Below are 142,748 nucleotides of genomic sequence, written 5' to 3'. Positions count from 1 at the left end.
CTGGCCGCCAGCAGGCCACAATACCGAGGTAGCTCTTGCTTAAAATGGCTCCTAATAAGCGACCACAAATGGCGTGGTTTTTTTTTTATAAACTGACGTTTGATTAAGAAAACTGAGCTGCTAGCATTTCTGGCTTGCTATATTAGCATAAAGTCTTAGGCTGTCAGGAACGTAGACTTTAATCATTCGTTCCATCATTTTCTTTGCAGGACAGCATAACAACAGTAACAACATAACAACAGATATGAGAGGGTCAGTCATATGAGTTATTAACATAAATAAAATCCAGAATCTGCCAGTTGCTGGGCAAAAGCCAGCCCAGGTGCGAGGCTTGGTTGCAAAAATTCAGATTTAAATCTGTGCTCAGTAATTCCCACTCCACTATGTTAAGACTTCAGTGGTTGCCATTTATATCGTGGTTGTGAGAGGAAGGAGTGGGTTTTAAGTCCCAGAGAGGAAGGGCGAGATAAAACATATAACTAACAACAGAACTGAAATCTTCAGATTGCCCTATGATTGTGAGAGAATGGGATTAATGCCAGTAGACCTTAATAATGTACAGAGGTAGCTCTAGGCTTACAACCACGACTGAGTCTGGAATTATGGCCGTAAGTTTTGGTTAAACAGATTACCATGTGGCTGCGCCCGATTTTGTGAACTTTATGTGGCTGTTAAGCAAATCTGTTTTATCCAAAGGCGGGGGCGGGGAGGGTTTGCCAGAAAGCAAATGTCCAAAATGGTCAAAAGCCACCAAAAAATTATGGTTTTAAGTATGCACAGAATGCGACAATCAGCCATAAATGCGAGCTGGTTGCCAAGCAACCAAAATATAATCACATTCCTGGGGAGGGTATCAGAACTGTAAATCGAGTCGTAAGTACCTTTTGTGGGGCCCGTCATAACTTCCAAGTGGTTGCTGAGTGACCTTCATTAAGCAATGTATTGTGTTCTGTTGACTTTCCCATTTTTTTAAAAAAAATTTAAAATGTCATTGTAAACTTATTCAGACTCAAGGTTCAATTAGAAAAATAGCACCACCTGAAATTTTTTTCTCAAGACAGTACGTTTTATTTATTCGTTTTCAAAGCGGGGGTACATCAAGGGGTAGGCTTCAAAAATTTTAGCACGGGGTTCTCTGCGCAGTTGCTGGGTGGGCGTGGCCATGGTGGGCGTGGCTTAGTCTGCCTCCCACACCATGGCCAGGGGTGGGTGGGTGCGTTTTTGCCCTCCACAGGCTACGGAGGCTTTCCTTGAGCCTCTGGGAGGGCAAAAACAGCCTCCCCAGGCTCTGGAGGCCAGAAACGGGCCCGAACGTCCGGTAGGCCCGTTTTTTGCCCTCCCTGAGCCTCCGCACACGCCCTTCACTTACTTGCATCCAAAACGGGCCACGTGGGGACTCCGGGAAGGGGAGGGGAGAGGCGGGGCGGGGCCAGCCAGGAGTGGGATTTGGGGGTTCTCCGAACTGCACAGAATCTTAGCTAGAGGTTCTCCCGAACCCCTGCGAACCCCCAGCAGCCCATCCCTGGGTTCATCCCTGTCCCCGGCTGAAATTACCAAAATGTTGCATTCCCGTGAAACGGACACGTTTTTAGACGGAATAGATGTTCACTTGAAACGCTTCTTTGGAACCTGTTCTGGAAAAATTGGATCCTATCTTTTCACCGGAAAGCAACGATAACGGCTCGCATCGAGACCGTCGGGGTGTGTGTGTGTGTGTGTGTATGTGTATGGACGTTTCATACTTGTCATTTCCAGGGTGCCGTTTTCTTTGCCTGACTGAATAGGCAAGAACTCCAATGGAAATGGGACCCCTTTGGGTGGGCTTCTACTCGAAGTCCAGTTGGAAGAGAGAACGCCAGAATGGTGGCAATGAGGAACTAGCAGCTAAAAAAATTAGAAGACTTGAATATGTATTTTCTTTTCTTTTTTTTTTGTGTACCTGCTTTTTTTATGAGAAATGGTGGCAGTTAAATGTGCAGCTTCCTTCTACAGCAGGGGTGTCAAACACAAAGGGTTGTGTTTGACCTCGGGAGGGGGGGGCGTGGCCAGGGTGGGCATGGCCAGCTCGACATCACTCGTGTCAGGGGCCCTTGTGGTGTCCTGAGTGCTCGCAGCCCTCCCGAGCTCCGTTTTCGCCGGCAGAGGGTTGCAGGAGGCCATTGCAGCCGAAAACAGAGCTCGGGAGGGCTGCGCGCGGTCTACCCGAGCTCCGTTTTCGCTGGCAGAGGCATGTGGGCTGGTCCTTTGCTGTTTCCAGGGCAGCCCCACGGGCCAGATCTAAGCACCCCGTGGGCCAGATCCGGCCCCCAGTCCTTGAGTTTGACATCCCTGGTCTACAGATTTTGCACTGCTTATAACGATGCACTGCTTTAATTCCACAGGGGCCACTATTTGGTGTCTATGTGAGACAAACACTCCATGGTTGTCGTTTCCGTTCCTTGTCTTAGTTCCTTTTAGATTTCAAGGTCTATTCCATCTTGTACAAACGTAGCAAGCCTTTTTCTTTTTTTTTTTAGCAATTTAATCCTAGTTAACAATCATCCAGGCTGGATTGGGAGATCCATTGCCTGATCTAACGTTCCATTCCCACGTTTCCTTATCTGTGGCCTTTTTGCTTTACTGCATTCCTTCTACTTTGGAAGATAGCCAAGTTTACTTGAGATCTTTTAAAGTGTATTGTTTGTACCCAAAAAAAGTGTCCATTTTTGGCAGATCCTTGATAGCTTTCCCTATCTGTTCCACTGGAATAGTGTTTCTCAACATTGGTCAAAACGTGTAGACTTCAGTTCCTATAATTCTGACTGAGGAATTTGGCAAGGTTGAAAAACACCACGGTTGAGCAGCGGCCTCCAAACTTGGAAACTTTTAAGACTCATGGACTTGAACTCCCAGAATTCCCCATCCAGCTTGAGGAAGTCCACGAGTCTTAAAAATTACCAAGTTTGGTGAACCCTGCACTAAAGCAAAGCAGCAATACCAGTTAAAGATTTACACAACTTCCTTTATCCTCCTTCCCATGACCTCCTTCAAGTGTGGATGGAGTTAAAACTCCCAGCTGACATCTGAGGTAGAAATTCTGTAGTTGCCCAAATATATTTGAAGGGGAGAACTGAGCTACAAGGTGATGGCCCAGGCTGACTGCTAAAAGAAATTATAATTACAGATGTGTGAGCTTTTCTGAATCCCAGGAGGCTTCTTCCTATGGTTCCCTTGTACATAGCCTTCGCCTGATCGTTTTCATTCGAATCAAAAGTAATTCATTGCAACCATATTATCCAAATTCTCAGGGAGCTGTTGGCTGGAGGTCCAAGTGTAGGAGATGCAGTGCTTTAAACTGCGTAGATTAAATAGGTCTAAAACCAGGGGTGTCCAATCTTGGCAACTTTTAAGCACTGTGGACCTCAACTCCCAGGATTCTCCAGCCAGCATGGGGAATTCTGGGAGCTGAAGTCCACAGGTCTTAAAGTTGCCAAGGTTGGGACAGCCCTAGGATAAAGCATTGGCATCCATTTTTCTTGGCGCCAGGCAGTTGTGAAACATAGAGTTGCAAAACTCAACTGTGACGTGAAAACTGTGTCTTTCTCTTTTTCTTCTTCCTTCCTTCCTTCCTTCCTTCCTTCCTTCCTTCCTTCCTTCCTTCCTTCCTTCCTTCTTTCCAATAAATAAATAGCAGGGATTGAGTGGACCATTTTTAGGAGCCTTCTCTGAAGAGATGTCTTGAATAGCTTTTTTTGCCAAAGTATTCTGCCTGCACAGTTCCTATGAAATAAGTATTTTTTTAATCATATACGAGGTCTCGATTATATATATATATATGGGTGTATAAAAAAATCTTACAATGCTGTGCAATGGTGCTTTCAATAAATGTTGTTTTGCATTTAATGTACAAAAGTGGCCTCTCGGTGTTTTTTTTTTATACTTCACAGATACCCCAAAAAGCTAACGATGCTGCTTCTCGCCATAACAGAGCAGTGCAATAGCAATATCACTTAGACTTATATACTGCTTCACGGTGCTTTATAGCCCTCTCTAAGCGGTTTAGAGAGTCAGCCTATTGTCCTCAGCAATCTGGGTACTCATTTTACCGACCTCAGAAGGTTGGAAGGCTGAGTCAACTTTGAGCCGGTCAGGATCGAACTGCCGGCAGCTGGCAGAAATAGCTTGCAGTACTGCATTCTGACCACTGCGCCCCCACGGGAGGTGTGGACAGAGACATCCAAAGGAGTTGATGCTTTCATTAAAATGAACAAACACGTTGTGCTGTCACACTGCGAGCTCTGCCCCTTTTGTGTCTCCATGCAACAAGATGATGTGTGCGCGGAAAGAGTGAGAATTATGGCACCGCACTTGTTGTCGTGTTTGTCATACACACGTACCCCACAGCTGCTTCTGGTTGTGCACCAGCCAAATGACCATACTAAATTCACAATGGAAGGGAGTTCAATAACATGGGGAAAGTAATATATACAGTAGAAGGGATTTTAGTTAATTCATCACATTTTTATTTATACAAAAGAATCCTTAACACATCCAATACATGTATGTCTCAATTTTAGTATATGTTCTGCTGAAGCGAGCACTTACGTACTTCTCTACTACGTATGTCATCTAGTAGTAAATTCCACCATCAAGGGATTGGTGAAGGAAAATGAAATCTGCTCCTCTTAGGTGCTTCCACGGGGTTCAAAAGTGGCAGGAAACACAGAGGTCATACAAAAGCAGCTGGATTCTACCCAGTTATTTGTTTGAGGAATATACAAATAGATGCCTCTGGTTAACTGTCAATAGAACAGTTGGCTGATGAGTCCAGAAGTCGCACTAGCAATAGCTTGTAGACTTATATACCACTTCACAGTGCTTTACGGCCCTCTCTAAGCAGTTTAGAGAGTCAGCCTATTGCCCCCAACAATCTGGGTCCTCATTTTACCAACCTCGGAAAGGATGGAAGGCTGAGTCAACCTTGAGCCGGTCAGGATCGAACTCATGGCAGTCAGCAGAATTAGCCTACAACCCTGCATTCTAACCACTGCACCATCACAGCTTGTATGGCTCAAAATGTTACCAAAAAGTAACTCGGTATCACTAGAAAAATATGAGACTAGAAAGGGCTTATACCAGAGGTCTTCAAACTTGGCAGCTTTAAGACGTGTGGACTTCAACCAAAGCTGCCAAGTTTGAAGACCTCTAGTTTATACTCTCAAAATCTCTTAGTAGAAACTTAATAAACTCACTTCTCTTCCTGTTATGAAGGTCCAATGGCTTCCAGGGAAAGCTACTCAAACCTTGTTCCTATCTTTGTGGCATCTTTCATTAGCCTACGTGTGGAATGTTAAGGAAACAACACAACTTCCAAGTATCTCCTCAGGTAATTGTGAGCGAGAGGACTGCTGCACTCTTTGGTCTGGGGCAAGGTTTGTAGGATACTAAATGCACTTTGTCCCTATGCATCCAATAGGTGGAATAGGCCACTCTACAAGCAGTTCCAAGTTGGCCATCTCTTCAAGATTCCTCAGCTTCTTCGATGGGTTGAATTTGCTTCTGTGGTTTTAGAGTAGATGAGGGTTCCTCAGGAGGAGGAGGTTCGTTGGGTTTAGGCTCCAAAGGTAAGGAAGGAACCTTGGCCAGACGAGTTGAGCTTCCAATAACTGGAGAAGGAGAGAGAGCACAAAGCAGCGATACCAATATTCTCTTCCGGTTAAAAAGCAGTGAAATGTGTATTGATATCGCTTCTTTTCTGATGCTGGAAGGTCAACATTTCTGTACTTCATTCTTGATCTCCACCACTTAAGTTTATTTTATGGATCTGTTATGCTTTCTCATTACGAAAGGAACTGAAATATGGTAAACGTCTATAGAGGTTTGAGACATTTGGATGTCCCTTTAGGATTAGTTTATATTTGGTATTTTTTAACTGTCCATCACCCTCAGATAGAGGGATGCACTGAAGGACTCAATTAAGGCTTATTAATCAGTTAAGAATTTTCCACTTTCTCATTCTGCCCTACCACCCTTTTTCTTTTATTTGCTTCCTTCTTTAATTAAAAAATTCTCGTATGTACAATTTTACAACTCTGAATTTGGTTCTTAAATCACTCAACTGCTTCTCCTTCCCCCACTCCGGGGCCACTACCTTGAAGAGACACTGGGCAACGTGCTGTAGGCTTCCTTTCTACTTTTTCCTGTTCATATTCTTTCTTTCTCTCTCTGCTTCCCTGCCATCAACAAGACAAAAGGGAAATCTTATGCGGGTACTTTTCTGTGCAGCAGAATTGAGATTTCATCAGAGGGTTTTCCCTCTTATCCTTCCCCTTATTTGGGTCAGAGGAGCTCTGCTGCTTAATGTTTTTTTTTTTATCCGTGTTGTGTTATGTTGGTGGCCCCAATTGTGCTTAAACTATTGTGGTTTTTTTTACCTTATGCTGCCGGGAGTCACTTTTGTGAGATGGGAGGTGATGTGGTTTAAATAGTTATTCATTTCAAATATTTATATAGCCACCCATCTTTCAATCAACTCTGGGCAGCTTCCAATCAAAATAGATAAATAAATATCTGATATGAAGGAGAAGACACGGCTATGGAATCAAGATATGATGCTCTACCTATCTCTAGTTATGGCCAGCCTTCCTTTTAATCTAGGCTGGGGAAACACTAGATACAAAGATGTGGCTAAACCAGGGGTCTCCAAACTTGGTAAGACCTGTAGACTTCAACTCTCAGAATTCCCCAGAAGTGCCAAGTTTGGAGACCCCTGAGCTAAACCAGCCAACCAACCATTGCCAAGATATGTCAGGGGCCATTGAAACCAAGCTTGATTGAGTAGCCCCCAGTTCTTGGAGTTCTTGAGAAGAACTGAGAAGGCAGGACGGATTCTGCTTAAGCCAATGAGGGCCAGAAGACCTACCTTGACTCATGGTCTTTGCGTAGCCAGCCGCGGAAGACATTGCCTGCCCCAGAGCTTGATTGGAACCCAATGGCTGCGCGCTGGATGCAGCCCCTCGTGGCTTCGGTTTTGAGTCTTTACCAGGTTTGGCCCATATTGCAACCTCTCCAAGCTGTAAGGAAGTGCCCAGTCTCTGGGCTATGTCCACCATCTGGCCATGCAAAAGAAGAAGGAAAATTGAATGCCTGGTCAAATCCTGAGGCAGATTTTGGCTTCACTGAAGGAAATAAGAGAACCGCGAGAGATGCTTATATATCCATTCAGAAAACGGTATCGATTTGTCGGCGGTTGCCAGAAGCCATTTTAATATTTGAGAGGGACAGAAATGGAATCTTCTGACTTGAATAAGGTGCAGGTTTAAGAAGATACTACTTTCAGTAACAGAGGTGTCTTCTCTAACAGAACACCTCTGATTTAAGTCAACCACTCTGCTCCCCTGCTGTGGAAGCTCCCATTAGTAGATTACAATCAACATACCTCGGGGTCAAAATCCAGGGTGCTCTCTTTTAACGCATGGACCTTTCTTTGCATCTCATAGTACTGAGCAACAGCCTCCTTCTTATCACCTTGATTGTATAGCAGGATTGCGTAATTCAGACTGATGAGCGGGTTGCCCCTGTAAGCCAGAAGAAACACAGTCTTAACCTTGAAATAAGAAACATTGGTTTATTTGGCCAGTTAATGGAGAAAGTAGACAAATGTGACCAATTGCATTGTAGTCACCAAGTTTTTTTCATACTGAAAGGATTATATGTGCGAACGTGCACATGTGTGGACATGTGTAGACATGCACATGCGCGGACATGCGTGGACATGCGTGCATGCACAGCAGAGACCCAAAGACCAGCTGGCTGGTGGGAGGCAGGGCATCCCAACACCGGCAGCACGGCAAGAGGTAAGATCTTTTTCTTTCGTGAGCTTCTGTTTCTGCCCCCGGAAATACGTAAGATCTCCGACCTCCGGGTGTTTCGCTGCGCACTGCGGGTGTTTTGCTGCGCACTGAAGACCCTGTTGTTCCGCCAGGCTGGCCTATCAACATAATAATTTTAAATTGGGGTATTTTAAATTTCTGGGGTTTTTAATTGAGCCAAATCTATTTAATCATTTTAATTTTTAACTGTTGTTTTGTCTTGTGTTTTTAAATAGGCTGTACACCGCCCTGAGTCCTTCGGGAGAAGGGCGGTATAGAAATAAAATTATTATTATTATTATTATTATTATTATTATTATTATTATTATTATTATTATTATTATTATTATTTGCAGGGAAACAGAAGCTCACGAAAGGAATGCCACGGAGATCTCACCTGGGGCGATGGCACATGTGCCGGCACAGAGGGCTCTGCATGCCACTTCTGGCACGCGTGCCATAGGTTCACCATTACGGCCCTATACTATCTCAGTCATGTGATCACCTCCAGTGATGGAGCATCCACAACTTCTGGTGGCAAGCTGTTCCACTGGCTAATTGTTCTCACTGTCAGGAAATTTCTCCCTAGTTCTAGATTGGATCACTCCTTGATAAGTTTTCATCCACTGCTTCTTGTCCTGCCTTCTGGGGCTTTGGAGAAGAGATTGACTCCCTCTTCTTTTGTGTCAGCCCCTCAAATACTGGAAGACTGCTATTCTGGGAATTGAAGTCCATAACTCTTAAAAGTTGCCACGGCTGGACACCCTTGGTCTAACAGCATCGCTTTTCATTGAGTTCAGAGGAGGCCCTCCCTAAAATTAAGTAAGTAGAGAAGACATACGTGTCCAGTGATGAAGCTTTTTGATAGGCTAGCCTCGCATTTTCAAGATCTTCAAGATTTGTTAGGGCAACTAAAATAAGGAAGGAAAGAAAAAAAAACAGAAGGGTTTATTATCTACCTAATATGGAGGAGAACTGGATTATATTTTACCCTTGAACCAATGACATTTTCAATTTAAAGAATGAACGTCATCCTCACTCTTACGGTGAAATTATCTTAGCATAATTGTTTTAAGAAGGTCATTAATAAGAACTGTATGTCTAAAATACAATATCAATGACTACTAGCTATCGCAGCAAGCAGATGTTTCTGGAGGCAGGAATCAGAATTTTAAGTAAGGAGGCGTGGAGGGCAGGTGCAGCATTGATACCTGCTAACAACATGTAAATTTCTGCCAACTTTGGCTGGAGATGGACAGCTGCGCTGATGAAGTGGAAGGCGGAAGCGTATTGGTGCATTGTCAGGTGGACCAGCCCGAGATTGTACAGGGTCTTCCAATTGAAGGGTGAGAGGTAGTTTGCCCGTTTCAGGCAGCTGATGGCCTGTAGAAGAACATTGTTTGGTCACTAAGGGAGAAGACCGGGATGCTCCAAGGCCACCGTCTGGGCCTTGGATGCCTCTACAAAACAACACTGTCCTTCTCCAAAAGAAATCCTGTTTTTCACTTGCAAATCCTGGCTAAGGTGAACATAACGAGATGTAATTCAATTTATTCTGATTGATCCATCCACTGAGGGACAGTTTGGTGTAGTGGTTAAGGTGCTGGCCTAGAAACCAGGAGACAGGGAGTTCTAGTCCCACCTTAAGCCTGAAAGCCAGCTGGGTGACTTTGGGCCAATCACCAGGAGACAGTGAGTTCTAGTCCCACCTTAAGCCTGAAAGCCAGCTGGGTGACTTTGGGCCAATCACCAGGAGACAGTGAGTTCTAGTCCCGCCTTATGCATGAAAGCCAGCTGGGTGTCTTTGGCCAATCACCAGGAGACAGTGAGTTCTAGTCCCGCCTTACGCATGAAAGCAGACTGGGTAACTTGGGGCCAATCACCAGGAGACAGTGAGTTCTAGTCCCACCTTAAGCCTGAAAGCCAGCTGGGTGACTTTGGGCCAATCACCAGGAGACAGTGAGTTCTAGTCCCGCCTTATGCATGAAAGCCAGCTGGGTGTCTTTGGCCAATCACCAGGAGACAGTGAGTTCTAGTCCCGCCTTACGCATGAAAGCAGACTGGGTAACTTGGGGCCAATCACCAGGAGACAGTGAGTTCTAGTCCCACCTTAAGCCTGAAAACCAGCTGGATAACTTTGAGCCAATCACTCTCTCTTAGCCCAATCCACTACATAATGTTGCTGTTGTGGGAAAAAATAGGACAAGGAAGAGGTATTATGTACGTAGAAGTAACAGTTGAGTTACTTGAGTTACTTCTAAAGTAATAAAGGTGGGATGAAAATCAAATAAATACTCGTTCTCTGATAAAGTGAGAAATCAGACCATTCGTTCATTCATGGTCATTTTTGGCTAGAAAAGAGCCAATCAAGTGTCGAATGTGGCAATGTAGCTAAATAGTTCAGATTTTTAAAAAAGGGAAAGAGGTGCCCGGACTGTTAATTGCTTAGTGGGGAAATAAATCCTCTTACAATGCGGACCCTCGCTCGGAACAGCTTGCATATCAAACAGTTTTTTGTTTTTTTTAATTTGATTTATATGCCGCCCTTCTCCGGAGACTCAGGGCGGCTTACAATGCGTTAAGCAATAGCCTTCATCCTTTTGTATATTTATACAAAGTCAGCTTATTGCCCCCACAAACTGGGTCCTCATTTCACCTACCTTAGAAAGGATGGAAGGCTGAGTCAACCTTGAGCCTTGGAGAGATTCGAACCAGCAGAAATTGCAGGCAGCTGGTCTTAATAACAGGGTGCATTAAACCACTGTACTATCAAGGGTCTTGATAGTGTGTGTCAGTGTGTGTGTGCCCCCCCCCCGAGGCGCACGGCCCAAAACCCTCAAGAACGAGGTTGGAGGTTCAGTGACTGAGAGGCTCTGGCGCCTGATCGAGTATTCGCAAATCCTTCAAATCAGGAAGCTCCGGAGAGAAGATGCCAGAGGCAGAACGTGCAACGGGGAAATGGAGAAACAGCAGGGGTCCCTTCCTTGCTGTTTCTTATTTTCTCCAAATGTCAGGGCGAACAAGATATACCCTCCTTCCCTCTCCCTGTGTGTCTCTCTCTCTCTGTGTGTGTGTGTGTGTATCTGTGCAACCCCACTTTCCCCCCAGGCAGAGGCCTTGAAAGGAAAGCAATGCACCAGAAAACAGACAAAGTAAAAAAAAACAGTGAAGAAAGGGCACCCAATTTTCTCACAACCAAGGAGCACAGCGACACGAGAAACACAGACAGGTAGTCCTCGACTTACGACCATTCGTTTAGCGCACTGTTCGAAGTTACAACAGCATTGGAGAAAGTGACTTATGACGGTCCTTCGCACGGAACGATTGTCACACAGCATCGACACGGTCATACGTTCAACATTCGGGCTGCTTTGCAACTGGCGTGTATTTGTGACGGTTGCAGCGTCCTGGGGTCATGCGGTCGCCATTTGAGGAAGCTTCCCAGGCAGCTTTTGGCAAGCAGAGTCAATGGAGGAAGCTGGGTTCACTTAACAAGTGCAGTGATTCACTTGACAATCATGGCGTGGTGGCGCATTGGTTAGAAAGTAGTATTGCAGGCTAATTCTGCCCACTATCAGCAGTTCGATCCTGACTGGCTCAAGGTTGACTCAGCCTTCCATCCTTCTGAGATTGAGGACCCAGATTGTTGGGGGCAAATATGCTGACTCTGTAGACCACTTAGAGAGGGCTGTAAAGCACTGTCAAGTGGTATATAAGTCTAAGGGCTATTGCTATCTTGCTATCTTCCTTCCTTCCCTTCCTTCCTTCCTTCCTTCCTTCCTTCCTTCCTTCCTTCCTTCCTTCCTTCCTTCCTTCCCTTCCCTTCCCTTCCCTTCCCTTCCCTTCCCTTCCCTTCCCTTCCCTTCCCTTCCCTTCCCTTCCCTTCCCTTCCCATGGTTAAAATGCAGCATTGCAGGCTAACTCTGTCCACTGCCAGCAGTTCGATCCTGACTGGCTCAAGGTTGACTCAGCCTTCCATCCTTCTGAGATTGAGGACCCAGATTGTTGGGGGCAAATATGCTGACTCTGTAGACCACTTAGAGAGGGCTGTAAAGCACTGTCAAGTGGTATATAAGTCTAAGGGCTATTGCTATCTTGCTATCTTCCTTCCTTCCTTCCTTCCTTCCTTCCTTCCTTCCTTCCTTCCTTCCTCCCTTCCTCCCTTCCCTTCCCTTCCCTTCCCTTCCCTTCCCTTCCCTTCCCTTCCCTTCCCATGGTTAAAATGCAGCATTGCAGGCTAACTCTGTCCACTGCCAGCAGTTCGATCCTGACTGGCTCAAGGTTGACTCAGCCTTCCATCCTTCTGAGATTGAGGACCCAGATTGTTGGGGGCAAATATGCTGACTCTGTAGACCACTTAGAGAGGGCTGTAAAGCACTGTCAAGTGGTATATAAGTCTAAGGGCTATTGCTATCTTGCTATCTTCCTTCCTTCCTTCCTTCCTTCCTTCCTTCCTTCCTTCCTTCCTTCCTTCCTTCCTTCCTTCCTTCCTTCCTTCCCTTCCCTTCCCTTCCCTTCCCATCCCATCCCATCCCATCCCATCCCATCCCATCCCATCCCATCCCATCCCATCCCATCCCATCCCATGGTTAGAATGCAGCATTGCAGGCTAACTCTGTCCACTGCCAGCAGTTTGATCCTGACTGGCTCAAGGTTGACTCAGCCTTCCATCTGTAAAGCACTGTGAAGCGGTATATAAGTCTAAGTGCTTTGCTATTGCTATGGGGAAAAAAAAGTTGTAAAATCGAACACGACTCCCTTAACAACTGCCTGGCTTAGCAATGGAAATTCTGGCCCCGATTGTGGCCGTAAGTCAAGGACTACTTACATACACCTCCCTGCCATAGAAGAGGAGAAAGAGTCAATGGGAAACGGAGGGAGAGAATTTCTGTTCTTCCTCCTACTGAAACATACAAGGGGAACATATAACAGGAAGGCAAGATGCTCACCGCCACGTATTTCTTTTTGCCAAAAAAGCACATCCCGATGTTGTTCCAGAGCAGGGGGCTCTCGGGAACGGTACAAGCCACGATCCGGTACTTGCTGAGAGCCATATCGAAGTCCCCATGAGTTTGCATCATACTGCCAGCTGCCAAAATGGCCTTTGAAAGACAAGAAGCCCAAATGAAGTAGGCCAATGAAGAAAACCTTTAACAGATTAACAGAGTTTGAAGGTCATCTAGTCCAACCCCCCTGCCCAAGCAGGAGACCCTACACCATTTCTGACAGATGGCAGTCCAGTCTCTTCCTGAAAGCATCCAGGGATGAAGCTCCCCCACTTCCGAAGGCAACTTCTGTTCCATGGGTTGATCATTCTCACTGTCAGAAAATTTCTCCTCATTTCTAGGTTGAATCTCTCCTTGTTCAGTTTCCATCCATTATTCCTTGTCTGGCCTTCGGGTGCCTTGGAAAATAGCTTGACCCCCTTCCTCCTCTCTGGGGCAGCCCCTCAAATATTGGAAGACTGCTATCCTGTCTCCCCTGGTCCTTCTCTTCACTAGACTAGCCAGGCCCAGTTCCTGCAACCGTTCATCGTACATTTTAGCCTCCAGTCCCCTAATCATCCTGGTTGCTCTTCTCTGCACTCTTTCTAGAGTCTCAGCATCTTTTTTTTAATAATGTGATGTCCAAAACTGGATGCCGTAGAGTAAATAAGTAAATAGGGCACAAGCTCCATATTTTCAAGAAGCCAGAATGGAGAAGTGTGGTCTTAAGTTTCAGGAATGCATTGAAAGGGAGACACATGGCAAAAACCTGTGGCCCAAATGGTGAGAGGGGTACAATGATAATACAAACCAGAAATAACTGCATTCTTGCAGTCTGGAAGTGGGGGGGTGGGGAGAGAGGAGAAAGCCTGTTCATAGTCTTCCATTATGCTTGTTGTATAAAGTTGTTTATTTACATGCACAGAGGATGTTTTTCTTGGGGGGGTGTAGGATAAGCAAAGTTATACAAAATGCGGGGAAGCAATCAGAAACAGGAAGACAGGGAAATCTAGGCATGAGGTAAGCGAAATAAAAGGAATTTGCTAAATCTAGTTTACACCAACACCGCTTACTATACCTACCAATTATGCTTGCTTTTGCTATGAGGATGCACTATGAGGATCTCAACTCTATTCACCCGCAAGTTTCATGGAAACCACTCACTTTTCCTTTTGTTTATCTGTTTTGAGATTCAAACCACATCCGTTCCTTCTTTGGATCCAACTACTCCCAATATACTCCTTTCGTGATATTCATTCACTTTTGACTTAGAGACTTGGAATAATTTTATTGTCACTTTGAATGTATGCTAATCGGTGTACATTAAAATGAAATTTTAATGGTTGCACACAGCTCTCAAAGGGTCTCCACCTCTAATATACACTACATAAACATGAATAGGTTAGAATAACAGAGTTGGAAGGGACTTTGGAGGTCTTCTAGTCCAACCCCCTGCTTAGGCAGGAAACCCTACACCAAGACAAATGGTTGTCCAACATCTTCTTAAAAATTTGACAATGACAAAAATTATGCATATACCCACATATATTATATGCATTTACCACCCTTGCATTCTGGCTCTTTTGTTTTTACTACATACCCTTAACTATCCCGTTCTTGCTGTATCCAACATACTTTCACATTTGCTGCTAAGATACTCAGCTCTGATTCCCATGTAACAAAGATGACAGAAGCCCGTTTCACATACTGTCATTTTTTTTTTTTTGCTTATTTCAAAAAACAAAACAAAACATTCATCACTCTGAACGTTTTTGCCCTCATTTGCACATGTTAATATTTCTCTGGTTTCCAATTTTTGTAAATAGCCTAGCAAGATAAATTAATTGACTTGTCATTTATGCATAACGTGCAGTTATTCATTTTCTAACCTCTAAACACCATCGCATTTGTACATTTCATCGTAAATACATTAAACCAACAAGGGGATATATTATATCTTAATTCCGTCTTCCGCAAGCCGTTTGTTAAGCAAGCCATGCATTTTCACGCTTCCTTTATAACAGTAACAGAGTTGGAAGGGAACTTGGAGGCCATCTAGTCCAACCCCCTGCTCACGCAGACCTATACTAGGGATTCAAACCGCCGAACTGCCGACCTTTCTGATCGACAAGCTCAGCGTCTCAGCCACTGAGCCACCGCGTTCCTTTTAACCTTATACTTTAACTTTATACATGTACAAAAACTCATAACTTAAGCCTGTCTTCCGATTCTCCAACTTACCTTATAGTTGCAGGGATCAAAGGTGAGGGCGTTTCCAAGGTATTCAAAGGCTTTCTGATAAATCTCAAGCTAAGAAAAGGAAAAAAACGTGTAAAGACACATTTATCACTGAGGATTATTCTACTGCAGGGGTCCTCAAACTACGGCCAGCCAAAGCCATGAATCCGGCCTGCGCAGGACCACGAGGCTGCCCCACCCACATCGCCCCACCTACCGCCGGCCCCCACCTGCCTTCTGGGGGCTGACGAGGCCAAAAACGGGATGCGCGGAGGCCCCGGGAGGCCAAAAACAGGCCCATTTTTGGCCTTCCCAGCCAAGAGAGAGAGAGAGAGAGAGAAGGAGAGGGAGAGGGGGGGAGACAGACAGACAGACACACACACACACACAAACGGAAGTCCCTCACCCACCCCACAGGCAGCCACATCCCTTCACTAACCTGCTTTCCACCCCCAGGAGCACAACAAATTACAGTTTAATTCGTGTGTATTGTTTAATGGACTGCTAAATTGGCCACGCCCACACAGTCACATGACCACCTAGCCACATCCACCCTGCAGGTCAGGCCACCCAACAGTCTGAGGGACCGTGAATTGGCCCCCTGTTTAAAAAGTTTGAGGACCCCTGCTCTACCTTTGGTCACTGCATTCGGAGAGAGGCTTTCCTACACATTATATTTCGGCTCTAAGAGGAAAGAGTCTTCAGTCTACCAATTAGATGTGGGGTGGAGGGGGCAACACAGTGGAGGTTTACTTTCAATGCAAAGAAGGAAAAAACATCTACTACAGCTAAACTACAGGTAGTCCATTTAGTGACTGTTCGAAGTTGTGACAGCACTGAAGAAAGTGACTTATGACTGTTTTTCACCCTTTTCATCCTTTGTAGCGTCCCCAAGGTTATGTGATCAAAATTCAGATGTTGACAACGGACTCATTTATTATGACCGTCGCAGTGTCGGGGGTCATGCGATCCCTTTTGCAACCTTCTGACAAGCACAGGCCTGGAAGCCACCTTTTGCGTTAGATCTTCGGGCCTGCCACATTTACTGCTGTGGGAAACTGGAAGCGGGGATTGTGTGCAGCCAGGATGATATGTAGTCGTAATAACATTCCTTTCTCAGAGAGTCAAGGACATCTTGCCCTGAACCTGGAGGGCTGAAACTGGGAGGCCTCTCCAGTTGGGACAGTGCATTGATTGGACCATGTGATGGACATGTGGGTGCAGGGAGAAGGACTTGGACTTTCCTTTGGGTGGGGAAAACCTGGAAGCTTTCAGATTCGAGTTTTCCCAGATGTGCCAATAGAACATCTCTTATAAAATGGAACTTTGAGGAACTTCAAGCCTCGGAGTCTTCTTTCGTTGGGGGTGTTACTTGGAACCCTGACACAAAGTGCACAGGGGAAGCCAAATTCACTTAATAATTATCTGACTAACTTAATAACGGCAGTGATTCGCTTAACAACTATGGAAAGAAAGGTGGTAAAATGAGGCAAAATTCACTTAACAACTGTCTGGCTTAAGGGAAGAAATTTTGTGGTCATAAGCTGAGGACTACCTGCATGAATGAATCATCAACTTTTCATACCTCGAGGTAAAGCAAGCCCAGAATTGTAAGGAGCTCTGTATTTTCAGGAGAGAATCTGAAAAAACACAAGAAATACAGATTGCAGGGTTTTAAAAGTGTCTCTTGCCCTCATTAAATCCAAACAACCATTCATTCTTCTGCAGGGGAAGGAAGGAAAGTGACCCAAAATATCAGAGTACTTGAGGGATATCAATGATTTCTATGCCAATGATTAAAAATTACAGCCTCCTTTTAATGACAACCCATAATTAAGCTAGTCAAAATAGGCCTGCCTCCAGTTTAAAGTCAATTTAATTGGCTCTGGATTAGAAGTCTAGGGGCTTACCAACCCACGAGCGTGCCAGAGATATTGCGCTGGGCTTTGCTCTAAGCTGGCAGATGGAGGAGAGGCTGTTGTCCAAAATTGAAAAAAGGAACGTTTTTCATAATCTTCCCAAATTCAAGAAAGTAAGGTGCCTTCCCAGTTGCAATGGATGGCTGTGAAAGTTGGACCATAAGGAAGGCTGAGCGCCAAAGAATGGAGGCCTTTGAACTCTGGTGCTGGAGAAGACTCCTGCGAGTCCCTTGGACTGCAAGGCGATCCAACCTAGATCAGTCCTAGAGGAGATCAACCCTGACTGCTCTTTAGAAGGCCAGATCCTGAAGATGAAACTCAAATCCTTTGGCCACCTCATGAGAAGGAAAGACTCCCTAGAGTCGGGAAGGGCGGAAACGGGCCTGTTTCTGGCCTCCAGAGGGCTTCCAGAGCCTGGGGAGGCCATTTTTGCCCTCCTGGAGGCTCAAGGACAGCCTCCGGAGCCCGGGGAGGGCAAAAACACCCCCCTTCCTCTGCTGTGATGCAGGAGGCTGACTAGTCCACACCCACCATGGTCACGCCCACCCAGCAACCGGGCAGAGAATCCCCTTGCTAAAAATTTTGAAGCCCACCCCTGAATCCAAACCCAATTTGTTAGTTATTATGTATACAGTGCAGCATCCCTTGCCTTGCCTTGCCACAGTTAACTCCATTCGTCTGGTTGGGAGACCTCCAAAAGGATTCCTTTTTCTTTGGGGGGGATCTGTGGGTCTTGGGCTAGGTGGGCAGTCTTCTCCATGGTGGCCCCGTTAGCTCTACTATTGAATAGGGGCTTGGGGGAGGACCCTGGGCCTGCCAATTAAATGGGAGGCTAAGGGGGTTTCCTGGAGGATGGGAAGGCTCCTTCCTTTCTTGAATTAATAACAACACAGCCAAAATAAAACCCTTAACTGGAGCCAAACACTAATTGAAAAAGGACATCTCCCTCCACATGCTAAAGAGGAGAAACGAAGAAAATATCTTACTCCACTGCTTTTTTATAGATTTCAATGGCTGCGTCTCTATCCCCCTCCATCAGGTGGATTCTCCCCAGCGTCATGTACGTAAGGTCATGTCGGTTGAGCTGCAAGGCATTGTTCAGCTGATCTTTGGCCTGAATGCAAGCGAGAGAATGGGCTTGGTTTCGTCACGATTACTCTTGAGCCGATCCGAACATGGTGGCTCTTATTCTGCCTTGAGCTGAAATAGGTCTCTCCCTCCCCAACAATGTCAAGCAGCTGCTTGGGGGCGAGAAGGGAGGGACAAAATGCATCAACTATATCTTCTAGTCCAACCCTTTGCTCAAGGCAGCAGCCTTATCTGTCCTCGACGGTGCTACTTTCAAGTCTTTGGTGGTTTATGCCCCCAAACCTACTGTAAAACTAATTAGGGGTGACCTGATAGCTCTTTTCCAATATTTGAGGGGCTGCCACAAAGAAGAGGGGGTCAACCTATTCTCCAAAGCACCCAAAGGCAGGACAAGAACCAATAGATGAAAATTAATCAAGGAGAGAAGCAACCTAAACTAAGGAGGAATTTCCTGACAGTGAGAACAATTAATCAGTGGAATGACTTGCCTCCAGAAGTTGTGAATGCTCCAACACTGGAAGTTTTTAAGAAGATGTTGGACAGCCATTTGTCTGAAATGGTACTGGTATCTCCTGCCTGAGCTGGGGGTTGGACTGGAAGACCTCCGAGGGGCCCTTCCAACTCTGTTATTCTGTTATTATTCGAATAATTCATTACACAAAGTTTGAGGATCGGTTGCTTTCTTCTCTCTCCTTCTTTTCCTTCTTTCTCCCCATCCCCTGCTTAAATGCCACTAACTTGAGCTGGTGGGGAAGGGAGGGAGGGAGGGAGGGAGGGGGGAAGCTCTGGGCTGAGACTAGAGTTGCAGTGAGGGTGAGGAAGTGTAAAGAGACAAAAGATCCCAGCGGGGGTTTTATAGGTCATCCTGCCCAAAAGTGCTGATGCCAGCATGAACTTCAGGATTGATGAAGTGCGCAGAGACAACACACAGGTTTCTTCCTGCGAAAACCCTCCCCCCCCCCCATCCATCCAAAGGCATTGATTGGAAAGCCTTGTTCTCCTCTCCCCCAGACCCAGCTGGTGGGATGGAAGGAAAAGCTTGCAGGTTTTGAGATTTCTCCCACAGGCCCACTTAAAAAAAGGGAGAGAGGGTTGGAGAGAGAGAGAGTGGGGGGGGGGGGGCTTATCGGGTTTTTTTTTAAAAAAAGGATGACTTTATGTAACACGGAATATTTGTTACTAAAAGGTATAAATAGCACAGCTCTCTGTAGACTTCATTATATTTTATAGGCTGGTGTAAGTTAGTATAAGAGGGACAGAGGGAACTCCTCAGCCTGACGGCAAAATACACCAGCAAGCTTCCCTTTTAAAGGCAAACATCACCCCAGAGAGAAGGGAGGGACCGTTTTTTTCCCCCCATGGCTTGAGAGAAGCAAGCCAAGAATTCGCCCTTAATAAAATCTTGGCTTGGTCTTAGCAACTAGAACAAAACAAACAGGTTCTGACTCGGGGACTGCTGGAAGAGGCAACCTTGGTGCAAGGAACAGGGAGCGTCATTAACACCCAAATGTCGAAGTGGGAAGAGACAGGAACCAGTTGGGCCCTTAATGATGACAGACTGGTTCTTAACTTGGACCAGTCTGTCATCTGCACCTCCATAACTATCTGGTTTGGCTCTGCAACTCAACAAGACAGACCCAGACCTCAACGGATAATTAGAACTGCAGAAAACATAATTGCTACCAACCTGCCTTCCTTTGAGGACCTGTATACTGCATGAATCAAAAAGAGGGCTGTGAAAATATTTACAGACCCCTCGCATCCTGGACTTAAACTGTTTCAACTCCTACCCTCAAAACGACGTTATAGAGCATTGCACACCAGAACAACTAGACACAAAGACAGTTTTTCCCCGAATGCCATCACTCTGCTAAACAAATAATTCTCTCAACATTGTAAAATAAATTATTAAGACTGTATTATTATTATTATTCTCTTCCTTACTAGTATCTATCTCTTCCCACTTATTACTATAACCATGTGCCTGTAACTTTCAATTTATATTGTTTTTACTGGTTTCCTGGTACGATTTGATAGCTTATTAGTAACCTTGACTATCACTAAGTGTTGTATCTTATGATTCTTGATGAATGTATTTTATTCTCCTTATGTACACTGAGAGCATATGCACCAAAGACAAATTCCTTGTGTGTCTAATCACACTTGGCCAATAAAGAATTCTATAAATAATTCTATTCTTAAGAGGGCTAGCTGAAACTTCAAGATGGCATAAGTCTAACTTGGAGGTCCTCTTTCACAAGGCAGCTTAAAGGCATTAAGTAATGAAATGCAGATTCTGGCTTTTTAAGCAGCTTCGAATTTTGGAGGATTCCCGGAAAGCTGGGACTTAAGAGCCATCATGGATTGCCTGGCATATCATATAATATAGCTGAACGGGCCATTTTTTACCTTGTTGAAATATTTCAGCTGCATGTAGCACACTCCCAAGTTATGGAAGATCTCCTAGTTGTAAAAAGAAGGGAGGTTTATAAAGGGAAACCATTTCTTGTTGCGCATTGCAAAATGCTGATGTCAAGCTTGCAATCCAGGGGTGAAATCTACTTACTGTCCTTACAGGTTCAGAAGCCCATACACCGCGCAGATCTTCTGTGCATGCGCAGAATGTAAAAAACACATTCCTTCCTGGTTAAAACTAGGAGGTAATGACACCTGGGCAGGTGGGTGGAGCTTCGCCCCGCCATCGCTACCAGGTTGCTGAACCACCGGCCAAAATCGCTACCGGATCGGGTGATCCGGGAGCATTTCACCCCTGTCGCAATCTACCACAGAATTCAAGCAAGCACGCATCCTTGCAAATCACCTGAAAAACCAGGAACGATGCAATTTCAGCCAGACATGACCAAGACATTAAGATGAGCTTTTCGCAACCTGCTGCTCTCTTGAAAGACATCCTAGATGAGAATGCCGGGTGTTGAAATTCATCCTATCTGAAGGGCAGGAGGTTGGGAAAGATGACCAAGACACAAATATAATGAAAAGGGCAACTCAGTAAAAATTTGGTCAGATATGTCCATTAAACTTTCTTCTGAGACCAGCAGCTTACATCCGTGATGGCGAACCTATGGCACGCGTGTCGGAAGTGGGACTCAGAGCCATGTAATCTGGCACAGGAGGCATCCCCCGTTCCTCTTCCGGGTGCACATGCATGTGTGACGATCAGCTGCCCTTTGTGCATGTGGCAGTGCCGGACACTAGAAGAGCTGGTCTTCCGTTTCCTTCCATGAGCATGCACGCCAGCCAGCTGATTGTCGCGGGCGCATGAGTGCCAGAAACCCGGAAGACTAGCTGGCTCAAACCGGAAGTTCAGTAGCTGAAACAGGAAGTTCATTTTCAGGCACGTGCATGCGTTCTGGGCAGCTCCTCTTCCGGGTTGTGGCCCAGACACGTGTACGCTCCATCACTGGCCTGCATTGTACAGTGGCTGGAAGGCTGAACTAGGAACGGAGCGCCCCAGGTTTAATTTTAATCTAGACCAGATGTTTTAAGATGTGGGGGGGGGGGATTTCAATTCCCAGAATTCCCCAGCCAATTGGGAATTCTGGGAATTGGTCCATACATCTTAAATGTGGCTGTGATTGAGAAACACTGATTTGGACAGTTAAATTCGAACGTACGGTACGGATGCAGGAAATAAAATGTTGGTTCGATAGCAGTATCATGCAGCAAAAAAGGTGATTAGCATATAACTATGTTATTTCAAGCTGTCAGGTTTGCTGCTTAAATAGTAGTAGCACTTAGACTTATATACCGCTTCATAGTACTTTACAGCCCTCTCTAAGCGGTTTACAGAGTCAGCATCTTTGCCTTCAACAATCTGGGACCTCATTTTACCGACCTCGGAAAGATGGAAGGCTGAGTCAACCTCAAGCCTGGTGAGATTCGAACTGCTGGCAGTCGGCGGAGTTAACCTGAAATACTGCCTTCTAACCACTGAGCCACCACAGCTCTGTGAAATACTATGAATCGCACCACTGGCCAACATTTGAGCCCAGTTAATATCCATCACAATGAAAGAATGTGTGCTAAGACGATACCGGTCTATCCACTTAGAAAATTATTTCTTCCAGATGGGGAATAATTGGAAGATAGGAGAAGATGGGTCTGTCAATCAGAGACAATCCTGCTTCTTTTACTTTGTTCTTCCTCCAGAGATGGTTGGATGTCCCACCTCAGACTTCACTTCATAGGGCCCAAACCAGGGATGAAATCCGCTTTCGAAATAGGAAGAAGAGCTTCACACATACCCAGTCCTTCTCGTTGTGTTGAGCTGCGTCGTTGTAGACTTCGATAGCGGCTTTGTGCTTGCCCAGGAGAAACCTGCAACACATTCGCTCTTTCGTATTTTTTTCTCAGTTTGTTTACTGGAGATTGTTCGTCAGTCGTTGGGATCAAGGGGGCTTCGAGGAAGCCACTTGTATATTTAGATATAACAGAGCAGGCAAAGAGCCGCCTGAAGAATTATAATCTTTTACCACCAGAAAGGGACAGTACAGGCAGTCCTTCACTTACGACGATTCATCTGGTGATGGTTCAAAAATTACAACGGCACTGGAAAAAATGGACTTATGACCGTTTTTCACACTTGCGACCATTGCAGCATCCCCCATGGTCAATTCAGGCGCTTGGCAACTGATTCATATTTATGATGAGTGTCCCAGGGTCCTGAGACGGGAACCCCTTTTGAGACCTTCTGACAAACAAGATCAATGGGGAAACCCTGCCGTTTTTGGCCTAGCAGGCCTCAGGGAAGCCTCATGGAAGCAAAAACGGACTTCCCCCAGTAGGTAGTAAAAAATGCTTTAAAAAGACTTTTCGTCGGGCCCTAAAAACTCATCTCTTTCAGTTAGCCGGTCTCTCTTGATTTTATGATTTTATGGTTGGTTTTAAATTTTGATATGGATTTTAAATTGATAAATTTTAAACTATGGGCCAAATTTAATTATTTTAAATCTATTTTTAATCGTACTTTATGTATAAACGTTTTTATTTTGGCTGTTCACCGCCCTGAGTCCGAAAGGAGAAGGGCGGTATAGAAATTTGAATAATAAATAAATAAATAAATAAATAAATAGTAAAAAAAAAGTTCTGAGGATTGCGTGGCACAGCTGATTGTCACAGCTAATTGTTGGAACCCTTTTTTAAAAAAACTTTTTAAAGCATTTTTTTTTACTTCCTATTGCCCAAATGGGTAGTAAAAAAAATGCTTTTAAAAAAGTAAAAAAACTGTTCAATCAATCAGCTGTGCCGCGCCATCTTCAGAACTTTTTTTTTTTTTTTTACTTTTTAAAGCATTTTTACTACCGGTTCAGCGAACCAGTCACATTTGTTATTACCGGTTTGGGCGAACCGGCCCGAACCGGTAGCATTTCACCCCTGATTGACACCCTCTTCAGAAGTCCCATCCCACTCCGTATGACATCTTAGGTAGAAAGAAGAAAATGACACTTACAGGGAGCGGGCCACCTGCTTGAGGTTGTCGGCACATCGGGGCCTGAGAATAGCACAAGTCTGGAAAAGCTCCAGAGATTCGTGAATTTTTCCTTCCAAGCGAAAGATCAAAGCTGGAAGTAACATTGCCATAGCACGTTAATCAGGAGGATCCCATGTTCATATTTTAATATTAATACTGTAATTTCTGCTAATGCTTTACGTTCTGTCCTAAAGGACAGCCTAAAAATGTTGCGGATATATACAGGAGTGAACAAGGAGCTCAGGTATCCTTCTCTTGGTTATACGTCTATTCAAAAATTGCCCCTTCCCAGAACTATTTTTAATTTTAAAAACACACTGGAATTGCAGCAAATAAACTGATGAGTAACATATTGATCGCCCCAAGGCTGCAGGGAGACGTGATCCAGATTCTCTTAAGTCACTGTAGGTAAATTAATTTTTTGAATTTTGAATTTCATGCCTACCCTTCACCAAACAACCAGCGAGACTGTGCAAATATTCCGCTCTCAGGTTTTTCTATCAAACAGGAGGTGCTGGATTATTAAAGCCCTTTAAGCTCTGACGATTCCCAAAGAGGTTGCTGTGTGTTCTTATAAAGCTCATCACTGCAGCTTGAAGCTTGTTTAATCACGGAGCGGTTTTCGCTTACCTTGAACGTAGACGGCGTATTCACACATTCCTTGGGTTTCCTGCAGTTGCTCTTTTATGGCAATCTGAACCCCAAAAGGAAGAGAGAGATTCGATCGTGAGAATTATTTTTATTTTGGAAAAGAGGCAGAAGGCCATTGACAGTCCAACTGACCGGCCCTTTTACAACAGCCACTCAAAGACTCAGGTGAGTCTTTGGGGAAGGTTGGCACTGAAACTTAAAAAGGCTGTCTGTTCTGACCTAGGTTTCCTGAGACAGTAAAAAGCACACAATTAGTCCCCAAAACCCTCTTTTTATTTCTCACACTGTTCATTCACAGATGAGTCACAAATAGTTGTAAAGAGTCTGACAGAAGTCTGCCACAGTCCTTCGGGATAAGGCTGATAAGCACCCACCTTTATTATCTCCCTTGCTGCCAAAAACCTAATGGGCAATTAACTTTGCAAGGCCACACAGAGCACAGAGTCAAAACGGAGCTTCAGACTTTAAACTGACCAGCACAAACAAAGTTGTTTCCTGCAAAGGCTCACGTGCCTTTCCTCCTCCTTTATGTCTTATGGGAGGGGCCGATCATTTCCAAGCCTTACTCCCGAGTCGCCCTTTTTTTAAAAAATTGTTCTTGCCTCTGGCAGCTCTGTGCATGCACGCACTGGGAACAGGCTCCCCCTGTTCCTCTGCCTTGCTAATATCAGACTCTGGAGGCTCCGGAGTTAGCACTTAACTCCCAGATGGCCCTGGCCTCATCTCTGCCTCCGATGCAGAGCCCTCATCTGGGCCTTCCCCAGCCTCCAGGACTGGCCCATGTTCCCCCCCCAACCAGCCTCCTCCCTGTCCGACTCTGCTGCCAGCTCTGCAGGCTGCCGGCAGACCACAACAGGATGTGGGATGAATGGTAACAAGTGATGCAATAGGATGGGAGGGGAGGGGAAGGGAGGGGGTGGGATGGGACAGGATGGGACAGGCAGGGCAGGGCAGAGTAAAACAGAGCAGAATAAAACAGAACAGAATTCTTTATTGGCCTGTCTCCATTGAATAAGCTCAGAGTGTACATATAAACAGCAAGTCATAGGTCATAGGTCATAAATCATAATTGCAATCATTAATCATAAGTTACAAACAACTTGATAAATCACAAGAAACCAATGGGAGAGTAGGAATGATGAGAAGACGAGAAAAGATGAGAAATGAGACAGTGCTGTGGGAATTAAGTGTTCAGCAGAGTGATGGCCCAGGGGGGAAAAACTGATCTTTATGTCTAATTGTTTTGGCACGCAAGTGTTGTTAAAAACAGCCCTTCGTCAGGAAAAAGGCCGTTCGGGTGAAACGCAACTTACGTGTCACATATTTCTTCCCCTCTTCCGTGACAGGTTACATACTGCCACACAACACTTTGCAACTTGATGCCAGATCTCCCTGACAAACTGCTGGCTAGGGAAGACTTATTCCCCCCCCCACACACACACACTGTGTGTGGCATTACCCGCAATTTAGTGTTATCCCAATCAACTTCAGAACATACACTGGGTGACAATCCCGGTTAGCGCTAACCACAGTTAGTCACACGCTAGTTAGGATTCTTAGGTGTGGTGGTGGTGGTGGAATGGGTTGTGCATAAAGTCATGGAAAATAGAACTGAACGCCATCCTGGGAACAAAGACTATTTATTTTATGTTTATTTATTTATTTTGTCGAGTACGCATTAGATAATATATGTAAACATGAATTGAATACATAAAATGAATACAATTAAAGGGAACATTAAGACAGGGACAGTAGGCAACGCTGGTGCTCTTATGCACCTCTTCTCTTGTTGAGAATGGATGACATGTTCCTCTGTGGTTGGCGCTTCACTCCATCTTAACTGATGACTGCCTTGACAAGTCCCTGCAATCTTCTTGGCAACCTTTTTGCAAGTAATAGGTTGGCCCTTTCCTTCTTTCTAGGGCTGAGAAAGAGCGGCTGGCTCAAAGCCTCCCACTCGTGCCTAAGGCAGGGCTCTAAGCCCAGGGGATTTAATCATGTCGCCAAACTTGTTCCTACCTTACAGGCATCGTAATCTTTGCGCACGTAGTACAAGTGGATCAGCCAGTTCCTCTTCTCCAGAATGGGAAGGTCGGGCACTGTGAAAGAGGAGGGCAGAACAAATCTTTAGAGCCGGGTTCCTCAAACCTTAACGACTTTAAGATCTTTGGATTTCGACTCCCAGAATTTCCCAGCCAGAGATCTTAAACCTGCCGAGGTTGAGATTTAATTAAGCCACTGACTCGGGCTTCCAACCAGGGCGACATGAAGCAAAATCTGCTTTTCTTGCTCCAACGTGACAGAAGGCACCAGCAGGAAACAGAGGCTGGGCTATGTTGGGGGAGAAGAGTTTTGAAAGATTGCTGCAGGAGATCCAGAGATGCTGAAGATGTCATAAAGTCATGGTAACCGCTGCCACTATTCCGATCAGATACAGATTAGATACAGATACAGATTAACAGAGTTGGAAGGGACCTTGTAGGTCATCTAGTCCAACCCCCCACCCAAGCAGACGATCTTCCTTTCCAATCTCCTTTCTGAGTCGTTGTTCAAAGCGATTCATCTCTCACCGAAAACAACCGTGTGGCAAAAACAAAGGCAACAAAGGCAGTCCACCACTTTAGTGACCGCTCAAAGTTACAACGGCACTTGAAAAAAGGAACTTGTGACCGTTTTTCACACTTACGACCGCTGCAGCTTCCCCATGGTCACTTGGATCAGAATTCGGATGCCTGGCCACTGACTCGTCTTTATGACGGTTGCGACGTCCCAGTGTCATGTGATCCCCTTTTGACAAGCAAAGTCAACGGGGAAGCCAGATTCACTTAACAGCCCTGCTACCTTAACTTCACAACTGCGATGATTCACTTAACAACGGGGGCAAGAAAGGTTATAAAACAGGACAAAAACACACTTAACAAATGTCTCGCTTAGCAACATAAATGTTGGGCTTAGTTGTGGGTGTAATTCAAGAACTACCTGCATTCCACAAAGATGATCTCCTTTATCCAAGCCAACAAATAGAATTCATCTATATTTGAGGGTAAATGGCAGAAAAGAGATTCCATAAACTGAACAATGCCACACTCCAAAAATTTCCCTTTACTGGGCCATTCCAACCGAGTTCGTGGACGAGCTAAATCTGCAGTAATATATGATCCTTTATGCCAAGGTCTAAGGCTGGGTAGGGGGGGTGGCATTTCCCATCTGTCAACCCCCAGTGCCCTTCCAAAACCAGCCGAGGCATGATGATTTTCCTGGGAGAGATGGGGAAACGACCTTACACACCTGGGCTGCCATTGTGAGATTTTGCCATTTACAAAATCCTCTTATTTTTAAAAGACATACAGGATAAACCCAAATTTAGTTCTTATTCTGGTCCTGTTCCTTCACTTTTTTTTAAAGATTATAGCCGCTGGCTTGGAAATACTGGCTCGTTCCTGTTCAGGGGGGAAAAAACAAACAAACCACAAACCCATAGAGCCTTTTAGAGATAATCACCGACACTTTAAAGCTGGCTGCAAACCGGAGTCAATTTCATTCCTCTTTTGAATTCTGTAGAGCATCAGGCTGGTTATCGCTAGAAGGGAAGTGAGACTGAGATAGCATGACAAATCTTTTGCTCTTACCGAGGGGTGTTTTTTTTCTTTTGGGTGGAGGGGGGGGGATAGATAGATAGATAGATAGATAGGTAGGGAGGGAGAGAGAGAGAAAGAGAGAGAGAGGGAGAGAGGGAGGGAGGGAGGGAGGGAGGGAGGGGGGGGGGAGGGAGGGAGAGAGAGAGAGAGAGAGAGAGAGAGAGAGAGAGAGAGAGAGAGAGAGAGAGAGAGAGAGAGAGAGAGAGAGAGAGAGAGAGAGAGAGAGAGAGAGAGGTCAATGTTAAGCTCTCCAGCAAGTCTGGCTCACAATACGATCAATAGGCGGGAGAGCTCCCAGCAACTAACCCAGATCCGAGATAGCTTTCAACCACCTTGGCTTGGAAGTTTTTAAGAAGACGCCGCTGTTCGCATCGTACCAACATGACTCGGGAGTGCGCCAAACTCATCCCTTGCAGCCGAGAGGTTGGTGAGCCAAGGTAACCATAGCAACTCACAGGGAGGCAGGCAAAAAAAAAAAAAAAAAAATTGTAAAGTGGATATGATGATAAAGGAGCTCAGCAGAAAACAAGGGGTGTGGGGGGGGGGAGCTGCGTGGGAAGAGCTGCTGAGGCAGCAAATGCAGAGGTGATGGGGAAGAGCTTGTCTAGGGCAGGAGTTGGAAGCAGGCAGCTCGCAAGGCAAAAACCTTTGCAAGGAGAAAAAGGGAGGAGGGTCGAGCTATTCCCCAAAGCAACCTGAGGGCAGGACAAGAAGTAACGGGCGGAAGCTGATCCAAGGGAGACCCAACCTAGAATTAAGGAGAAAGTTCGTGTCAATGAGAACAAGGGGCTGCCACAAAGAGGAGGGAGTCAAGCTATTCTCCAAAGCACCTGAGGGCAGGACAAGAAGCAACGGGTGGAAACTCATCAAGGAGAGAAGCAACCTAGAACTCAGGAGAAATTTCCTAACAGTGAGAACAATTCATCAGTGGAACAGCTTGCCTCCAGAAATCGTGGATCGTTGGAGGTTTTCAACAAGAGATTGGACAACCATTTATCTGAAGTGGTATCGGCATCTCCTGCCAGAGCCAATGGGTAGAAGATCTCCAAGGCCCGTTCCAACTCCTGTTATTATTCTCATTCATTACACAAAGTTTGAGGATGGGCTGCTTTCCTCTCTCTCTCTCTCTCTCTCTCTCCTTCTCTTCCTTCTCCCCATCCCTTAAAAACACTGGATGTTTTTAAGAAGAGATTGGACACAGCCACTTGTCTGGAATGGTATTGAGTCTCCTGCTTGGACTAGAAGTCCTCCAAAGTCCCTCCCAACTCTATTATTCTGTATTCTGACTCAAGGACGGGTAGTCCTTGATTTACAACAGAGATGGAATTCAGCCGGTTCGCACCGGTTCGGGCAAACCAGTTGTTAACTTGTTGCGCAGTTTGGAGACCGGCTAATCCCACCACTGGCTGGCTCCACCCCACCTCACCTTGCCCCTCCCAGGAATCCCAGCCATTCCTTATCTCGCCTCGCCCACCTTGGCCGCAGCATAGCTGCTGCTGCTCTCTGGCTCCCTTGCTCGCTAGCTCACTTGCCGCGACCACACAGCCTGCGGGGCCCATCCCACTTGCCTGCCTTCACCCCAGCCTCCCACACAGCATAGCTCCCTTCCGAGCCTTCCTTTGCCATTCTCCGCTGCCTCCCATGAGGCCCGGCTCCCTGCCTGCCTGGTGAGACTTCCTTTGCCTCTTTACCGGCGCGAATGGCCTGCCACCACTACCACCTCTTTATCGGTGCGAATGGCCTGCCACTACCCCTCTTTGCCAGCTCGAACCGCCACCACCTCCTTGCTGGCCTGAACCAATAATTGAAGTGTTGAAGTGTCCCATGACAAGTTGGCCGTGGCAAGTTGGCTGCGGTGAGTTGTCCCATTCCACCTACAGGGAGGCTTACTACTTCTATCTCAATAATTATAATTATTAGGATTTTCTAGGCAAATATGCCTGCGTGGTCGCTATCTCTCAGAGCACGTGACCTAGCAACATTCCTCCAACTATTCTAACTCTGCTTCAGGTTGGCTCCAGTTGAAATTGCAAGACCATGCAACACTTCCAGTGAAACAAATTTGTAAAAATATCCTTCGCTGCATCCTTCTTCTAGACGGTCCAACAAATGCATCCATAAATCTCTCTAAAGCACAAAATCTTGGCAACCCAAGCCTTTGCCACTCCAAATGTGGAATGTTTGCTTTAAAACGTTTCCATTTTGTGCCCGCATTTGAATTTTCTAAGTCAGTGGGACTCATGCTTCACCTTTCAAAGAAGCCAAGAGAACTGCAGGAACAAGGAGAGAGATGACAGCAACAGAGGTGCAAAGGAAAGGTCCTGGCACATATTCAACAACCTGACACTTGTGTGAATTGGTCTTACACTGACAGCCAGGTGCCTTTGATTTCCCTCAGCAAGGAACAAGGGAGAATTAAAACATGTAAATATGTCGTTTTCCATTTTCTTGGCAGACCATCATTTTAAAATTGCTGGAATACTGCATCCAGTTTTGGTCTCCACAATGTAAAAAAAAGATGTGGAGACTCTAGAAAGAGTGCTGAGAAGATCAACAAAGATGATTAGGGGACTGGAGGCTCAAACATATGATGAACGGTTGCAGAACTGGGTGTGTCTAGTTTCATGAAAAGAAGGACTAGGGGAGACAGGATAACAGTCTTCTGATATCTCAGGGGTTGCCACAAAGAAGAGGAGGGAGTCAAGCTATTCTCCAAAGCACCTGAGGGTAGAACAAGAAGCAATGGGTGAAAACTCATCAAGGAGAGAAGCAACTTAGAACTAAGGAGGAATTTCCTGACAGTGAGAACAAGCAGAACGACTCGCCTCCAGAAGTTGTGGATGCTCCAACACTGGAGGTTTTTAAGAAGAGATTGGACAACCATTTGTGTGAAATGGTATAGGGTCTCCTGCCTGAGCAGGGGGTTGGACTAGAGGACCTCCAAGGTCCCTTCCAACTCTGTTACTCTGTTAAAATTATACTTCTTTTAAAAGAAGAGAAAATATTATATCTGGCTGCTTTAAAAGTGGCAAAGATCGGGGATTGGCGTTGCTGTCCTACATTTCTGCAAAGTTCCAGTTGGTAAGGCTGATTTATATGTGGTTGCTTTTACCTAAGGCCGAGGTTAATCAGAGATGCGTAATCAATTCTCTAACCAGAGGGGTCTTAGCTGCATCACACTGTACATAATCCAGATACAGTATCCGAAGGTTAGAGGCATATTTCTTCCCCTAAGCACACGGAGCAGGTAGCTTTGAAATCTCCGTATTCCCAAACCACTGTTATTGTCTCCGTGCTTAATGTTCTTCTTAGCTCACTTTTTTTTTTTCTTTTCAAACAGCCACAGGAATCAACTCTAAATCAAACAATAAACCTGTATGGCTTACAGTTATTTACAGTCAACTGGGTTTAATAAAACCCGTCATAAACAATTCTGATGCTTGCAACAAAGCTGTAATTTATCTCGCTATCCTGTATTAACAGTCCCCGTACACCAGAAAGGCAAAAAGTGTGATTGAAATGGCAAAGAGAGAGAGGGGGAGGGAAGGAGGGAGGGAGAGAGAAGGAAAGAGGGAGAGAGAAAGAGAGAGAGAGACCATTTAAGCAAACAAAGAGAAGGAAGATATTTTCTGACTCTGCAGCTCCCCTTAGTGGAAAACAAGCAGGATGGCAAAGTTTTTCTCTCCAGATGTCCGAAAGACACATGGAAACTTCTGCTGTTATTAGAAATAATTTATCTCCTGATATACTGGTAGTTCTCGACTTACACCCATTCGTTTAGCCACTGTTGGAATTTACAATGGCACTGAAAAACGTTATTTACGGCCCAGTCCTCGCACTTACAACGCTCACGGCATCCCCATAATCATTTGATCAAAATGAATTTATGATGGTTGCAGTGTCCCCGGGGTCATACGAGCATCATTTGCGACCATTCCAGCCAGTTTTGGGGGGAAGCTGGGTTCGCTTAACGACCGCACAATTCAATTAACGACGGTGGTGTTTTGCTTAGCAGCTGTGGCCAAAAAAAAAAAAAAAAAGCTGTAAAATCAGATGCGATTCACTTAACAGCTGCCTTGCTTAGCAACGCAAATTCTGGTCTGAGTCGTGTCGTAAGCCGAGGACTGGCTACCTGCAGTTATACCAACAGCAGGATCTGCAAGTATCGAAATTATTTAGAAAGACCCACCATTGGCTGAAACCGAACTGTGCAGTGGTCTTACAGTTTGAGCTACCTCAGTGGTGGGTTCGGCCCGGTTCGGCCAAGCCGGTAGCGGTGACGATATGAGATCACCGAACCGGTTCTCTTTGTTCGGGAGCTGGGCCCTCCCGTCCCGCCCCCCACGTTCTTCTTACCTTTTATTTGGCCCCGCCCCCAATCTATTCACTGCCTCCCAAGTCCCAGCTGATCAGCTAGAAGGAAAAAAACTCTTGCCGCGGAGCTTCAAAGGGCCGCCCTACAGCTGATCAGTGTTAAAAGGCAGTGTGGTGGTAGACCAGTGCACTCAAAAAACAAATGGGTAGACTGGTACGGCTCTGCAAGCAGTTAAAAGCCTGGTAGACCAATACCTCTGCTAAATCCCAAAGAATTGTCACATGACCATCAAACCACGCCCACAAAATAAGCCACGCCCACAGAGTAGTAAAAAAATTTAGAACCCACCCCTGCCATCTACCCCATTTGCCAGACGAATCACTTCACGTCTGACAGGGGCTCAGTTCACACAGCCCATTAAGCCCGTAAAAGCGATGGTTGCTTAGGGCGATACCTAAAGCCATTTTATTCCGGCAGAACACGGAGCATACAAATCATTTAAACAGTTTCAAAACAGATCGGGGGAAAGAAAAAAAAAAAAAAGAACAGGATTTTCATGTAGGATTATACATTTATTTCCTTCTTCTTTAGCTCTGAGTGTTCCGGTAATATTAAAACAAATTTATAACTTGGTATCTGGAACGATGTTGGAAAAAAGGGTAAGAAAATAGATAACTCATATAAACGGCGGTGCTTATCTTACACAACGGTTATTCTTACAAAGCCTCCCAAAGTTAATCAGCTTTCCTAAGGCTTGTGTGGCAACATAAGCCTCCAAGTATACAATCCAGCCCATGAAGCATACAGTATTTTGTTTTCCACGGAAATCTGCCACTGTCGTAATCTTTCCACTGGAATAGAGTTATAAAACAGGCAAGCTCTACCCTTCCACGCTTCAAAAAGGCCCGGAGGGTCTTTTTTTAAAACAGAAAACTTTTTGTGGTGCTACAATCTCGCAGACGAAAGCGGCAGCCGTTAAAATCCCCTATCACCGTTGGCCCTTTTGAAGTCGTAGCTGGCATGCTTCGAATCTCTCGGGGTTGCTGCTACAAGTTGGATGTTTGAGATGCTACGAAATGCAGCTCTGGAAACGTATGACCAAAAATAATAACAACAACAATAATAAAATAAAAATAAAATGCAGCAAAAGAAAACGGCATTCTCATGAATAATTTTATCAACGGGACTCTCTGCGTTCACCCAGCAGGAAATTCAATCTACCTCAACCTTTATTCCATCAGAAAAGATTTACTCCACTCAGCTGTTCCGCAATTGCTTTCAGTGAGGAAAAATTCAAACGAGCCATTCCATTTAGTCTTCTGCTTCGGTGTACAGTTAAAAAGCCTGTGATGAATCTGCCTGAAAAACATAGGCTCCTTCCTGCTGATTCTTTCGTTGGCTCTGAAACCGTTCACAGACTTTTATGGGTAATGTCACCATCTAATTCAGGGGTGAAATGCTCCCGGTTCGGACCAGATCGCCCGATCCGGTAGCGATGGAGGCAGGTGGTTCGGAGAACTGGTAGCAAAAATCCCTGCCAACCCCACCCCCCTATGCCCAGCTGAGCCGCACAATCATCAGAGGCGTTTTTTTTTTTCTTTACTTTTAAAAGCATTTTTTCTACAACCTCTTCGGCCGAAAAAATGCTTTTAAGAGTAAAAAAAAAAAAAAGCCTCTGCTGATCAGGCAACTCAATTTGGATCGTCAGAGGCATTTAAAAAAAAAACTTTTTTTCTTTTAAATGCCTCTGCCGATCCAAGCTGAGTTGCCTGATCGTCAGAGGCATTTAAAAGAAAAAAAGCCTCTGCTGATCAGGCAACTCAGCTGGGATCGTCAGACCCTTTTGAAAGCATTTTTTTACAACCTCTTCTTCTTCTTCGGTTTTAGAAGAAATGGTTTTAAAAGTTTTAAAAAAAAATTGGCCACGCCCACCCAGTCACATTAACCCCACCACCACCAAGCCACGCCCACAGAACCCGTAGTAACAAATTTTAGATTTCACCACTGGTCTAATTGCGTTATCCTGTGTTCTCCGACTGCTCTGTTACATTCATCTTTTCTCTCCACTGCAAAATATCCAGCAAGGAAAAGAAGGAATGTTTTAACCAGCTTCCTCCATTGCAACAAAGAGGATTAAGGGACTGGAGGCTAAAACATATGAAGAACGGTTGCAGGAACTGGATATGCCTAGTCTTATGAAAAGAAGGAGTAGGGTAGACATGATAGCAGTCTTCCAATATCTGAGAGGCTGCCACAAAGAAGAGGGAGTCAAACTATTCTCCAAAGCACCTGAAGGCAGGACAAGAAGCAATGGGTGGAAACTCATCAAGAAGAGAAGCAACTTAGAACTAAGGAGAAATTAATCAGTGGGATGACTTGCCTCCAGAAGTTCTGAATGCTCCAACACTGGAAGTTTTTAAGATGATGTTGGATAACCATTTGTCTGAAGTGGTGTAGGGTTTCCTGCCTGGGCAGGGGGTTGGACTAGAAGACCTCCAAGGTCCCTTCCAACTCTGTTAATCTATTCTATTCTATTCTATTCTATTCTATTCTATTCTATTCTATTCTATTCTATTCTATTCTATTCTATTCTATTCTATTCTATTCTATTCTATTCTATTCTATTCTGACTCCGACTCCGACTCCGACTCCGACTCCGACTCCGACTCCGACTCCGACTCCGACTCCTATTCTGTTGGAAACTGGCTGACTACGGTGGTCGAAGTACGGGATGGCTTAAAGCAAGGAAAAATAGACTCCGAGTGATCCGAACCTTTACAGAACTTGGTTCCAGTTAAATTCTAGGCCACAAATGCCCAGAAGACAGAGTGGATTAGTACATTTCCCAAGCTTACTTCCAACAACTACAGTTTCCAATAAACTATTTCAGCCACAGTTATTGGTTCTTGCTGCTGCTAAGCTGCAAAATGTTATAACAGCAGGATTCCCCCTCCCCTCTTTTTTCCCCCTACAACATCTGGTTTGAATTATTTCAAAGGAAGGAAGTTTATTCTGAATACTCAAACTGCCTTTGCATTACTCATAAATTCCAGAAAGAGAGCTTTTCTCTGTTCTCCTTTGCCCGTTTGGAAACAGCGCACAAAGCAGGCTTTTGAGCGTCGAAATAAAACCGAGACTGCCACCTCGTCCGATGTGAGACCGTACATTATGAAGGGATAAAACAGGCCCTGTTAATTCCTATCACCCGATAAACCCATCTCATCGGGTTACTTATTAAATTCTTCAAATTAATCTTTAATATACTGGAAGGGCAATTAGGTAACATCACCGTTGTGAGTAATGCAAGACCTTTAAAGGAGTTATGGGCTTCAGTAGATAAATGGCTATAGAACTATACTGGCAATAGGTAAAGGTAAAGGTAAAGGTTCCCCTCACACATATGTGTTAGTCGTTCCCGACTCTAGGGGGCGGTGCTCATCTCTGTTTCAAAGCCGAAAAGCGAGCGCTATCCGAAGATGTCTCCGTGGTCATGTGGCCGGCATGACTCAACGCCAAAGGTGCACGGAACGCTGTTACCTTCCCACCAAAGGTGGTCCCTATTTTTCTACTTGCATTTTTTACCTGCTTTCAAACTGCTAGGTTGGCAGAAGCTGGGACAAGGAACGGGAGCTCACCCCGTTACGCGGCACTAGGGATTAGAACCGTTGAACTGCCCACCTTTCCATCGACAAGCTCAGCGTCTTAGTCACTGAGCCACTGCGTCCCTTATACTGGCAATAATACCACTTATTAATTGAAGCCTCCACAAAACGAAGAGTTAAATAGTTCAGGATCATATGGCTGGGTATTCTGAGATTAAATGACCAACCCGCTAGCTCCTTGGTCTTGAGATCTAGGCCATCTAAAGACCCGAAAACAAGGAAGACAATCAAAGAGGGTGCCACAATCGTCTTCAACCACCCAGGTCTTTTCTAGGAAATGATATGAGCATTTCCTAGAAAAGCACAGTTGGCCATTCTATGGGAGCTAAGGCATATGTAGTTTAATGTCAGTGAATAACTAGAATAGAATAGATTAACAGAGTTGGAAGGGACCTTGGAGGTCTTCTAGTCCAACCCCCTGCTCAGGCAGGAAATCCTACACCACTTCAGACAAATGGTTATCCAACACCTTCTTAAAAACTTCCAGTGTTGGAGCATTCACAACTTCTGCAGGAAAGTTCTTCCACTGATTAATTGTTCTCACTGTCAGGAAATTCCTCCTTAGTTCTAAGTTGCTTCTCTCTTTGGTTAGTTTCCACCCATTGCTTCTTGGTCTGCCCTCAGGTGCTTTGGAGAATATCTTGATTCCCTCTTCTTTGGGGCAGCCCCTGAGATATTGGAACACTGCTATCATGTCTCCCCTAGTCCTTCTTTTCATTAAACTAGACATACCCAGTTCCTGCAACCGTTCTTCATATGCTTTAGCCTCCAGTCCCCTAATCCTCTTTGTGGCTTTTCTCTGCACTCTTTCTAGAGTCTCCACATCTTTTTTACATCGTGGCGACCAAAACTGGATGCAGGATTCCAAGTGTGGCCATACCAAGGCATTATAAAATGATATTAACACTTCATGCGGTCTTGATTCTATCCTTCTGTTTATGCAGCCTAGAACTGTGTTGGCTTTTTTGGCAGCTGCTGCACATGGCAGGCTCATATTTAAACGGTTGTCCACTAGGACTCCAAGATCCCTCTCACAGTTACTACTATTGAGCAAGGTACCACGTATACTGTAGTTTGTATATGTATATTGTATACTGACAAACTAGAATCAGTTTGTCCCCTAAATAACCATTTTGGGGCTATTAATCGAAATTTATTAAACTGAAATGTTTTCTGCACAGAATGCATTAGAGACAGTAGTTTAAAAATGGCTAAAATAACTATAGAGATATAAAATGAGAACAAACCTCTTCCAGACCTGGCTCTGGGAAGTTCAGTTGCTGCTGGTAGGGATGCAGTCTGAAATAATATTAAAAACAAGTAACAAATGTCAGAATTAAAAAGTTTAAAGGAATCACCTTATTTACCCTCCGTGAGTTCCAAACTTTAGACCAGAAAATACACACCACTATAGGAAATAACTAAGAGGAGAAAAGCCAACAGCCCATTCTCATGCCTTTTTTTTTTTTTTTGTTAGAACTGAGAATTCAAAATGTATTGTAGTGCTGCCTCTGGACACAAAGGTCCGATTTAGCTAATATCTTTTAAAAGTTATTTAATCGAAGAACCTCTTTTGCTCCTGCGAATTCCAAACACAAATGGCATTCCATATGAAACTGTATTTTATCTTGCCTCTTCTAAATCTTCCACATATTGGAATTTTGTTCAAATTCAGGGAGATGGAAACCCTTTGAACGACAGTAACTGAATTATGCTACAAATTGTATCCAACTTTGCCATCTTATCACTTTATGTTTCCTTTTCCAAAATAACTCCCCTTCCAAACACAACTATTTTCTTAGAGGGAAGATAAACAAACCCACAAGCTCAGTAATTGTGGGTGCCCTTTCCTGCAGCTTGCCCGTTCTGTAGAATGGGTGTTAGAAGTGCTGTAAGAGAACATACTGAAATGTGCTCTTATTAACAAAATGGCTGATAATCAGCTGGGTATTAGCTGATTAGCTGTCATTAGCAATATAATAATTAGCAAATTAATTCTCTTCCCTTCCACTTGCTATTTTCCATGTTATTATTAAATCTGAAGATTATGAGGTGCAGAATTTTCAAATGTGAAATATTGTTCTTTCTTGCCTGGTGGCTACCAACAGCAAGGGCATGAAAAAAATCCAGAAAAAAAAAAATTTTTTTTTCCATTGTGGACAGCAGAAGTCATGCTTTCTTTAGTATCTGTCTGTCTGTCTGTCTGTCTGTGTTTGTGTGTATGCATATAGAATAGAACCAAATAGAACAGAATAGAACAGAATTCTTTATTGGCCAAATGTGATTGGACACACAAGGAATTTGTCTCCGGCACATAAGATCTGTATCTCAAATTTATATTTCGCTGATAAAGAAATAAAGGGAGACTGGTATAGATCTATTTCAAGCTATTTAGCTCTCATCAGCTAGCCATACCCTTACTCGGATTCGTACACACACACACATTCACAAATACACACACAACCAATGTAGAGCAGCTAAATCAACTGCCAACTATGTAATTAAATCTATAAAGTGTCATTCTAGGTATCTATAAACACTCGAGGGGAAAACAAATGAAATCAGATAAATGAAATGCAGAGAACACAGGGAGTGATGATTACCTAGGTATTAATAAGGTAATTGTCACAGCCCTTATTTCCTGCATTTCATTCCCTCTGACTTCATTAGTTACAATTCTCCCCCTTCCTATCACTCAGAATAAATATCTTGGATATATCATGGCGCAATATTAGACATTAAGACATTAAGGTGCCTTCAGATGCTTCCTTGTTTTTACGGCAACAACCTAATTCAGCTAACCTTTTGGAAACTGGGAACGCATACACACACATCTCGAGAACAGCTTAAGGTGCTGAGCTGCATTTCTTTTTAGCAAGCACATATTGCTTTTTTAAACCAGCTCTGTTCTCCTCCGAAGGCTGAAGATACACCAGGGATAAGAAGGGGCAGAACTGCTGATTAGGTTCAAAGCAAAACATAAAAAAAGTCGCTAATCTCTTGGTGAGCAGAGTCTTCCTTTGTAGGCTCAGCATTCTGTTGAAACATGGCCATTTCGGGAAGAAATGGTGGCATTAATCACAGGCAGTGACATCACTAACCCAAGAGGACAAAGCAAGTAAGAAAGTCTTGTTTTCCTTTTCAATTCGATTGGTTTAGCCTTAGCCCCGAAGTTCTGATAAATAAGCCCCACTCTCTACCCCCATCTCCAACAATACAGGCACCATCGCCAAGGTTTATAGGTGATATGTATATACATATATATATATATATATATATATATATATATATATATATATATTCAAATATATTTTACTGATAAAGAAGTAAAGTAGACAGACAGACAGACAGATATAGATTTTCAAAACATCTTAGAATCCAGGCAAAAGGGTTCGTACCTAAGGTAGAACTCTAGAAACAAGAATAAGCTTTGTTTAGGTAAACTGTTGCTTTGATTTCTTATAGCCCATGTGTTTCAGTACTCAGAGAGGAATTTTTACATTTAAATTTCAAGATTTTTAGAATCATAGCTGTTAAGCTCTTCTGACTTAAAACAGCACTCTAAGGTAATACAGAACAAATGAACAGAGAGATTTTTTTGAAAACCAATTTGAAGCTTTTTCCATAATACCTTGAGATGCAGAATTAACTGTGCTGGATGAGAATGGTGCTCCAGTGAAAAATCCAGTCTAAAAATCTTACTCCAATTAAAATATAAAACTTTCCTACTGTAGCACCAAATATAGTCAAGCAGAATAGACAATCAGTTGGCTCCTACATTGTAATTCTTTTGCCAAAGACAGCATGCTGTGCTGGAGCTTTTATTAAAAGAACTATTAAAAATCCTGGAATGTGTTCATAAAGACACGAGATTCTAAGTACACTCTCCAACTGTGACCATCAGAAGAAAAAAAGGCACATCCATGAGTCATGTCTTTTGAAGAGAAATACCGGGAAAAAATATTTTAATGAATTCCTTATTAAACCAGGTTGCCATAAACAGAGAGCAATAATTTAAAATGTGCAAAGGTACAGATGATTTTTTTTGTGTGATCTTGTCTTTACTAAGGCCTGGTTTTTATTCACAGCAAGGTAAAATGTAAAACTTCTGAAATTGTAGAATGGACTACAGTATTATAATTTTTGAAACGCCACCAGGGAAGGGAGGGAAGGAAGTTTTTTTTAAAAAAAATTTACAGTACAGTACTGAGCACAAAGAAACAATAAAAAGATTATCATCACCCATCTGGGTATTACAATAGGAAAGCAGTTGATTTTTTAAAACCATTTTTTGGTGATTATCCAGCAACCATTACATTACATTAGAGCACTGCACACCAGAACTAGACGCAAAAACAGTTTTTTCCCCAAACGCCATCACTCTGCTAAACAAATAATTCCGTCAACACTGTCAAACTATTCACTAAGTCTGCACTACTATTAATCTTCCCATTGTTCCCACCACCCATCTCCTCCCACTTATGACTGCATGACTGTAACCTTGTTGCTGGTATCCTTACGATTTATATTGACTGTTTATGACTATCATTAAGTGTTGTACCTTATGATTCTTGACAAATGTATCTTTTCTTTTATGTACACTGAGAGCATATGCCCCAAGACAAATTCCTTGTGTGTCCAATCACACTTGGCCAATAAAGAATTCTATTCTATTCTATCAGATAGTGGGGAAAACTGAAATTTATGTAATAGCTAGAAATGGTATTTGAGGTCTCTACTTTTTCTTCTCATGCCCCACTCTGTGCCTTTTTATTTTATATCATCTTCTTAATCTCTAGACTTCACTGCAAACATGGTCTCTTTTTATTGATTGTTCAGTATTGTTGAGTTCCTTCCAGGAAAAGTGAGGAGAGCTTGGCCTTTCCCTAAACAGAAGGCTTGGTTTTTAGGATACCACCGGATACTAATTTATATATGTGGGTTTGATCATAAACAAACACTCCTCCACCAAATAAAGATTACTATATATTAGCTGTCAAAAATCCAAAAGTCAGAACACTGCAACAAAAACCTGGTCACACAGATCTACTTGAAATCAAGCCTAAAGATGAAATTTATTCTAAATGAAATTTAAAAACCAGCACTTGAACATATATTCTGCTTGATAAAACACCAGAGCATGAGACGCTTATTTTCTCCTCTTTCCATCTTTTTTATTTTTACACACTGCCTTTCAAGATTACAAGCTTAGGCTGTGGCTCTTTTTAAAAAAAAAAAAATGTTCGGCCAAACTAGCAAAAGATCTCAGATGTGGAAAACCAATATAGCATTCCAATCTAAGCTATCATAGTTCTTCAGTGAGTTACCAAAATCAGATGACCAGTGGGCTTCAGGAAACCTCAAAAGTATTTAAAAAAATTTTTTAAAGACGCTAAGGGTTCACGCTTCTTTTCAGGTGTCTGCCCCAAAGTCCACCTTTGTTATGAAGGCACTTTTCACAGTTACTACTGTTAGGTTCAGCTTGTAGCTTACTCCTAACTTGTTGGTCAGGCAATATATCTGTTTCTTTAAGAAACAACTGAGCCACGTAATCAGGGTTTGCTGAACCCTGTAATTAGGCTACAGTGCATAAATAAGCAGTGCAGAGAAGCGTTCGTTCTTCCTGACTGATCCTGTTCCTGTTGCTTCCTGCGTCTTTCTGCTGATTGGTGTTAGACTGAATTGTTATATGGTACTGAATACCGAGAGTTACTAAAGTCTGTTTGCTTTGGTAAGGGAAGATACTTACTGGACTGATATTACTGTTTATGACCTTGGACTGTTTTACCTACACCGAGACTGCTTATTATCTTGTATATAAAGTATTTTTCTCACACAAGCTGCACGTTTATCTCCTTCCCTGTGTGTTTCTGCTCTGCTCGTTGCACAAGCAACAAATACTTTTTACACACACCCTAACAACTACATTTTGTAACTGAACCTAACAATGTACAATATAAGTTAAAATAACCACAAATTCCCCACCCCTGGACACTTGGCTCTGCTTCTCTCCATTATGTTCACGGTACAGATAAACCTCAACTTACGACCACAATGGAACCGAAAAATTATGTTGCTAAATGAGACATGTGTTAAGGGAGCTATGCCCCATTTTATGACCTTCCTTGCCACTGTTGTTAAGCGAACCGCTGCAGTTGTTCAGTTAGTAACATGGCTGTTAAGTGAATCTGGCCTCCCCGTTGACTTTGCTTGTCAAGATTGCAAGAGGTGATCGCATGGCCCTGGGACACAGCCAACTGTCCTGAATATGACTCAGGTGCCAAGCATCTGAATTTTGATCACATGTCCGTGGGGATGCTGCAATTGTCGTTAAGTGTGAAAAAGGGTCATAAGTCACTTTTTTCAGTGATGTTGTAACTTTGAACAGTCACTATATGAATTTTGTAAGCTCAGAACTAACTTTTAGATAGAAAGGTCTTCAAGGGAGGGAATTTGTCCAGGTGGAGAGCTTCCAGCTGGTTACAGTTCTAGCAACCAAACCATTGTGCGGTCATCATTATATTTTCACCCCACCTTTTTTTATGGAGAACTCAAGACGACTAACGTTGGCAATATTTTAGGTAACAAATCACAAGTTTCCTTGGTTTCTGGGCCAGTCCTTTCACCACTACACCAAACTGGCTCTCAAGCATGCCAATCTCTTCACGTCAATATTTCCCCTTTCATAGCTTTACTGCCACCAAAATAGAGGGTAGGCTCTTCTTTAAGAGTGGGTTCCAAGTTGCCCGGAGCTCAGAATGATTGGGAATTGGGTAGCGCACAAATGGAATAAAATATAAGATGGAGAAGGCTACTTTTTAAAAAATATAGGGGCTTGGCAGGGGGAACCAAGCAAAGATGAAGCATGTCTTTGCAGGTGTTGAAAAGGGATGAGAAGGAAAAAGAAAAGGGAGGCAGACCCTCACAGGAATCAAGGGACCCCATATAATGCCCCCCCGGTCTTGCACCCCATATAAACCCTAATCTGCCAAGCCTGGTACCTCATAAACTCCCCCCCAGGTCTTGAACCCCATATAAGACCTAATCTGCTAAACCTGGGACACCATAAACTCCCCCCCAGGTCTTGCACCCCATATAAACCCTAATCTGCTAAACCTGGGACCCCATAAACTGTCCCCCAGGTCTTGAACCCCATATAAACCCTAATCTGCTAAACCTGGGACCCCATAAACTGTCCCCCAGGTCTTGAACCCCATATAAACCCTAATCTGCCAAGCCTGGGACCCCATAAACTGCCCCCCCAGGTCTTGAACCCTATATAAGCCCTTATCTGCCAAGCGTGGGACCCCATAAACTGCCCCCCCAGGTCTTGCACCCCATATAAATCCTAATCTGCCAAGCCTGGGACCCCATAAACTGTCCCCCCCCCAGGTCTTGCACCCCATATAAACCCTAATCTGCCAACCCTGGGACCCCATAGACTGCCCCCCCCAGGTCTTGCACCCCATATAAACCCTAATCTGCCAAGCCTGGGACCCCATAAACTGCCCCCCCAGGTCTTGAACCCCATAGTTACGGTCTGCTGGACAAGCCACAATGGACTGACTTGGCACAAAACGCTAAGCCATGGTCTGTAACTAAGAAACCATAGTTAGCTGGGTTCCCACCGACCTAGAACCACCCCGACCCCGGCAGGGCAGGGCAGGGCAGGGCAGGGCAGGGCAGGGCAGGGCAGGGCCTGGTGGGTGAGGCAGCCCAGGAAGACGGTGGGAGGAATGGCGAGGCGCAATTAGGCCCTGGAATCCCCCGGCAAAAGGGTCCCGTCCCTCCAGGGCCCTCCCTCGGCCCTCAGAAGGGGAAAAGAGGCGCAACAGGCGAGAACGGAGAATCCCGCTCACCGGCCGAGCTGTCACCTCCGCCATGGCGCCTCGGCTCCTACAAGCCTCCACCAAGTGGGCCCGTTGCCTAGGTGACCAGCCAGACCGGAAGTAATCGCTCCACTCCGAGGAGGAAGGGCCCGGATGTCTTGTTGCCAAGGGTAACCAGAACTTCCGGTTTCTCTCTCTCTCTCTCTCTCTGAGCCTCAATCTCTCTCCGGGTAGGTTCTGAACCCTTATAGCGGGCAGCGGCGTCAAGAACGGAAGTGACGTCACGTATCTCGGTCGGTATTAGAGCTGGCTCGAGGAAGAGGCGGACTTCCCGCGCGAGAGAGATCCCAAGGGTTTGGCTGGCATCTTCAGGTTCCGCCCTCTCCCCCCTATTTTTGTGAATTGGACTCGCCCACCGCGATTGGTGGCAACGAGAGGGAGTGAACTATTTTGAACAGCCAGAGGGGGAGAGGAAAAAAAAGATCCAAAATCCCCTTGCAGATAGAAATCATGGATTTGCCTTGCCTTTTTGGGGGGGGATCCTGTTGTTCGAGGAATCGGAATTTATTGTATGCATTATATTTTTTTTGCACTTTTATGGCTCCTCTAGGGCGATCTAATGCCCAAAGTGTTGCTTAAAAAAAAAAAAAAAAAGAATTGCAGTGGGATTTCCAGATTTTTGCAAGAGGTTGCTATAGCCACAAATATTGAGATGCCCTTCAAATCACTTTTCCAAACTTGGTAACTTTTAAGATGGGTGGGCTTCAATTCCCAGAATTCCCCAGCCGGTAATCATTTCTCAACTTCCTCAACTCGCAGAATTCCCCAGGTGGCATGCCGAGTTTGGGGGAGGGGGGTTGATTCTGGGAATTCAAGTCCACCCATCTCAAAAATTGCCAAGTTTGGGAAAGTCTATCTTACATGGTTTTTACATGACACCCCCCCCCTTTTTTGGGGGGGGGGTTGGTTTGCATAGTTTGGCATAAAGATTAAAGCAGCAAATTTAGTGAAGCAGAACAAGCCATTCAGGTTTTGTTTATTCCGTATGATGCCCACAATTAAGGATCCTCGGGTGTCAGCAGGGCAAAAATTTATAGCCCTCACCTGTTGGGAGAAAAAAAATATATATGTTGACTTCATTCAACATATTCATTTAAATAGGGCACGGTTCAAAGGAGAGCTTGCATAACTGGGAAATAGAATTGCTTGTTTTCTTCCTTCATACTTAACCTGTTCTTCGAGGTTTGATTTTAAGCATCCATCATTAAGCAGCATTTAATGGAACTTGTTACCCAGGATGCAGGAAAAAAAATGCTCTCCTACAATGCGTATTGGTAAGCTTGGTTGTGTTGTTCAGCAAGGCCTGTATTGTTGCCTTCTGGCAGAAGATACAGAACAATTAAAATATGGACCACACGTTTTCTGAAGTTTTTATCCCAGTGCTATAATTGCACTCAACAATGAACTAAAGGGCCACCATCAGTGAGCTGTTGGACAGCATTACTTGGTCTGTTGTGTGAATGTTTGAGTGGTTTAGGGATGGGGAATTTGTTGTGGGTGGGGGGGTGTTTGGGGATTGTGTGTGTTGGACCTGGTCTTTGCGTGTTAAGTGAATTTTGTTGTATGGGTATACTGTGTATACATGTACAATGATAATAGTTATTATTATTCAGCACACCCATTGCAAAATTGCACTTGTTCCACATTTAATAGTGATAAAAAAACTGTTCCAAGTGCGTAAGGATGATGGAAACAATATTCTGATCAGCCCAAGAAAATGCTGCTGTTTCTATGGGAACAGGCCTGGACAATATGGATCATGTTGGCAGGGTTAAATTTGCTAGCCATTGAAAATTAAAAATATCCCAAGTGCTGCAGCTCTCAAAATTCAGCAGCATTACAAGCAAGGTACGAGCGAAGTGAAGAATCAAGGTCTTTTCGCTGAACACTTTGACACGGTTCACAGCTAGCTTCAGATTCTTTCAATGCTGGTGTATAAAATATTTTGAGCTTTGAGAATTCCTCTTAACTGGAGACACTCAGAAAATACAGGCTTTCTGAATTTGCAACAAGCGGACCTCGCAGTGTCCTTTAATAGTTGTTAGATTTTCTTTTTTTCCACTCAAAGTCACTTGAGGGTTATTGTAGAATGGGCTAGCTTTGGATAGGGTTTTAAGAGTTGTAAACAACAGGTTTTGCCGGAAAGAGATTTTAGATAAGAATAACTAAGTCAAGTTACCTGCTGCATCACTGAAGAGGCAAAATCTTAAGAGCAAGATATCCTGGGGTGCATAAATGATGAATTATAAAATGTTATCAAATGAAGCAGTAAGGTGTATTGTAATGGTTTAACTGCTGAACTTAAGTTCCATGGTCTGTGAAGGTCATTGATCAAAGCTTGTGCTAATTTTAGCCTAGATTACAATTTTTATTTTATTTCTCTTAGGACCCATTTGGAACTTAGAGGACACAAAAAGAGGTTTGTATATTTTATCAATATTTACTGCATTCAAAATTAAAACCGATGCATTTGCCACCATTTTTCACATTTGTTTGATGGGATTTTAATATTGTATTATTTTTCAACGTAAGACTGACAAATAATTCTGGCTCCCTGAGAGGGTCTTTGGGTCTTTTAGAACAGGGGTCTCCAACCTTGGCAACTTTAAGACTTGTGGACTTCAACTCTGGGAGTTGAAGTCCACAAGTCTTAAAGTTGCCAAGGTTGGAGACCCCTGTTCTAGAACCCCTGAAAGAAACAACACTGGTGTAGCCAAGATTGCGGTAATATTAAAGGAAAAGTCAGCTATGTTATTCTGAATTTGAGAGAGGGGGGAGCAGTACCACAAATATGTTAAGATAGATGGAGGAAGGTGATGTGACTATGGGCCTACAGCAAGGCAACAGGAAGATTAGGCTGTATCTGAAACGCAATACATCCCAATGAGGGCTAACATCTGTTTGGCGTTTTCCAGCTGTTGACCTGCCCAAGATGTTTTCCTTAAGGTGTAAAGAAGATGCAAAATCACGGCAAGCGAACATTCTTTTAAAAAAAATTACAAATGAAATAACAAAATAAAAGTTTATTAGAATTAGTTTCTCCCTCTGATTAGCCTTAACATGGAACAGTCCGCCAGTTACAATGAAGTCTAAGAACAGTTAATTCCACAGCATGAGATGGAGGTCTTTAAAGATGGAGAGGGGAAAAAATAAAGAAAAAAAAAATTAAAAAAAAGAAACTTACAAGCCTTCAGTCATAGCCCAGTCCACTCGTCTTATCATCTCTCTCTTACATGCTGGATTACAGGAGCTTTCTATACATGGAAAAGTTTGCCAAAGAACACCACTCTGGTCTCACACAATAACTGATTTCTAATACAGCAGTTGTACTACGACACGTTTGAGTTAAATGGTTCTGAAAAAACTTTAAAAAAGAGACGGTTTTGATACATAACACTAGCAATAAAAACCCAAATGCAGTCACTTCAATGGGGTAGAAGAGAATGAGCGTAAGATAAAGGGCCAGGATCGCCAGAGTCTGGGGCGGCTTGGAGGACCCTCACTCCATCTGCCCATAGGGAGGCAGCACAATATATATATAAGGTACTATTTTCTTTGTTTTCTAAAGCAGGGGTCTCCAACCTCAGCAACGTTAAGCCTGGCGGATTTCAACTCCCAGAATCCCCCAACCAGCAAGCTTGCTGGCTGAGGGATTCTGGGAGTTGAAGTCCGCCAGGTTTAACATTGCCAAGGTTGGAGACCCCTGTTCTAAAGGATTGGGAAGCAAGGAAGGAGAGGAGTTATTAGGTCTAGGAGTAACCCTATAGAGCAGTGTTTCTTAGCAACTTGAAAGATGTGTGGACTTCAACTCCCAGAATTCCCCGGCCAACATGTGCTGTCTTGGGAGAATTTTGGGAGTTGAAGTCTACACAATCTCCCAAGTTGCTTGGATTGAGAAACACTGTTGAAACGATTTTGCAAATCCCAATTTTAGTAAGCTCCCCTCCTGACACCCCCCCCCTCCATGAACACACAAGGGTTATATGAGCTCCTGAAGTAGAAGATAACAGTGCAACAAATGCTTCTTATATACGTTTTGTTAAAAACCACCATACTGTTTATAATAATACGGGGGCAATGGCAAAATATTGAGAAAAAGAGCCGAGCATGAGACGCGCGCAGGGAGACAGAATGGGGTTTATTCCATGGGGACCCTCCAAGGAATGGACCACTTGTCCCATCAAGCTAGTTTCAAGCAGGGATGATAAAAAGATCAGTATACACACACAAGACACACATCCTCACTTGGATTGGAAGCACTTTGTCATGCCTTATCGGAAGCATGCAAAGACTGTTAAGAAAAAAATCATTCAAGGAACGGGCGTTGCACTTGAATGCGGACATTTTTTGGAAGAAGTTAAGTTGCACCTTTCCAAAACCGTTGACGAATTCCAAACTTTCATTCCAGGTAGGAAGTCACAAAGCGAAAACAACTTTCTCCTCTCTTTCTCTCCCTTTTACACCGAAAAATATTATTTGGGGTTGTTTCGGGAATCCACAGGTGAGCCAAAATCAGAACTGAAGTTCTCATCAGATGCAAAGCTGAGCTGCCAAAACAGGCTGAGTCTCTTCCACATTTGCAGGAAACCCCTTAAAATCCAATAGCGGGATTGTGCAAAACCTTACGATTCCTGCAATCAGGGAAATATTTGCCGGGGTGGGTGAGCCGGTCGTCCCTAAACACACAACCACAAACATAACTGGCACGCAGGTATGGAAAAAGCTGAACAGATCCCTGGAAACTTAACAATAGTTTCTTTAAAAAAAAGGGGGGGGGGAGGAGTATCAGAAAAGCAGCCCTTTTGAGGAAACAAGCTAGAATTCTTTTGGGTACATCCAGCTTTTTTTTCTCCCTCTGAATTTGAAAGTAAGAAATACTGCCACATAAGCTGGCTGGGGAAAAACTCACAAGAAGCTCCCATACAGTAATAAACAGCTTCCAAACCGTGCTTGAAGGTAACTTTTTATTACAAAAAAGAAAAAAGAAAAATATGAGACTATAAATGACTTGTATAGTTTGATATTCATGATTTCCTCCTCATTTGGGAAAATATATATATATTCAATGGCTCCAGAATCTATAGATCAGTTTCTCAACCGCAGCAAAACTCTGAGGTGTGGACTTCAACTCCCAGAATTCCCCAGCCAGCAAAGCTGGCTGGGGAATTCTGGGAATTGAAGCCCACCTCTCTTAACATTGCTGAGGTTGAAAAACACAGTTATAGATTCTTGCAACTAGGTGGGAGTGTTTGCTGCATTGAGCACTTTTTCCTCACCAATAACACCCCCCCCACCACAAATGCCACAATTTTTCCCAGCGGGTTTCCAAGATCCGACCCTGTCAACAAGGGATGTTCCGTACAGACATTTTAAAACCCACATGCCCAAAACTTCCCATGAGTGAAGGAAGAGCCAGTCGGAGGGGGGGGGGGGAGGGGGGGGAGAATAAGATCATTGGATTTTCACACGGAGCCAACGGCCGAGGTTAGGAGGAAAATGGGGCCATTTCGAAGCCGAAAGAAAAGGCAGCTGGAATTACAACACTCTTGATTTCCAAAACAAAAAACCCGGGAAACGCACACCAAAGGAAGCTGGAAGTGCCGAAGGGACGGTGTCCGTTGCCAGCAAGGAACACACCCGAACAAGGAATGGGTTGCAAGGAGTGAAAGGAAGAGGAACCCCCCCCTCTCCCCACAAAATAACCCCCCCCCCCATCAATTTTATCTTGTTTGAGCCGGGAGAACGAGCTGTTTACAGCAGCGCCCACTGCCCCCTCCCTACCCCACCCACCCACCCTTCCCTTGAATAAAAAGCAAACTGGGAAAAAAAAGAAGAAGAAGAAGAAGAAATGCACGGCAAATAGACATCTTGAAGGTTTTTAAAGAATAAATATTTTTTTTTTGTAATTAAACATTATGCAAACACGTGCCACGCTTGCTCCTTTTTTTTTTATCCATGCATATACGCTATTTACAATTTTGAAAAATACTGTGTTGTCCTCTTTTGTTTTTCGTTTTCGTATTTTTTTTTTAAAAGTCATATACAAAGTGGGTTTTTTTTTTTTTGTTTTGTTTTTGATTTTCCTTGTTTGGTGCCCCTTTCCTCCCCCCCCCCTCCCCGCCCTCCCCTCCTCCTCCCCACCTGACCCCAAAAATCATCTTTACAATAAGCCAAACAACATTCACCACCCATGAACTGGTGTGTATTTGTTACAGAGGGGTGGGGGAGAGGGGCAGGAAGGGAGGGGAGGGGGCGTAGGGGAAAAATCTCATACCAAAGTACATCAAAAACGGCTGGTCGGACATGAACAGCAGCGTCAAGAAACTTGTTTTAAATTTCATCGGTCGTATGCAGAGGAGGAGAGAGAGAGAGAAAGAAAAAAAAAAGTCAGCTCAGGGAAGGAAGCTACGAGTTAAAAGTCGGAAGGCTGCTTTTTGCTTTTAGTGCGTCTGTCACACTGGCCACCTAGAATACTGTTGTACAATGGTTTATCTACCTTTTTTTTTTATTACAATATAATTTACTTAAATTTTTTTTTCCATTAACAAAAAGAGAAAAGAGAGAAAAAAAAAAATGAAACAGAATTCCGGTACTACAGACCAGCGGTGTAATAGGCGTGGTGCCCCCTTTTGTGTGTGTGTTTGTGTGTGTGTATGTGGGTTTTTGTCTGAATGGTATGAGCACTCTAGATGGGAAAAGATTTTTCAGAGTTCGTTTTATGCAGGCCACTTTTCAGTCCTCGATATATTCCCACAGGTCCTTTTCATAGCCTTCATGCACATGTTGCAGCAACACCCTTCGTCGACTCTCGCAGTATCTGCAAGGGGGGGAAAAAAAGGGGGAGGCGAGCGCCTTTAGATGCCAAGGCCGAAACATTTCGGGGGGAAAAATACATTTAAAAGCAACGAGGTTTTGCCTTTGGGTGGAGTTGAGGAACTGGGCACATGGTCTTGCCAGTCACATGCAAATAATTCTTCCTATGCAGTTAAAACGGTCTCAACCTTGACTACTGGTATAAGACGCACCTTTTTCCCCCCAAAAAGAGGGTGAAAATCAGCTTCTCAAATGGAGGTTTCAGAGGCTGAAAAAAGCATCAGAAACAAAGCTTCGGAAAAAAAGCCTCCGAACAGAGCTTCAGAGGATTTTTTTTCTGAAGCTGTTTCAGAGGCTTTCAGAGGCAGAAAAGAAAGTTTTTTCTGAAAGGGGGTTTCAGAAGCTTAAGAGGGAGGGAAAAAAGCAAAAAAAAAAAAAAAAAAAGGCACAGAGCTCACAACCAAGGAACCTGTTGCTAAAATTCACCTCTGGAAACAGCTGATTGGGGGTATTCCGGGAGGCCGATCCACCTGCCAATCAGCTTTTTTCTTATTTTCCTCCCAAAAACTAAGGTGCATCTTATACTCCGAAAAATACAGTACTTTAAGATGTCTGGACTTCAACTCCCACAATCCTCCAGTCAGTCATGTTTTGCTCTAGTGCTGGGTTCTCCTAATTTGGCAACTTTAAGACTTGTGGACTTCAACTCCCACAATCCCCCAGCCAGCATGGCTGGCTGGGGAATTCTGGGAGTTGCAGTCCACATGTCTTAGAAGTAGCCACGGTTGAAAAATATGGATTTAAGAGGCGCTGACTCTATTTTACAAATCCATCTAGCGATTAAGATCTGCAGGAGCAGTCCTTCTGCAGATGCTCCCACGATTATTCAGCACAACGGAGAAACCATTTTCATGATTAGCTTCCAGATTTATAGAATATAATCCTTCAGGAGCTGAATTGGGCCTTCAAACTCTCAATAGAGGAGCAAAGCACTTCTTTCGCCCACGTTTTAACTGTTAATTTAATTCCTATATTGCACGTTTGGGGTTTTTTTCTTTTTTGTTTTTCCATTTCAACAGTCTTGAACATTCGCTTGAATCAAAAGTGGCCACCGAAGGAATAAGTTTCCTGCCCATTCAAATCTTCTACAGGTGAATTCAAGATCAATGGTACATATTTTTGAGCCGTGCTGTCTGAAACAAAGGGGGTACCTGTATTTATCTTGCACTTTCTGCTTTATATCCTGCAGCGAGTCTTGAGATATATCTCGTTCCAGATACCCAGAAAGGACCTCGGTAGCATTTTCCAAGTCTGCTTGATTATTCTAAAAGTGAAAAACACTCCGATAAAACTTTTAACTCTTTTGGTTAAAAAAAAACAACCCATACACATCAGAATAGTGATTTGTTCTGACCTAAGCTTCCTTAGAGAGTATAAAGCATAATCGTAGTCCCGCAAAACCTCTTTGATTTATACGGCTGTAAATTACTTTCATTTACAGTCCGCAAGACTTGATAAACAGTCTTTTCAGAGGAAGGTTATCAACAGCCACCTATCTCACGTGGAATACTGCCAGAGAGCTAATTTCCAGACGCAGAGCAAGGCCAAACTTGGCACAGAGTAGCAGAGAAGCGGAATGTCAGCCTTCAATCCTTCCAAAGTTGGTAAAATGAGGCCCCAGATTGTTGGGGACGATAGGATGACTCTGTAAACCACTTAAAGAGGGCTGTAAAGCACTGTAAATCGGTATATAAGTCTTAAGTGCTATTGCTATCGTCCTTCCTTCTGTAGTGGTGCAATGGTTAGAATGCAGAATGTTAGAATTGTAGACTTACTCTGCCCACTGCCAGGAGTTCGATTCTCACTGGCTCAAGGTTTACTCAGCCTTCCATCCTTCTGAAGTCAGTAAAACGAGGACCCAGATTGTTGTGGGGGGCAATAGGCTGACTTAGGGCTGTAAAGCACCGAGAAGCGGTATAGAAGTCTAAGTGCTATTGCTATTTTTATTCTCCCAACCAAATCCAGGGCAGTTAGACAAGCGTCCCAGGAGATTTCAAGGGCACCGAAGGGGCCTCTTACCTCAAAGATAATGGATTGGTTATTCTTTTTGAGGTAGAAGGCAAAGACGTAGGTGTACATGAGCGTGGCACGGCACTGGCAGAGGACGTCGACCGCTTTCTTCAGGAACTGGACTTCGATCCAGGACATGTTGTGCTGCTGCATCTCTTCCATCTTCTGCTTGACTTGGGCGTAGAGTTTGTGCTCAAAGCGCAAGCTCTGCATGTGGTTCATGTAGCGGTTGCAGTAGAAGAGGTACCTCTGAAGGGCGGCTCTGGAGCGCTGCGTTTGATTCCCCATTAGCGAAATGGAAAAGCGAGAATTAAAGCAGAGCAATCCTTAGAGGCTCCCCTGGGGCAAAGGAGGGATCCCCGAGGCAAACGGGGCAGGGGGGGCAGAGGAAGGGGTGGGGGGCAAGCCTTGGCCTCGTTCAGCAAGTACTCCAGGGGAAGCCCTGAATCTGATACCCTGGGGTACCACCTGACACAACTTCCCCTTCCAGCACAAACCCAAAAATAACTTAAATAACTTGGTGAAGTGGCTCAAATTTCTTAAGGTCACAGAGACACGAAAAGATTTTCGAGCTTGCTTGGTAGCCAAATTTTATTTAGGCGCAGATGTGTTTTATTTATGGGTGGCTGAAAAATGGTTGAGGCTCAAGAGGATGAGCACGGCACAAAACATCGTGGGCTGCCCCCTGACATCACTAGAATGAAATCGCCAGGACTCGCTGCCTGAGAAAAGTGAGGAAAATCCTCAGGGATGATTCACACCCTGGTCAGCACTTCTTTACTCTCCTACCAACCGGGCAGGAGATAGAGAAGCATAGCCAGTCGTATGAACAGGCTGAAGAACAGCAACTAACATCATAAGCATATAGTATGATAAGACTTGCAGGGCCAGCGCAACGTGTTCATATCGGTGCAATATATTATCATGTAATGTTATGCACATGTTGTGCGTTGACAATAAAGGATGAATTGTTAAGGATGGGGAAAAGAGAAAAGATGATCCCTGCTATAACCCCAAATCGTAGCAGAAGGCTCCCAGGCAGTCTGCAGCCTAGAGAAACAGCTTTCATGATTAAAAAGATCTGTAAACTGCCAAGAGTTTCTTAAAGATTGGGTGGTCTATAAATGGGAATAACAGGCTTTTTCATAATACTAAAGATCTAACAGATTAATTTTTTTTCCCATGAAGATACATGAAAAGAAGATCTTCCAGGCAGAAGGGATGGTGTGCAGCCAGAATGTCAATAAAAGAAAACCACATAAACAGCGACAACATCCAGTGTACCAAGTCTATCCACAGCAGAACATCTCAAGAAGAACTGCTTTGAGGAAAGAAAGGGGGAAAGCATAACAGCTTCAATGGCCTCCTTGTACGAATTAGCCAAGAACTCTGACATCAGAAAGCAATAAATAAATTGGCCGCTTGTTGTGGGTTTCAGGCTGGAAGCTCACCCTACTCCACATTCTCCATCTGGTCAACTAGAGAGAGAGAGAGACTAGCAAGCGGTCAACAGCTTCCTGATGCAGAGGGTTGCCAAGAGTGATGAACTCACCTCTTGGGCATCTCTTGCTGCCTTGGCATCATCCTCGTTGTAGCGGTTGCAATTGTACCTGAAAGAGGTTTGTGAATATGTAGATTTCTAAAACGATCCCTTCTTATTTATATCTGTCAGGCCAAGTTCTGGATTCATTCATTCATTCATTAGCATATTACTGTAAACAGGACAAAATCTCTTTTGTGGTCAGCTTAGAGAAGTGTTTCTCAACCTAGATAAGTGGACTTCAATTCCCAGAATTCCCCAGCCAGCAAGAAGAACCACTTCAGGTCCAAAACATCCTTCAAAGGATGCCAAAAAACGGTGGGAAACAGAAGTGAATTTCAAACTCAACCATGCTGAGTTGATCAGGCAGAGAACTGTGCTTTGCTCAAACTGATTTGGAATTATTCCCTCCACAACTTCTTCCACATGCTGGCTGGGGAATTCTGGGAGCTGGAAGTCCATGCAGCTTAAAATTGCTAAAAGGTTGAGACAAACCAGACTAGGGTTTCTCTGAAGCTCCTATCTTCTCACCACAAGTAATAGAGAGTTTATAAAAATATTGTTTTTTCATCCATATGCAGCAATTATCTGTTGAGGCTCGCTCCTCCTACAGAAAAACGTTGCTAACCATCCAACAGCTCCCAAACCCCCATAAGAATTTATTCAAATGTACCAGGCAGATCCATGCGGCTCCCATGGGCCGAGACACACCCAGCAAAACTCTGCTTTACAATTCTGGTTCCGACAGACCATGTGGTTGCAGCCGCCATCTTTTTCGATGGTCACGTGACATTTGGGACACTCCTGCAGACAACAGGAAGGGTGGTGAGATCAAAAAACCAGCAGGGCATTATTCATCCTATTTAAAACAGCATTATTATTAATCACCCCTATTATTAGTAGGAAAAAAAAGACTTAAAGGAGATAGTGGAGGGCGGATGAAATTAAAAGGCTCCTTGGATTGCACTTTTAGCTGTCAAATGGCTTCCCGCCACTGCCTTAAGCAGCAGAAAAAGTTGGTCTTGTGTAATGAGAACACAACCAGTAAGAATTCCACTGCTTCCAGCTCAACTTTTATAGAAAAACCTTCATGTGGTACACGCTCTCTCTGTGTCGATTACCAGTAGATTAATCTATTACTAATTTTCTTTAATTTATAAATAGGCCTTGTAACAAGTATTTCTCAATCTGAGCCATTTTAAGATGTGTGGACTTCAACTCCCATGCTGGCTGGGGCATTCTGAGAGCTGAAGCCAAACACAACTTAAAATGATCGAGGTTGAAAAACACTAGCTTGTAATATTAAATAAATTCTGAACGCATTGACAAGCCCTAGAAGAAGGGTAGTGAAGATACTTTGTTGTTGTTGTTGTTAGTTGGGAAGTTGTGTCTGACCCATCGCGACCCCATGGACAACATTCCTCCAGGCCTTCCTGTCCTCTACCATCCTCTGGAGTCTATTTAAGCTCACCCCGACTGCTTCAGTGACTCCATCCAGCCACCTCATTCTCTGTTATCCCCTTTGTCTTTTACCCTCAGTCTTTCCCAGCATTAGGCTCTTCTCCAGGGAGTCCTTCCTTCTCATTATTTGAGTTTCATCTTCAGGATCTGGCCTTCTAAAGAGCAGTCAGGGTTGATCTCCTCTAGGACTGACCGGTTGGATCACCTTGCAGTCCAAGGGACTTGCAGGAGTCTTCTCCAGCACCAGAGTTCAAAGGCCTCAATTCTTTGGCGCTCATCCTTTCTAAATATCTAAGAAGATACTTAGCACCTGTCTATTGAGGTAAGGACCACTGTAGTCCAGCATTTTTGTTTCTGTCTAACAAAACGCTGCCAGGATGCTCATCAGAAGAAAACAAACTCATCCCACACCTTTGTTTCCCCTACTACTGTGTGTGGATAATAAGTCTGAGTCTACAAATTCTCCAATCCACCTCTCCTTCCTGAATTTATACAAATCCCTCTCAAAGCAGTCCACATTAGTGGCCATCGCCCTGTCTTGAGGCCATAAAGTCCAGAGGTTACTTATGGGCTATGTAAACAATATTTTGAATCAGGTATACCAAATGGCCCCGATCTCACTATTTTGAGAGAGTAAAACTCGTCTACTTTCTCCCCCACACACACCTTAACCACTTCCTCTTCTCCGCCAGCGACAACGAAAGACTGTACAGAGTTAGTTGAACAGCTTGTCTAAAAAGAGTAAAATGGGCCACCCGTTTTGAGATGGGGCCCATTTCCAGAAATCTGAGGTTAGAAAGGGCTGCGTATCTCGAGGACATAGGTCACGTTTTGCAATTTGCACAGAAGGGCTCGGTAAAAAATTTGCCTGAATCTTGGGAAAGGCACTGTAGATCAATACGGCAATGGATCAATTGCCAGATTAGAGCAGAAGACACCTTCCTGCGTTTCCAGAAATGGCAAAAACAAGTCCCATTCCTGATCTGAGTTGCCTTTAATAATTGCAAGTTTGTTAATTCTCCTCAGTTAAGACAATAAACTCCTGATATTTCAGCAATTAAAAACAAAACAAAACAACAACCCCAAAACCAGGCGTAATAGATACTGGTCCTTTTTTTTTTTTTTTGACTCTTCAGTTATTTGAATTGGAAAGAGAGGAAACCAAAGAGCTATTGTTTACAGGCAAAAATTATCGCTCACTATATGCAAAAGGAATTGTCAGACTTCACAGAACGTTCTTGTAAGGGAGAAAAGAGACTGTTATTGTGAGGGTGTCGAGCCAGAGAAACAAACCACCAAACCTTTGTGTTTGCTGCAATCCAATTCGAAGTTTCACTGTCATCATCACACTTCTTAATCCATTTCTTTAACCACTGTCCGGGAGAGAGGGGGGGAAAAAACCACAATTGTTCTAATGCCATCATTGTAGGATTCCTAAATTAAGAGTTTATCGGATGTAAGGGACTGCCTACAGAAATATGGGACAGCACCTTCAGGTTCTCTACAATAAGCAACATTGTAAAAAAAATTTTTTTTCCCCCAATTATTTTAAAACATTTAAGGAATAAATAACTACCTAAAACCAAAAGGAATCAGGCAAGAAAGAGCACAGCAGGATTTAAAATAAAACATCAATGAACGTAAAGTTTACAGCTGTCATAAAATTTAAAATTCCTGGCCTCGTGGATGAAAGATCTAGTTGAATATATACAAGTAGACTCATATCATCTTGAGAAACAATTGTAAAAAAAAATATTTACTTATTCAAGCCAGTTCAGGTCCAAAGCATCTTTCTCAGGACACCAAAAAAAGCAGTAGGAAATACTGTGTTCCCCCCAAAATAAGACCGGGTCTTATATTAATTTTTGCTCCAAAAGACGCATTAGGGCTTATTTTCTGGTTAGGTTTTATTTTGGGGAAAATAATAATAACAACCTTTATACGGTACTAAATGCACCCATCTGGCTCACAATCTTAACTGGGGCTTATTTTGGGGGCAGGGCTTATATTACAAGCATCCTGAAAAACCATGCTAGGACTTATTTTCTGGTTGGGTCTTATTTTCGGGGAAACAAGGCAGTTAGGAGTGAGTTTCAAATCTCACCATGCGGAGCTGATCGCACGTCTTCAGTTTATACAAAATTCTTTCCAATCAGAGAACTGTGTGTTTGTTTGCTCACCCCGATTTTGAGTGATTCATTCCAACTTCCTTGGAAAAGGGCTAGGGTGGGCCACGCAAACTATGAACCGGGCGGGAGGCCTGAAGTGGGCCTGAAGTGAAACCCTCTGCCTCTTGGCTTATTCTTCAAAAGTTATCCTAACTTTCATGTACTGCTGCTGCTATGCTGATCCCCTGAAGCCATATTACTTTCCTCTACTGCTACACGTGAGATGCAACCCAGAAAGCTAAAAAAGCTCACCTTGCATTTAACAGGATCATGCCAGTTCTCGCCACAGTTAAAACTGCAACAAACATTTAGAATATTTTTTTTTAGACAGTTTTCCAGTTAAGCAATACTTAAAAAAAAATGGAATGTTTTAAGATACAGAGCTTTGCTGTAACCCACAAGCTTAATTTATGACCGGCAGTCAGCAGTCTGCCTGTCCCCCCAAAATATTCAGTAGCCCGTGTTCCTTTGGGTTGGGGCTATCAGAGGAAGCCAAGGCTGATTTCCCCCCACCATGCCAAGGTACCAAAATCTAGCCTTGGTGCTCTTATCGTCCAACCTGCTTACCAAAACTGCCGGCCACATTTACAGCGAACGGGCTTAGCATCAGGATACTGTACTTTGACAACATGGTGGCAATCTGGAGCAGGACACCATTTTAACAGTCGATTGCACTGCAGGAAACAAAACCGACCATTGTTAGCACAGAAGAAATCTGAGAACAAAAACTGGCACAGCCTCACTGCTTTCAATTCGTGGCGGGGGGTTTATTGCAGGGAAGGCAGGGACAGATTGTGTCAGTTTTGGAAGCCATATTAGGCTGGAAGCTTCCGTGCTGCCACCTTCTCATGTGTGGGAAAGTAGGAGGGAGGGGGATTTAGTAGAGGAGTTGTCTGTAGACATCATAGCATTCTTCCTGTCGGTCAAGGTCAGGGAGATCCTGCATCTGGAGAAGGAGTGGTCAGAGTGAGGTCTCGAGATGGGACGGACAGTGATTGGAGCATGTGATCGTCTGAGGACTGAGGGGATGGTTTTGGGGGTTTTGATTTACTGAGGGAAAACCCAGACCTCTCAGATTCGGGTTTTCCCAGATGTGCCAATTTACCTATTCTAGTAAATAGAACTTCGAAAAATGCTTGCTTCAGAGTTTTTATTTGGAGTTGGGATTTTTTCTGGAATGCTGACAGATTGCACTGAAAGATGGCTTGCTAAGAGTCCATCCCATTCCCTTCTCTTGCCAGAAATCCTTTATCCAAAGCTTCATCCAAAGCTAGTGGAGACTAGCCTGCTGTTATTTTCTCTTCCTATTCAAAGGTAATTCCATAGCTTTAGTTAGAAGCAAGCCATAACTTGTCCCAACGGTGCTTTTCCAAAAGGCAACTTGGACTTTCTTGGGTTTTTTTTTTTCCTTTGAAAACGTTTCATTTTTCATCCAAGTAGCTTCTTCAGTTCTACTTGGACGAAGCTTCTTGGATTAAAAAGCAAAGGAAGGAAAGAGGGGGGAGAAAAAAAAAAGAAAGTCCAGTTGCCTTCAAAAAAGAAAGAAAGTCCAGTTGCCTTTTGGAAAAGCACCTTTGGGCCAACCATGTCCTTGGATGATTGAGATTTTCCATAGACAAGTCTTAAAATTCTGGAGTTGTTACATTTGGACGGCACCCAGTTCAGAAAGGTTGGACTAATCATTTCATTTCTCCAGAAGCATTCCACCTTCCACCAGATGTAATTCACAAGTAAACAATTTATCCGTTTACTCTTTGTTGGAACAAACTGGAAGTCAGAACGAATGCACGCACAGTGGGGGGGGGGGGGAAATGAGGGAGACCTAAAGGTTCATCCAAACGAATTCCAGCCTTCTTCATGCTTTCTTACTTAAGATTTAAATAAACGAATTCAGAACTGCAAGCAAGTTGGGTTGGAGAAGAATTGCTATCATCAATCAATCAATCAATCAATCAATCAAAATAGAGTTGGAAGGAACCTTGGAAGTCTTCTAGTCCAACCCCCTGCTCAAGCAGGAGACCCCATACCATTTCAGCCAAATGACCGTCCAATCTTTTTTTAAAAAAAACTTCCAGTGTTGGAGCACCCACAAGTTCCGAAGGCAAACCATTCCGTTGATTAATTGTCCTCACTGTTAGGAAATTCCTCCTTAATTCTAGGTTGCTTCTCTCCTTGATTAATTTCCATCCATTGTTTCTTGTCTTGCCTTCTGGTGCTTTGGAAAACAGGTTGACCCCCTCTTCTCTGTGGCAGCACCTCAAATACTGGAAGACTGTTCTCCAGGACTGGCCCATTCCTGCCTGTCTCTTCGTTCAACGACATCCTGTTGAGGCTGTGGGTTCAGCATCACACAACAGACCAGACATTCACAAAGCCGGCTGCTGTTGTCGAGATTTGGCACTTGTTGATTAACATCACTGACCTCTCACAAGTGCATAGTTACATGCACACTTTTCTGACAATTAAGATCTAAAGACTGCATGGTCTCTTGCACACCTCCTAGTATTTTGGAAGCAACCTAGTTTTAGCAGATATTATAAGCCGCCATCTAGATCTAAAGATGAATTTAATTCATTAACAGTCCTTTCGCGTTATTATGAAGATATGAGAAGCTAGTAAGTGGTTTCTCTCCAACTGTCAACCAAACCATGTGGCTAAAATACTTCTGTAAAACCGTGGCCTTCACGTGGACAGGGATTTTAGATTTGGAGCCAAAGCAATATTGTAGCTTTTAAAATGATGTCTCATTAGAGCCAGTTGTTGACCTAAAGACACTCACAACCATAATGGGTACTTGGCCATCAAATGCTGAGAATGGAACCAAAAAAGCGAACACCACTGATCAATCAACAACACCCCCACGTATTTAAATGGCTTCTAACATATCAAGGAATCCTAAAACAAATGGAAGAAATTCCCCTATACCAAGTCACCTTAGTATATAGTTTTAAACCGAACACTCACCTCTACAAAACTATTAGTTATTAAATGCTGGTACTTTAATTTAACTTTTGAATCTGTGATCAGGCGCCTACAAAGAGAAGAGAAAGATAATATTCCATTCAGAAAACCTTGTTCCCTTAGGGAGTCCAACCTTCTTACCCAATGAATGCGTTTTCGAGAAAAACAGTCTCCCTTAGCAATAAAGCCCCAATATTTAAAGGAGTGGCTCTCCCCACACTATCTTGCTGTGCATGGCCTTTGTTCTACCACAGCAAAAAAAATTAAATTAAATCTTTACAGGAAAGCTGGCCCTTCTGAAAGTGGCACCCTGACTGCAGAATGCCCCCTTCCTGAGAGGTGCCTCTTTCAAGATGTTTAATCAAAATGCAGTTAACACAGTGATAAGCCATCGTTGGGAGTATATATATATTACTGCATTACTATTAATCTTCTTGTCGTTCCTATCACCCATCTCCTCCCACTTATGACTGTATGACTGTAACCTTGTTGCTTGTATCCTTACGGTTTATATCGACTGTTTCCTAATATGGTTTGATTGCTTATTTGTTCCCTATGACTATCATTAAATGTTGTACCTTGATTCTTGATGAATGTATCTTGTCTTTTTATGTACACTGAGAGCATATGCACCGAAGACAAATTCCATGTGTGTCCAATCACACTTGGCCAATAAAGAATTCTTATTCTTATTCTTATTCTTATTCTTATTCTTATTCTTATTCTTATTCTTCTATTCTATTCTATTCTATTCTATTCTATTCTATTCTATTCTATTCTATTCTATTCTATTCTATTCTTCTAAATTCTACTCTACTCTACTCTACTCTACTCTACTCTACTCTATATATACATATGACAGGAACCGGAAAATGCCTCACAGGAGCAGCTAAAGGCAACTCCTAGAGAGGCAGGAAATGCATCTCAGAAAGAGCTGCCTACACAGCTGATATAACCACTGTAACAGTGCCAGCAACAACTTAGTCAAATGCCAGGCCAAAAAGAAGGGGTTTGCCTGAGGCAGTTTAAACTCACAAGGTTTTAACCGGGAGTATTTCAGATTTACGAATCAGGAAACGAATGGCTATATACGATTTACACGTGGGAAGACCAAACTCCCCTGCAAATAATGTAATCTCCCCCACCCCCACCTGAGTTTAACATGCAAATGGTAGGACAGACTATTGAGAAAGGAAGGATCTCTGAAGTCCCTTCCGCAGGATCAAAAGGGCCAAAGGGATTCATTCAAACCCAGCATTTTATTCCTGGAAAGGATTACGCAAGAGCCCAACTGTGTCAAGCAAGGCTGTGAGATCATGAATTGGATTTATTAGATGACCTAATTTGGGCTTCAGAGTCACTCTGCTTTGCTTCAAAGCTGTGGAAACAGCACCGGGGAAGTTCGGTCCCAATTTTGGGTGACTTAAAGAGAAACAATTCTTAACGATCTCGATCAACACAGTTCAAAGCCGTTTCCGAGTTTACGCCACCGTTCTTCCACCCCTCTATCCCTTTTATCTGCTTCCATCCTGCTCCCTTCCCATTATGACCCTCTCGCAAAAGTACAGGTAGTCCTCGATTTATAAGAGTTCGTTTAGTGACCATTCCAAGTTACGACGACACTGAAAAATGTGACTTAGGACCGTTTTTCACACTTAGGACCGTCGAAGCATCTCCTCGGTCAGGGGATCAAAATTCAGATGCTTGGCAACTGACTCGTATTTACGACGGTTGCAGGATCCCGGGGTCACGGGATTCCCCTTTGGAGACCTTCTGATGAGTCAAGTCAATGGGGAAGCCGGATTCATTTAACAACCGTGCCACTAACTTAACCGCTACGGTGATCCCCTTAACAACGGTGGCAAGGTCAGCCGCAAAATGGGACAAAACTCACTTAACAACTGTCTTGCTTAGCAATGGGAATTTGGGGCCGAATTGGGGTCGTAAGTCGAGGACTATTTGTACACGAAAGGAAGGGCCTGATGCTGCATCTTCATTCTTGATCAAACAATGGAGTAAGTAGCACTTGGTACTTATTGATAGCACTTAAGACTTATATACCGCTTCACAGGGCTTTACAGCCCCTCTCTAAGCGGTTTACAGATTCAGCCTATTTCCCCCCGAGAATCTGGGTCCTCATTTTACCGACCTCGGAAAGACAGGAGGCTGAGTCAACCTTGAGCCGGTCAGGATCGAACTCCTGACAGTGGGAAGAGTCAGCCTGCAATGCTGCATTCTAACCACTGCGCCACCACGGCTCATGGCAAGTTAAGAGAGGAAGGAGTGGGCAGCAAAAGCCCACTTTGGTGGGGAAAGTTCCCTGTTCCTGAGAGGCCCACAGGGACGAGAGTCCTGGGATGTTAACAACGCGGTTGACTCATCCCTCCGTAGACGGTGGAGCCAAGCCATCGGCGTAAAAGCTTCAGAAAATGCAAGCGTTACTGAAACTGCGTCAACCGCAATACTTACATAACTGTATTGTCATCAACCAAGATATCACAGCCGTGAGCCGGGCATGAGATTGTCTAGCAAGGACATCCGAGAAGTGATGGAAAGAAAGAGAAGACACAAAAGAACACATCTGATTAGTTTAGGTATTGATGTCTCAAAAAAAGAAAAAACTCTACAGAAACATTTTTTATATTTTTTTTGCAATTCCAAACCAGTGCAAGACTGTGCCTATTTATTTTACTTATATCCCTCCTGTTTTCCCCACAACAACCCTGTGAAAGGAGCTGGGTTAAGAGAGACTGGTCCAAAGTCATCCAAACTGACTTCTGTACTTAAGGAGGAACTAGAACTCATTGTCTCCTGGTGTTTGACCCAAAGTCACCCAGCCGGCTTTCATGCCTAAAACAGAACTAGAACTCAGAGTCTCCTGGTGATTGGCCTAAAGTCACCCAGCCAGCTTTCACACCTAAGGCAGGACTAGAACTCACTGTCTCCTGGTTTCTTATTTATTTATTGGTTCGATTTATATGCCGCCCTTCTCCAGAGACTCAGAGCGGCTTACAATGCGTTAAGCAATAGCCTTCATTACTTTTTATATATACCTGCTTAGTAGGGCTTTCGGCCCCCCCTAAGCGGTGTTCTTTTTTTATACAAAGTCATCTTATTGCCCCCATAATCTGGGTCCTCATTTTACCTACCTCGAAAGGATGGAAGGCTGAGTCAACCTTGAGCCTGGTGAGATTTGAACTTGCAGTAATTGCAGGCAGCTGGTGCTATTTAATAGCACTTTAGTCTGCTGCGCCATCAAGGCTCTTTACTAGCCTGGTGCCTTGACCATTAGCCCCAAAGGTGCTTTCTTTCAAAGTATCTCCATAGACATTTAACCACTAGTCTAAACTGGATTTCCTCCTCCCAGCTTCCAGAGAGCCAGGCTATCTGAGATGGGCTTCGGGGTTCCATGCTTCCCTTCTCCCCGTAGGTCTTGAAAGGAGAAGCCCAAGACATGCCAGCAAGACCCCACCCGACTTCTCTCAGTAACAAGCTTTTCAGTTTCTACTGCTGGTGCTTCTGAAAAGCGCCAACAATGCAAACTCTCAGCTGCTTCCTAATTTTTTTTGGGGGGGGGGCAGGCAGGGGGGCTCATCAAAGGAACAGCTGGAGCCTGATGCAGCCCTTCCTTTAAAACCGTCATTTCCGTATAAACACAAGATGGGAGAAATTTTACCTGTCCCATGCCCTCCTCCATTATTTTGGTAGTTAAATATTCACTCCAGCACTGCATGCAAAACTTATGTCCACACTCCAAGCCAGTGAAATACTGTAAAGACAAATTGCCGTTAGCGTTATTCATTTTCGCAGCTGTGAAACTGGACGGACGCTCAGAATAACACAGAAACAACAACTGAACCCATGGGCTTCGGGGGGGGGGGGAGGGTCTCCCACCTCCCCCAAGGGTCTGCCACAAACATTCATCCCAGTGGCCACTGACCAAAGTGCCAGGAAATGCATGCAGAATTCCTGACCCCACTATCCCAATCATGCTGCCACCCCCTTCCTGTGGTTTTCGCACTAAAACAATGTCATTTAAGATGCCTAATGAACAAGCTGGCGTATTCGCCAAAATCTCCCATTAAGGCAATATGTTTAGGACCGGTGGTGGACAGGTCCAGATGTTGGAACTTTAAAGCAGTGGTGAAATCCAAATTTTTTTATTACCGGTTCTGTGAGCGTGGCTTGGCGGGCATGGTGTGGCAGGGGAAGGATACTGCAAAATCCCCATTCCCTCCCCACTCTGGGGCCAGCCAGAGGTGGTATTTGCCAGTTCTCCAAACTACTCAAAATTTCTGCTACCGGTTCTCCAGAACCTGTCAGAACCTGCTGGATTTCACCCTGCTTTCAAGCCCTGCTTTGTATACCAGGCGCTGACTTCATCCCCATCTACAGCATCTGCCAAACCTTTTGGGCAATCAAGCACCTCCCAATATTCTGGGGATACAAGGATAAGTTGTCCTCGACTTACGACTGTAATTGAGCCCAGGATTTCAGCTGTAAGTTGTTGCAGTTGTAAGTTGAGGCGCACATACATGACCGGAAGTAATTTTCTGCGTTTTTTCCACAGTAGTCATTAAGTAAACAAGGCAGTCATTTCCCAGGCTATAAAGCACCCATTCCGTGGGCATTGTAACTTTGAATAGTTGTAAAATGCCTTAGTCATTAGGTGAGGACAACCTATACAGAGGAACCTTGATCTGATCCAGAAAGATCCCTTTAAATATTTTTTGTGATCAAAATATGTAACTTTGGGAGACTCCGATTCCGAATTTTTACAATTCTCCTGCCTTAATTGTAAAACCAGCATTTTCCTTCCGATTCTGCTGCTCCAGCAGCTGTGCAATCATTGCGATGATCACAAATTTCAACCATCTTATGTGAGCAGATCTACTTGCCTCTAAAGCCCCTAGGTGGAGCATATTCAAAAATCTTTAAGAAGCAGAAATCTGATCACAAGGCAGTCATGATAAGCAGAGAGACAGGAAAGGGAAATGAAATTAGGAGATATTTAACGAAGTGGGCGGGGAGAAACAGAATCGTTGGTATGTAATTATGTCTCTTCTAATGCAGAGGAAAAATGAGTTTGAATATCTCAGTGAACGAATAGCTTCTCACTGCATTTTTCTTCTTTCTCCCTCAAGATTTTAGAGATTACAGATAGGTATTTATCTGGCATTTATTGGTGTATTTATACAATCTTAGGTCTTACCTTTTATCTATAAGCACGAAGATCAGGTCAGACTAATCAACCACTAGCTAGGCCTTATGCAGAGGATTAAGGGAACCTTCCCGAATGCTTTCCAAAATCAAAATTCAAATATATATTCAGTTATAGGTTGCACAATTCAGAAGGCACTCACCGAATTCGGATAGTTGAGATAGCAGATCTGACACGGCATGTCCTGTGCAGATGATCTGGTGTTCATCTGACGTGTTCGAGACTTTTTACTAGGATTAATGACATGACATTCCGCAAACAGCTTCTCCAAGTTGCCGTCAAAGTACCTACCCAAAGAAGAATGAAGCTTAATGAATATTTTTTTAAAAAATTCTCTGAAAAATCCACCTTAAAAAAAAAAAAAAATCCTGAAAATAATAATTCCAGCCAGCATGCAGGAGCTATGGGGTCTGTATATAAACCCAAACTTTCTGTGCTTTAATTCATCTGTTAGCTAGAAGAGGCACATGGTCTTGGTTCTCTAAATCCACAAAACTATTGCTCGTGTTTGTTTTTTAAAACAGCAAAATGCACTGTGAAAAATACTACTAGGCCACCCTGCTTCAAAGGGTCACTTCAGGACATAAATCCCTGTTGCTGTGTAAGCATCTAATGGGTGTATTTTCATTCTCTCCCTCTCTCACACACACACACACTCACATATACAATCACATTAAATTTACAGATAAATTCAAAGAGATGCCTTTCCATCTTGCCAAACGCAACTCTTGATACAATCAATGCCAGTGGGGAAAATTGTTGGGAGACCTTGAAGGGTCAGGCTAGGAACAGAACATTCTGGAGAAAGAAGTTCACAAAGAGTCAACTTCAATGTCATCTATATCATCACAAAGACTCAACATCAATTTGATGACCCATCACCAATCAATAAACACATTAAAAAAATATTCAGCCATACGAACGCAGCCCCGTGTACAAAAAGCTTTCTAAATAAATTAAATTAAATATTAAATTAGAACTGTCATAGACAACACATTTTCCTTCTCTCCAAAGAAATATACTTGTTAGTTCAGCAGCTCAAGTTTTGCTTCTGAAAAAAAATATCAAACTGGATGCATTCTCCCTAGCGATGAATAAATATTGTCTAGCCTCCCACGTTCTCTTAAAAGTGATTTGAAATTAGATATCAAAAACTGAAAGTGAAAACCATTGCTTCGACAGATTAATAATGCTTGTAGATAAACTCTCCAACATGAAAAGTATTCAAAATGCCGATATCATTAATTGCAACTAGACAAAGCCAGTCAATTAACTATGCTGATAAGAAAGGCTCCAGACTATTGTTGCAAGTTTAAGCGTTTAACTCCTAAGGCCATTTTAGGAGCCTTTCCAAGCTTGCACTTCTCTATTACACTCACCCAAAGTGCATTTCACCGATCTATTAACTAAGCAACCATATTTTGGTCCACCCAACAGATAAGGCCAAAGCCACATTATATCTCTGACATAAATTTTACTAAGCTAGTTCCGATACTAAGGCAGCTAGCACTGAAGTTTATGCCTCTATGCCAATTGTTTCTATTAAACAAAAAAAATCATCTTTTATCTCATGTTACAAATATCTTAACTTTATTCCACAACGAATTCCAAACTGTTAGCATCTTTGGTTAAGGATGGGCCGCATAATGGCACCACATGCTTTTTAAAATATGTTGAGAGAGATATGGAATTATACCACCCAGGCTGAAATAACTGTGCAAGGGATTTTGCAGAAGCCCAAACCATGTAACTTTCCAATCACTGGCCCAAGTAAAGAAACATTTTTCCTCCTCTCCTCCCGAGGGATCTCAATGGGCTTCTTTGATTTCTAAGTAGCCTCAAATGTCAAGGCATGATGGGCCTGGCTCACAAAGATGGCCCTTTTCCTACTCCCTATTTGTTGAAAGAATGTAGGAATCACAATAGCTGAGTTTCTTGCTATTCTGGCTACCCAGGAGGAAGACAGGAAGGAGGAGTTATCAAAGAGTTATTTTTTTTTTTTTGCTCGAGTTTCTTTAACTATATTATTAGTCCTTTGCATCATTGCCTCATGGTTGCAGGATGAAGAACCAATTTTAGGAATAAATTTCTAACCAATATTGCATATGTTGCAATATTTATTGTGAAGCTTTCTTGATGGCTGCCTCCTAAGGAAGAAAATAAATAAACCCCTTACTTATAATCGCTTGAGAACAAGCAGCTTCTCCTAGCCAACCCCTTGCCTTTTCTGCCCACCCAGTTACCAAGACTAGAGGACTCCAAGCTTGGCAACTTTAAGACCTATGGACTTCAATTCCCAGAATTCCTCTGCCAGCTATGCTGGTTGAGTAAATTCCGGGAGTTGAAGTCCAAAGGTCTTCAAAATTGCCAAATTTGGGGATCTCTTGACCAAGACAAACCTCCAGTCCATGGACACAAAGAAACCACCTCACTTACCTCTCCATCAGCTTTTCTTTATCCCAGTTGAAATGGCTGAGGAGTATCCTGGTGATGGTGGCCGGATTCTAGAAGAGGAAGAAAGAAAGCCATTTTTAGGAATGGGAGCAGTAGATCTGCCCTTTCTCCCAAAACTTCATCCCCCCTCCATCCCAATTGCATCTGATATAAGCGTGATAATTATTTCAAAGGCAAATACAAGTTGAAACCAGTTGCATGGTCAGCACTGGTCAATAATGAGTGAAAACTAAAATTGTGGAACTTGAATTTTTTCTTATGACACTTTTCGCTGTCGAATATGTCCCATAGAATTCCCGAGTCCTCTAAAACACACTAGAGATGAGGGGTCCTTGGGGGCTCTTTGAGCTTGGTTGTTTTCTTGCAGATGTTTCCTGACCCAACGAGGTAATATCATCAGGATCAGAAGGATTAGGGAGGAAGAGGAGGATTGTAGGGTCCGGGGTGCTCTTGGCTGTTGTCTTGCAGGTGTTTCATTTCCCAAACTAGGGATAGAAGGGACTGGGATCTGTGGAGGAGGAGGATTGTGGGGGTAGCTTGGTTGTTTCCCTGCAGATGTTTCATTATACAAACCAGGTAACATTATCAGTGCTAGTAATGAAACAGTCTGCAAGAAAACCACCAAGCTCAGAGAGCACCAAGGACCCCCTCATTGCAACCCTGAGCTACAAATATTCTCCTTTATTGGTACATTAGAGAGAATGTGGAGCCTGTACAAGAATGGGGACTCACCCTAAAGACACTAGATCTAGAGTGCTTGGCTTTAAGCGGTGAAGACCTGGCTTTTCCAGCAGGCCTGGGGCTGTTGATCTCGCTCTTGTGATCTGGCGAGATCCGGCCATGAATGAGTTTTTAATGTTTTTAATTTTTAAATGTTTTTTATAATGATTTTTTAAAAATGTATTCTGAGCCACCCTGAGTCTTCGAAGGGAGAGGGGCGGCATATAAATGGAATTAATTAAATTAAATTAAATTAAATTAATTCGTTCAGGCAATGTTAAGACCAGACTCCAACAAGCTAACTCAAAGAGTCCAACTAACCTTAAAAAAATATCCAGATTTTAAAGTTATTCTGAATGTTCCATGTTATTTACATACTCCAATGAAACTAAAAAGGATTACTAGTACAGATTTCCCCAAATAGAAAAGCAGGTAAGACATAGAAGTATAATCCTCTTAGCTATTAAGTGTCAGTTTAATGTTTCATTGTGCAACTGGACTTGCTGTTGCATAAGTAAAGGACCCCTCTCTCCAGGCACAACAAATAGCTAAGCCCAGCTGACAAATACCAGGAACATTCACATCTCATAATAAACAAAATATCTGGGAAATCAGACTCAATGCAGGCAAAGCAAGCTCGTGCATGCAATAAGGTAGCTCCCACTTCGTTCCTCCTGGAAGAGGGAGCTGCAGAACTAACCAAAGAGATGCCTTCTCTAGTTTACCTACCAACCATGACTTCTGCCTCTGGCAGAAGAATCCAAACGGATCAAAAAAGGATGCACCAGAAAACCAGAATTCTTGGGAGATTTCACCCTATCGCGAAGCCCCAATATTTAGAGGGTTGAAAGATAAGCAGTGTGATTTTTCAGGATGCTCGTAATATAAGCCCTGCCCCCAAAATAAGCCCCACTTAAGATTGTCAGACAGATTGATGCATTTAATACCGTATTTCCCAAAAAATTAGCCCTAATATGTCTTTTAGAGCAAAAATTAATATAAGACCTGGTCTTATTTTTGGGGAAACATGGTAGGAATTAAAAAAAAAGGGGGGGGGAGGGGAGGAATGTGCCGAAATGTCTTAGCAAAAACTCACAATCAAAGGATCTCCGCCAAGGAAGTCTATGAGCAGTTCTGAAGCAAAAGTGAATTTTGTTTTTCAAGAGTTCAGACTTTTTTTTTTTAATCTACATTCATAGATGTTCCTTGAAAACAGAATGATGGCTCTGCTATATGTGCTTCACATGGAGAAAATCCCAGGTTCAACCACATTTGCGAACAGGGCTGACAAGGACTCCTGTCTGAAACCCTAGAAATGGAATCCCAAGCCAATAAGGCTGAGCCAGGCACATGAGCAATACAAGTCAAATTCTTACGTTGAATTACATATCCTTCCAGATTGAGGAGGGTTTTCATTTGCATGTATTTGATGAATTATAGACTTATTGCCCTTTATTCAGAAAAATATATATATCTTCCAAGGATTTATTGTTCATACAATAACAAAAGGCCTTCCCATCTTGGAAGGCTTTAACCTCTGCAATTTTTGACTTTATTCAGAGATTAAGTACGTAAAAGCAATTAAATGTAACATCTATATGATGGGTAAGAATGCCACTATATTTGAACACCGGAGAATGCAAAAGGAACAGGAATAGAATACAGTCTGATTTAAATATAATTCAAGTCTATATTTAGGATATGTAAGACAAATAGGTCTATAAAATCAGCTCTGGTGAACACGTGGACATATCCGCATGCAGTTTTCTTGGCAAATGCCTTCTTTGGGAATTTTGTTTTGACTTCTCAAAACAATGAATTGACCAAACAACCCTGTATCAAGGTTACATGAAAGATAAAATTGGATGTTGAAAAGATTTCATTTGATGTTAGAAAATGAATGATGCTAAAAAAAATGATGAAGCATTTTTTTAAGATAGATTTTTTTTCCCTCTGCAAAAATCTCTACAGAATTTAGGACAAATGTCACAGGCCTTCTCAAAATACTGCCAAAAGATCTGTTAATTCTAATTGTTAATCAAAAGCCTTACCTATTTAGAAAATATTTGCAGCCTAAAAAAAAAAACCATCCAAGTTCAGTCATCTTATTCTAAGGCAACATGTTACATAACACTTCTTTTCTAGTTAGATCTGTGCTAGCATGATAATCTATGTACTCTGTTGCTCTAAGACTGCGAGTGATTAAAAAAAAAAAAAAATCAGCTGTCCAAGCCCTACAGGCAGCCCTTCTGAAGTTAAAAATATATCCAGGATTTGTTAAGGCCGTTTCAACATTACAAGCAATAGCTTCAGTAACGGTATTAATTTCTGGGACGGCTGTCACAATTAGTTCCAGCTCTCTTTTACAGACGCTAAGAAATCATTTAGAATATAGCACAATCTAAATGGGATAAGACACAGAATTTGCCATGTCACTAAAATATCACACACGCATAATATTAGGTATGTTTGTGCAAACGGGAACCCGAGGATGGCAAATTGCTAACTTCAATTTAAAGTGGCAACTGGGGTTTCTGGTTTTTCTTTGAAGACGTTTCGCTTCTCATCCAAGAAGCTTCTTCAGCTCTGAAGAAGAGGAGCTGAAGAAGCTTCTTGGATGAGAAGCAAAACATCTTCGAAGAAAAACCAGAAACCCCAGTTGCCTCTTGAAGAAAAAACAGCACCTTTGGGACAACCATGACCTGGATGACTGAGAATCTCCATAGACATTTGCAGGGATGGTGTTTTCCAACTTAGCTGCAGAGTTCTCCATCACTTCCTCTCCCAAGGAACATCAGCTGCTGACTTTAATCTCGAACTTATGTGAAAGGCTGGCTGGCTCAAAGTCCACCAGTCACATCATCGCTTAATGAGAAGCCTGCCGTTCAAGGCCAACAACCAAACCACCATTCTCCAGCATCAACGTATTGCTTTCCTATTCGCTAACAAATATAAATTTCATCATTCTCACAGCCAATGCTATCAGAGGAGAGAAACCATAGTCCACTGTAAACAAACAAAATTAAAAAAAAAAATACAGCTATATAAAAAGCAAACAAGTTGAATGTAGGCTGACACGTAGATGGCAATAGTGTTGCAATTCGTGCAAACTTTTAAGTGTTGCAATTTGCACGGCCCAGGAAATCCTTCCAAATATTCAACCTAAATATCAGGATTATTGATTTCTGAGGATATCGTAGCAATAATGAAGTCATAATCTCTCTCTTTTTTTTAATATCAATCCTTTCCCATTTGGGATAATATTTGGGCAGAGTAACAAACTTGGTTAAAATCAAAATTCCAGAAACATGGCGCCTAGAATGAGATACAATCTACTAGATACAGTAGATTGGCATATATATACATCATCGGTATGAATTACTTCACTGCTAGATGAATTAGTCCCTCCATTGAGGATCTTGGACCAAAACCAACCTCCCTGGTCCAGACCGATGTTTTTTTTCAACTTTTTTTTTAAAAATTTGATTTATATGCTGCCCTTCTCCGAAGACTCAGGGCGGCTTACGCCCTGCCTTAAGCAATAGCCTTCATCCTTTTGTATATTTTATACAAAGTCAGCTTATTGCCCCCACAAACTGGGTCCTCAATTTACCTACCTTTGAAAGGATGGAAGGCTGAGTCAACCTTGAGCCTGGTGAGAACTGAACTTGCAGTAATTGCAGGCAGCTGATGTTAATAACAGTGCTTTAGTCTGCTGTGCTACCAGGGTTCTAGTTTGCAATCTAGGGCGGAGAGTCAGCCAGCTTCCTTGCCTAAGGCGGAATTCGAATCTGGGTCTCACTATTCCCAATAACTCCAAAATGAGAATGGCAGAGAAACTCTTATTGCTTTATAGGGAAAACTGCAAAAAAAATAAAAATCTCCAGAGATTACAACACCCAAGTGACAACAAATTGGTTCCTATCACAGCGTCCTGCTAATAGTTTTTGCTGGTTTTTGTTTTTTTAAAACTGGAAGAATTCCAAATGTCAAAAAGTACCTCAAGTCACTTATTGAATCTCTAGGTACGAATCAGGTAGTCCTCAACTTACAACAGTTCATTTAGCAACCGTTCGAAGTTACAATGGCATTAAAAAAAGTGACTTATGAGCGTTTTTCACACTTACAAACCGTTGCAGCTTCCTTATTACGTGATCAAAATTCAGACACTTGGCAACCAATTCATATTAATGACGGCTGCAGTGTCCTGGGGTCATGTGATCGCCTTCTGACAACGGGGAAGCCAGAGTCACTTAAGAACGGCATTGCTAACTTAACTATTGCAGTGGTTCATTTAACAACGGTGGCAAGGAAGTTCGTATAATAGAGCAAAATTCACTTGTCTTCACTCAGCAACAAAAATCTGAGGCTCAATTGCGGTTGTAGGTCAAGGACTACTGTAATGCCATTATTAATTAATGTTCTGTAGGAAGCACGTGGTTTACTTCATACACAAAGCGAAGAAAAAAACAGAAGGCGGGTGGGTTTTACTTAAAAAAAAAAAAGTACAATCCTTTGGTAAGCAACAGAATTTCTTACGTAGTGGAGCAGGCTTGAAGCTTACCACACAAACCATGAACGTAGCAATGGTTTGAATCGGACACCAGGCCATAATGGCATATACACACTAAACATAACACATTTCATATTCAATTTTCTTCTTCTTCTCCACAGCTTTAAAAAAAAATAATAATAAGGCAAATGAAATGTTCAGAGGCTTCATGTTTCCAAAATATTAAAACATGCTTTTGAATGCAAGAGCCTTGGTAGTACAGTGGTCTAAAGCACCCTGTTATTAAGACCAGCTGCCTGCAATTACTGCAGGTTCGAATCTCGCCAGGCTCAAGGTTGACTCAGCCTCCCATCCTTTCTAAGGTAGGTAAATTGAGGACCCGGTTTGTGGGGGCAATAAGCTGACTTTGTATAAAATATACAAAAGTATGAAGGCTATTGCTTAGCACATTGTAAGCCGCCCTGAGTCTCTGGAGAAGGGCGGCATATAAATCAAATTAAAAAAAAAATGGAAAAAGGAATCTGGCCCCATTACATTTCAGAAGGGCCAAAACATAGCATAGCGTCCTCGTATTAGGTACTCTGGAAGACATTAAACGCCAGCTATTTAAAAGGGATGCATGTGTACTCCCCTATGAAGAGATAAAAGCCAATATTCATTTCGCAGGGTTTCCAGGCAATATTTGAATCCTTCTCAAATGATAATGTTGACAATTTAAGGACAAGGATACCGAAATGCCGCCATGAAGTCCGTCTCACTAGCCACTCCATTTGACTAGAGTGGGCAACTTGCTCCTCTCTCAATCCCAAAATTAACAAAAGAAAAGAAAACAAAGAGATAAACCACGAAAGGGCCTTAATTCTAATGTTTTATTTCTTGAAGGAAATTGGACTACCCAGCCATCCGCAGCGAGGGTCAAAAGTTGAGAGACTGATTCATATAAAGAAACAAGTGTGATTCTAAGATAAGACAGTCCGTTAACCAAGTTGTCTTAATAAGACCTTCTTAAAAATCTGACCTTGGACCTGCCAGACACAAAGACGTCCTTCACTGTCAGTCTTTACATTGCCTCTGTATCGAAGATTAGAGCCAGATTATCTCTGGATTTGGGCCTGTTCAATTAGAATGGGAAAGCGGAAGGAATACGGCCCATCCACACCCACAATTACTCACCCTGCTTTAACTACCACTCAAGTTCTTGGCATCAGGGTCAAGCTGCTCTTCCCTTTCCTTTAGCAAATCTTTAGAGGATTAAACGTCGCCTTGTTTGTGAGTTCTCAATGCAAAAAGAAAATCACCGCTGTGTGTTTAGTTCGGTTGTTTTCCACCTTCCTAAAGTCAGAGCAAATCTCCAGGTAAGCACAAGGCTGGTATTAACACACAGAGGAGGATAAGGAAGAACTCGTCTCTTAGGAGAGTTCTTTAAAATACAGGGGCTAAAGTTCACCACTTCTGTCATCCTCGCCTAACACATCATGAATGACCCTTGGAAGTTTTTATAAATATATGTATATATATTTGTAGAGTTTCAGGGACATGAACACCAATGTGTCTGGGCCCATCAAGCCAATCCTAAAGAAACCTGGGATAGAAAGAGGGGGTTTTATGGCAAGCCACGTCAACAGCACCTCAACAAGGTCTTATGTATTCAACGTTACAAGTACACCACACAACATTTACACAGAAGGGTAAGAGCCGCTTGTGGGCTGTCTGAATGCTCACTCAAGAGAAGGCCAGAGCCCCTTGCTGCTCAGGAATTCTTGAGAATACCTATCTGAATAGCTCTTGGAAGCAGAAATACAGCTTTCTCACCTGCTGGACATAGATCACTTACCTGAATTGGACACATTTATGGAATGACAGGATTACAGATTACCATTCCTGTTCTTCACAGGAAGAGGTTATTTATCCCTGGAAGATGTGGATACCTACCCCCCTCCCCATTTTATTCTAATCTCTGTTTCCTGATCACCTTCTGAAAATACTGCTAAAACAAGGAAACGGTGTAAATGTTTCTTATGTGCACCTCTGCCTCAAAATAGTCATTATGCTAAAACCAGGAGAGTTTTCAAACAAAACCAGGAAATCAATTCAACCAAACCTATCCATCATTAGCACTCAGCAATTGTCATTAGCTCAATGCAAATTAGAGGCAAAACTTTTGCACAGCTTAAAACTTAGTAATTACAGTCCACCTCCTGACCGCGTTCATCTCATTTGAATTATCTTGAAGGCTAAGAGCACCTTTGATCCTTACAAGTCAACCAATTGCAGGAGCAAGACTGATCCACCTAGACTGATTCAACACCTTCACTTACCTTAGAACAGGAAATGCAATTACACGCCTGTGCTAAACCATTTTATTGTTTATAACTTCTGCAACTTTGGATGCCAGTTTCAGCTGGAAGGTATAAAATGCTCAGGTTATGAATAACTCAAGCCTTAATCTGGGATTTTCCTAGCCTTGTTTTCAGAGCCAGCAATATGACGTTATGATGTGTGAACTGTAACCGTGTAATTCTAACGATAACCCTAACGTGAAATAGAACTTACAAATGCTAAAAAACTTTGGTCCCCATTTATATCAGTGACATCAACAGGAAGCTATACAATTTTAACAAGACAGCCAGTCCTATGCAAAATACACTTGCCCCCACAATAAGGGTTTGTTAAAAGTTCCAGGAAATAAGAAACACCTACTCTCATATCACATTTCTAGAATATTTTTGGTACCAATGGAAACGCCACTCCGTATTGGACTTAACTTGTACCCAGCCTGAGTCAATCCCTTTCAACAACTGTGTACATAGAGTACTGCGGAACAGTCCTGCCTCTCAAAAATGCCAAGACATAGGTACACATTCCTGGGCCCTGCCCTTGTTGTCATGTTGCCATTCTGAGCAGCTGCCCAGGGTCACCCAAAAGGATTCATGCCAGTATCACTCAACTGCAGGACTGGGGCGGCTGAGCTTTCCTACTGCACAAACCCTTCCAAGTCAGATCCTACAAAGCCTGGGGTTCCCCTCTGGGTGATGCCAATATGAAGATGATGACTCTGCCTTGGCCATGTTCCCATCCAGGTTGGTGGGGCGACCAGTCACTGCTTACCTGGCACACACCGAAAGGTGCCACCAACCCCCCACTCCCCGAGCTCTTTACCTTCCTGCATTTCTTGCGCAATCCAGTTGTAGGGTTACATTTTCTTTGCTAAGGACCCTGATTCACCCCTCTGAAGGGGGCGGGGCACTTTGGTGACCACAAAGCAACTGGGGGAGGGCATGATTATCCTTTCTTCTCTACTAAGGACCCCGATTCACCCCTCTGAAGGTGGGCGGCACCCACAAAGTATGGTTCAGAGGGGTGAATCAGGGTCCTTCTTAGTGGAGAGAAGGGAGAGGAGAGCTCCCCTCCCAGTTGCTTTGCGGTCACCCAGATTCACCCCTCTGAAGGGGGGGGGGGGAGACACCTTAATGCCCACAAAGCAACTGGGAGGGGGGGAGGCATGGTTATCCTTTCTTCTCTGCCAAGGACCCTGATTCACCGCTCTGAAGTAGGAAAGGGGTGGGGGAGACACACAGTGCCCACAAAGCAACTGGGGGGGGGGGAGGATAATCTTTCTTTTCTTCTCTGCTAAGGACCCCGATTCACCCCTCTGAAGATGGGTGGCACCTTAGTGCCCACAAAGCATGGTTCAGAGGGGTGAATCGGGGTCCTTCTTAGTGGAGAGAAAGGATAACCATGCTCCCCTCCCAGTTGCTTTGCGGTCACCCAGATTCACCCCTCTGAAGAGGGGGGGAGGAGACACCTTAGTGCCCACAAAGCAACGGGGGTGGGGTGGGGAGAGGAGAATCTTTCTTTTCTTCTCTGCTAAGGATCCCAATTCACCCCTCTGAAGGGGAGTGCCCACAAAGGAGGAAGGGGGCACCTTAACCCTTTCTGGCTGTATCTAGAGCATCCCCCCCCCCCCACACACACACTCCCTCTTTCTTTCCAGGCTGGGGCTGCAAGGCCGGAGATCACTCCAGCCATGGAAAGAGAGGAGTGCTGGCTGGGTGGTGGCGGCGGAAGGGGGGGGGGGGAAGCCGATCTCGGGGCCTGGCAAAGGGATCCCTGTGGCTTCCCCTCGCCCTTTCCTCCGGGTGGGGTGGATTAAAGGGGGGGGGGGGTCCTGCCCCAGTTCCAGCCCCAGCCAGCAGCATCGCCCCTTGAAGGCGTGGCTGGCGATGTCCGCTCTCGCCGCTTCTCGCAGCGCCCCCTCCTCCTCCCCCCCTCCCGCCGGGCCTGCTTCTTCTTGCTCCAGCCCGCGCGGCCCTTCTCTCTTCTTCTCCCCCCCCCCTCTATTTCCCCTCCACCGTCGGGGGCGCGCGGCGGGCACGCGCACCTGGATGACCTCGTTGACCTCTCGGATGCACTCCACCATGTGCTGCAGGATCTGCTCGGCCGTCAGCACCTCGTAGCGGTAATCCTCCTCCTGCTCGTGGCCCAGGCCGCCTCCTCCGCCGCCGCCTCCACCTCCTCCAGGGCCCGGCCCGGCTAGCCCGCTGCCGCCCAGGCCTCCTCCACCTCCACCGCCACCGCCGGGCCCCAGGCCGCCCGTCTCGCCGCACAGCAGCCCGTCTCGCTGTCCGCCCACGCCCAGCCCGGGCTCGACCAGCTCCACTTCGCCCAGGTCGAGGTTGTCGTCGTCGGGCTCGTCGTCTTCGTCGTCGTCGGGCTCGTCGTCGTCTTCTTCCTCGGCGCCGCTGTCCTCGCTGCACTCCTCGTCCTCGTCGAACTCATAGTTGTAGCCTTCGTCCGAGTCCATGGCGGGAGGGGGGGGGGGAGGGAGGGAGGGGGGCGAGCGAGCGAGCGGGGGCGCGCGCGGAGGGGGTGGGTGTGGGGGGGGGGCAGCCGGAGCACGCGAGGGCGGCGAGACGGGCCCTCAGGAGCGGGGCGGCGCCTTCCCCCTCCCCCTCCTCCTCCCCGCCCCCACTCCCACTCCCCCGGGATCCGAAGGCTTCGGCCTTGCACGCCTCCCTTTTCCTCTCGGCGGAGCGATCGCCACAAGCCCGCCCGCCCCGCTCGCTCGCTCGCTCGCTCCTCACAGGCGCCGCTGAGCCAACAAAGGGACGCGTCCGGCCCGCTCCGTCACCTCCACGCACGCCACCACGCACGCACGCACGCACGGGACGCACGCAAGGCACGCACGGCGAAGGGCGGGGCCACGCCGCGGCCCGCCTTTTTTTTTTTTCCCCCTCCCTCTCTCTCTCTCCATCCCTCAGCCGCCCCCCCTCCTTTTCTCTCTCTCTCTCTCTCTCTCTCTCTCGCTTAGACCGTAGGCGGGGTCCCCACGTCCATCTTGAGCGTGGCTGGGAGGGAATTGGTCACGCGGGGGGCCACCTCGGGAGGGTGCGCGCGCGCTCGCTCACTCAACACAAATCCGGTGGGGGGGTGGGGGGGAAGAGCGGCGAGGGGGCGGGGCCACGCCCCGCCTTTTTTTTCTTTCCTCCCCCTCTCTCTCCATCCCTCAGCCGCCCCCCCTTCTCTCTCTCTCTCTCTCTCTCTCTCTCTCTCGTTTAGACCGTAGGCGGGGTCCCCACGTCCATCTTGAGCGTGGCTTGGAGGGAATTCGTCACGCGGGGGGGCCACCTCGGGAGGGTGCGCGCGCGCTCGCTCGCTCGCCACAAGCGCGGTGGGAGGAGGGGGGGGGAGAGGCGACCGCCATCTTGGGTGTGGCTAAGGCTGGTTGGTGGGGCCTGTTTGGGGGGGGGAAGGGGGCGGTTTGGTTTCCTCAGGATGCCCGCCGCTTTAATGCGGGGAGCCCCGCTTGGCATGCATGGCAGGTTCTGCTTCTGGGTTCTTGACCTCAGTTCTGGCCTCGCGAGCTGATCAGAGTGGGTTACGGAGTAGTCGGGGCCAAACTTTAGGATTTCCCTTGTGATCCTTGAGGAATGGATTTTATTCTCCTTATGGACACCGAGAGCTTCTGCACCGGAGACAAAGTCCTTGTGTGTCCAATCACACTTGGCCAATAAAGAATTCTATTCTATTCTATTCTATTCTATTCTATTCTATTCTATTCTATTCTATTCTATTCTATTCTATTCTATTCTTATCTTTTCTTTTATGTACACTGAGAGCGTATGCACCAAGACAAATTCCTTGTGTGTCCAATCACACTTGGCCAATAAAAAAATCTATTCTATTCTATTCTATTCTATTCTATTCTATTCTACTCTATTCTACTCTATTCTACTCTACTCTATCCCCTATTCTATTCTATTCCTTATTCTATTGTATCCTACTCTACTCTATTCCTTATTCTATTCTTCTCTATCCTACTCTACTCAATTCCTTATTCTATTCTATTCTACTCTGTTCTACTCTATTCCTTATTCTATTGTACTCTACTCTACTCTATTGTTCTGTTCTATTCTGTTCTATTCTGTTCTATCCTATCCTATCCTATCCTACTCTATTATTCTATTCTATTCTATTCTATTTATTCTATTCTATTCTATTCTATTCCATTCCATTCCATTCCATTCCATTCCATATTTTCTATTCTATTCTATTCTATTCTACTTTACTCTACTCTACTCTACTCTATTCTATCCCTTATTCTATTCTATTCTATTCTATTCTACTCTACTCTACTCTACTCTACTCTACTCTACTCTACTCTACTCCATTCCATTCTATTCTACTCTACTCTACTCTACTCTATCCCCTATTCTATTCTATTCTATTCCTTATTCTATTGTATCCTACTCTACTCTATTCCTAATTTATTCTATTTTACTCTATTCCTTATTCTATTCTTCTCTATTCTACTCTACTCTATTCCTTATTCTATTCTATCCTACTCTACTCTATCCTACTCTACTCAATTCCTTATTCTATTCTATTCTACTCTGTTCTACTCTATTCCTTATTCTATTGTACTCTACTCTACTCTACTCTATTGTTCTGTTCTATTCTGTTCTATTCTGTTCTATCCTATCCTATCCTATCCTACTCTATTATTCTATTCTATTCTATTCTATTTATTCTATTCTATTCTATTCTATTCCATTCCATTCCATTCCATTCCATTCCATTCCATATTTTCTATTCTATTCTATTCTATTCTACTTTACTCTACTCTACTCTACTCTATTCTATCCCTTATTCTATTCTATTCTATTCTATTCTATTCTATTCTATTCTACTCTACTCTACTCTACTCTACTCTACTCTACTCCATTCCATTCTATTCTACTCTACTCTACTCTACTCTATCCCCTATTCTATTCTATTCTATTCCTTATTCTATTGTATCCTACTCTACTCTATTCCTAATTTATTCTATTCTACTCTATTCCTTATTCTATTCTTCTCTATTCTACTCTACTCTATTCCTTATTCTATTCTATCCTACTCTACTCTATCCTACTCTACTCAATTCCTTATTCTATTCTATTCTACTCTGTTCTACTCTATTCCTTATTCTATTGTACTCTACTCTACTCTATTGTTCTGTTCTATTCTGTTCTATTCTGTTCTATCCTATCCTATCCTACTCTATTATTCTATTCTATTCTATTCTATTCTATTCTATTTATTCTATTCTATTCTATTCTATTCTGTATGGCTTCCACCCGTGAACCCAAAATATTGGGCTAAAATAAAGCATGGTTGAGTGTCCTGGACAAATCCTGAATACACAAAAGTATAGCAAAAAGAAACTCACAGCTTCACTTCTTTTAGTCAGTGGTCCTACTCTCAAAAGAAGAGCTGTAAATAACAGTAATAAGTGTAGAGCGGGGCATTAAAAAAGCAGCTTGGAAAACGGCTCTAACCGCCCACTTCCATGCTGCTGCTAAGGAAACCCGACGGATGTGTCTGGCAAGCCTAACGTGTTGCTCAAAGATCCTTCCATCGATTTGCCCTGCCATGCTGCCGTTTTGCTGGCAGGATGGAGCTAGATTTCTATCTGCACGGCCTCTTAAAGCTTTGCTTTGGAGGGTGAGATGAGTGGCATATAAATTGAAGTGAGCGGGAGGAAGAGAGGAGAGAGGAAAGGGAAAGGAAAAAAGGGAAGGAAAGGAAAGGACAAAGGAAAAGAGGGAGAGAGGGAAGGGAGGGAGGAAAGAAAAAGAAAAAAATACAAAGAAACAGAAAAAAAAGAATAGAGAAAAGAAAAAAAGGTGGAATAGAGAGAGAAAAAGGAATGAAGAAAGAAAAAAGGAATAGAAAAAAAGAAAAAAGGAATAGAGGAAGAAGAAACAAAATACAAAGGAACAAAAAGGAATAGAGAAAAAAAGGAAGGAGTAAAAGAAAAACATTCAAAAAGAGAAAAAGGAATAGAGGAAGGAAGAAAGAGAAAAAGGAATAGAGAAAGAAGAAAAGGAATAGAAAAAGAAAAAACAGAAAGGAAAAGGAATAGAGAAAGAAAGGAAAAGAAGGAATAGAGAAAGGAAGAAACAAAATACAAAAAGAAAAAGAAGGAATAGAGAAAGGAAGGAAGGAAGAAAAAGAAAGGAATAGAGAAAGAAAGAAAGGAATAGAGAAAGAAAAAGAAAGAAAACAGAAAGAAAAAGGAATAGAGAAAGAAAGAAGAAACAAAAATACAAAAAGAAAAAGAAGGAATAGTGAAAGGAAGGAAGAGAAAGAAAGAAAGAAAGGAAAAGGAATAGAGAAAGGAAGAAACAAAATACAAAAAGAAAAAGGAATATAGAAAGGAAGGAAGAAAAAAAAGAAAGGAATAGAGAAAGAGAAAGAAAGGAATAGAGAAAGAAAACAAGAAAAAGGAATAGAGAAAGAGAAAAAGAAATAGAGAAAGAAAGAAGAAACAAAAATACAAAAAGAAAAGGAATAGTGAAAGGAAGGAAGAGAAAGAAAGGAATAGAGAAAGAAAAAGAAAGAAAACAAAGAAAAAGGAATAGAGAAAGAAAGAAGAAACAAAAATACAAAAAGAAAAAGAAGGAATAGTGAAAGGAAGGAAGAGAAAGAAAGGAAAAGAAGGAATAGAGAAAGGAAGAAACAAAATACAAAAAGAAAAAGAAGGAATAGAGAAAGGAAGGAAGGAAGAAAAAGAAAGGAATAGAGAAAGAGAAAGAAAGGAATAGAGAAAGAAAAAGAAAGAAAACAGAAAGAAAAAGGAATAGAGAAAGAAAGAAGAAACAAAAATACAAAAAGAAAAAGAAGGAATAGTGAAAGGAAGGAAGAGAAAGAAAGGAATAGAGAAAGAAAAAGAAAGAAAACAAAGAAAAAGGAATAGAGAAAGAAAGAAGAAACAAAAATACAAAAAAAAAGAAAGAAAAAGAAGGAATAGAGAAAGAGAAAGAAAGAAAGAAAGAAAGAAAGAAAGAAAGAAAGAAAGAAAGAAAGAAAGAAAGAAAGAAAGAAAGAAAGAAAGAAAGAAAGACAAGCGCAGGGTCCCAGACCGAGACCGGTTCACCTGGCAGCACCCCCCCCCCACCCCATCTCCCCGCTCCCCTCCGGCCACCCGCGACGCTTCTGCCCGAGGGCGGGGGTGGGGGGGGGGCCGACTGAGCGCGCGCGGGATCGATGGGCGGGGCCAGCCGCCTCTCACGTGACCCGGCTGCGTCACGTGATCTCCATAGCGGTTTTCCTGCAGCTCGTCCCAGCCGGCCGGCCGCGCCTTCTCTCCTTGCACGGATGGCGGGCACGGCGGAGGCGCTGCTCCTGCTCCTGGCCGCCGGCTTGGGCGCTGCCGTGTGGCCTCAGCCGCAGTTGCTCCGCCAGGACCCGCGAAGCCTCTGCCGGCTCAGCTCCCGGCAGTTCCGATTCGCCTATGGCAACGACTCGGCGGTGAAACCCGGGTGCGAAGTGCTGGACGGGGCTTTCCGACGTTACTGGCAGCTGCTTTTCCCGCCCGGGTACAAGGAGCCAGCAGGTGCGGGAGGGGAGGAGAGGGAGGGGAGGGGAGGGGAGGGGGCAGCTGGGCAGGGAAGGAGGGAGTGGGGAGCGCAATTGGGGGTCCTGCTTGCGCCCCTCTTTTTTGCACGCGTTGTAATGCGGGGCATCTGAACGAGTTGCGTAATCCTTGGGTTGGGTTGAGGTGGTGTTGGGTAGGCAACAGGATAAAACGGACTTTGGGCTATATCAGTGTTTCTCAACCTTGGTAGCTTGAAGATGGGTGGACTTCAACTCCCAGAATCCCCCAGCCAGCATTGCTGGCTGGGGGATTCTGGGAGTTGAAGTCCACCCATCTTCAAGCTTCCAAAGTTGAGAAACACTGGGCTATACCCACTCATCCACCCCCAAGCAGACCTTTCCCTTCTTTTCTCCTGCCCAAAAGCTCAGATCCTGAAGCCGGACAAAAATCACCCCTAACTTTCCAGCCCCCTTTTCCCAAAACCCATTTCATCTAGGTTGTTGGCGCCGGAGCCTGGCGTATTTCAAAACAAGCCAGAAGGAACAGAGCCATCCCGCTGGAACAAAAGCAGAATTCCCTTGTCTGCTGACTTGGGAATAAATCCCTTTGAAGTTTTGGTGGCCAAAACCCACGCCCAAGAAATGCAAAATTGTACTTTTCTCATAGTTGCGATCTTGAGCAGTTTTCTCCAGCAAGAATCTGTCAAACCCGACAGGTAAATCAAGGAATTAACTCTGCAGGAAGGCGAAAACTATTTAAAAAAAAAAAAAAATGGAGAGCGGCTCTAATAACAGAATCTTGCAAGCCTGGTTGTTCTGCCAACTCCCTCCCCTTATACTTCTGCGAATTAGGGAAGTGGTTGTTTTTGCTGCTTCCATATGTTATCTCATTTGCTCTGGACGTTACAAATTTCAGCCCCCTTTGGCTAGGTGAACAGATCTTGCATACTAGTAATCTTCGACTTATGACTGTCATTGAGCCTGGGAATTGCAGTCGTAAGTTGGGACGGTCCAAAAGCAGATCAGCACATGACCAATCCGATTCTTGCTACTTTTTGCGGCAATCATTAAGCAAACATAGCAAAGTAAATCCCGGTCATAACATCTTATAAAACACGGTCAAGGTTCGGTATAGAGCTACGTATGTTTTTCAACCTTGGCTTATTTAAGTCATATGGTCTTCTTGCTAACTTGGGAAATTCTGGGAGTTCATAACACTTCTTAAAGTAGCCAAGGCTGAAAAACAGCTGGTCTTAGAGCAGGGGTGTCAAAACTCAAGGCCCGAGAGCTGGAGCCGGAGACGGTCCATGGGGTGCTTAGATCTGGCCCACAGGGCCATCCTGGAAACAGTGAAGGACTGGCCTGGTGTGGTACACCAGCAGCCTGCAGAGCTGGCAGCGGAGTCGGACAGTGAGGAGGCTGAGGAAGAACATGGGCCAGTCCTGGAGTCTGGGGAAGGCCTGCCCCAGCCTTGTAGCAGTCTCGTGCTACATAACTAAGCTCCATTTCATGCTGAATAAACTAAATTATTTATGTATCTTAAATAGAAAACTATCTTACGATAGATTTTTGCCCCAAAAGTTTTTTATTAAAATAAATTCAATAAAAAAAATCTGATTTAAATTAAAAAAAATCCGATTTAAATAAAAAAAAATCCGATTTTTTTGATTTTTTTAAAAAAAATCATTGATTTTTATCCACCCTGCTACTAATAATAGTTAATCCTGGAGTTTTGCACTCCAGATCTGCTCACCCAAAACATTTCTGACTTTCCTAATGTTAAAGAATTTCCTAATGGTAAAAGGAGGAAGTAATAAAAATGAGCGGTCACAAGCAGATTGTAGCTGATCCATAGTTCCTCATTCCTTCGTTTTCTACCACTTAAGGCATTCTCGCCTGAAATATGCAATGTCAAAAGTCTATCTGAGTCGGCTTTGAGACTTCCCACCCATTCTTGGTCTGCAGGCACTAAGCTGCTTGTTTACTTTCTCCGCTTAACTTGCAAGTACAGGCTGTCCCCGATTTATGATGGTAATAGAGCCCAGAATTACAGTTCTTAAGTCATTGCTATCATAAATCGAGGCATCATGTCACCCAATAGAATTTTTTAACATTTTTGCAACAGTCAAATGCAGCAAGACAAGAAACAAATCTATCAACGTTGTTTTCCGACAAAGAGCCCAAGAGCTGTTGCTAGTCTTTTAAGTCTTATAGGAGGGACCAATCATCTCCTGGCCTTACTCCCGAGTCGTCCTGTTTGCTTTAGCTGCTCCTGCCTTCTGGCAGCTCTTCTCATACGTGCACTAGGAACAGGCTCCTCCTGTTCCTCTGCCTCTCTGCTGTCAGCCTCTGGAGGCTCCGGAGTCCGCACATCACTCCTCGATGGTCCTGGCCCCATCTCTGCCTCTGAAGCAGAGCCCTCATCCGGGCCTTCCCCAGCCTCCAGGACTGGCCCATGTTCTTCCTCAGCCTCCTCACTGTCCGACTCCGCTGCCAGCTCCGCAGGCTGCTGGTGTACCACAACAGGTGCCCAAAAGATCGGAGGCCACTGTCTTAGTGGCCTTAAGTGGTTGTGATATCTTTACAAAACTGCCTTCTCTTGCCTTACTATCCTCAAACTCCTTAACACCGATGTCAGGCCTTCGAGGTAGATAGGAATCACAAAAACTGGGATTTTTTTTTTTATGTTTCGTTTTTTAAAATTCTAAGCTTCAAGACTGCTTTGTTAAAAAAAAGACACCAAAAATGAATTATTTTTTAAAAAAATAAAAATAAAGGAAGCTTTGTGTTATTGCTACTTGGAGAGATTCCCTTGCTTTATTTTCCAATTGTCTGTTGCAGGGAGCAACACGGAGGACCTGTGTCCTAACCTTCTTGTCTCCGTGACCGAAGCAGGATGCAGCGGCTATCCTACCCTTGAATCTCCGGAGAACTGTAAGAGAATGGTGTCTATCTCAACGCTGATGGCTGGGTTAGCATTCATTGAGTTTATGGTCAACAGGGTGCCCTTAAAATATCTTTAATCCCTACCTGACTGCCATCTACAGTTTTATTTTCAAAGACAGGAGTCAGGAATATTCTTTTTTTAAAAAAAATAATAATAATCTTTATTAAATATTTACAATAAAATTAACACACAATAATGGTGAAAAGCAATATAGGAAGCGAAATATAGAAACACATAAACACAGGACTAAAATCAAACAACAAACATGACTAACCGAGAGTTAAGCTCACTCTCCAATTAATATTAACTAATATCATCCTAGCCAAACATTTCAATGCAATCAAGTTCTTTTTACTAACTACAAAACAATTGGTCTGTTTTTATCAGAATTATAAAGAGTTATAAAGCCTAGTAAATATCTAGTTAATCTAATTAGACGATCTAGGAGACCCTTCTCCTAAGTTTAACCACCTTTTGAGCCAAACAAAACATCTGTCCCAACTTCTATTATATACTGAATCTTTCTTGTCTTTTAAGATATACGTTAGCCTGTCCATCTCAGCGCATCGAAGAATCTTGTTTATTATCAGATGGTCAGGGGGCGTGTCTGCATCTTTCCACAGTTGAGCAAGGAATATTCTTAAGGAGTCAGGAATATTCTTATCTATGAGCGGTCTACTTTGGGTTGGTTGGAGAAGACATCCTTAATAGGAAAAAATAAGAACGGGGCTGACTCATTTGGGGGCAACCCATGAGTTTCCTCTTTTTCCTCCATATTAATAATATTTCTATAACATTATAAGCTTCTTTTTAAATGTTTAAATTGTTCATTAAACTTGTATACTGCCTGATTTCCAAAGATTCTGGGCGGTTTGAAGAAATGAAGAAATCCAAGAAATGACAATAAGATCAATAAAACATAATGGCAAGTGAGTTGAAGTGAGGGGTCTCAGCCTCCCTTGACCAAAGGCCTGAGGGAAAAGCCAAATCTTCACACTTTTATCAATCAGAGTAGAGCTGGAAGGAACCTTGGAGGTCTTCTAGTCCAACCCCCTGCTCAAGAAGAAGACCCTATACCAGGGGTGGGCAAATGTGGCTCTTTTACCACCTGTGGACTTCAACTCCCAGAATTCCTGAGACAGCTAAGCTGGCAGAATTTGCCCATCCCTGCCCTATACCATTTGGACAAGTCACTGTCCAGCCCCTTCTTGAAGACCTCCAGTGATCGAGCACCCACAACTTCTGGTGGCAAGCAGTTCCACTGGTTAATTGTCCTCACTGTTAGGAAGTTTCTCCTTAATTCCAGGTTGCTTCTCTCCTTGATTAGTTTCCATCCATTGTCCTGCCTTCAGGTGCTTTGGAGAATAGCTTGACATCCTCTTCTTTGTGGCAGCCCCTGAGATATTGAAACACTCCTATCATGTCTCCCCTAGTCCTTCTTTTTGACATACCCAGTTTCTCCTGCTTCATATGTTTTAGCCTCCAGCCCCCTAATCATCTCCGTTGCTCTTTTCTGCAACTTTTTTCAAAGTCTCCACGTCCTTTTTGTAACCTGGTGACCAAAACTGCACCTCTTCTAAACAACCACAGATGGCCGTCCAGATTTTAGGGGACCTTCCCAATTTTAGTCTGTGATAGCGCTGCAGGCCCCCTGTGCCCCAAAACAATCCCTGAAATTATAAATTCTCACTCCTAATAAAAAAAAGACGATGTCGGCTGTTTGCTTTGCGGAATGCCAACTTCTAGGCTTTAAAAATTTTAACAGCTTGTTTTGTTCCCCAAATGAACTTCCAGATAAGCTCAGTGTTTCGGTGGATCTGATGCTACTCACAGCCACCAATATCTGGGGCGCCCTCAGAGGTAAGACAAGGGGTGGGGACAGTTCTCCATCGCTGTCTTTCTAAGCTTGGTACTCTGACTTTTGATCCGACTGATGTGGTTCTGCCTTGTTGCATAGGATTGGAGACCTTCAGCCAGCTTTCCTGGAGGGACGAATATGGGACAGTGAGTACGGGATATTCGGGAGGGGTGTACAACTTCTGTGGTTAATTGCTTTGTTTGGGTGTGACCAGGGTTGGGCTTCAAAAATTTTAGCAAGGGGTTCTCTGCCTGGTTGCTTGGTGGGCATGGGCATGGCCATGGTGGGCGTGGCCTAGTTGGCCGCCTGCACCATGGTGGAGGGGAAGACTTGTTTGCCCTCCCCGGGCTCCGGAGGCTTTTCTTGAGCCTCCGGGGGGGTGAAAACGGCCTCCCCAGGCTCCAGAGGCCCCCCGGAGGCTGGAAATGGGCCCGTTTCAGGCCTTCCCGAATTTCCAGTAGGCCCACGTCCTGCACTTAGCCTGCATCCAAAATAGGCTGCGTGGGGACTCCAGGGAGGGGAGGGGCATGGTGGGCGGGGCCAGCCAGGAGTGGGATTTGGGAGTTCTCCGAACTGCACAGAATCTTAGCTAGAGGTTCTCCCGAACCCCCAGTAGCCCCACCCCTGGGTGTGACTGTACGTGTGGAGCAACAGCAGTTATTGCGGTTTGTCAGTGGAACAGTGGCTATAAACCCCAGTAGTGAGGCCTACTCGACAAGCCATGTTTTAGCAAAGGCATGGATTAATGCTATCATGTCAAGATTAAATAAGACCCAACTAATTAGATTCACCCAACTTGCTGAGGCAAAATCCAAACATCATTTAATGTGATATATTTATTATTTATTTATTTATTTATTTATTTATTTATTTATTTATTTATTATATTTCTATACCGCCTTTCTACTGTAGGACTCAAGGTGGTGTACAGCCAAGAAAAATATAGACACACAAACATCATAAAATTGCTAATTAAAATTATTACTTAGTTTGGCCAATTAAATAAAACCCAGAATTAGATAACATTTTAAAAAATTGTTCATATGTTTAGCCCCACCTGTTGGAACATCAGGATCTTGAGGGCACGGCGGAAAGCACGGAGATCAGGGATATTCCGTATAGATCAGGGATATATGAGAATAGACAGATAGGGTCATGTAGTGGTTAAGGGCAGCGGGCCAGAAACTGGGAGGCTGGAAATTCTAACTCCCACCTTAGGCGCAAAGCCAGCTGGGTGACTTTGGGCAAATTACCAGGAGATGGTGAGTTCTAGTCCTGCCCTAGGCATGAAAGCCAGTCGAGTGATCTTGGGCCAGCCCCTTCCTAGGAGGAAGGCAACAGCAAAGCATTTCTGAAAATGTTGTTAAGTAAACTGCACGGACTAGTCAAGGCTGTTGATAACAATGGAGAATGACTCACAAGCACACCCAAATGAGTTCATGTATCTATTCCATTTCTTGGGAATGGAAAAAAAATGAATCACAATCAGCCTGCTTTCCACTGAGGACCTGTGTATTGCACGAAGGAGAAAGAGGGCTGAGAAAATCCTGGACATAAACTGTTTCAACTTCTCCCTTCAGGACGCCTCTATAGGGCATTGTAAACCAAAACAACTAGACACAAAGATAGATTCCCCCCCCCCCGCCCCCCCGGGCCATCACTCTGCTGAACACTTAATTCCCACAGAACTGTCTTAAAAGTTATTTACCCATGTAGTAGGGCTGTATTGCTATTATCCTTTTCATCTCTCTTTTCTCGTCTTCTCATCTTTCTTACTATCTTCTATGTATCTTGCGACTTATCACTTGTTATTTGCAACTTAATGATGAAGGGCGATAACTGTGATTTATCATCTATGACCTATTACTTGCTTATATGTACACTGTGAGTTTATGCACCGGGGACAAATTCCTTCTGTGTCCAATCTCACTTGGCCAATAAAGAATCCTTTCCTCTCCTTTCCTCTCCCCTCTCTCTCTATCCTCTCCTCTCTCTCTCTCCCCTCTCCTTTCTTCTCGCTCTCTCTCCTCTCCTTTCCTCCTCTCTCTCTCCCCTCCCCTCCCCTCTCCTCTCCTCCCTCTCTATCCTCTCCTCTCTCCCCTCTTCTCTCTCTCTCCCCTCTCCTCTCTCTCTCCTCACCTCTCCTCTCCCTCTCCTCTCTCTCCTCTCCTCTTTCTCTCTCCTGTCTCTCTCCTCTCTCTCTATCCTCACCTGACCTCTCTCCCTCTCCTCTCCTCTCTCTCCTCTCCTCTCTCTATCCTCCCTTCTCCTCTCTCCCTCTCCTGCCTCTTCTCTTCTCTCCTCTCTCTCTATCCTCACTTCACCTCTCTCCCTCTCCTCTCCTCCCCTCCCCTCTCCTCTCCTCTCCTCCCTCTCTATCCTCTCCTCTCTCTCTCCTCACCTCTCCTCTCCCTCTCCTCTCTCTCCTCTCCTCTTTCTCTCTCCTGTCTCTCTCCTCTCTCTCTATCCTCACCTGACCTCTCTCCCTCTCCTCTCCTCTCTCTCCTCTCCTCTCTCTATCCTCCCCTCTCCCCTCTCCCTCTCCTGTCTCTTCTCTTCTCTCCTCTCTCTCTATCCTCACTTCACCTCTCTCCCTCTCCTCTCCTCCCCTCCCCTCTCTCTTCTCTCTCGCTATCCTCTCCTCTCCTCTCCTCTCCTATCCTTCCAGTCTGAAGCTTGTTCTAATTCTAGCTGTCACTTGCAATTCACTTTGCTAGCCGTTACTTTGTTCTTCAAAGGACTTTCCTGCTTAATATGGGGCCAGAGAAAATTGTGCAGCATCTAAGTCCCTCCTAAACCCTGGATCTGAATTCTTGAAGAGCTTGTTCTAGTCCTCCAAGCTCATGGCCTGATCTTCACTCTCATCGAAGAAAGGCAAGTTTACGCTGGACATTGGGTCAACTGTGCTATCTTCTCCTTCGTATAGTTCTACCTCAACAAGACAGATGTGGTTGATTTCCCTCGCTTCCCTCACCGAGGCCTGCTCCTTGACACATCTCGCCATTTTCTGCCTTTGAGAGCCATCCTGGAGACCCTGGTAGGTGAATCTGGAAGCAATCTAGAAGACCCTGGGAGATCTTGCATCAGACGAGCATGCTGTCATATTGGCTGACTGAATTCATTTTCTTTGTTACCACCATCATCTTACCTCCACGAGCCTTGGGGCCTTCAGATGTTTCCCTCTGATGCTTAGGTGGCTCATTGCGAGGAAGTGTCCTCACGTCTGCACTTGTAATGGGAGGATTGGTAGGAGCATCCACTGTGGTGTAGTTTTTTGTTTTTTTTTTTAATTTGATTTATATGCCGCCCTTCTCCGAAGACTCAGGGCGGCTTACAATGTGCTCAGCAATAGCCTTCATCCTTTTGTATATTTATACAAAGTCAGCTTATTGCCCCCACAAACTGGGTCCTCAATTTACCTACCTTAGAAAGGATGGAAGGCTGAGTCAACCTTGAGCCTTGGAGAGATTCGAACCCTGCAGTAATTGCAGGCAGCTGGTCTTAATCAGCTTAATAACAGGGTGCCTTAAGCCCCTGTACTACCAAGGCTCTTAGTTGTTTAGGGTTGGACTCCATTCAGCCACAGAGAATGGGGAATTCTGGGAGTTGAAGTCCACCCATCTTAAAGCTGCTGGGGTTGAGAAACCCTGCTCTATGGTGTAAGAAAAAAACTCTGCAGGGCAATAATTCAGGGCAAGGTTTAATGGGTGAAGAAAAGTAGGAGTAACCTACTCCTTAGGAGTAGCCACGTTCAGAATATCTTTGTTGTGGCCCGCCAGCAGAGCTGGCAGCAGATTTGGACAGTGAGGAGGTTGGGGAGGAAGATGGGCCAGTCCTGGAGTCTGGGGAAGGCTCTGATGAGGGCTCTGCGTCAGAGGCAGAGAGGGGGCCAGGGCCGGATACCAGTTATCAGCTGCCTTCAGAGTCAGACATCAGTGAGGCAGACGAACAGCTGGGGCCTGTTCCCAGTGTGTGCATGCACAGAATTGCCAGACCAAGGGAACAGCTAAAGAACAAGGGTCGACTTGGGAGTAAAGCCACAGGTGGACGATGAATGGCTCCTCCCAGAGGGAATAAAAGAGGAGCGAACGGGGAGTGGAGTTTGCAGGAGACAATTAAGTTCGCCTAATTGGTTTGTGACTCTCCAAGATTCTCTTCCAAATTTTGAAGATACCGGCCTGGCAGCTCTCCAAGCCAGATAAGGTCTGTGACACTAAATTCTCCCTTGAAAGACTTGGCTGAAGGCTAATGAGAGGAATTCACTTGTTTGTTTAATAAAAGGGGTTTTGTCGGGACCAGGATTCTGCTTCGTGCTTTTTGGGGAAGCCTGGGTCAGAACAATCTTAATGGTCTCTGTGGTGTTTTCTGAGCCCTAGATGAATTCTTGGTTCCCCTCACCGCCGTTGCTAATGAATGTCCCACGGAATAGGGGTGCCAGCAGGTTTTTTTCCTAACCACCTTTCATTTCCTCAGGATGTCATGGCGTACAACAAATTTAACGTGTTCCACTGGCACATTGTGGATGACCAATCGTTTCCGTTCGAAAGCATGGTATTCCCAGATCTCAGCTCGAAGGTGAGCAAGTCCCATCTCCCACTGGACCGCTGGCATTTAGTGGGCTTGTGTGGAGGGGATTCCTCGTGTCCCGTGGGAGGCCTTTGAACCCCTGTCCCTCAATTTGACATGACAACCATGAGTGAAAAAGACTTTCATCTTTGCTGAAATGCACATTGCAGCTCCCAAAGGAAGCTGAAGAGGAGGGATTTGTTGTCTGGATTTCTGTCTTCAGGCCTCAGTGGTCTTTTCTAGGCGTGCGAGATAAGGTTTGATGCGGCACGCAAGCAGTACTGACCCTATTTTCTGGAAAAGATTTCTAGATCAATTTTTTAAAATTTTATTTTATTTTTTTTATTTTATTTTTGATTTATATGCCGCCCTTCTCCGGAGACTCAGGGCGGCTTACAATGCGCTAAGCAATAGCCCTCATACTTTTGTATATTTATACAAAGTCAGCTTATTGCCCCCACAACTGGGTCCTCAATTTACCCACCTTAGAAAGGATGGAAGGCTGAGTCAACCTTGAGCCTTGGCGAGATTCGAACCTGCAGTAATTGCAGGCATCTGGTCTTAATAACCAGCTTAATAACAGGGTGCCTTAGACCACTGTACTACCAAGGCTCTTTTCTTACACTATGTTGCAATTCTTGCATTCTAGTTGAAAGTGGCTCGGTTTATTTGAGGGCCAGCAAGATTTCTAATCTTTGGTCAGAGTGAGATCTCAGCCAGCAAGCCATAGACCTCCGCTAGGTATAGGATTTGAAGGATGTAGCTCAGTGGTGGGTTTCAAATTTTTTTACTATCAGTTCTGTAGGTGTGGCTTGGTGGGCGTGGCATGGCTTGGTGGGCGTGGCAGGGGAAGGATACTGTAAAGTCTCCATTCCCTCCCCACTTCAGGAGAAGGTTACTGCAAAATCCCCATTTCCTCCCGATCAGCTGGGACTCGGGAGGCAGAGAATAGATGGGGGTGGGGCCAGTCAGAATTTTTACTACCGGTTCTCTGAACTACTCAAAATTTCCGCTACCGGTTCTCCAGAACTGGTCAGAACCTGCCGAAACCCACCTCTGATGTAGCTCCTTCACTCCATCTTGACTTTCCATTCAATAGGAACCTTTGAGAGATATAGATAGATAGATAGATAGATAGATAGATAGATAGATAGATATAGATGACAGATGAATGATAGATAGAAAAATAGGAAGAGATAGATGATACATGATAGATGACAGATGATAGATAGATAGATAGATAGATAGATAGATAGATAGATGATAGATAGATAGATAGATAGATAGATAGATAGATAGATAGATAGATAGATCTCTCAAAGGTTCCTATTGAATAGCAAGTTAATATTTATAAATATATATATTTATATATAAATATATATATTTATATAGGGACTCAGTAGCTGTTGAGCTTTCGATCAGAAAGGTCAGCAGTTCAGTGGTTCGAATCCCTAGTGACGCGTAATGGGGTGAGCTCCCGTTCATTGTCCCAGCTTCTGCCAACCTAGCAATTCGAAAGCAGCTAAAAAATGCAAGTAGAAAAATAGGGACCACCTTGGTGGGAAGGGAACAGTGTTCCGTGCGCCTTTGGTGTTGAGTAATGCCGGCCACATGACCATGGAGACGTCTTTGGACAGCACTGGCTCTTTGGCTTTGAAACGGAGATGAACACCGCCCCCTAGAGTCGGGAACGACTAGCACATATGTGCAAGGGGAACCTTTCCCTTTAACTTTTTTATATTTATATATTTATATTTTAGGGGTCCTATAACTCGGCCACTCATGTATACACTGCTAAAGATGTGAAGATGGTGATTGAATATGCCCGGTTACGTGGAATTCGAGTGATTCCAGAATTCGACACCCCTGGACATACTCTCTCCTGGGGGCTAGGTAAGAACTGTTCTGGGATGAGAAAACAGTTTCTTTGCACACGCATCAGTGCTGAGATAGAATCTGAACAGACACGTGTACCACTTGAAAAATGGTGCTGAAATCGCCTCAGAACAACCTGCTCATCGGGAGGGAATATTTCAAGGGCAAAAAACCCCCAAGATTATGACCTGCTTTGTAGGTTGAAAAAGAAGGAGAGGACAAATCTGTGTATGATTTAAACCTTTCCAATCTGGATCAGCCATCCCCAACCTTTAAAATCTGCTGGGTTGCAAATGCTCTGAGAATTTTGTTGGGCTATGGCAGTGTTCCCCAACTGTGGTCATTTTAAGATATGTGGACTTTAACTCCCAGAATTCCCCAGTCAGCATGCCAGTAATGTGGACTTCTGGGAGTTGAAGTCCGTACACCTGAAACTTCACAAGATTGAGAATCACTGCCATAGGCTAACACATCTCTTTTCCTGTAATATCTAATTGCACTTGGTAGTTTTGTGGATGTTTTGTTTGCTTATTCCCTTATCCTTCCTTCCTTCTTTCCTTCTTTCCTTCCTTCCTTCCTTCCTTCCTTCCTTCCTTCCTTCCTTCCTTCCCTTCCCCAGGTATCCCAGGCTTGTTGACTCCATGTTACGTGTCCACAAAACCCAGTGGGACCTACGGGCCAGTCAACCCCATTCTCAACTCCACTTACCAATTCATGGCTTCGTTTTTTGCGGAAGTTAGTGCCATCTTCCCAGATTTCTACCTTCACCTGGGAGGAGATGAGGTGAACTTCTCTTGCTGGTGGGTTTTGTTTTCCTCTGGGAATCTGAAAGGGGAAGGATGGCGAGAAAGCGAATATATGGTGGGGGGAAGGGAAGGGAAAAGAGTGAAGGAAGGGAAAAGAGTGTAATGGTGATGATGATGACATCTTGGGATGGAACCAGCAAAGAGATTGATGGCCATAAACCAGACATTGGAAAACCTGCCATGTTCACACCTATTGTTACACCAAGCTGGCTCCTGTTGTAAAAATAAGAATGTGCCCAACGCAAGGCTATAGGTAGCCATGCTTCAGAGGAACCATAATATGTTCACAATTTATTTAGCTCTGTCTGGTGGCAAATTTCACTCCTTTGAATCTTTGGAGACAGCTGGGATGAACACAAGTGAGGTAGAGATTATAAGAGTGGTGATGAATCGGTACTAGATACCTGCTAGGTTCACTTTGTGGACGCAGTGGCTCAGTGGCTAAGACGCTGAGCTTGTCGATCAGAAAAGTTGGCAGTTCAGCGTTTCGAATCCCTAGTGCCGCGTAACGGGGTGAGCTCCCGTTCCTTGTCCCAGCTTCTGCCAACCTAGCAGTTCGAAAGCACGTAAAAAATGCAAGTAGAAAAATAGGGACCACCTTTGGTGGGAAGCTAACAGCGTTCCGTGTGCCTTTGGCGTTGAGTCATGCCGGCCACATGACCACGGAGACGACTTTGGACAGCGCTGGCTCTTCGGCCTTGAAACAGAGATGAGCGCTGCCCCCTAGAGTCGGGAACGACTAGCATGTATGTGCGAGGGGAACCTTTACTTTTAGGTTCACTTTGGACCAAGCCCTCATTTGTCCTAACATTGATTTACTGAAGTAACCTTGGTTCTAACTTTGGCTGACCTAAGTAACCTTGGTTCATTGAGTAAGCCACAATTGGAGGTAGTCACATAGCATTCCGTGTCACAAATCACCAGAGCTGAGTTCAAAACCATGTTAAGTTACATCCTGAGGGCAGGAATCACGACCAAATTTTAGCACGATCGATCCTGCTTCATGTAGCTCAAGGTTGTCCAACTTTGACCACTTTTAAGATTTGTGGACTTCAACTTCCAGAATTCCCCAGTCACCCTGTCCAGAAGTCTTAAAGTGGTCAAAATTTGGCCGCTCTGGTGTGGCTGATGTATTCATAAAGCATGAGGAATGCTTCCGTTTTTATTCTTGATGGCCGACCAAACAATCCGTTGAGGAACTAGACTTTGGAAATCTTGAGCATCCAACTTTGATCCAACTCTTCTATTTCCATGTAGGAGTTCTAACCCAGACATCCAAGATTTCATGCAGAAGATGCAATTTGGCAAAGACTATGCCAAGTTAGAATCCTTCTACATTCAAAGGTAAAGTGATCCTTCCCCTCCATTGTTAAGTATTTATTTAGGGCAACCTTAAAACACTCAAAAGAGCCATTTGGACCCATTTCCCACAGAAAAGAAAACACCGGGAGCCACAAAACCCTTTTGACATCTAAAAGGAAGATAACACTGCATATATTGTTTTTGTTTTTTTTTTAAACTTTATGCTATGTATAAAAAAACTATAGTGTGTTGTATTTATGAAATCAATGATCTGCTACAGAGAAAACACATTTTTATTTCTGCACGCAACAAAAACCATTTGAACTGGGTCGAAAAGCTCAATAAGTCGCGTGCCGACGGGTGTCGCACATTGGCGATTGTGATGCATATTTTGAGCGACAGGGAGCCGCAGCAGAGGGATGAAAGAGCCACACATGGCTCCAGAGCCGCAGGTTGCAGACCCCCGATTTAGGGCAAAAAAAACCCCAGGGCCGCCCTCCCTCAAACAGGCCCCTCCCCAAAGATTGTGCCCCACTTCCCATCACTCTCAGCCAAGCCAAGGTGCAAATCGTGTTAGTTCTTCAGGCACAACTTCTTGGTAGACGAAGATAAGAATTGTGCCGGGAGGCAGTCTGGGCTAAGCTTCCTGTTTTTCTTGTTTCTCTTTCTTTTGTCCTCACATTGACTTCCCCTCCCATGTCAGGAGACACACCTGGACTTACTTGAGAGTTGCCAGGTGAAGGCAGGAACAAAAGAAAGGTTTGATGCAGGGAAATTGAAACACGGGCTTACGAGATGCTTTCTCCTTTCTTTGGTTCTTCTCTTTGCTTCAGGCTGCTTGATATAGTCGCATCTTACAAGAAAGGTTACATGGTGTGGCAAGAAGTATTCGATAACGGTGTGAAGGTAAGGATTGTGCTGGGAGAACTCGGGATGCTCCAGGGCACTGATGGCTAACCTTTTACATCGCTGTGTACCGGCGTGCATGCCGGAAATGGCACGCGAAACCATCCCGCGAGGAATGCGCGGCCCTGCTTGGCCTTTGCGTGCACAGGAGCGCTGATACCCAGAAAAGCAGTGGTCTGTCGCGCATCTGCGAGCCGGCACTCGAAGTTCTGGTTTCTGGCATGGATGCACGCCCGATGAACAGCTGGCCATCGTGCATGTGTGCCAATGTAAACCTGTAAGTTCGGGTGCCGGCGTGCGCGATGGAACGCCGCTCTTCCGGGTTTTATCACTCCCGCACACACGACAGCCAGCTGACTGGCGTGTATGTGTGCACAGGAAAACGGAAGAGGAACCAGCGAGGCCACACATTCCTCACGGGATTGTTCTGTGTGCCACTTCCGGCACGCATTCCATAGGTTCGCCAACACGGCTCTAGGGCAGGGGTGTTAAGCTCGTCTTGCCACATTGTCGTCACGTGATGTATCATGACTTTTTTTCCCCCTTTGCTAAAATGGGGGTGGGGGTAGCCAGCGCATGACGCATCTGGCCTGTGCGCCGCGAGTTTGACACCCCTGCTCTAGGGCCTTAGGCTGCTTCTCTTCTCTCCCCTTTCTGAATTGCTTCCTGCCGATTAAACGGGAAATGTACGGTCCTCGAATTGCGACCGCAATTTGCCACTGGACTTTGGGTCATAAACTGTTGTGTTGCAGAAGAATCTAGTCAACTAACGGTCAGCACTTGATGAGGGTCAACAGAATTCACAGGTGGATGGACTTAGATCGCTTGTGGCAATGTAAGGATTCTAAGCTGATGACACTTTTAACTCCGCCTTCCAGCTCAGCCTGTTCTTCTCCTACAGTTCTCCTCTCAGTATTGTCAATATTGGAGCCTGTTAAGGTTATTGTTGTGTTACCAACCAGCAGAGTAGATTGCACAGAGAAACGTTGCTGAGAGCAATGAATAAGAGTTATGCAAACTGGTTTATCAAAAGCTTACTTTATAGTAGAAAAACAGTCTCATAGTCTTTAAACAAATTCCAAGTCTTTGCCAGTAAATCAGCCCAGTAGTTGGTTAGAATAACAAACTCACTCTGGTTCACGATGGTTGCAGATCCATCAAACAATGATTACAGATAACAACTCCTCTCAATTGTAGCTTATCATCACAGCTTCATCATCAACAGCAGCATAGCATTGCAGCTTCCTCTCAACAGCAGATCATAGCAGCAACTGAACACGTTACAGAAGCTTTGCTTAAATATTCTCACAACCAGTAATTATGTGATTACAGCATGACTCAGCATTAAAGCCACATAATACAGTTCAGCTTAAAGTTACAGTACACTTATATTGCCTGGACAACATAGTTAGGCTCAAACCATATCCTAACAGAGCTCACTCACAACCACACATCCTTTGTTAATGCACATACCGTAATTTTCGGAGTATAAGACGCACTTTTTTCCCCCTCCTACAAGAGGCTGAAAATTTGGCTGCGTCTTATACTCCAAATGTAACCCCGCGCGGTGCCCAAAATGGCTACCCGGGACAGCTGCTGCCTTCTCTTACCCCTTCCGCGTTTCGCCTGCTTTAGTCACTGGAGGTCCCTGTTTTTCAGCCCCAACGCGAGGGAAGCGACCTTCCGCGCTTTGCCTGCTTTTCTAATTGCTGCTCCCTCCGACAATCAGCTGTGCTTTAGAAGCACAGCCCCAACCTCAACACCGGCGAGCGAACTAATGCGGTGAAGCTGACCAGGTTTCAGGACCAGCCAGATGAATACCTATTTTCCTCCCCAAAAACTAAGGCGCGTCTTATACTCCGGTGCATCTTATACTCTGAAAAATACGGTACATCTCCTGTAGATGCCTTCTCTGGGACCTCAGTCCCTGTTTCATTCTCTGTTTTGGCCAGGTGAATCCTCATACAGTGATACACGTATGGAAAGGGCGCCCCAGCGACTTTGAAGACGAGATGTCTCGTGTCACGGAGGCTGGTTTCCGGACCCTGCTATCCTCCCCTTGGTACTTGAACGTCATCTCTTACGGGCAGGATTGGGTGGCAGCATATCAGGTGGAACCGCTGGCCTTCAAAGGTGAGTTTTTCCCCAGGTGTAGCCCCATCAACATGTACAGTACAATAGATAATAATACTAATAACCTACATAGAGAACCAGTTTGCTCCGGTGGTTAAGGCACTGGTTAGGAAAGCGGAAGACTGAGTTCTAGTCCCACCTTAGGCATGTAATCCACCTGGGTAAATTTGGGCCCATCACCAGGAGACGGTGAGTTCTAGTCCCACCTTAGGCATGAAAGCCAGTTGGGTGACTTTAGGCCAATCACCAGGAGGCGGTGAGCTGTAGTCCCACCTTAGGCATGAAAGCTGACTGGGTGACTTTGTGCCAATCACCAGGAGACGGTGAGTTCCAGTCCCACCTTAGGCATGAAAGCCAGTTGGGTGACTTTAGGCCAATCACCAGGAGGCGGTGAGCTGTAGTCCCAATTTAGGCATAAAAGCTGACCGGGTGACTTTGTGCCAATCACCAGGAGACAGTGAGTTCTAGTCCCACTTTAGGAGTGAAAGCCAGTTGGGTGACTTTAAGCCCATCACCAGGAGACGGTGAGTTCTAGTCCCACCTTAGGCATGAAAGCTGACTGGGTGACTTTGTGCCAATCACCAGGAGATAGTGAGTTCTAGTCCCACTTTAGGAATGAAAGCCAGTTGGGTGACTTTAAGCCCATCACCAGGAGACGATGAGTTCTAGTCCTACCTTAGGCATGTAATCCAGCTAGGTGACTTTGTGCCAATCACCAGGAGACAGTGAGTTCTAGTCCCACCTTAGGCATAAAAGCCAGTTGGGTGACTTTAAGCCCATCACCAGGAGACGGTGAGTTCTAGTCCCATCTTAGGCCTGAAAGCCGACTGGGAGACTTTGTGCCAGTCTGTCTTTCTCAGCCCAGTCCACTTCACAGGGTGGTTGTTGTGAGGAAAAAGAGGAAGGTGAATCGGGTGCATTTATATCCTTGAGTTATTTGTAAAAATAATAAAGGCAGGATATAAATAAACACATTATTGTCTCTTCCAACAGGCAGCGCAGAACAAAAAAAACTGGTTATTGGTGGAGAAGCCTGTATGTGGGGCGAATATGTGGATGCAACTAATTTAACCCCCAGGCTTTGGTAAGAGTTATTATCATGTTTCAACGACAGAATCTTGCAAACCCAAATACGCTTCCCCCTCTCCTTCCCTTTCTCTTCAAGGGAATCCTGGAGGTTTCCTTGCGACGCTTTCTCAAAATACATTTCTGCCCCGGACTCAAATTTCTCTTATTTGACTGTTGCCTGGGTTGGGTCTCTTCCTCCTGTTCCTCAAGGCTTTTCTCACAGCCCACGACAGATCACAAAAACCCAGTCCAGTTGTGCAAAAAAGAAAAGCTTCTGTAGAAACGTTAGCCTCCTCTCCCCACCCCCAGTTCGCACATAAGATCCACGGTGGTGCAGTGGTTAGAGTGCAGTACTGCAGGTTACTTCTGCTGATCTCCAGCTGCCAGCAGTTTGGCAGATCGAATCTCAACAGGCTCAAGGTTGACTCAGCCTTCCATCCTTCTGACGTTGGTAAAAATGAGGACCCAGATTTTTGGGGCAATATGCTGACCGCTTAGAGAGGGCTGGAAAGCACTATGAAGCGGTATATAAGTCTAAGTGCTATTGTTTGTTTATCTATCTATCTATCTATCTATCTTCCTTTCTTCCTTCCTTCCTCCCTCCCTCCCTCCCTCCCTCCCTCCCTCCCATTGGTTACAATGCAGTATTTCAGGCTCACTCTGCCCACTGGCATGAATTCGATCCTCACAGGCTCAAGGTTGACTCATCCTTCCATCCTTCTGAGGTCATTCAAATGAGGACCCAGATTGTTGGGCGCCAAGATGCTGACTCTGTAAACTGCTTAGAGAGGGCTGTAAAAGCACTGTAAAGCGGTATATAAGTCTAAGTGCAATTGCTATTGCTATTCCCTGTCTTGTCTTCTGTTCTTCTGATGCTCACAGGTGTCAGCTCTAGATGGACCCATTTTTGGCGGTTCTGTGTAGGAACTCAAACACGGCTGTCCTAGAGTAGATTTTGGTCCCACGATGTCTGCAGGAAGGGCTGCCAAGAGGGCAACTGAGGCCATACATTTGACATCCGCATGCAAATAATTCACCTTAGACCCTAATGTGCTTCCTTTGTGTAACCATGCCGTGACCCTTCAACCACATTGTGATGTCCTCTTGGCTCTTCCTGGGCATCTGCATGGCAATTGTTGACTTAGCAGTGTGGTACAAATAGCAAACAACAGAATTACTTATAATAGAACTCTAACCTTTGTTACGGCAGCAGACGTTTGCATTAATTTGCGAGCCATTCTAGGAAGGGTTTGTCTATGGAGATTCTCCGTCATCCAGGTCCTGGTTGTCCCAAAGGTGTTTTTTCAAGAGGCAATTGGACTTTCTAGTTTTTCTTTGAAGACGTTTCGCCTCTCATCCAAGAGGCTTCTTCAGCTCTGACTGAATGGTGGGGAATGGAAGGATTTCTATTCCTTGAGGTCACAGTGGCCTCAACGACCCCCTAAAAGGATGCAAACGACCAGCTGTCTGCAAGGAATATAGATCCTTCCATTCCTCATCATCCAGTCAGAGCTGAAGAAGCTTCTTGGATGAGAAGCGAAACGTCTTCAAAGAAAAACCAGAAAGTCCAGCTGCCTCTTGAAAAAGCACTTTTGCAACTAGGAAGGGTTTGTGTTCTATTAAGTAGCCGATAAACTCTCCAAATCAAGCAATATTTTTTTAATCTCCTCCAGGCCCAGAGCCGGGGCTGTTGCTGAGCGTTTGTGGAGCAACAAAACCATTCGAAACACGCAAGATGCTTATGCGCGCTTGTCCGATTTCCGATGCACCTTGCTCAGGTAACGCCCTTCTTCCTCCTCCTCTTATTTCTCCTAGCCACATAAATCATTTCCATTTGAAATAGGGATGACATAATTATTCTCCAGACTTTTCGCCCTTCAGTTGCTTTAACAGTACAGTTGGGTTATAGTTCTGGAAATCCACGTGGATAAATCTGTCACGCTTTTGAGAAGCAGAAATTAGAGGTGGAAATATCTTGGACAAGGTTCATTTTTGATAAAACTTCCATTTCTGGTCTTTTCCTGTGAATTTTTTTTTAGCTTGGTTGGCTTTCTGAAAAGGCACAGGTGATGTCTTTGAAAAAAACCTAATGGGATCTCTACTTTTTATATAGATTCTCTTTTAAAAAAAAAAAGAAAAAAAAAAGCTGCTAACCTCTTCCCTAAATATCATCTTCTAACAATATTTTTTCTTTTTTTTTTTCCAGGCGAGGTATCCGGGCCGAACCCCTTTTTACAGGATATTGTGAATTTGATGCACTTTGATTTAACAGTTAGCTCTTCCTTCCCCCCGCCGCTCCTCCTCCCAAATATCTGTACTATTTTAATATGTGCAGGGAGAAATTTTTTTTAAAAAAAAACCCAAATATTTTAATAAATCACTTCCCTATTATTTGAAGCCTTTTCTTTTCCTTTTTTTTTTTTTTTAAAGGCACAAATTGGTTCCCCCCCAAAAAAGAGAAAACTTTTGTGGTGGTAGTCTTTAAATCTGGAGAACATAACAAGAGCTCATCCCACATCTTTGAGGTAAATTAAGGAACTCCGGATTTGGTTTCTCAGCCATCGAGTTTTAATGATTTGACTTGGTTTGGGTCATTTCCTTTTAGCCAAATCTGCTTTGCAGGATCATGGTGAGATCCCTCATGCAGGTATTTCCTCGGCCGAAGAGGTTGTAGAAAAAAATGCTTTTAAAAGCCTCTGACGATCCCAGCTGAGCTGCACGATCATCAGAGGCTTTTTTTTTTTTTTTTTTACTTTTAAAAGCATTTTTTCGAAGAGGTTGTAGAAAAAAATGCTTTAAAAAATAAAAAAAATAGCCTCTGATGATTACGTGGCTCAGCTGGGAATGGGAGGGGTAGGGCAGGGATGTTTGCTACCGGTTCTCCGAACCACTCGCTGCCATCGCTACCGGATCAGGCGATCCGGTCCGAACCGGGAGCATTTCATTCCTGTTTCTAACCCTCCTGCAAAAAAAAGGAGCCAGTTTGCTGGCTTCGTGCAGCAAGATTTTAAAAGCTAATTTGGATCATGCTGCATGTCTTGCCCTGCCCTGCCATCTCTCTCTCTCCCTCTCCCTCCCTCCCTCCCTCCCTCCCTCTCTTTCTTTCTCTCTCTCTTTCTCATCACCCGCCAGCATTTCTAACAAAACACACCACCAAGAAACACTTTCTCTTCCCTCGCTCACTTGCTCCGCTGTTATTTCTAGCAGTTCTGCCGGTGGCTGGTATTTGGCATACGATGCCAGCAGGTGGCACTGCTAGTCTGGGGGATTAAGACCTTCTCTTTTCCCCCTCCTCCTCCCCCCCCCCACTTCTCCTTCCCCTTCCCTCCCCCTTTGGAGGGAAAATTTCCCAAGTTCCTAGGATGGCAGAAGGAGCAGAGAGTAATTACTATGCACTGCTATTCTTTTTAACAATCCCTGTCGCTTTGCTTGGCAGTGCAAATTGTTACCTTTTGCGTGAGCCTTTGTTCGGAGAAAAGAGCGGGGTGGGGGACTTTGACAAATACACACACACACCACACACACACACACACACAGGGGGAGAGAGAGAGACTTAGCATCACACATTTTGCAGGTTGAGAAATGCAGAAAGGGAATTGCGGTGCAGGGCTAAAACCTTTCTCTGCAAGAGTCATTCTGTAAACATTTTAACCCCGGTTGAAATTGTTTCTCGCGCACGACCTTTGAAGTGACCAGGAGAGACCCAGAAAGAACGAAAAAGAATTGCCAGTCAGGGAAGTTTTTATTTCTAGTCCTTGCAAAACTGAGATTCAGAGCCAAGGAGGGTCCTCTTTCCCCTATTTTCGGCCACAAACTCAACTGGCAGAATCTTTCACCCACCCTGCCATTTGTTTGTTTGTTTGTTTGTTTGTTTGTTTGTTTGTTTGTTTGATTTATATGCCGCCCTTCTCCCGTAGGACTCGGGGCGGCTCACAACAATAAAAACAACCTGACAATAGATATAAATTAAATAATATTAAAAACCAATTAAAATCCCCAAATCCCCAAGATAAAATCCACGGGAGATCAGGGAAGTTGCTGAAAGAGCCATGTCTTTAGGTCGGCGCGGACGGTGCGGAGGTCAGGGGCCGTCCGGAGCCCGGTGGGCAACCCATTCCAGAGGGTCGGTGCGACCACAGAGAACGCCCTCATCCTGGAGACCGCCAGCCGACACTGTCTGGCCGAAGGGACCCGGAGGAGGGCAGCCCTATGTGAGCGCACTGGGCGGTGGGAGGCCGGTAGGAGGTGATCCTGCAAATACCCCAGGCCCATGCCATGACATGCCCAGTGGATGTCAGCTTTACGAAGCCATACGAAGATAGCCTGTTGCTTCCTTCCTTTTTGGAAGTCTTTATCTTTAAAAAAAAAATAATAAAATTGCTGATCATAGTCATCTCCCTCCCCGCTGAGAAAATACACACTTTTTGTTCCGCTCCCCAGACCTTTGTTTTCGGCATCTCTCCTGGAGTGGGGGAGTGGGGGCGGACAGGTAGGCTTCAAACCTTGCGGGGTGTGGGTACCAAGTCTCTCTGGTTGGGCATTATCTCATCCATGCAAGGTAGTGGTTGCTGATTCCCCAAGAGCAGGGAACGGGGAGCAGGAAAGCTGAAGTTGGTCTCCTTAGCAACTGTGTGCCCATTGGAGTAGCAGGGTCCCTCCTGGTTGCTATGACGGTTGCTGGGATACAGTTATTGCTCAGCTGGGGTGAGTTGCCAGGAAAGAAGACGGAGGAAGAGGAGGAGGGGGCTGGACAGGTTAGGCCAGGAGTGCATCAGACCCGAGGCCGTTTGGAGGGGCTTGTCTTCGGATACGCCAAAGTAGCCTCCCGAGTAACCTGTTTTTTTTGGAAACAACCGGCACGATTCACAACAGGGAATCGAACTAGGGAGTTTGCTAGTCCCACAGCGGATTGAATTAACTGTCAGATCCATAATTAGTTATGTTATGTTAGTTATCACCTTTAAAGCGCTCCATGGCTTAGGACCTGGGTACCTACGAGACCGTCTTTTGCCACCAATAGCCTCCCACCGACCAGTTCGTTCTCACAGGGAGGGACTACTCAGGGTACCGTCAGTCAAATTATGTCGACTGGCGACTCCCAGGGGGAGGGCCTTCTCTGTGGGGGCTCCAACCCTTTGGAATGAACTGCCCCCGGAGATACGGAATATCCCTGATCTCCGTGCTTTCCGCCGTGCCCTCAAGACCCTGATGTTCCAACAGGCAGGGCTAAACATACAAACATTCAAATGATTTTTTAAATGTTATCTAATTCTGGGTTTTATTTAATTGACCAAACTAAGTAACAATTTTAATTAGCAATTTTATGATGTTTGTGTGTCTATATTTTTCTTGACTGTACACCGCCTTGAGTCCTACGGGAGAAAGGCGGTATAGAAATATAAATAAATAAATAAATAAATAAATAAATAAATAAATAAATAAATAAATAAATAAACAAACAAATTAAGCCAACATGGAAAGTAAAGCAGTGTAAATGAGCCACCGCTCATTTTTCAACCAAGATTGTTAGCAGCGGTGGGTTCCCCAAATTCTTACCACTGGTTCGCTGCACGCGAGCGCACTTGCTTGCGCATGCGTGCATCTCCTGTGTGTGCGCCCGGCCTCCAAAAAACGTGCCTAAATAGAATGGCATAGAGCCGGGACGGGTGGGTATGCCTACCAGCGATTTCCACTACCGGTTCGCCTGAACTGGTACGAACCGGCTGAATACCACCTCTGATAGTTAGCCAGATCTAGCCAGAATGCGTCATCATGGTTTTTCTCCTTAACGTAATGGACCAAGTTCACTATTGTGATGGGTATAAACCTCATACGATGGCTTGGAATACTGCAAGCATTCGATCGCGATGGCACTACTAATTATTAACTAATATTTCTATGATGTCCATTATTCACTCTAGCATTAGGCTAACTCTCGTGATTTATTTTGATAAGAAGCCGCAATGTCCATCAAAGAGAACTCTTAATTTTCCCGGTGTCTTCCCCCCACACTTCCCAACATCATCTCTCTCTCTAAATCTTTCTGCTTTGACCATTTCAAGACTGTTCTGTTGATGAGCACCTGTCTTCCGCTGTGGACAAGAGACATCAAATGTATTGATGGGTCAATCAATCCATCATGCTATTTTCTAGCTATATCAGCAGTTGGGTTGTTCAGATAGGATGACATTTTTTCTTCCTTCTTGAAAGAACCGTTGTAACACAGCAGGCGAAACCTTGGTATCGGTCTTCGCGATTCCAAACTTAGAACATAGAACCCACCACTGAGGGAAGCAAGCTATTCCATTGATTAATGGTTCTCGCATGTCTGAAAATGTCTCCCATAAAGGAGCTCAAGGTTGAAATGAGGGCCCTTGGTGCTCTCTGAGCTTGGTCGTTTCCTTGCAGACATTTCATTATCCAAGATTATAAGACCATCAGCAGGGATAATGTCACCCAGTTTGGGTAATGAAACAACCAAGCTCAAGAGAAAATTTCCCCTGACTTGTAGGTTGGATCTCACTTGAACAAGACTCCATCCATCACCACTTCTTCGGCCAAAAGAATGCTTTTAAAAGTAAAAAAAAAAAAAAAAAAAAAGCCTCTGATGATCACAGGGCTCAGCTGGGATCGTCAGAGGCTTTTAAAAGCATTTTTTCTAAAGCCTCTGACGATCCCAGCTGAGTTGCCTGATCGCCAGTGGCTTTTAAAAGCATTTTTTTTCTGCAACCTCTTCAGCTGAAGAGGTTGTAGAAAAAATGCTTTTAAAAGAAAAAAAGCCTCTGCCGATCAGGCAACTCAAGCTGGGATCGTCAGAGCCTTTTATAAGCATTTTTTAATAAAAGCATTCTTTTATAAGAAAAAAATGCTTTTAAAAGAAAAAAGCCTCTGCTGATCAGGCAACTCAAGCTGGGATCGTCAGAGCCTTTTATAAGCATTTTTTCTACAACCCCTGAAGAGGTTGTAGAAAAAATGCTTTTAAAAGTAAAAAAAAAAAAAAAGTTGGCCACACCCACCCAGTCACATTATCCCACCACCACCAAGCCACGCCCACAGAACCGGTAGTAACAAATTTTACATTTCACCACTGACGACACCGCCACTTCGGGCACGCGTGCCATAAGTTCGCCGTCACGGTACTGTACCAAATCATGATTCGGGGAATGTAGTCTTTATAGTAATCTTTACAAACATTTTGCAAGCTTCGAAAGACCAAAAGGGTGAGATTGAAGACAGATCTTGGAGACCATCCATATTGCCACTGAGAATCGACACCAATCTGATGGAACGTAATCAAATGATCCCTGAAAAATTCACTTCCCCGTGCTTGCTTGCAGAGTGTTTCACTCTTTTCTCCCTTTCTTCCTTTGCTGGTTATTTACTTATTAAATTTAATTATCACCCGGGTCACCACGAGGTGATCAACGGACTGATAGCACGCAGGCACACATAGTTTTATTAATATTGTTATTACAAGACTCGCACTGTTAACGCTTTTACCGTATTCTTTGCATTGTGTTTGACTTCCAAGACTGCCTACGGCCCCTGGTTATAAATCTAATAAATAAATAAACCATCAGAAAAATGGGGGGGGGGGGGAAGCTAAACTGCAGGAGAAAAGGCTCCTTAAAACGCAAAATCTAAATCCTGCTTACAATCTTTTTGGACTGTTGCCTGCTGGCAAAACATACAGAACAATTAAAACTTGGACCACGCATTTTCTGAATAGTTTTTATCCCAGAGCTATAATTGCACTCAACAATGAACTAAAGGGCCACCACCAGTGAGCTGTTGGACAGCATTACTTGGTCTGTTGTGTGGATGTTTGGGTGGTTTAGGGGTGGGGAATTTGTGGTGGGTGGGAGTGTGTTTGGGGATTGTTATGTGTGTTGGACCTGGTCTTTGGGGGTTAAGTGAATTTTGTTGTAGGGGTATACTGTGTATACATCTATAATGACAATAAAGATTATTATTATTATTATTATTATTATTATTATTATTATTATTATTATTATTATTATTATTATTATAAGGCACCAGTACATTGTATTTCATTTTATTTAATTTATCCAATCGAAACAGCCACCCATCCCATATAAACATATAACATGCGTAACAACATATAAACAAGACACTAGGAATAAGGGTTTAAAAGACCACAGGATATAGTGGCAGCAACAAGGAAAACCCAGGCACCGTCAAACAGCAATCTCACCAGCTCCAACTAATCATTCAGCCCACATGCTTACCATGTTTCCCCGAAAATAAGACCAGGGTCTTATATTAATTTTTGCTCCAAAAGACGCATTAGGGCTTATTTTCTGGTTAGGTCTTATTTTGGGGGAGATACGGAACTAAATGCACCCATCTGGCTGACAATCTTAACTGGGGTTTATTTTTTGGGTAGGGCTTATATTATGAGCATCCTGAAAAATCATGCTAGGATTTATTTTCTGGTTAGGTCTTATTTTGGGGGAGATACGGTACTAAATGCACCCATCTGGCTGACAATCTTAACTGGGGCTTATTTTTTGGGTAGGGTTTATATTATGAGCATCCTGAAAAATCATGCTAGGGTTTATTTTCTGGTTAGGTCTTATTTTGGAGGAGATACGGTACTAAATGCACCCATCTGGCTGACAATCTTAACTGGGGCTTATTTTTGGGGTAGGGCTTATATTACAAGCATCCTGAAAAATCATGCTAGGACTTATTTTCCGGTTGGGTCTTATTTTCAGGGAAACAGGGTAGAAATGCACCCAATTTTTTCCCCAAAAGCTGGTAAATGCAGGACCAGTTTACTTTGGGAAGGGAGAGGGAGAAGGAGAAGGTGGTTCCCCCCCCCCGCCCCATCCCCCCAAAAAAACAAATCCTATCAGAGCAACAGGCTGGCTTAAAAGCCATCTCAACAACTTGGGAAGGCTTAGGAAGACTCTAAATCAGGATTTCTCAATCTCAGCAACTTTTAAGGACTTCAACTCCCAGAATTCCTCAGCCTGCATGCTAGCTGGGGAATTCTGGGTGTTGAAGTCCCCGCCTCTTAAAGAAACACCGCTCTAAATAAAACTGCCCTTAAACTGTTTGGGAGGACTTGCTAGCGTACATTGCTGCAAGGAGAGACTTTAGGATGCCAAGTTGATTTAGGATTTATTTATTTATTTATTTTATTTATTTGTTTAAATTTTTATACCACCCTTCTCCAATGTAGGACTCAGGGCGGTGAACAGCCAAAGTAAAAACAGGACATACATAGACAACATAGAAATCTAAAAAACTGTTTAAAATAATTAAATATTTTGGCCAAGTTAAAACCATTCCAATTTAAAATCAGTTTAAAATTTGGTCAAGCCAGCCCAGCTTGTTGAAATAAATGGGTTTTCAGGGCCCTGCGAAAGATCTGGAGGTCTGTTATTGTACGTAACTCTGGGGGGAGGTTGTTCCAGAGGGTGGGCGCCACCACAGAGAAGGCTCTCCCCCTGGGGGTCGCCAGCCGACATTGTCTGGCGGACGGCACCCTGAGGAGGCCCACTCTGTGTGAGCGTACTGGCCGGTGGGAGGCTATTGGTGGCAGAAGGCGGTCTCGTAGGTACCCCGGCCCTAAGCCATGGAGCGCTTTAAAGGTGGTCACCAACACCTTGAAGCGCACCCGGAAGACCACCGGGAGCCAGTGCAGCTCGCGCAGGAGAGGTGTCACGTGGGAGCGCCTCGTCGCCCCCATAATCCCCCGCGCGGCCGCGTTCTGGACCAGCTGGAGCCTCCGGGTGCACCCCAGGGGGAGCCCCATGTAGAGAGCGTTGCAGTAGTCCAGGCGGGAAGTGACGAGTGCCTGAGTGACTGTGCGTAGGGAGTCCCGATCTAGAAAGGGGCGCAACTGGCGTATCAGGCGGACCTGATAAAAAGCCCCCCTGGCCACGGCCGCCAAATGATCTTCCAAGGACAGCCATGCGTCCAGGAGGACGCCCAAGTTGCGAGCCCTCTCCGTGGGGGCGAGTGATTCACCCCCAATAGTCAGCGATGGCGTCAGCTGGCTATATCGGGACGCCGGAAGCCACAGCCACTCGGTCTTGGAGGGGTTGAGTTGGAGCCTGTTTCTCCCCATCCAGGCCCGCACGGCCTCCAGGCACTGGGACAACACTTCAAGGGCATCATTGGGGTGGCCTGGGGTGGAGATGTACAGCTGGGTGTCATCAGCGTACTGATGGAACTCCACCCCAAAGCCACGGATGATCTCACCCAGCGGCTTTACATAAATGTTGAACAGAAGGGGCTGCCGGTTCTCTTCTTTAGGGGAGGGGGGAAATATCTCCGGCCTTCTACCTCAGGGGCAGCTCCCCATAAAGGTATTTCTCTGGCAAGACAGCCGGTCCAGGAATCCAATAGATAGATAATAAAGCCCCCGCTCCTCCCGCTGCAGAGATCAAAAGAACCGTGGGTTTGTAATGAAGCCAGCCTGGAGAAAGAGAGGCAATAAGAGGGGCAGAGCGGAAATCCAGGATCAATAACTGCAATCCAATTCATTAGCTGGCTTTTAAAAGACACGGTCGAGCTGTCGATAGCCCTGTATTCATCCAAAGCCCATTAGCTCCTCACGGATAACCGTTTTCCTGGGGTTGACAGGCAGAGATTGGATTGGCAAGGGGCTTTCTTTCTTTTTTTTTAAAAAAAAAAACTTTTTGAAAAGGGTACCAGGCCACCACGATGGACATTCGAAGCCAGGAAGAAATTGTCCTCCTCACAAAAATCTTTGGGGCAACTGGAGGAATTCGCCTCTTTTGAAACTGCCTGATTGATCAAACTTTGAACTGTTCCTCTAGAATTTAATTTAATTTAATTTAATTAATTAAATTTATATGCCGCCTCTCTCCGAAGACTCAGGGCGGCTCACAATACATTTTAAAAAATAATTATAAAAAAACATTGAAAAATTAAAAACATTAAAAACTCATTCATGCCATTCATGGCCGGATCTCGCCAGATCGCAACAGCGAGATCAACGGCCCCAGGCCTGCCGGAAGAGCCAGGTCTTCACTGCTTTTCGGAAGGCCAATAGGGTGGGGATGGTCCGGACCTCAGGAAGTAACTGGTTCCAGAGAACTGGGGCAGCCACAGAGAAGGCCCTCCCCTGCGGGCCCGCCAGCCGGCATTGTTTAGCTGACGGGACCTGGAGGAGACCAACTGTGGGATCTTACCGGTCGCTGGGAGCTATGTGGCATAGAAGAGGAAATATTTGTAGCCCGGGGTCGAATGGCGGGGTCCTTGGTGCTCTCTGAGCTTGGTGGTTTTCTTGCTTGCAGATGTTTCATGACCCAACTAGGCAATGACATCAGTGCTAGAAGGGAGTGGGGTTTGCAGAGTGGAGGAGGAGGAGATGGGAGGAGGAGGAGGAGGAGGAAGAAGAAGAGGAGAAGGACTCTGGGGTCCTTGATGCTCTCTGAGCTTGGATGCTTTCTTGCAGATGTTTCATGACCCAAAGTAGGTAACATCCTCAGTGCTAGAAGGGAGAGAGGTTGAGGTTGAGGAGGAGGAGGAGGAGGAGGAGGAGGAGGAGGAGGAGGAGGAGGAGGAGGAGGACTCCTCCTCCAGGGTCCTTGATGCTCTCTGAGCTTAGTTGCTTTCTTGCAGATGTTTCATGACCCAAAGTGGGTAACATCCTCAGTGCTAGAAGTGAGAGAGGTTTGTGGAAAAGAGGAGGAGGAGGAAGAGGAGGAGGAGGAGGAGAACAACTCCGGGGTCCTTGATGCTCTCTGAGCTTGATTGCTTTCTTGCAGATGTTTCATGACCCAAAGTAGGTAACATCCTCAATGGTAGAACGGAGAGAGGTGGAGGAGGAGGAGGAGGAGGAGGAGGAGGAGGAGGAGGAGGAGGAGGAGGAGGAGGAGGAGGAAGAAGAAGAAGAGGAGAAGGACTCTGGGGTCCTTGATGCTCTCTGAGCTTGGTTGCTTTCTTGCAGATGTTTCATGACCCAAAATAGGTAACATCCTCAGTGCTAGAAGGGAGAGAGGTTTGTGGAGAAGAAGAGGAGGAGGAGGAGGAGGAGGAGGAGGAGGAGGAGGAGGAGGAGGAGGAGGAGGAGGAGGAGGAGGAGGAGGAGGAGGAGGAGGGCAACTGTGGGATCCTTGGTGGTCTTGGAGCTTGGTGGTTTTCTTGCAGGCGTTTCATGACCCACCTTGGGAACAAAGTCTTAGCACTGATGATGTTCCCTAGTCAGTTAATGCAACATATGCAAGAAAACCACCAGGCTCAGAGACCACCAAGGACCCCACAATTCAACTCTTTGGGCCAAAACACAGACGCCAGTTTGCATTTCAGGGAGCGCCTTGTGAATGCAGCATAAGAAGAACAGCCTTCCTGGCTCGCGGCCCTCCAGATGTGTTGGCACAAAGATTGCCCAACAGCCCAGGGATCTGCGAAATGTATCGGCGTGTCCTTCTCCTCTGCAGATGGGCCATTCTGCAGCCCCCTAGTCCTGGCCAGCCCATCCCTTCTCCGCCAGCCTAGAGGAGCCAAGAGGATGATAAAAATGATAATCCTTCCAGTCCCGTCATCCAAATCCAAGCATCTTGTTCTGCTGATTGACACCCGATTGGCAGCCAACTGGCTCCCATCGGTGCGCTTCGCAGCAAATGCCGATTCCCCGGCTCACAAGGCTTGCTATTAACAGCGCTATCGATTTGGCTGCGGTTCAGGCGTAATTGAAAACTCATCAGGAAAGGGGGCCAAATGTTGCCCTTTGCCTACCTCGAAACCAAGTTTAAAACGGGGCAACGGGGAAGCTTTTCATATCCAGGGATCGTATCGAACAGTTTAGAGCAGGGGTGTCAAACTCGATTTCACGGAGGGCTGCGTCAGGGTGGTGTTTGAGTTCGGGGAGCTGAGGTGGCGTGGCTGGGGTAAGGGTGGCCAACTCGACATCACTTGTTGAGGCTCTGTTTTCAGCCACGACGGCCTCCTGCAGCCCTCTGCCAGCGGAAACGGAGCTCGAGGGGGCCGTGCTCAGGGGGGCGGGGGGCTCCATTTTCGCTGGCAGAGGGCCGTAGGAGGCCATTGCGGTTGAAAACAGAGCCCAGGTGGACTGCACCAGAGGTGGTATTCAGCCGGTTCGTACTGGTTCAGGTGAACCGCCCCCGCTCTATGCCATCCTATTTAGGCACATTTTCGAGGCTCGGTGCATGCACGGAGGGCGCACGAGCAAGCAAAGCACATGCGTGGAAGGTGCGTGCGTGCGTGCGCAGAGCGAGTGGGCATGTGCATGGGGGGAGAACCAATGGGAAGAATATTGGAAAGCCACTGCTAGGCTGCGCGCAGCCTCCCCGGGCTCTGTTTTCACTGCAGAGGGCTGCAGAAGGCCAACATTTTCACTGGCAGAGGCACTGCAGGCCTGTCCTTCACTGTTTCCAGGGCAGCCCCGTGGGCCAGATCTAAGCACCCCGTGGGCCGAATCTGGCCTACGGGCCTTGAATTCGACACCCCTGGCTTAGAGGAACAGGAACAGGCAGCGGCTAGGGCAGGTCACAAAGCTTTCGTTTTATCATGGTGTTTTTTTAAAAAATTGAATTGAATTGAATACTTTATTTGGCCAAGTATGATTAGACCTGGAGTCTGCAACCTTAAATACTCAAAGAGCCATTTGGACCTGTTTCCCACAGAAAAGAAAACACCGGGAGCCACAAAACCTGAGTGGGCGTGGCCAACTCAATGTCACTCACTTCCACCAGTCACATGACACCCCCTCCCCAGCCGGTCATTAGGGCAGAGAACCAGTTGTTAAAAAACACCGGGAACCACAAAATCCCTTTTTTTTTTTCATTTGATTTATATACCGCCCTTCTCCGGAGACTCAGGGCGGCTTACAATGCGTTAAGCAATAATCTTCATACTTTTGTATATTTATACAAAGTCAGCTTATTGCCCCCACAAACTGGGTCCTCATTGCCCCCACAATCTGGGTCCTTTTGACATATCTCTCTCTCCACCTCCCTCCCTCCCTCCCTCTCTCCCCCCCTCCCTCCCTCTCTCCCCCCCCTCTGTATCTCTCTGTCTCTGCCCTCGCCGCTTCTCCATCCACCGCCGTTGCCCTTACCTTCTCAGACCAGGCGAAGAGTGACTGGCAGGGGAGGGCGAGGGGCGGGGCCAGCCAGTGGTGGGATCACCTGACAGGGAGCCACAACAGAGGGCCCAAAGAGCCGCATGTGGCTCCGGAGCCACAGGTTGCTGACCCCTGGATTAGACCTACGAGGAATTTGTCCCCAAATTTGTCCTTTCGGACAAACGCTCGTCCCGTTTATTCTTGAAAACCTCCCATGATGGAGCACCCACAACTTCTGGAAAGCAGCTGTTTCGTCGATGAATTGTTCTCACCGTCAGGAAATCTCTGCTTAGTTTATTTATTTATTTATTTTATTGAATTTGTATACCGCCCTACTCCCGAAGGACTCAGGGCGGTGAACAGCCGTAGAATAAAACATATAAATACAAAATTTAAAATAAAATAAAACGAATTAAATAATTTGGCTGAACAAATTTAAAACCCCAATAATTTAAAACCAAATTTAAAATTTCCATTTAAAAAGGGGAAAGACTTAGGTCAGGCCAGTTTGATGAAATAAGAACGTCTTGAGCGCGCGACGGAAGGTACGCAGATCCAGGATCCTCCGTATCTCCGGGGGAAGCTCATTCCAGATCGTAGGTGCCCCCACAGAGAAGGCTCTCCCCCCGAGGGCCGCCAGTCAACATTGTTTGGCCGACGGCACCTGGAGGAGCCCCTCTCTATGGGAGCGTACTGGCCGGGGGGAGGCTATTGGTGGTAGCAGGTGGTCTCGTAAATAACCAGGTCCTAAGCCATGGAGTTCTAGGTTAATTCTAGGTTTTGAATGATCTTCCATGCATTACTTCTTCGCCTGCCTTCAGAATGACCGGCTGAAGAAGTCTGAGAGTTGAAGTCCACACACCAAATTGCCAAGGTTGAGAAGCCCGATCTTCAAACTGTTTCTCCACCCTGCAACAGGCTCTGAACTTCAGTCCTTGCACGAAGGGGCCAACAGTTGGCCGCTCGTGACATGGGAGGAACCACAATTCTCCCCAAATCTTTGATCCGTGAACATTTGGCAACAGTTCCTGGGTCTCTGTTGCAGCCCAGGAACAAAGCCGTAGCCAGGAAAGGACCGGCCAATGTCGAAATGCAAATAGCTTCTCCCCAGTTTGTATCTTATTGTTTTTTTTTAAAAAAAACAATCCCCACCACAAGCGAGCTGCCTTTTTTAAAAAAAACCGTTCAAAATCTATGTTCTGCCAAGATCCGACTCAAGAACGAGAAGCTGCGTTTAGAATTGGCAGATGTCTTACGAGAGATAAGTCGCACAACGAACCCCCCCTCAGTCGTGCACGACTCACAAAAAGAAAGAAAATTAATCCTAGTTTTAAAAAAAAAAAAAAAAAAAAAGAATGTGGGTTTTTTTCCCACCCACCCACCCCCCACTTTTCACATCTAAGGCTGTTTACCCAGTCCTCTTGACTTCATAACAAGATGAAAATAATGCTTAAAGAAATAATAATAAGAAGAAGAAGAAGAAATAATAAAGCCCGAATTCCTTAAATTTGAAAACACGGCAACCTGTTCTGGCATTCTATGACAGGGTTGTCTCTCAAAAACCGATTTTCCTTTGTATTTCCCTCCGTGGCTCAGCTAAGTAACCATGACCAAGGTGGTTTATTTATTTATTTATCTTTCCCTCTTCGCAGAGACAGTGTGAGAGCCCCCCTTGTTACTAAGGTCCCCATTTGAGGGGGGGGGTTTGCCTTTTTTATTTTTTATTTTTGGGTGCGTTGGCAACTGTTCTGCAGAGGGGCATCTTCACCATTGCAAGGAAGGGAAAGGAGACTAGCCTGATTGGGCAAGTTACCGATGGGAACAATGATTGGCCAGCTACAAACCCTGATTGGTCAGGTTACCGACGGGAACCGTGATTGGCCGGGTTACCGATGGGAACCTCAGTTGGCCAGGTTACAGATGGAAAGAGTGGATTGGCCCTTTCCCACGAACAAATCGCACCACAGTAACTCAGGTAGATTGGCAGAAGGAGCAAATATCATGGGGAGGGTAATGTGTGTGTGGAAGCTATCCTCCCCCACCCCACCCCTTCCCCATGTTGCCATCGGTCTCCTAACACATGCAGAAGTGGCTAGCTGAAGAGGTCTCTAAAGCGGGTACGTCTTGCCTTCCTTATGTTTTCTCCATTCCCACGGCATCGTCATTTCTACGATTAGCAAAGAGCAAAAGAACTTCATTCGCCCATTCTGAGAAGTTGCGGGGGCACCTCCCAAATAAATAATCCAAACCACCCATTCCCCATTGACAGACATTTTAAGCAGGGCAGAGAGAGCTGAATTCTCTCTCCCCCCCCCCCCCACAGCCTCCCCAAGGATTGACAGGTCTAGCAAAGCATATCTGACACTGAAACTTCACAAGGTGAATCTCCTCTGCCTTTGCAAAGAGCCGGTGGTTTCTTCTGAAGATCAACTCCACGAGAAGCTCCGGAGAAGACGCCGAGGGTGTGACACTTCTCCGTGCTCGGGGTGGGGGGCTTAGAGTGAAAACCCCCTCCCCTCCTATTTTATACAGGGTGATTCTTTATTGGAAGGGCTCCGCATGTCAGGTTAAAAATACGAGCGTCGTGAGATGTTGGGTTTTGGAGCTGCGTCTACGTGGCCACCCAGAGAGCAGCAGGCTTCATCGGTCTGACTTGAAGGTCATACCTCTTCTCCACTCCTGCGAGATGAATTGTCTTTCTCCAATTTCCAACATTGCTCCTAGATGTGCTTCTTAATCATGGCTACGTGATCTTCGCTGAGCTAAAGGCAACTTGCCACAAAGGATTTTTTTTCCTCCAAAAGGCAACTGGACTGTTTTGTTTCTTTTTTCCCCCTTGAGGAGGAAGAAGAAAATGTTTTCCTTCTCATCCAAGGAGCTTCATCAGAGAGAGGACCCTTGGTATGAGAGAAGGGTGAAAGAATCCATCTATGTTAGAACTGTACACCCCTCCCTCAACAGAGGGTGGGAAAGGATAAGACACCATCGGACAGGGTGGCTCAGTGGCTAAGACACTGAGCTTGTCGATTGAAAGGTCAGCAGTTCAGCGGTTCGAATCCCTAGTGTCGCGTAACGGGGTGAGCTCCCGTGACTTGTCCCAGCTTCTGCCAACCTAGCAGTTCGAAAGCACATTTGAAAAATGCAAGTAGAAAAATAGGAACCACCTTTGGTGGGAAGGGAACAGCATTCTGTGTGTCTCTGGCACTTAGTCATGGTGGCCACATGACCACGGAGACATCTTCGGACAGCGCTGGCTCTTTGGCTTTGAAACGGAGATGAGCATCACCTCCTATAGTCGGGAACGACTAGCACATATGTGCGAGGGGAACCTTTACCTTTACCTTATCTCAACAACGCAGCCCTTGCAGCTTCCAAGAAGATTCCATAATCCACAACCAATTGCATTCTGATTCAGGTAACCCTGAGGACACAGATAAACCCCCAAGTTGCCTCAAGAGCTCTCAAGAAGAATACTAACGACCAGATGACTGCAAAGAAATACAATCCTTCCACCCACCCACCCACCCATCCTGTCGGAACTGATCTTTCCATCTCTCTCCCCTCCCCCCCCCCCCAGTCTCAACCATCAATACCTATCTACCCACCCACCCCTGCCCCACTGCCATAAGAACTGATGAAGCTTCTTGGATGAGAAGCGAAATTTTTCTCAAGGGGGAAAACAACAACAACAGTCCAGCTGACTTTTTTGAAGGAAAAAGCATCTTTGAGAGGACTGAGGACTCTCAAAGAGGACTGAGAATCTCCACAGACATCTGAAGGCAAGTTGCATCGCTTGGTCAGTTCCACAGGAGATGCAACCGAACGGAATAAGGGGATAGCACAGATCTGGTGAAAGCTAGTATGGGTACAGCTGTGTTTTTTTTTTGTTTGTTTGTTTTTAAAAACATACACTGTCTTTTTTTCATAAACTTCATCACTTTGCAAATGTGAATGCTGCCCTGCTTTTATCCCTCCATTAAAAAAAAAAAACCCAACAAGATTTATTTTAACTTTTTAAAGAATTGGCAGCAGCCGAGCAGAATGGAAACCCACGGCGAGGTGAAGGCCTGGATCGTGCGACCTCGCGTTTTGGTTAATAAATGGAAATTATAGGCACATTTTTTTCCTCTCTCTCTCTCTCTCTCTCTCTCTCTTTCTCTCTCTCTCTCCTCCTCTTCCTGCTGGAAATGAAATGAAACGGCCAGTCTCCTTCCTCTCAGCTGGATGACCTGGCTTTTCCCAGGATCCAAGGCAACCGATTGTCTTCCAATCAAGTGTGCTTAAAATCCAGGGATTGCGACAAAGAGCTGTTAAGTGCATGGGATGCAGAAATGCGGGGGGAAAAAACCTGACTTCTTGTTAGTCTTCTCTTTGTACCAGGGCCTCTGCCCCTGCCTTCTTTGAAGAACTCGGCACGGCCATCAACCTAACAAGGGCAAATTCTCCTGCTGCTGACCTTTTAAGGCTGCAGTAATTTATCTAAGTTTACCCATAGTGACATGTGATTCCCTGCTGGGGATTTAATTATTAACCCAGATTGTGCCAATAAAGCGGCAGGGTGGCAATTATTAGGTGGTATTTACGACCAGGTAGAAGGGCCTCTCATCCCTCTCTTTCTTGCCTTTTTTCTTTACCTTCTTTTATCCTTCCTGCTTTGTCCCCGTCCTGCTTCCATCTTATCTATCTATCATCTATCTATCTATCTCTATCTATCTATCTATCTATCTATCTATCTATCTATCTATCTATCTATCATCTATCTATCTATCTATCTATCTATCTATCTATCTATCTATCTATCATCTATTTATCTATCTATCATCTATCTATCTATCTATCATCTATCTATCTATCTATCTATCTATCATCTATCTATCTATCTATCTATCTATCTATCTATCTATCTATCTATCTACCTACCTACCTATCTATCTATCTATTTAGAACCGGCGTTTATTATTTTTACAAACAGGTTAAAGGGGTAAACAGATACTTCTTCCTCCTCCTATTTCCACTCCCCCAACCCCAAACACACACAGCAACAATCTTGGGAGGTGTGTTGGGCTGAGAGAGAGAGGGACTGGTCCAAAGTCACCTAGCTGGCTTTGCACCTATGGTGGAACTAGAATTCACCGTCTCCTAGTGACTGGCCCGAAGGCACCCAGCTGGCTCTTGTGCCTAAGGAGGGACTAGAACTCACGGCCTCCTGGTGACTGGCCCAAAATCATCCATTCCAGCTGGCTTTCATGCCTAAGGTGGAACTAGAACTCACCATCTCCTAGTGATTGGCTCAAAGTCACCTAACTGGCTTTCATGCCTAAGGTGGAACTAGAACTCACCATCGCCTAGTGGTTGGCTCAAAGTCACCTAACTGGCTTTCATGCCTAAAGTGGAACTAGAACTCACCATCACCTAGTGATTGGCTCAAAGTCATCTAACTGGCTTTCATGCCTAAAGTGGGACTAGAACTCACCATCGCCTAGTGATTGGCTCAAAGTCACCTAACTGGCTTTCATGCCTAAAGTGGAACTAGAACTCACCATCACCTAGTGATTGGCTCAAAGTCATCTAACTGGCTTTCATGGCTAAGGTGGGACTAGAACTCACCATCGCCTAGTGATTGGCTCAAAGTCACCTAACTGGCTTTCATGCCTAAAGTGGAACTAGAACTCACCATCACCTAGTGATTGGCTCAAAGTCACCTAACTGGCTTTCATGCCTAAGGTGGAACTAGAACTCACCATCGCCTAGTGATTGGCTCAAAGTCACCTAACTGGCTTTCATGGCTAAGGTGGGACTAGAACTCACCGTCTCCCGGTTTTTAGCTTGGTGCCTTTACCACCTGACCAAACTGACTCCATTTGTCTCATCAAGTTGATGAGACGCCATTGTGGGTCCACAGCACAGGTGGGTTCTACTTACCTTTACTACCGCTTCGCAACGGGAGCGCGCACGCATGCACAGATCGTCCATTATGACGTCCAGGCGGGTGGGCGGAGCCTCCCACTGCTTTTACTACCGGTTCGCAAGAACCAGACAGAACCGGGAGCAACCCCACCACTAGTCCACAGGCTAACATCACCATGGATCTTTGGAGCAACACAGCACCATATTTTCTCCAAGAGAACAAGACCAGAAAACAAGACAGCTGGAGCTGTTATTGGGTTTTTAACCCCATTTTAACCGTCAGAAAGGGCTGGGCTGCTCCTTGATCAAAAGGTGTCGTTATTTTTATTTCATGCTCATAACAGAAGAACAAAAACACGAATTGAATTTTGTTAATGTAGGACTCTGGTTTGCATTTCTGGTGGGGTGTATTCTTTCTTTCTTTCTTTCTTTCTTTCTTTCTTTCTTTCTTTCTTTCTTTCTTTCTTTCTTTCTTTCTTTCTTTCTTTCTTGGTTCGATTTATATGCCGCCCTTCTTCAGAGACTCAGGGCGGCTTACAATGCATTAAGCAATAGCCTTCATACTTTTTTGTATATACCTGCTTAGTAGGGCTTTCGCCCCCCCACCCCAAGCGGTGTTCTTTTTTTTTCTTTTTTTTAATTTGATTTATATGCCGCCCTTCTCCGGAGACTCAGGGTGGCTTACAATGCGCTAAGCAATAGCCTTCATACTTTTGTATATTTTTACAAAGTTAGCTTATTGCCCCCACAATCTGGGTCCTCATTTTACCCACCTTAGAAAGGATGGAAGGCTGAGTCAGCCTTGAGCCTGGTGAGATTTGAACTTGCAGTAATTGCAGGCAGCTGGTGTTAATAACAGCGCTTTCGTCTGCCGCGCCACCAAGGCTCTATATGTATAGCTTTGGTAACTTTGCTGCAGCATCTAATTTGTTCAGGAAGACAAAGTGGAGTGAGAAGCTTGACAGATGCTAGATCTCTGAAGTCCAAAGAGCAGTTAGATTGTAACCGTGGATGCATTCATACGTGGTGCTAAGCCAAAACTAAATATATTTTTGGGCTTAGTGGGAGATGGGAACCTAGCCACTGTGACTTTTTTTAACAAACTATGGTTAACAAACCATGGCTTCCCCTGTAACGTGCAGAGCCAAAGCCAAAAGCTTGCCATGTATTTTCTCCATGTGTTTAATAGAACTGCGCAATTTATTCCTTTATCGGGTTATTTATATCTTGCCCTTCCTGAAATTTGGCAGTCCTACCCATCTGATCCTCGTGGCTTCTCGAACTGGGATTTCAGGAAGGCGATTCTTCCATTTTCTTCCCTCCCCTCCCCAAAAATAGAAGGGAGGGATGGTTAATAAAGCTGCTCCATCACAATGTATTAGTGCACAAAGAGGGGATGGAAACATCTGTGCAAAAAAAAAAAACCCACACAATATGTTGGCTTTAATGTATTCCGCCCTAAAGTATGGCTGATGTGTTTAGATTTTGGAGACATTTTGTTCAAGGGCAATTTCAAATAATTTGGTCCTATGTTTGCCATCCTTTCTTTCCCTCCAAAGCATTGTTAAATCCGTCGTGAATCATAACTAGGAAGTGCCTGCTTATTTGAGTCGCACTTAGTGTTGGAACCTCTGATTAACAAGGACATTTAAGTTACCACTTCGTTGTATCAGGAGCTTTCTCGGCTCCGTAGGGTGCAGAGAAGTTTCTTTTTATAGCAAAGGGGAAAAAAAACACCCCCAACAACTTTCCTTTCTTTAGTTCAGATTTGGCTTCTGTAAGAAGGCTTCCAAAGCCTTCTTTTCTACTCCATTTTCTACTCCAATGTTGTGGTCCGCCAGCAGCTTGTGGACCTGGCAGCGGAGTCGGACAGTGAGGAGGCTGGGGAGGCCCATGGGCCAGTCCTGGAGTCAGGGGAAGGCATGAACGAGGGCTCTGCATCGGAGGCAGAGATGGGGCCAGGACCATCGGGGAGTGATGTGCAGACTCCGGAGCCTCCAGAGGCTGACAGCAGAGAGGCAGAGGAACAGGAGGAGCCTGTTCCTAGTGCATGCATGCGCAGAGCTGCCAGAAGGCAAGAGCAGCTGAAGCAAAAAGGACGACTCAGGAGTAAGGCCAGGAGATGATTGGCCCCTCCCATAAGGCTTAAAAGGCCAGCAACGAGCCGTTGGGTTCTTTGTAGAAAAGCAACGTTGATTCCAATGCTTCTTGTCAGCGTCTCTTGAACTTTTTGCCAAGAAAAGCCTTTGGCAGGTTGCCAAAGACATCAAAGGTTGGTGATAAGGCCATAGGACTGGTTATGAAGAATTTTATTTTGGACTAAGCTGAGAATGAATGAATTCTCAGCTGTTTTAATAAAATAAGTTTGTTCAGGACTGAATTGTGTTTGGTAATCACTACGTGGGCCTCGGTCAGAACATCCAAAGCTTTTAGATAGGGACAGAATCAAGATCACGCGAAGCGTTAATACCGCTTTATAAGGCCTTGGTAAGGCCACCCTTGGAATCCTGCATCCAGCTTTGGTCGCCACGATGTAAAAAAAGATGTGGAGACTCTAGAAAGAGTGCAGAGAAGAGCAACCAAGAGGATCAGGGGACTGGAGGCTAAGAACGGTTGCTAGAATTTGGTAGGTCTAGTTTATTGAAAAGAAGGACTAGGGGTGACAGGATGGTAGCCTTCCAGTATTTGAGGGACTGCCACAAAGAAAACAGGGTCAAGCCAGGGGAGGGCTGCTGGGGGTTTGCAGGGGTTTGCTAAAAAATTTTAAGCCCACCCTTGGGTCAAGCTACTCTCCAAAGCCCCTGAAGGCAGGACAAGAAGCAATGGGTGGGAACTAATTGAGGAGAGAAACAACCTAGAACTAAGGAGAAATTTCCTGACAGTGAGAACAATTCACCAGTGGAAAAACTTGCCTCCAGAAGTTGTAAATGCTCCAACACTGGAGGTTTTTAAGAAGATGTTGGATAACCATTTGTTGGAAGTGGTGTAGGGTTTCCTGCCTGAGTAGGGGGTTGGACTAGAAGACCTCCAAGGCCCCTTCCAACTCTGTTACTGTTAAACTCAGTTCAACCCACCTCCTCCAGCTTCTGTCTTTCTCCCCAGGTCCCCTGTGGGGTTTATTTTCCAGCTGCAGAACTAACAGCAGCCGACAATTTTGAACATGGCAACGAAACCTGCGCCTTGTTGGTTTCCACCGAAGTTTTCAAAGAAAGACAAGGGAACTGTGATTAGAGGAAGCGCGCACAGCCATGGGAACTGATGCTCACCCCCGCGCGGATGGCTTCTGAAATCAGTGTCAATGTTTACCTCTATCGAAAAAAAAAATGGGGAAGGACCAGGGGAAGGAAAAAAAAAAACACAAAAAAACCCCCCAACCCTCCCTGATTTGAGAAGGCTTTCCTTTCACTGGCTGCTGCATAGCAGCGTCCTCGCCCCCAACCCACACCCCTCCTGCATCTCCCCGCTTATTCCAAGTTGGAGATCTTCTGCCAATGGGCATGGAGCCCCACCGTTGACTGGAGGGTTGGAAAGCAGGAAGAACAGCCAACTTCTCCGATTGCCCCATTGGGGGCTGTATTTGAAGTGAACTGAAACAACGCTTAATAAGACTTTGCTGTGATGCTTGTTTATAGCTCTTAAGAGGCCCCTGGGAAGGGAGGAATCCATATCTTTGTAATCATGACATAAAATCCATAATGGTACGTCAGTTTTAAAGTGCCCCTTTTCTGCTCCGCTCATGCATTTATTAATTCTCCGGCTGGGTTTCTTCCCCACCCCCCACCCCAATCAGCCCAACCACAAATCAGGGCTTATGGGGGGTCAAGGGCCAAAGCGGCCCCTCGTTTACTTGTCGCTTAAAAGAGATGGCTTGTTTCGACCGAGAGGGCAAAAGGACGAGGTCGACTCCAGAACAGATGTGGATGCAGTTGTCCCTTTCTCTCTCTCTCTCTTGTGGATCGGCGGAAGTGTCTGGAGGATTGTGCTGTAGCCGAAGTCACCAGATGGCGCGCACAAGCCATCGCTCTTGGCTCTTGCTTGAGAACAGACCTGGGCTCCTGGAAGAAGCAGCGTCTCTGCTGTGGTGGCTTTGTTCAGCTCTGTTGGGGGAACTCAAAGAAGGCAGGAGAACTTGGCTGACAGAAGGTTGGTTCTCCAAGTTGCTTGGAAGGCCAACCTCAGGGACTTTTCAACGGGCACAAAAAAATAAAAATAAAAAATTGGACACGGCCGGGCATCGGTTGCCGAAGGAAGATCATTGAAATGGACCTCCTCCTCCTCCCCCCTGGAAAAAGAAAGGGCCTGACTGGCATTGTTGTTAATCCTAATGCAGTTGGCGGGCACCTTATTGGGTAGGTCTCTAAATTCAAATGCTGCAGATGCTATGTTGAGGCATTGAATTATTACTTTTTTTTTAAAACCATGTTTTGATTGCATTTGAATAGGTGAAGCATGCATGTTGGGTTTAAGGAGATTCTTTCAGAAAAGTTGAACATGTATGTCAGTCATTCCCCTTTCCCCCCCTCCCCCTCTCATGTGCTTTCAATGTACATGGCTATAGTATGTGCATCGTCTAATAATGTATTTGAGCTTCCATCATTCAGTTTACCAGGCGTTTACAGGCTATTGAGCCGATGCTCAATACAATAGACTATAATGGTCTGAGTTCGCCAAGTCGTAGATTAACAAGGAATAATAGCTAACCTAAAAGGCTAAACAAAACTAAATCACACAGTGGCTTGGCATAGGGAGTGAACTGTATAAGCTTGTAAACATCAGTGTGATGATGATGGTGATTATAGAATTATAGAATAACAGAGTTGGAAGGGACCTTGGAGGTCTTCTAGTCCAACCCCCTGCTTAGGCAGGAAACCCTAGACCATTTCAGACAAATTTCTCTTCTTAAAAACTTCCAGCGTTGGGAGCATTTACAACTTCTGGAGGCAAGTCGTTCCACCGATTAATTGTTCTAACTGTCAGGAAATGATGATGATGAGTTGTAGGACATTGAGTTCTCTTGCCTGCTGCTTGCCGAGCCCCCCCACTGCCATCCGAACCTCATTCTTGTGCATTGTGTGTCTTTTGTTTCTTGTTCCTGGAAAAGAATGACTCTTGTGAAACTTATTTTGTAAAATGACAACGTGGAAGCTGAGATTATACAAGAGACTTGTTTGTAAATCAGAAAAGGGCTCAAGAAAATGCTAAACTTGGTTTTATTCTCCGCAAGTAAGTGTGTGTGTGTGTGTGTGTGTGTGTGTGTGTGTGATTTATGATCATTCCCCTGTCTGGAAATGTTCAAAATACGCAACAGATTTCCCAAAGGAGAGTGATCTAGAATTTAAGACGACTCTTCCATAAAAGCAGATTAGCTGCAAAACAAATTCCGATCTACCTCCATTAACCTAATCTTGGCAAGCCATGAGGGCTCTCTCCTTTTAAACTTGAATTATTAGCTGGTTAATATTGAACCAATAGGCTTTCATGCCCAAAGCAGGACTAGAACTCACCATCTCCTGGTGATTGGCTCAAAGTCACCCAGCCAGCTTTCCTACCTAAGACTGGACTAGAACTCCCAGTCTCCTGGTGATTGGCTCAAAGTCACCCAGCTGGCTTCCATGCCCAGGGCAGGACTAGAACTCACCATCTCCTGGTGATTGGCTCAAAGTCACCCAGCCAGATTTCCTACCTAAGGCTGGACTAGAACTCCCAGTCTTCTGGTGATTGGCTCAAAGTCACCCAGCTGGCTTTCATGCCCAAAGCAGGACTAGAACTCACCATCTCCTAGTGATTGGCTCAGTCACCTAGCTGTCTTTCATGCCCAGGGCAGGACTAGAACTCACCATCTCCTAGTGATTGGCTCAAAGTCACCAGCTGGCTTTCATGCCCAGGGCAGGACTAGAACTCACCATCTCCTAGTGATTGGCTCAAAGTCACCCAGCTGGCTTTCATGCCCAGGACAGGACTAGAACTCCCAGTCTCCTGGTGATTGGCTCAAAGTCACCCAGCTGGCTTTCATGCCCAGGACAGGACTAGAACTCACAGTCTCCTGGTGATTGGCCCGATGTCACCCAGCCAGTTTTCCTACCTAAGGCTGGACTAGAACTCCCAGTCTCCTGGTTTCTAGGTCAGCGGCATTAACCACTACACCAAACTGCCTCTCTCTTTTTCAAACAATGCAGATTAAAGTTGAGCAGGATGGATAAAAACCGTTGCAAACAAGTCAACTAAAGTCAAGGGTTGCAGTGAAAGAGTTTGGGGGGAAATGGTCGGTAGCAGGGGCATGTTTCAAAACGCGTGATACTTCTGCGCATGCGCAGAAGCTTCCGGGGAGGTGGGTGGAGCCTCCTGCCTCGGCCGCTACCGGTTTGCCCAATCCGGGGCGAACCAGTAGCAACCCACCACTGGTCGGTAGGGGGGAAAGCTCTGTGGTGGGTACCCTAAGCGCTATAATTCACTTCATCCACATCTGCTCTGTGCACCGTGCAACCTTTTCAAAATGGGCTCCTTGCTCTCCAAAGTTTGAAGAAGGACTAAGATGAGGCGATTGAGGAGATCCAAGAAGATTTCCAGCCTTCCCACTGTTGAGCCAGGACAGGAGCCCACCCTGGAGTTCAGGGTGAGACTTCCGTCAACATATCTCTCATATCCAGAGGGGAAAACAACTTCCCAGCCAGTTTTGGAAGTTCTGGAATGGGGAACGGAGTGGGGACTTCCTCGGAAGTAAATTCAAACCGGTCCAGATTCTGGGAAAGGGAGAAGAGAAAGGCGAGAAGTCAAGCAAAAGCTTTCGGCGAGCCCAGTTACAGGTGGTGGCCTGATCACTATCGGATGCTGCAGCGAGGCGGCGCCTGATTGGTAGTTGCCGTGGTGACAGGCGCTGCTCCTGTTGCTGTGAACAGGATTTCAGGTTTGTATCTGCTGTTTCCAGGGTGGTTGGAGCCAGGGAGGATGACAATTGCTCCCTTAGAGATGCCAGAAAACGAATCGCTGTGCAGGAACCAGAAGGAGCAGGGAGGGTGCGGGGTGGGGTGCGTGGAAAAGCAACTTTTCTCTCGCACAACAATTTGCAGGAACAATGCCTGTTTGCTGACTCACACCCGGTCCTAGCAAGCACACACAACTACCTAAAAGTATCTGAGCTTGTAGCAGTCTGGCAACCCTTTGCTCTTCCTGTTTTTTTTTTCTCTCTCTCTCCCCCCCCTCTCTCTCCCTCCCTCTCTCTCTCTCTCCCTCCCTTCCTCCTCCTCCTCCTCCTCCTCCTCCTCCTCCTCCTCCTCCTCCTCCTCCTCCTCCTCCTCCTTCTCTCTCTCTTTCTCTCTCTCTCTCTCTCTCACACACACACACACACACACACAATGGCAGACAGACGATGGCTCCAGGGTACTTTGCAATTCAAAAAAAAATAAAAAAATAAAAAAATAAAAATCCCCAAAACCAAAACAGCAAGGCTTCAAAACAAGGGAAGCGCAAGAAAGCAGAAGCAACAGGCAAGAGATACAGGGTGCGGTGTGGGGAATAATAATAAAGACTGAGCGAGGAGGCAGCAGCCAAAGTTTAGCAAAGAGGATGAAAAAGCTGCCTCTCTCCTGGGACTCTCGTTCCCTCCCTCCTCCAACTTTTTTGCAATGTGGCAATATAGAGAGGGAGAGAGCCAGTCGAGTTTGCAAGGTTTTGGGGGTTTTGCAGGTGCCTCGAGTTGGTGATTATTTAGATTAACAGAGTTGGAAGGGACCTTGTAGGTCATCTAGTCCAACCCCCCCCCCCACCAAACAGGAGACCCTACACCATTTCTGACAGATGGCAGTCCAGTCTCTTCTTGAAAGCCTCCAGTGATGAAGCTCCCACAACTTCCGAAGGCAACTTCTGTTCCATGGGTTAATTGTTCTCGCTGTCAGGAAATTTCTCCTTATTTCCAGGTTGAATCTCTTCTTGATCAGTTTCCATCCCTTATTGCATTCTAACCACTGGGAGGGAGGAGGGAGGGAGGGAAGAAGGAGGGAAGGACAGACGGAAGGAAGACAGCAATAGCACTTATATACCGCTTCACACTGCTTTTACAGCCCTCTCTAAGCGGTTTACAGAGTCAGCCTCTTGCCCCCAACAATCTGGGTCCTCATTTTACCCACCTCGGAAGGACGGAAGGCTGAGTCAACCTTGAGCCTGGTGAGATTCGAACTGCCAAATTGCAGGCAGCCGGCAGTCAGCAGACATAGCCTGCAGTACTGCACTCTAACCACCGTGCCACCGAGGTTCTGTAAATATGAATCAGTTGCCAAGTGTGCAGGTTTTGGTCATGTGACCAATAGGAAGCTGATGTGGATTGTAAGCATGAAAAATGGTCCTAAGTTACTTTTTTCAGTGCTGTTATAACCTCGAATGGTCACTAAAAGAACTGTCGTTAGTGGAGAACTACCTGTACCATTGCAGCGTTTGCTTCCTTCCCAGCCAGCTTCCAACAAGCAACGTCAACGGGAGAAGCTGAAATTCACTTAACAGCCATCTGACAACTGTGAACAGGGATTCACTTCAGAAACTGGCAAAATATTGTAAAATCCGGTGCAACTCGCTTAACCATGGCTTGTTGAGCAAGGAAAATCCTGGCCCCTAATTTGTGATGGTGAGTTGAGGACTAGCCTGCAGTGCAATTGGAATGTAGTGAAAAGAGTTGCATGAACTTACTAATTTCCCTCTTCTGTCATCCGTAACAATGCAATTAATCATCGGTTTTGGAGAAGTATCCAAAGGACATTTTGGAGACATATTTTACACTTAAGAGGCCAATCATCTATTTAGTTGGTCTCTCTGTCTGGACATAGCCAGACTTATTTCCCAGAGAAGATAGGTAAGGTCTCTTAGGACTATTTCTCCTTCCATTCTTCTCTCTGTCTCTGTCTCTGTCTCCCTCTCCCTCTGTCTCCCTGTCTCTCTGTGTGTCTCTCTATCTGTTCCTCTCTGTCTGTCTGTTTCTCTATGTCTCTGTCTCGCTGTCTGTCTCTCTCTCCGTCTCTCTCCATCTCTCTGTCTCCCTGTCTCTGTGTCTCTCTGTGTGTCTCTCTATCTGTTCCTCTCTGTCTGTCTGTTTCTCTATGTCTCTGTCTCGCTGTCTGTCTCTCTCTCCGTCTCTCTCCATCTCTCTGTCTCTCTCTCTCTGTTTCTCTCTGTGTCTCCCTCCCTCTCTCTCTCTCCCTCTCCCTCTGTCTCCCTGTCTCTGTGCCTCTCTGTGTGTCTCTCTATCTGTTCCTCTCTGTCTGTCTATGTCTCTGTTTGTCTCGCTGTCTGTCTCTCTCTCCGTCTCTCTCCATCTCTCTGTCTCTCTCTGTCTCTCTGTCTCTGTTTCTCTCTGTGTCTCCCTCCCTCTCTCCCTCTCCCCCTCTCTCTGTCTCCCTGTCTCTCTTTGTCTCTCTCTGTCTCCCTCCCTTCCTCCCTCTCTTTCTGTCTCTCTCTGTCTCTCTGCCTCTCTCCCTCTCTCTGTCTCCTTGTCCCTGTCTCTGTCTCTCTCTGTCTGTCTGTCTCTCTCTCTTTCTCCCTCCCTCTCTCCCTCTCTCTCCCTCTCTCCCTGTCTCTCTCTGTCTCTCTCTCTCTCTGTCTCTCTTTCTCTGTCTCCCTGTCTCTCTCTCTCTGTTTCTCTGCCTCTCTGCCTTTCTCTCTGTCTCTCTGTCTTTCTCTGTCTCTGTCTTTCTCTCTCTGTCTCTCTCTGTGTCTTTGTCTGTCTCTCTGTGTGTGCGTGTTTTAGGGGCTTAGAACATTGTGCAAAGCCAACCTATTTGGTCAACTGGCACATCCTTTTGCAGCCAAGGTTTCAGTGTGAACGCACCATCGGCCTGGGCTGCCAGTCCTTTTTTTCGCCAGTTCTATCCTCTTCCGAAGGGAGGAAAGAGCACAGCGAGAGAAAAAGAGACAGAGGAGAAGACGAGATCTCATTTGATTATTCTTTCTTCTTTTTTTTTTAAAATGGATTCATGTGAAGTTGTCTTTGGGGGTCCCTCCAAGCAGTGGGATGTTGATTGTGTAAGGGCCAAGCAGGTGCATCGGAGGGCCGTTCGCCATGCTTTGCATTCAGCCAGACAGCCGAGTTCAGCCGTCTCCCTTTCAGCTTGCAAAGAAGATTGCCAGAGAATCTTATCTCGGCTTCTGTTCAGAAGTTACAATTGATTTTGCTCTTCTCCATGAGGCTCAAGTTGCGACGAGGCCGGGATGGGGAAACGTGACATGATTTCACAGGGCTGGGTGGCTATCTTGGTGACTGACAGATGTAACAAGTTGAGGATTACACATTTCCCCCCCCCCCCAGATTGTTACAATCCCTGTAGATCTAGTCTTTGGGAAGGAGCTGTTGACCTGCTGTCTCAACAGCAGAATCTTCTTCTTCATCCTTCAGTCACCGGAGGGATCTTGAGTAAGGCAGGGAGGCTCAATGGTCAGACATGGAGGGGAGGTTGCTGGGACTCTGCCCTCTTCTTTTAAAGATTGCTCTTTTGAGGATAATTTACAACAAGAATGCACAGCCTGAGCCTATGGGATTCTACGCAGCCTTGAAAGCTGCAGCTGCTTTACATGCAAACCTTACACATGTACAAAAGAACTAAAAAGAGGGCTCGGAATATACAGGTAGTCCTCAACATACGACCCCTGGTCAGCCCCAAATTTGTTTTGTTAATAGCACTTCAACTTATATACCGCTTCACAGTGTTTTTTACAGCCCTCTCTAAGCAGGTAGAGTAGAATAGAATGTCAGGGTTCCAGCTTCAGAGTTGACATAGAGTAGAGTAGAGTAGAGTAGAGTAGAGTAGAGTAGAGTAGAGTAGATAGGATAGGATAGGATAGGATAGGATAGGTTAGGATAGGATAGGATAGGATAGGATAGGATAGGATAGGATAGGATAGGATAGGTTAGGTTAGGTTAGGTTAGGTTAGGATAGGAGTAGAGTAGAGTAGAGTAGAGTAGAGTAGAGTAGAGTAGAGTAGAGTAAATACGATAGGGTAGGGTAGGATAGGATAGGATAGAAAAGGAGTAGAGTAATGTAGAGTAGAGTAGAGTGAAGAGAAGAGAAGAGAAGAGAAGAGAAGAGAAGAGAAGAGAAGAGAAGAGAAGAGAAGAGAAGAGAAGAGAAGAGAAGGACAGAGTTGGAAGGGACCTTGGATAACGTGTAATCTAGTCCAACCTCCTACTCAAGCAGGAAACCATTCAGACAAATGGTTGTTCACTCTCTTCTTAAAAACCTCCAATTGTTTTTAAATGGTTTGTAATAAAACTAATTATTTTATTATTTTATGATTAATATTGATATGTTGATTAAGTTTATTAGCATGATTATGGTTATTGTTCTACTTTTACTCAAAACTGCCCAGAAAACACCCTGTTCACATAGACATGGAATTTTTTATATTTTTAAAGAAAAAAATGTATCAATAAAACATATATTCAACCAAAAAAAACCCCTCCCGTGTTGGAGCACCCAGAAATTCTGGAGGTTCCACTGATTAATTGTAAATATAATGGATGAATTAATTGCAAATTAATTAAACTTATGGGAAGAGTGCCCCCAAGTTGCTTGTCGTTTCCTAACTTTCACCTGTCCTTGGCTTCCGTCACCTGCATGTGAGTTTGAAGTGGTGAGAAAACCCCAACCGTCTCTGGGATTCCAACATGCAGAATTGGCTCGGTTTAGTCCCTCTGGCTAGCTACAATTTCCAGTTAGGGGAAGCTAATTTGATGTGGGAAAACCGAAATTAATTTATACCGCATGAAGCTCCGTTTAATTCACACCAAAATCCAAAGGCAGGCTGGGATTATCTTTTATCATCTTAACCTGAGCAGGGAATTTATTGATTCTTGCTGCTTCTTGTGCTAAGAAATACATTTGTCCTTCGTTCCACACTTCGGTAATTACTTTTTTAATCTTATTTTTGACGTACGAGGTTTTGTTCAAACATTGTAATCAATTCCCTCTCCCCACCGCACCCCACTTCTTTTGATTCCCATTTCCTGCCAGAGTTTGCACATGGGCACACGTACGAAAACGTGAAGGTGTCACTTGGCTAGATGAGGAAGAACCAGACTCTTTGTTTTGCTAGAACAATTCATCTGTAAAGGTAAAGGTAAAGGTTTCCCTTGCACATATGTGCTAGTCGTTCCCGACTCTAGGGGGCGGTGCTCATCTCCGTTTCGAAGCCGAAGAGCCAGCGCTGTCCGAAGACGTCTCCGTGGTCATGTGGCCGGCATGACTCAACGCCAAAGGCGCACGGAACGCTGTTCCCTTCCCACCAAAGGTGGTCCCTATTTTCCTACTTGCATTTTTTACCTGCTTTCAAACTGCTAAGTTGGCAGAAGCTGGGACAAGTGACAGGAGCTCACCCCGTTACGCGGCACTAGGGATTCGAACCGCTGAACTGTCGACCTTTCGATCGACAAGCTCAGCATCTTAGCCACTGAGCCATCCGTAGAAAGGTTCAAAACACACTCGGTCACAGTGTCAAATTCACTGCACTCAAAAGCCTAAATAAGGTGACTTCAAATATTTCCTTAAAGAGCTTCAGTGGTTTTCTGTTTGTTAGTTTTTAGGGCAGGGGTCCCCAACCCCTGGTCCATGAACTGGCACCAGGCCACGGCATGCTAGAAACCGGGCCGCACAAACAAGCAAAGCCCCATCTGTGGGATGCAGGCAGCACATGAGACTACATCCACTCCGATCCGTGGAAGAACCTCTCTCCACGGAACTGGTCCCTGGTGCCCGAAAGGCTGTTTCATGGCACCCTTTATGGCCAGGTGCAGTGGGAAGCCTGGGAGAATTTGGAGAGGCCTTCCCAGATAAGGAGGAGGCCTACCTGGTTTTGAAAACATTGCAAAGGCTTAAGCCCGTTTCTGTTCCAGCAATATCCTATTGGAGATCTCTGGTGGTGCTGTCCGTCTCTCCTCCTGCCTTTTTTTTGGCTTCTTACTACTCCCCATTCATTCATTTATTCATTTATTCATTCATTTATTCGTCATGTTTATGTAGTGCATATTGGAGGTGGAGACCCTTTGAGAGCTGTATGCAATGAAATTTCATTTTAATGTACGCCAATTAGTGTACATTCAAAGTGACAATCAAGCTGTTCTGTTCTATTACTTCTTTGTTCTGTTCTATTCTATTCTATTCTATTCTGTTCTGTTCTGTTCTGTTCTGTTCTGTTCTGTTCTGTCCTATCCTATCCTATCCTATCCTATCCTATCCTATCCTATCCTATTCTCTTCTTCATTACAATATCTATTCTATGCTATATAGAATATATAGCATATGCACCAAAGACAAATTCCTTGTGTGTCCAATCACACTTGGCCAATAAAGAATTCCTATTCTATTCTATTCTATTCTATTCTATTCTATTCTATTCTATTCTATTCTATTCTATTCTATTCTATTCTATTCTATTCTAATCATTGTGAGGGACGTGGTGGCTCAGTGGCTAAGACACTGAGCTTGTCGATCAAAAGGTTGGCAGTTCAGTGGTTCGAATCCCGAGTGCCGCGTAACGGGGTGAGCTCCCGTGACTTGTCCCAGCTTCTGCCAATTTAGCAGTTTGAAAGCAGGTAAAAAATGCAAGTAGAAAAATAGAGACCACCTTTGGTGGGAAGGGAACAGCGTTCCGTGCGCCTTTGGCGTTGAGTCATGCCGGCCACATGACCACGGAGATGTCTTTGGACAGCGCTGACTCTTTGGCTTTGGAACGGAGATGAGCACCGCCCCCTAGAGTCGGGAATGACTAGCACATATGTGCGAGGGGAACCTTTACCTTTACTCTATTCTATTCTATTCTATTCTATTCTATTCTATTCTATTCTATTCTATTCTATTCTATTCTATTCTATTCTATTCTTTCTTGCATCTGGGGTAGCCAGACATCCTGCCTGCTGGATGTCATCCTGAGAAGGTGCTCCTTTGGGGGCAGTAGAGCAGCCCCAACCTGTCGGAAATATTGTCCAAGATAACATATTTATCCCACTTAATTACAGTCTATGGGATTGCCCCTGGACAGCTGTGCCAAGCACAATCTGTGCCAAAGATTCAAGTCAGGGGACTGTTTGTTTGACTGAATCTTCAAAGGCAACGAGCTGACGGACCAGATGGAGTGCTCCTCTCCCTAGCCAACATCACAGCCCTTCAGGAACAGATCCACTCTCCCCTTAAAAAGCCAGGTGCCTCTCTGCTTCTCCAGGGTGGCTCCCTTAGATCATACTTGCATTCCTTCCTGAAGTCACTCTGAGCACATGCAGAGTTTGGCAAAGGCTGTTGAACCAATGGGGTTGAGATTGATCCCTGCCAAAGGGCTCTGCTTTTTCATCTATTCCTGCCTCCAGTTTCTTAGCAATACAGATAGTCCTCGACTTACGGCCACAACTGAATGCAAAATTTCTCTCTGTCTCTGTCTCTGTCTCTGTCTCTGTCTCTGTCTCTGTCTCTGTCTCTGTCTCTGTCTCTCTCCCTCTCCCTCTCCCTCTCCCTCTCCCTCTCCCTCCCTCCCTCCCTCTCTCTCTGTGTCAATCTTTTTGTATCCCCTACCTTGAGACTAAGAAACTATAATAATGTCAGGCCTGGAATCCATCTTTTGCATTGGGCCTTCAGGACTGCCATGTCTACTACTGTGGGAAACTGGGAGGGGGGAATTGTATGGAGCAAGGGTGATATGTAGTCAAAATAACATTCCTTTCTCAGAGAGTCAAGGCCATCATGCCCTGCACCTGATGGACTGGAACTGGGAGGCATCTCCAGTTGGGACGGTGTTTTGATTGGACCATGGGATGGACATGTAGGTGTTGGGTAGAGACTTGAACTTTCCTTTGGGTGGGGAAAACCTGGAAGCTTTCAGATTTGGGTTTTCCCAGATGTGCCAATATGACATCTCTAATAAAATGGAACTTTGAGGAAACTCAAGCCTCAGGGTTTTCTTTCATTGGGGGTGGTACTTGGAACCCTAACAAAAAACTGATTTCAGCAGCGACCTAGACTCCGTGGCATATTTTATTAGGCCTTAATTAAAATAAGCCATGGTTTAACATAAGATTTAAACCTGGCCATTAAAATTCACTTTGAAGTCATTTACATGGTGGAATTGCTTTCCTTGAAGCTCTCATCCTTAATCCGAGAGAGAGAGGGAGGGAGGGAGGGAGGGAGGGAGGGGGAAAGGGAGAGGGAGGGAGGGAGGGAGAGAGAGAGCGCCTTGTGACTGCTGTCCAAGGTCCTGAATTTATCTCTGCTGTTTTCCTTCTCCTCTGAAGCACCACTGATCATGTTAACCAAAAATCTTTCTGTAGCAGGACTTTGGCATGAAAGTCTGAGCTCTACTGAATGATCTTCTACAGATATTAACCAGAGTTAGTTTTTTTGAAAGCCACGTGACACCGTGCGGCATACCTTCCTGCAACAGCTATGCCTGTTTCTTGCAAAGAGTTGAATCAGAAATTGACTTGAAGTCGGCAGTGAGGTGTTCCATAAATTTGTCTTTAGGACCAGTGCGTATGCATTAGAAGTCAGGATGATATTGCTGAATTACCAACTCCCAGCATCCTCAGTAGGCACCACTGACTGCAATTCCTAGCACCTTGCACCATTGCCCATTCTTGGGTGAGGGGGAGGAGAGATTCTGGTAGTCATAACTCAAGAACATCTGGAAGGACAGAAGTTTCCCACCCCTTATTTACAAGATCTAGAATCAAGAGATGACCTACATTTGTGGCTGACACTTAATTATTAGGGCTGCACAGCCAGTCTCTGATCTAATTCAAAATGTCAACTCAATTCAAGCTGACAGTTCAGTCCTCTTTGATTATTTGAATCAATTAAGAAGATCAAGTTGATGCAATGCTTCAGTCTGAAGTGTCAAATCAGGCTGATTCGATCCAGTTTTTAATCAACTTCAAAAGGGGGAGGGATGCTTTGCATACCTCTGATTGAATTTGACGATTCGGTCACAATCGTCAACTCAGTCCGGAAAGTCAGTTTGAGCCAATTATTCATCTGAACTGCCTTTGAACCGAATCCCCAACCTGAAGCTTTGCACAGCCCTACTTATTATTAATAGAGTAATAAATAATAGAAGTCAGTGAGAAAAGACTTCCATAGTATTGTCAAGAGATCTGGCATGGCTGTGGCCATGCAGTCACCATGAACCAAAGTTCATGGGCCTGGTGGCTCAGCCGACTGATAGCATTGTGATTAACACCAGCTGTCTGCAATTACTGTAAGTTCGAATCTCGCCAGGCTCAAGGTTGACTCAGCCTTCCATCCTTTCTAAGGTAGGTAAATTGAGGACTCAGTTTGTGGGGGCAATAAGCTGACTTTGTATAAATATACAAAAGGATGAAGGCTATTGCTGAGCACATTGTAAGCCGCCCTGAGTCTCCGGAGAAGGGCGGCATATAAATCAAATAATAAAATAATAATAATAATTAGAACTCTCCAAAAAGAAGGCCTAGCCCATTTTTGGGAGGGGGGTGTCTAAAGAAAATAAGACCTGGCCTTCTTTTTGGAGAAACACGGTAGATTGTGACAAACCGAAGATCTTTCTCGACTGAGGAGAAATAGGCAGAAAGAATGTGCAAAGAAGGTTCCGGTTGATATCAACACATCAAATTGTATTCTGTGATGATGATGATGATGATGAGGAGGAGGAGGAGGAGGAGGAGGAGGAGGAGGAGGGGGAGGAGGAGGAGGAGGAGGAGGAGGAGGAGGAGGAGGAGATGTTGTTGCTGCTGCTGCTGGTGGTGTCTGGATCATTATGAAAAGTTGTCTCAAAATCAGGGGTGAAATGCTCCCGGTTCGGACCGGATCGCCTGATCCGGTAGCGATGGCGGCGGGTGGTTCGGAGAACCGGTAGCAAAAATCTCTGCCCCCTCCCCCCACATGCCCAGCTGAACTGCACGATCATCAGAGGCTTTTAAAAAAACTTTTAAAAGCATTTTTTCTAAAACCTCTTCGGCAGGAAAAATGCTTTTAAAAGTAAAAAAAAAAGGCTCTGATGATCGTGCGGCTCAGCTAGGATCGTCAGAGCCTTTTAAAAGCATTTTTTCTACAACCTCTTCGCTGAACTTTTTTTTGGCCAATTTTTTTTTTTACTTTTAAAACCATTTTTTCTACAACCTGAAGAGGTTGTAAAAAAAATGCTTTTAAAAGGCTCTGACGATCACAGCTGAGTTGCCTGATTGTCAGAGGCTTTTTTTTCTTTTAAAAGCAAAAAAATAATGCTTTTAAAAGAAAAAAAAGCCTCTGACAATCAGGCAACTCAGCTAGGATCGTCAGAGGCTTTTAAAAGCATTTTTTCTACAATCTCTGAAGAGGTTGTAGAAAAAATCTCTTCAGAGATTGTAGAAAAAAATGCTTTTAAAAGCCTCTGATGATCCAAGTTGAATTGCCTGATCGGCAGAGGCTTTTAAAAGAAAAAAACAACTCAAACAACTCAGCTGAGATCATCAGAGCCTTTTGAAAGCATTTTTTTTACAACCTCTTCCCCGAAGAGGTTGTAGAAAAAAATGGTTTTAAAAGTAAACAAAAAAAAAAAAAAATTGGCCACACCCATCCAGTCACATTACCCCCCCCCACTTCCCACCAAGCCACACCCACAGAACTGGTAGTAACAAATTTTAGATGTCACCCCTGTCTACCACCCGAGCTACAAATATATTCCCCCATTTATGGTTATGGGAGAAAACAAACTAAAAAAGGCTAGGAATTACGGTATTACAGGAGGAATATGTACCGAAGAATTTGTCATCACTGTAGCACACATTTTGAAGGATGCTGGGTTTCTTCGAGGACATCGCACCATTTGGATATTGTCCAGGGCAACTGGAACTATAATTAGCATTTCCTGCCTGGGAAGAAGCAGATTTTGGCCTCAAAAGCTCATGTCACAATCAAGTCCATCTCTTCTCCAACTGCCATTCCTAATCAAGCCACCAAGATCCCCCACTCAAGGCTAAAACAATCACAGTAACCTCACCATCTCACTTCTAAATATACCCTTTAAAGACAATTATCAGCCTAATCGACTCTTGGAAGATGAATTGGACTCCCTGGAGCTTGTCCGCCCTGAATTCCTCTGGGTACAACAGGGCTGCTAAGAGCCTCGTTTCTCACCCGGTGCTGGTGTACAGCTAAAGAGTGGTAGATGAGTCAGCTGGAACAATTCTAGAGTGAGATAATTCTAGGTTGCTAAGTGAAGGTTGAAGAAGAGCACAGGTTGCCTTGGCCTAGCTAACAAGTAGAATAGAATAGAGTAACAGAGTTGGAAGGGACCTTGGAGGTCTTCTAGTCCAACCCCCTGCTTAGGCAGGAAACCCTACATCACTTCAGACAAATGGTTGTCCAATCTCTTCTTAAAAACTTCCAGTGTTGGAGCATTCACAACTTCTGGAGGCCAGTTGTTCCACTGATTAATTGTTCTCACTGTCAGGAAATTTCTCCTTAGTTCTAAGTTGCTTCTCTCCTTGATGAGTTTCCACCCGTTGCTTCTTGTCCTGCCCTCAGGTGCTTTGGAGAATAGTTTGACTCTCTCTTCTTTATGGCAGCCTCTGAGATATTGGAAGACTGCTATCATGTCACCCCTAGTCCTTCTTTTCATCAAACTAGACAGTGTATCAGTGGTGAAATTCAATTTTTTTTTTACAACCGGTTCTATGGGCGCGGCTTGATGGGCATGATGTGGCTTGGTGGGCATGGCTTGGTGGGCTTGGCAGGGGAAGGATAATGCAAAATCTCCATTCCCACCCCACTCCAGGGGAGGATACTTCAAAATCCCCATTCCCTCCCCGCTCCTGGGGGAAGGATATTGGAAAATCTCCATTCCCACCCCACTCTGGGGCCAGCCAGAGGTAATATTTGCCGGTTCTCCGAACTACTCAAAATTTCTGCTACCGGTTCTCCAGAACCTGTCAGAACCTGCTAAATTTCACCCCTGCAGTGTATGCTAAAGAAATATTGAAGGTACACATGATGAATATGGGCTGCAATAAATCATTGAACAATCTCTATTTAGGACTAAGGTTTCCTTGTCCAGTCGTGTCTAACTCTAGGGCATGATGTTCATCTCTGTTTCATGGCCAAGGGGCCAGCATTGTCCGAAGACAATTTCTGACCAGCATGGCTCACGGAATGCTGTGACCTTCTCATCAAAGTGGTACCTATTTATCTACTTGCATTTGCATGCTTTCGAACTGCTAGGTGGGCAGGAGCTGGAGCGAGTAACAGGAACTCACCCCATTGTGCAGCACTCGGGTCTCAAACCTGGGCTGTCAGCTGACAAGCTCAGTGTCTTTAACTGCTGAGCCATCGCGGCCCTAGAAGTACAGTAGAAGATACTAAATGTTGAAGCTTCCTGCCACCTCCTATCCTTCTGCAAGAACCTGAAGACCTGGGTCTGCCGTTTGGTCTGGGGACCATATGGGAGAGTTCCCCCCCCCCTGGAGGTGGTTGCTAGTTTGATGGGATGACTCCACTTTTGCCCCGTCTTGTTCTCAGCTCTCCACCCGTCCATCTTTTTTGCTTATCAGATTGATGTTTATTCATTCCCATTTGTCATTGTTCTACGATTCTACTTCGGTTCTGCTTGCACTCCTTTCCTCTTCCTCTTTTCTTACGTAAGCCAGCTAGAGTAGCCCCGCAGTGAGATTAGGCAGCCAATGAATTTAACAAATAAATAAATAAATATACTCTTGCTTATTCACTAGGACTGTACCGATAACCGTCATCCGACGGTAAGGAAGCAAATTACCTTCTCACCATAGTGATAGTAGAACACTCCGTGGTACTGATTTGCTCAGCGTGTCCGCCAGCTGGGGCCTCCTCTCTCCTCCCATTTGCCTTTCGGCTTTGGGTACAAACCCCCTTGCAGCTGGAACTCCTCAAGCATACCATTCTCTGGTTCTTCTGGAGCGGTTGATAATCTTCTCTGGCCCATTGCCATCGGCTGAAGACCATTGGTAGAGCTGGCATGTTCAATGAGCTTTGTCTGCCTCAACTCTCTGAAGGGGTGAGACCAGATCCTCAGAAGCCTGCGACTGATCTGATATTCCCCGGTAGGTCTGTGCAGGGGAAATTAAAACCTTTGCTTTCTTAGAAGTCCGGGCTTCTGAATAATTTCTGCGTGCCTGCAAACGTTAAGACTCCCTTCTTTTCCCTCTTCCCACCATACCCCAACCCAGCTTGCTTTTAATTGAAGGTTTCAGCTATGTACAGCTCAGCAGCAGGGAACTGAGTTCACTAATAAGCTTATTGTCAAAGTAAACAGCCTATCATGTTAAAAGCCAGGCTGCTCTCCTCTGGTTCAGGCCTTGTTTTCCTAAAACGAACTCGGATGAGTTTTTTTTTTTTTGAGCTGCCGTCAGAGATGGCACTCTGCAACGCCTCTTTCTCTTAAATTGGCATCCAAGCCAAAACATCCCTCCCCCCCCCCCCAAAGGAAGGTTTAGGATAGCATCTCCCAAATGGCTTTGTCGTTCTTTTTTTTTTTCCCTCCATCTCTTGTTTGCTTGCTACATTCTGGGGTCTTTAAAAGGTAAAAGTTAAGGTTCCCCTTGCACATGCGTGCTAGTTGTTCCTGACTCTAGGGGGCAGTGCTCATCTCCGTTTCAAAGCCGAAGAGCCAGCGCTGTCCGAAGACGTCTCTGTGGTCATGTGGCCAGCATGACTCAACGCCGAAGGTGCACGGAACGCTGTTACCTTCCCACCAAAGGTGGTCCCTATTTTTCTACTTGCACTTTTTTTACATGCTTTTGAACTGCTAGGTTGGCAGAAGCTGGGACAAGGAACGGGAGCTCCCCCCGTTACGTGGCACTAGGGATTCGAACCTCTGAACTGCCGACCTTTCGATCGACAAGCTCAGTGTCTTAGCCACTGAGCCACCGCGCCCCTTTCTGGGCGTCTTTAATACTCCCCATTAGAGCTGAAAAGCCATTTGTAATTTTACCAAGTCAGCTTTCTCTTGTCCCAGGAGGGGAGCAAAAATATTAACTGGTTGACTTTCTGCAGTTCTAGAGTTGTAAAAGTCCTCTCCATGCCTAAGCCACCAAAGATAGACAAGGTTATTGTTGTTTTTATTTAACCCTTTTCCTTATTTTTCTTCCTTCCTCACTTTTCTTTAAAAGAAGGAAGAGTGCCGAGGGAAGGAACTGTATGCAAGAATGGCTAGGATAGTGATGGCTAACCTTTTTGCTGTTGCGTGCCAAAAGTGGGGGGAGCACGGGGAGGTCACCCACGTGCGTGCCCACACCCATAATTCAATGTGCCCCACCCCCACACATGTGCATGTGCCCCCACATCCCGCCTCCGATTTTAACACGCAATGGCACGTTGGGCATGGTAGGCCTGTTTTTCACCCTCCCCAGGCTCCAGAGGCTTTCTAGGAGCCTGGGGAGGGCAAAAACAGCCTTCCCCATCTCTCCGGAGGCCCTCCGGAGGCCGGAAACAGCCCATTTCCCAACTTCCAGTGGGACCAGAAGGCCCAAAAATCAGCTGGCCGGTGCACGCATGCACGCTGGAGCTGAGCTATGGCAATGCTTGTGTGCCCACTGATATGGCTCTGTGTGCCACCTGTGGCACCCGTGCCATAGGTTTGCCATCATGGGGCTAGGATGACACAAAATGCTTGTTGGAAGAAAAACCTGGGCTTCAGAAGTGAGGTTTTGGTTTTCCTTTGGAAGCCTAGTGACTGACCCTGGTCTGTTGGGCTACTTTGTGATTATTGTGGAACCCTGGAAAATGGGTTAATCCAGTAATCACATTAAAAGTGTTGTGAATGCAGCTTGGCTACGTGTC

General features: G+C 44.8%; 4 protein-coding genes across 11 annotated transcripts in view; 2 read left to right on the top strand and 2 right to left on the bottom strand.

The window, feature by feature from the left end:
- ADPGK (ADP dependent glucokinase) overlaps window positions 1-3,891 on the top strand; it is an 18,864-nt gene extending 14,973 nt beyond the window's left edge. For both annotated transcript variants that reach the window (XM_034432580.3, XM_034432578.3), the window contains exon 8: window positions 1-3,891. This exon is cut by the window's left edge. The gene's annotated coding sequence lies outside the window, so the exon portion shown is untranslated.
- A 588-nt stretch (window positions 3,892-4,479) lies between these two features.
- On the bottom strand, window positions 4,480-43,980 carry BBS4 (Bardet-Biedl syndrome 4). 7 transcript variants are annotated; one of them, XR_009621999.2, is made up of 17 exons: window positions 43,698-43,980; window positions 37,086-37,137; window positions 26,243-26,322; window positions 24,203-24,266; window positions 23,552-23,663; window positions 22,347-22,419; window positions 20,491-20,544; window positions 17,979-18,106; window positions 16,659-16,713; window positions 15,077-15,145; window positions 12,800-12,952; window positions 9,062-9,233; window positions 8,692-8,761; window positions 7,418-7,556; window positions 6,902-7,091; window positions 5,196-5,645; window positions 4,480-5,122 (listed from the first exon to the last, which is right to left on the bottom strand). XR_009621999.2 is itself a non-coding variant. In XM_087878261.1 (17 exons), exons 3-17 carry the CDS (start codon window positions 30,101-30,103, stop codon window positions 5,500-5,502), a joined length of 1,554 nt encoding a protein of 517 aa, XP_087734387.1. In that variant the 5' UTR covers window positions 30,104-30,131; window positions 37,086-37,137; window positions 43,698-43,783; the 3' UTR covers window positions 4,480-5,499. The 7 variants fall into 7 exon arrangements, 4 of the variants coding, with proteins under 4 accessions (XP_087734387.1, XP_060545441.2, XP_087734388.1 ...); XR_015729810.1 differs by having other exon boundaries at window positions 37,097-37,137; window positions 43,698-43,784; XM_087878261.1 differs by adding an exon at window positions 30,055-30,131 and having other exon boundaries at window positions 4,480-5,645; window positions 43,698-43,783.
- A 5,609-nt stretch (window positions 43,981-49,589) lies between these two features.
- Window positions 49,590-78,783, bottom strand: ARIH1 (ariadne RBR E3 ubiquitin protein ligase 1). Its single transcript, XM_034432581.3, has 14 exons — window positions 78,030-78,783; window positions 68,398-68,465; window positions 66,104-66,248; window positions 64,417-64,509; window positions 63,210-63,265; window positions 60,744-60,810; window positions 58,347-58,453; window positions 58,032-58,074; window positions 56,913-56,984; window positions 54,824-54,954; window positions 54,163-54,220; window positions 52,620-52,880; window positions 51,752-51,864; window positions 49,590-50,544 (listed from the first exon to the last, which is right to left on the bottom strand). Exons 1-14 carry the CDS (start codon window positions 78,450-78,452, stop codon window positions 50,460-50,462), a joined length of 1,722 nt encoding a protein of 573 aa, XP_034288472.2. The 5' UTR covers window positions 78,453-78,783; the 3' UTR covers window positions 49,590-50,459.
- Window positions 78,784-83,186: 4,403 nt separating this feature from the next.
- Window positions 83,187-103,361, top strand: HEXA (hexosaminidase subunit alpha). The gene is made up of 14 exons (XM_087877793.1): window positions 83,187-83,528; window positions 86,351-86,443; window positions 88,251-88,316; window positions 88,414-88,460; window positions 91,241-91,351; window positions 92,788-92,889; window positions 94,641-94,773; window positions 95,375-95,555; window positions 96,819-96,905; window positions 97,697-97,769; window positions 99,722-99,902; window positions 100,896-100,986; window positions 102,644-102,748; window positions 103,177-103,361. The coding sequence occupies exons 1-14, from the start codon at window positions 83,291-83,293 to the stop codon at window positions 103,232-103,234; spliced, it is 1,566 nt and encodes a 521-aa protein (XP_087733919.1). The 5' UTR covers window positions 83,187-83,290; the 3' UTR covers window positions 103,235-103,361.
- Window positions 103,362-142,748: the final 39,387 nt, after the last annotated feature.

Source organism: Pantherophis guttatus, chromosome 13, assembly GCF_059756535.1.
Source record: "Pantherophis guttatus breed Tessera chromosome 13, ASM5975653v1, whole genome shotgun sequence".
Taxonomy (NCBI): domain Eukaryota; kingdom Metazoa; phylum Chordata; class Lepidosauria; order Squamata; family Colubridae; genus Pantherophis; species Pantherophis guttatus.
Note: the sequence above shows the minus strand (reverse complement) of the source record. Positions and strands in the feature narration are given on the sequence as shown.

Bases quoted from the DNA above. Each gene is read 5' to 3' on its own strand.
- BBS4 (XM_060689458.2), bottom strand. From the start codon at position 43,721: ATGGCGGAGGTGACAGCTCGGCCG. The intron at 26,323-37,085 runs GTTTGTTCTCAT...CCTCTTTCACAG, and splicing joins CAGAGCCAGGTCTGGAAGAG to TGCCCGACCTTCCCATTCTG. The intron at 7,557-8,691 runs GTATGTCTTCTC...TCTGGCTTACAG, and splicing joins AAAGCTTCATCACTGGACAC to GGGCAACCCGCTCATCAGTC.
- ARIH1 (XM_034432581.3), bottom strand. From the start codon at position 78,452: ATGGACTCGGACGAAGGCTACAACTATGAGTTCGACGAGGACGAGGAG. The intron at 52,881-54,162 runs GTGAGTTCATCA...AATCAAACGCAG, and splicing joins CAGCAAGAGATGCCCAAGAG to CGCTCCAGAGCCGCCCTTCA. The intron at 50,545-51,751 runs GTACCCCCTTTG...CCCCCCTTGCAG, and splicing joins AAAGTGCAAGATAAATACAG to ATACTGCGAGAGTCGACGAA.
- HEXA (XM_087877793.1), top strand. From the start codon at position 83,291: ATGGCGGGCACGGCGGAGGCGCTGCTCCTGCTCCTGGCCGCCGGCTTG. The intron at 94,774-95,374 runs GTAAGAACTGTT...TCCCTTCCCCAG, and splicing joins TACTCTCTCCTGGGGGCTAG to GTATCCCAGGCTTGTTGACT. The intron at 97,770-99,721 runs GTAAGGATTGTG...TGTTTTGGCCAG, and splicing joins TATTCGATAACGGTGTGAAG to GTGAATCCTCATACAGTGAT.